The 131,458-nt window shown below is 30.2% G+C and overlaps 2 protein-coding genes and 1 long non-coding RNA gene across 11 annotated transcripts; 2 read left to right on the top strand and 1 right to left on the bottom strand.

Moving 5' to 3' along the window:
- Positions 1–17,110: 17,110 nt before the first annotated feature.
- On the bottom strand, positions 17,111–22,161 carry LOC142325411 (NADH dehydrogenase [ubiquinone] 1 alpha subcomplex assembly factor 2). Of its 5 annotated transcripts, none has more exons than XM_075367142.1 (2): positions 22,094–22,161; positions 17,111–17,664 (listed from the first exon to the last, which is right to left on the bottom strand). In XM_075367142.1, exon 2 carries the CDS (start codon positions 17,630–17,632, stop codon positions 17,192–17,194), a length of 441 nt encoding a protein of 146 aa, XP_075223257.1. In that variant the 5' UTR covers positions 17,633–17,664; positions 22,094–22,161; the 3' UTR covers positions 17,111–17,191. The 5 variants fall into 5 exon arrangements, with proteins under 5 accessions (XP_075223257.1, XP_075223261.1, XP_075223260.1 ...); XM_075367146.1 differs by having other exon boundaries at positions 21,967–22,107; XM_075367145.1 differs by lacking the exon at positions 22,094–22,161 and adding an exon at positions 21,802–21,935.
- Positions 22,162–36,092: 13,931 nt separating this feature from the next.
- On the top strand, positions 36,093–52,275 carry LOC142324550 (uncharacterized). Of its 3 annotated transcripts, none has more exons than XR_012756320.1 (3): positions 36,093–36,220; positions 38,034–38,215; positions 51,548–52,275. It is a non-coding gene; the product is annotated as an uncharacterized LOC142324550 (long non-coding RNA). The 3 variants fall into 3 exon arrangements; XR_012756319.1 differs by having other exon boundaries at positions 38,001–38,215; XR_012756321.1 differs by lacking the exon at positions 51,548–52,275 and adding an exon at positions 45,020–45,255 and having other exon boundaries at positions 38,001–38,215.
- Positions 52,276–63,879: 11,604 nt separating this feature from the next.
- Positions 63,880–124,377, top strand: Rcd1 (Reduction in Cnn dots 1). 3 transcript variants are annotated; one of them, XR_012756535.1, is made up of 16 exons: positions 63,880–64,258; positions 73,542–73,793; positions 77,403–77,524; positions 78,636–78,797; positions 83,860–84,121; positions 85,235–85,390; positions 88,377–88,515; positions 92,165–92,313; positions 97,548–97,696; positions 99,530–99,677; positions 103,135–103,318; positions 106,537–106,649; positions 110,038–110,305; positions 113,432–113,557; positions 120,920–121,106; positions 121,707–121,841. XR_012756535.1 is itself a non-coding variant. In XM_075367140.1 (15 exons), the coding sequence occupies exons 1-15, from the start codon at positions 64,199–64,201 to the stop codon at positions 122,141–122,143; spliced, it is 2,727 nt and encodes a 908-aa protein (XP_075223255.1). In that variant the 5' UTR covers positions 63,880–64,198; the 3' UTR covers positions 122,144–124,377. The 3 variants fall into 3 exon arrangements, 2 of the variants coding, with proteins under 2 accessions (XP_075223255.1, XP_075223256.1); XM_075367140.1 differs by lacking the exon at positions 120,920–121,106 and having other exon boundaries at positions 121,707–124,377; XM_075367141.1 differs by lacking the exons at positions 63,880–64,258; positions 120,920–121,106 and adding an exon at positions 64,304–64,524 and having other exon boundaries at positions 121,707–124,377.
- Positions 124,378–131,458: the final 7,081 nt, after the last annotated feature.

The following is a 131,458-nucleotide window of genomic DNA, read 5'->3' as shown; positions in this document are numbered from 1 at the left end:
AGATTTTACTGCCGATTGCTGGTCCATAAGAATCAACCTGTAAAATGACAGACAAAGTTTATACCGCGAGCTACTTTATCTTTCAAATCCGTATACATTTACACGAGAAAACTAAATTATTTGTAGGTAAAAACACAACGATTCGGGTAATTGAAAATTTATGTCGGTCGTACTTGACAAATTAGGAAGCAATCACCATTTTCAAAAGCATGCAGATCTGAATGGGAATTTATTGAAATTTCTTCATTTTGTGACAGCGAATTAATCTTCGCGAACAGAGAAAAATTTCAGTCCAACATGATAAACGATTCTAATATTCTAAAATCGAAACTGATAAACCATAATAATCAATGATAATACACATTCATTCGAGTGTATTACTGATTCCATTTAAGTTTCACTGCCTTAACACGAAACTCTTCCAAATAATCCGATACCTATTCGTTTTCACAATCAAATTACACCGATTTACAACCGATCAGAATACCGCATCTTCTTAGCCGGTCACAAGTATTAATACATTTCATCGATCGGGGAAAACTGCATATTTACATCGATCAATAAAATCAAAGAAAGCACTAACTTCCGATCGATCACCCACCGGGTTGATCTAGTGGTGAACGCGTCTTCCCAAATCAGGTGATTTGGAAGTCGAGAGTTCCAGCGTTCAAGTCCTAGTAAAGGCAGATTATTTTTACACGGATTTGAATACTACATCGTGGACATCGGTGTTCTTTGGTGGTTAGGTTTCAATTAACCACACATCTCAGGAATGGTCGAACTGGGACTGCACAAGACTATACTCATACATATTATCCTCATTCATCCTCTGAAGTGTTATCTAAACGGTAGTTACCGGAGGCTAAACAGGAAAACAAAATTCCAATCGATCACAACTCCTCATTTTATAATAAGCGAATAGTCCTGACAAATCGGGATTCACCAAATTTTCATCGATCACAATGCGCACCTTTTTACCGATCGCGGTATTGAACGCCATTAACATCACGTCTCACCCGATCTCTCAGTGATAGGGCTTTCCCACATACCCATTCAAAGAACGCAAGTTTTCACCAATCATAATACGAAATTATAAGAAGTGATAGGAGAAAATCAACTTGGTTTCAGGAAAACTGTAGGGACAAGGGAAGCAATTTTAGCATTTAGATTAATAATAGAAGGAAGATTAAAGAAAAACAAACCGACATACTTGGCATTTATAGATTTAGAAAAGGCATTTGATAACGTAGACTGGAATAAAATCTTCAGCATTTTAAAAAATTTAGGGTTCAAGTATAAAGATAAAAGAATAAATGTTAACAGGAACCAAACTGCAACAGCAATAATCGAAGAACATAAGAAAGTAGCAGTAATAAAAAAGTGAATTCGACAAGGATGTTCCCCACCCACGTTACTTTTTAATCTTTACATAGCACTAGCAGTTAATGATGTTAAAGAACAATTTAGATCCGGAGTAACACAGTACAAGGTGCTCCGATTTGCTGATGATATAGGAATTCTAGCTGAGAGTAAAAAACATTTAAAAGAAACAGTGAACGGCATGGATGAAGTCCATGCGATGTAAGCCGAGTTATGGGAGAAAATTGATGTAATTTTGTGTCATAATTATTAGGTCTATTATTGTGAGGAAATTATTACTTAATTTGATACTAATTTACAATGCTAGAATTTACAATAAATAAAAACAATTAATATTTCATCGAATTGAACATAAAGTGGAGGACATGAAAATACACACATTATTACATCAATTTTCTGCCATAACTCGGCTATTTGTAAACCGATTTTCAAAAATAAAATTTCATTTTGTTCAAAATAAAAGGCTTAATATTTTAGTAAAATAATAAATTTCGTTAAAACTAATATTTATAGAGATATAACGCATTGAAAAATAAAAATGGCCGCCGTTTTGTAATTTTCTAAGGTATTTCATCCTGATTTTATGCTAAATTTAAAACTTTATTACCAAAACACTTACCAAATATTAATGTGATTCATTTATCCGAATTTAAGATATACATTTTTATATAAAAGTAACAAAATGGCGGACAGTGGGAAAACGAAGGAGAAATTGCCATTTATCCTAAGGATATTTTTTGTTTAGTTTTACAAGTAGAATCCAAAAAATTATAGCCAGCCCAGCATTTTAGAAACACTCTGTATAAATTTATTTATGAATTTTTATTTCTTAACATGCAAAGTTCAGTACATTTTATTTCTTCTTAACTAGTTTTACACAAATTGAATTTTTAGGTTAGATTTTAAAATCGTAAACGCGAGAAAGGTTTTTTGTTTGTTTTATTAATAAATAGTTATTTGGATTTATGAAATTATGTACAGTACGATTATTTCTTATTTGCAGTTCCTCTTTGGCGTCTCTTATGGTAAGTATAAAATAGAGAACACGTATTTGATTGTATTTTTTGTAGTCAAAAGTCTTCTGTATCCGTATGCAGTACTAAACGTACGGTATTACTGTACACATACACTCGATAGGCCTACCATATTTGCGGTATTAATAATTCGTTCCCCCTCACTATCCACTTTTCTAAAACCAATATTGCTTCAAGAAAATTTTCTTTCTGAGATCTTCTGACCAGTATGAAACTTTAGTTTAGAAGGTTTTAAAAATTCCTCGATTATCGGAACTTTTCAGTAACCGAACCGGTTTCCCCATTTGGTTCTGATAATCGAGGTTTTACTGTATAATTATTTACTTTTACGGTTATGTAGTAAAACTTTAATTTAAATCATGAAGTACCAATAGTAAGGGGTGATTTTTACTTCAATTTACTAATTACACAAGGAAAAATGTTTCTTCCAATTATGTCGGTGTTTTAATTTCAGGTGTGTAATACTTTTAAATTATTGTATAGAAATTACAGAGTAGCCCTTTGCACATTACCTGATTTGGTCGGAACGGTCGGGGCAACCGTGTATCCGTTCCAACCGAAATGAATTGTGTGCTGATCTGCGATGTAACCGAATTAGTTGTCCAAAATTACGGCATTAGGAAACAATAAACAATCTTAACTTATTCAACTTGAGGATTCCCCACCTTTTCTTCCTCCTTTTGGGCGATGTTAATAACAATTTTGGGCCGACCGGTTGATTTCAAAACTTTTTAAAAATTCAGCGTGTACACGTCATTCGTGAAATTTTCTTTTAAAATTTGAAATTTTAATTTTTACGTTCTCGGCAAATGTAGACGTTTTAGGGTCCAAATAGTTCATTTAGACTGAAAAACGTATGTATGTACGTGTATTTAAGTACGTCTGCTTTTGGCCTTATATATTACGTTTAACTGAACCGATTTACTTCAAATTTGGCTCAAATATTTTTCTGTACATAATACACTAAGGAAATACGATGATTTTGCACCATTTATAAGGCGCAACACCACCAACAAAAGTGGTATTTCTGGGTACATAATTACCCCTCGGATGTGCATAAAACAGATTTAAGACGAAAAAGAAAGTGAAAAAGTGCAAAAAAAGTTAATTAAAATTCAAATGTGTCACTGGCCCATTGATTCGTCCAATCGCCACCGTCCCGTATATATGTCATTGTACATATGTATACTAAATGTATAATTGTACAATATTGCGAAAAAACTAATTTCGATTTTTTTCAGACACTTTAAAGAAAACTTTAATAAAGCAAATTTGTTACCTACAACGCACATATAAATAATTCAAAAAATCAGCTCCGACCTCTTAAAATTTAAATACGTGTTTTTTGTTCTTTTGCACTACCTTCCTTCGGTTTAAACATTTTTCAAAAATGTTATCAAGAAATGTCTTTAATTGTTTTTAAATTATAGATCCCGGATCTACAATGCACAACAATTTAAAAAAATGTTTTTTCTTATTTTAGCCTTTATTGAAAGAGGGGGAGAGGTGTTGTTAGATTTAGAGAAAACGTTACTTAAGCAAATCTATTTAAGTTTTTAGAAAGTTTTTTCTTGAAATTTATTCCCCGCCTCTTAAAAATGTATTTTTTTTTATTTTTTGGCTCTAACTCTTTTATTTTTTATTATTATTTTTTTTTTATATTTCTCTTCATCACTTAAAAGGCTACTAAAATTAAAAGTACACTGGCACTTATATTCCGAACCAGAAATGAGAAGTAATTTTTTTCATTACTTCAGTAAAAGTTACACTTTATTTTTTCAGTATTTGTAAACCTAAATTATTATTTTTTTGTTAGGGACCACTTTTTATAAAAACGTAATTTCAAAAAAAAATTGTATCCAAAAACGTTTCTAATCGTGTTAGTACAGTTGTGTTATTGCTTTATAAAAAGATGAAATTATTTTATTATAAAAATTAAAATCAGACCCTTAATTGAATTGAATCTTTCAACGAAATCGGAAAGTTTTTACAATGAAAAAAAAACTGTGCAAGTATTGCATGATTTGACGGGGATTTTAAGTAATGTTATTTTAAAAATTTATTAGTTATTTTCTTTCATAAATAGTCGTACTATGCCAAATAATTCACTGAAGTACCAGCCGTCAATTCTTAGTAGCGTTCTGAAACCGCTTACTTCTAAATCAATAAATTTTTTGTTACCAATTTTTCTCTTCCAGTTTTAACACGTCTCCTCCCCCATCCGTTCATTTCTATCTTTGATCGAAATGAAGTTTAAAGTTAATTGTGATTCTATTCTTTTGGAATTTCGGTAGAACCGAAGACATGACGAACGTTCTCTAATAAGACAATTTAATAACTGATGAAATGTGCCACAAGTAATGTAGAAATTGTACGAAAAGTACTGTTTTTTGTAAATAGCATGATACTGGTACAATTTTTTGAATGAGGAAAATCTTGTGATTTTCCTCAAATTAAATATGTATATAATATTTTCCTCATATTGTAAAGTTCTTTCCAATTTAATAAACTGTTTATTTATTTATTTCTTTTACTCAACCTTTTTTCTCAAAAAATGTACAAAACTACTCTTAATTAAATAACATGAAATAATTGTGAAAGAAATATACTTTCTTACGGTATTTTGTCCATTACTAGAACTGTTTCATTAATTGCTAGTTTACTCTATATAACACTCAACACCATGATTTCAGAGAAGGAAGAAATTGCAGTTGTAGATGGATATTTGGTTTCTTTAATTTGTTCTTGTAACTTCTGATCTTAATTTTCAATTACTTTTTACTACAATAACAGCTTGTAATTTAATTATTACTGTTGGAATATTTAAACCTTGTTTAATGTGTTTTGTTACAAGTATATTTTTATTAATAATGTAAATTTTAAAAGTTATGTCATTTTAATTATCAGTAAAAGTACAAGTTATCAATTTTATTAAGACTGAATAACAACAGAGTATTGATATCACAAAACTTATGTTTCTGTTATTATGAATTCTGCAAACTTCATTTATTGTATGAGGTATGACTTTTACATAAGAGGACAGATTAAAAAAATGTGGTCTATTATAAAAATTATACATCTTACTTATTATTCCTTTAAGCAACCCGCCCCTATATCATACAAATTTTCCATTGCTGGAAGCAATACTGTAAGACATTAGATATAATCTGATTTAACAGATCTACCATTTTCTACTTTATCTCATCCACCATCTCAAAATGAGCAGCTTAATGTGAATTTAAACTTTGGTTGGTCTAGTGTGCACTTGTGATCACAAATCAACTGATTTCGAAATCGAGAGTTCTAAGGTTCAAATCCTAGTAAAGACAGTTACTTTTATATGGATTTGAATACTAGATCATGGATACCAGTATTCTTTGGTGGTTGGGTTTCAATTAACCATACATCTCAGGAATGGTCGACCTGAGACTGTAAAAGACTACAATTCACTTACACTCATACATATCATCCTCATTCATCCTCTGAAGTAATACCTTATGGTGGTTCCAGAGGCTAAACAAAAAAAAGAGAGACACTGCTTGACAGAAAGGGTACTGTGGGCTAGAGTATTATTATTCTTCCATAAATTGGTTCTTTTCTTCATCAAATCGTTCACTTAGCTGAACCAGAACCACAAGAAAATAATGTAAGTTAAGTGACTGATTCTCTAGTACCCAATCAACCATTACATTGCATCTATAAAAAAAAAAAAAAAATCAGCACTGCTTTCAGTTTTGACTTGCTCATTGTCACTTCTCTGCAATGAGGAAGTTGTCTAGTGTATCGATAGCTTTGTTTCCAGATCATTCTGAGAAAATCCATTTATCATTACTAAATGCAAGTTTCTCCAAATGCTGGAAGTATAGTTCCACTGTCAGCTGTTCCATATCAGTGCAAATTTGTTTCAATCATCTTTCTGTCTCTTATTCAAATTTTGAAGACTAATCTGGCACAGACTTCATTCATGACCAATAGGCAATGAAAAATCTGTCATACAATCTTCTTATCTATTGTACTATTACTTCTATCACCTAAATGCTTAATCAGTGATCGTAATAGACAATTTCATTAATTTTCATAACATCTGTTTGATTAGTGTCATGACAGGATGATCTAGTCAATTGTCATCTTCAACATTTCCTCTATCTTTAACAAGGCATTTGTGTAATTCAAACACTCACGCATATGACCACATTATCCTCATATACCTCCTACAATAATTTCTAATACTTGATCGGCAATTTCTTCAATTTCACAAGGAGTCTGGGATTAATACACCAGTCAAGTTCCACATGTTTCATTTAAAGCTGTTTACAGACAAATTACGGTACTTACATATTGACGCCACCGCAGCTACAGCTTTATTTAAAAACAAAGTAGTCAATCGGATTTCGGTGGAAAATGGGCTGATATAGAGTTTAACATAGATTCAAAACAGTCTCTTTATTAATTTTAGTAAATGGTTATAATTTATTTATTTTATAAATATATAACCAAACTTAAGGGAGTACTATATAACTATATAACATATAGCTATATAACAAACTAAGAAAGGGAGTCCGACAAGGATGTTCCCTATCTCCGTTACTTTCTATCCCTATCTCCGAAGCTTTTGAAATGTGGTGCTATAGGAGAATGTTAAAAATCAGATGGGTGGATAAAGTGACAAATGAAGAGGTATTGCGGCAAATAGATGAAGAAAGAAGCATTTGGAAAAATATAGTTAAAAGAACAGACAGACTTATAGGCCACATACTAAGGCATCCTGGAATAGTCGCTTTAATATTGGAAGGACAGGTAGAAGGGAAAAATTGTGTAGGCAGGCCACGTTTGGAATATGTAAATCAAATTGTTAGGGATGTAGGATGTAGAGGGTATACTGAAATGAAACGACTAGAACTAGATAGGGAATCTTGGAGAGCTGCATCAAACCAGTCAAATGACTGAAGACAAAAAAAAAATAACCAAACTTAACCTACGCTCGCTTCGCTCGCTAACTTGACCAATTAACAGGAGTGTTTTGATTATTTAAATAATAAATAATTGCAATAATTACTGAATTTATTAAATAAATACTCAAAAAATTACGGTGTTAATTAGTCAAGGTTAGCGAGCAAAGCGAGCGTAGGTTAAGTTTGGTTAAATTATATTTATAAAATAAATAAATATAAATAACCATTTATTAAAATTAATAAAGAGACTGTTCATTTTCTAGCGAAATCCAATTGACTACTTTGTTTTTAAATAAAGCTGTAGCTGCAGTGGCGTTAATACGTAAGTACCCAAATTACATATGAAAGATAATAATTCTTATGTCAACTGCTTAAAAAGGTATCAAAGTTATACACAACACAAGCACATCCCACTACTACAAATAAACCACTCACAGTACACTCTGTCACATTATTTAACAGCCACAACTCATATACAGAGTACATTTTAATGTTATTCCATTTTATTTACATCAACTTCTGCATTTTTGAAAAATGTAATAGTTGCTTTTTTTTTAAATATATAAATATTGTAATAGTAATGTGAATATTATTACTTTTTTTTTAATTATCTATTATATAAACTCTAATGCACAATCATTTTAAAAAGCTAAAATTGTTAATGAAGAAAAGTATCAAATTTAAAATTTTAATATTATATAAAGTAAAAGAAAATAGTATTTTCTTTCATGTTATGTAGAACCTTACAGGATCAAGGGTTATTTAATACTAAAAGCAGGTTTAATTAGAAACGTGTAGAACAAAATTTAGAATAAAGATGTAATCTGTACTGAAATTATAAGGTTAGTGTAAAGTACAAAGAAATGGAGAAAAATAACTATTGTGGGGTAAATCTGCAAGCTGCCAAATTTCTTTAGAAAAAAAACTAATCTGCTAGTTTATCTTCTTAACAAACTGCTAGTTTATACTGCTAAATTAATCAATCTTTGGTGCTATATACAAAAAAGTGATATTCATACAAAAAAGAAACAAAAAAATAGATTAAACTTCCTAACTAGACAGAAAACACTAAAGAGAGACATTAAATTAAAACAGTAAACTGTATCAGAAGATATTAAAATTGAATACACAACTGATAAAGTATACAATCTAATAATTTGTCTTATTTAAAAATACAATAAGGTTTTATTTCAGAACATTACAGCAAGAGATGAGAAATAAACCTTACTTCATCCATCAACACAAATGTTGGTGAAATAAGATAAATCGAAAGCAAATTGGTACAAGCAAAGAGCTTTCATGCTGAAGTTTGCTACTATCAAAAGCATATATAAGAATTAGAAATAAATTCTTGAAAATATTTGAATTAGCTATAGTATTCTGAAGTAGTAAAACAAGAACAATAATGAAAACAGGAAGGAAAAGAATGAAGGCTTTGAATTTGATATTATATGAATATAGTGAAAATTAGGTGGATTAATAAACATAAAAAAACATAAATAAAAAATAAAGATATTTTAAGACCAACAGGTAAGAGAAATTTATGGCCAAACCTTGTTAGAGCAAATTAGGTCAAGTGGCCTTACATTAAGAAATCTAGGATTACTTAATGTGAATAAAGGATGAGTAGAGGATAAATACTGTAGAAGAAAATAAAGATTCCAGAATATATGAGAGATGTATCAAAAAATAAGTTACACCCTTGCTGTGTTGTGAAAGGGATATATTAATGTCTTGAGGTGGCAGCACCAGTTGTGTTGTCTTCACACTTCCCTAGAAGCAATTCTGTACAACATTCAGAACATGAGTAGTGTCATTGTCAATATGGCGTGTTCCCTAGAGGCTTTGTCCAACATAGAAGTGTGTTCAGTAGCCCAATTTTTGTGGGAAAAAATTACAATTGTTGTGAAATTCATTGCCAAATTGTTGCAGTATATGGTGAAAATGCAATGTCATGCTCCATGATCACAAGCTGGGCATCCTTCAACTGCAAACACGACGGATAACACAGAACATGTGAATGAAATGATTTTGAGTAACCGGCACATTAAAATTAAGAGAGATTGCAAGCAAACTTAACATCAGTTATGGTAGTGCGTTTACGTTTATTCACAATCAGTTTGGTTACCATAAGATGTGTGCATGATGGGTGCCACATCTGTTGACCGACAAACACAAACATCAATGTTTTGCGACTGCTCTTTCTTTTCTTCAACGTTATTCTAAGACTGATCCACAGTTTTTGAAACAAATCATCACAGAGGAAGAGAGCTGGGTGCTTCATTACACTCCTGTGACTAAACGAGCATTGCATGAATGGAAACAAAAATTCACCGAAGCCAAAAACTGAAAACATCCTCACATGTTTGAAATGTTATGCTGACAGTCTTTTTCAATTCTGAGGGAACTGTTTACAGTCAGTCAATTTATGCTCCAAGGAACAATAATCAATGCCAAATCTTGTTGTGAGACTTTAAAAAAATTGCGTAAGGCCATTAAAAATCGAAGACCCGGAAGATTGAGAGATGGGGTCATTTTTCTTCACGACAATGCTATTCCTCAATCAGCTCATGTGACAAAAGGAGTTACTGCAAAAAAGTGAGAAGAGTGCCTTATCCGCTTTACAGCCCTGACTTAGCACCCTGCAACTACCACCTGTTTGCCCCTTAAAAGTGAGACTTGGGAGAGAAGCATTTCGCTAATGATGATGAACTGAAGGATCAGTCCTTAAATGGTAGAAGGAAACTGGACAAAATTTTTATGAGAGTGTAACTGAAAAACTTGTCACAAGGTACGAAAAGTGTTTAGAAACTTGGTGATTATGTAGAAATATAGATAAAAATATGTAGTTTTTTATTCAATAAAAAAAAATTGTCTTATAAATATGTGTTCATTTCATAGAGCGGGTGTAACTTCTTTCTGATTGTCCCTTGTGCAAAATAGATAATTAAGGATGTTAGAAATGTATGTAAAACCAGACTAGATCACATACTTATAGAGTTAATGATGCAATAGATATGTTGGAAGTTTAAAGATTGACCAGCTCAAAACAATGGAGAACAGTTATATATATATAATATAAGCAGTTAAATGAATGGATGAATGTTTCCAAACAACCCTACAACGTATAAGAATTACTAACATAATCATTGTCTTCTTCAGCTTTTTGAATTCAATCTTACCTCTTAGTCAGTTCTCTTTTTAAACGGATTTATAAGCCTTTAATAATGAAATCTTTGTTATGATGTAAATAAAGAGTTTATTTATGCATAGATTTGTAGGCCCTGGCTGCAGTTGCATGGCTCCATCTACCTGATCCATGGATTTCAATGACTTTTTTTTAATTTTCTTATCAAGTTTTATTAAATTTATTAATATATAAACAATTGCAGTATACACATGACTAATAAGAAGATTATTTTTTTGTTTAAACTCTATATACAACATAACTCAGGCATTATGAAGGGTAGGAGGGTTTACTAGTAATGGGAAGAATAGTTCCTTCGATTCGATTCTTTATACTGAACGAAAGAATCGAAAATCGGTTTGCAGGAAAAAACAATTCTTTTTACAATTCTTAACAATGAATTGGATAGGCGACGGAAAACCAATCTTTCTCAGATAACGATTCGATTCGAAGCAATTTTTTTTATGCATAGTGGGGGATCCTCCTACCACACCAAATTGTAGCTTGCGTTCGTTTTATTTATTTATTGTTTTCCACACGTGACCCATAACTCATTACATCACCATCACTAATGTTTATTGAACATTCGGCAAATTTATTACTTCTGATTACAAAATATTTTCATTAACTGTGCTATTTAACTGAGTCAATCTTAAAACAATTAAATTTTATCTGTATGCCCCATTAAACATTTTTTGTTTATCAACTACAGCGAAATGAGAGACAAATATATTTTTTTTCAACTCATTAAAAGTATTCATATCTTTTTTTTTCTTGTAAACTTTCGTCAGCACCATCAGGAATTACTTCAGAAGGTGAATAAGGGTGATATGTATGAGTGTAAATGAAGTGTAGTCTTATAGTCTCAGGTCGACCAGTTCTAAAATATGTGATTAATTGAAACCCAACCACCAAAGATCACCGGTATCCACTACCTAGTATTCAAATCAGTACAAAAGCCTTTACTAGGAATTGAAACTTAGAACTCTCAACTTCGAAATCAGCTGATTTGCATAAACACGTTCACCGCTAGACCAACCGGATGAGTAAAAGTATTTAACTAGAAAATTTATCTTAAACTAATATACGACAAAATGAATAATTTTAAAAAATTAGCTTGTACCGTACCTTATTTTTTAGCGAGCCATTGATTCCGTCTTTTATTTTTTATCACATCGATGTTATGATTTTGTATTTACTTTAATGTTTTTACTAATACGCGCACAGTTACACACACACTAACATTCTGTTTTTAAAAATTGTTGGTTCTATTATCATAAAAAAATAATGATTAAAATTAAGCAAAATAAATAATTAGTTAATAACTTTCAAATAAACTTTACAGTATTTTACCTATTTACATGTAGAAATATAATCTTTTCAAAATTATTTGATGTAAGTTGATTTCGCTTTCTGTTACTAACTGTTCCGCTTTTGAAAAAATTCGTTCACAGGGAACAGAGGTTACAGGAAAGCAATCTAGTTTGCATTATTTTGAATAATCTTAGATAAATTAATCGCCTTTCTTTCCATCGAGAGAGAGGATTTTGTGTTCTTGAGATGAGCGGACCATTTATATAATTATCTAGTTCTAAAATTCCTGCTACTGTTGGGTTTGAATTAGGTAAAATTGGCATTACTTTTTTATCAAAATCTTCCCGTGCAGTTGAAATGGAGGGTTCAATAATTTCTTGTTCGGTTTCAAACTTATCGCCTTGTTCGATCTGAATACTTCGAACTTTCTGTGAAAGTTTTGTGTAAGCATTTTGGTAAGATGCTTCATCTTTAAAGCCTTGTTTTTTAAAGCAAGCATCTAATAGCACGCTTTCAAGCAAAATATTATTTCAACGTCCTTAAGTCTATATTGCAGTTGGTCTAACACCTTGTTACATACGTTTAACGATTTCAGAATTTTGAGAAGAAGATTTAATGTTAAGTACATGTCTTGTCATCGCTCGCGCCAATAAACAGATTTTTGAAATAGTGACGGTTTTTTGAGAACTTATTTCAATACCTATCTCTTCAAACATTTTCAATAATTTGTACATTTCAGCTATAACTGTCACTCATCAAATGTAATATTATTTAGAATAGGATTCACCAAAGCAATAGTTGAAATTGGTGGTTCTTTTGTTTCTAATAATCGATTAAGCATGTGGAGGAGTGAGTTCCATCAGATAGGCACTTCCTGTTTTAATTCTTTAAAATTCATTTTTCGCTGAGTTTTGCAGTTTGGAGGCAGTATGAGAACTTCATTTAAAAAATTTGACAATTGCCTTCAATTTTACCACAATTTTTTTACTTCAGACGCTGCTGCTTGGACAATTAAATTAATTGTATGCGCTAAGCAAGGAATATGGCATAGGTGACAACTGCGAATAGCAGCTTTTACATTTGCTGCATTGTCACTAACAGCTGCTCCTATTTTGTCAGTAATAGCACATTCATTGAATTTACCTTGTAATTCAATGGCAATGTTTTCAGCTGTATGTTGACTGCAAATTTCCATACAAGTAGGTAAGTGGGGTTTTAAATTGCAATTATGGTCAATAAAAACGGATATTTACGGACATATAATTATTATTTGAAACTGATGTCCAACTGTCGGTGGTTATTGCACATGCTTCTATATTATATAATGACTTACGAATCTCACAAGAAATTCTATCATATAATTATGGAATTAAACTAGTTGTAATTGTTTTCCGACAAGGAAGCGAATACCCAGGGTTTAACATGTGAACAAACTTCTTGAATTCTTCATCAAGGAGTGAAATAGGTTGATATTCTTTAGTTATTAACCTAATTAATTGAATATCTAACACTTGGCTTTTACTTTGAGGGACAGATTTTGTAACAAAGGAAGTAAGTAAGTAAGGAAGTAAAGGTTTTGTAACAGAACAACTGTTGTTTTTTTTTTTTTTTAGGACAAAGATGTTATTGGATGCACAGAAGAAGGATTAGGTGATTCAACAAGGTTTGTTAATTTAAGAGCTAATTGTTGTGATTCATTTGGTTCAGTCGCAATAGGTGTAGTAGTATTTGTTATAATGCATTTCTGAAAATAATCAGGACAAGGATTTTTTTGTCTTGATATATCAACTCCAGGGTGTTTAACTTTAATATGGTGAGACAGATTACTAATAGTCGTCCCACCAGCATAGGAACCACGGGAATGATTACACAAAGCTTTTCCAGGGCTTGCTTCGGAAAAGCAAGTCCAGATGTGACTTCTTTTTCTGCAGCTCATGTTTATACATTTAAAAACAAAATATTATTTTTAAAGTGCTTATAAAATATTTACTAACGTAAAAACTAATGATTTAAAGAAATAATACTGATAAACATTTAGAAAAAAAATCGTCTTCTGATTATGTAAAGTAAAAAAATCTTACGAAATTGTATACGCCCAGATAAAAAATATAAACAAACTAAAAACACAACTCTAAATAGAACACGCAAAGATTATTCACCATGAAAACAGAATCGACTGTCGTCTTTTATCCGTCTATTAAGAATAATTGTAAAATATATCTTGAGCATGACAGTATGCGTGAAAGAACGACAGTAATTAATATTGTGCAACGTGGTTTCCCGCCCGAATGAAATTAAAAGAAAAAAGAATAATGATGTCATATAGAATGTGTGCATAACAGTTTAAATTTTCCCTTCTCTGTTTAGCGATGAGGTTTGTTGATATAAGCTTGTTTTCGTAAAGGAATCTAATAAGAGATGAAAAAAGGAGAATCGTTCGATAGATGAAAGGAATAAAGCATGCATATTAGAAGTGATATGCTTCTAAGTTTACTAAATATCATACTGAACTGAAAAAGAATCAGATGTTTATTTAAGGAGTAAATAAACAGTATATTTAAGGAGTTTATTTAAGAGTTGAAAAGAGAAGAATCAAAGGAGTCGAATGAGTGGAAAAGAGAAGAATCTAAGAGATTTAGTATGTATGCATCAGTTGAGTCGAACAGCAGTATGAAGAGATGAACCGCTAAACTTGGCTGAAGAAGAGAAAGAGAGCATGTGCATTAGAGTTTACAGCTTTGGTAGTGGTGGGAAGAAACGAATCACTGAATCGGACGAACAATTCTTTTTTACGAATCCTTTCTGAGAATCGAATGAAAAAATTGATTCCTGAAAAAGAATCGTTTATCCCACCACTAGGGTTTACCTCCAAAAAACTCTACATCTACGCGAGCTCTGTTTTTTTTACAGCAGTTTATACATATTTTATAGTAAATTACGGGTATAATACAACAATAAAATTTCTATGTTATATTTTGATAAATTGTTGATAAGATTGAAAATAAATATTAAAAAAATAAAAGAGAAGTGTTCAGAAGTGGAAAGAGAAATGAACATTGGTAAAATAGACGGAGCATACAGGAAAGTTAAGGAAAATTTTGGGGTACATAAATTAAAATCTAATAATGTGTTAAACAAAGATGGTACACCAATATATAATACGAAAGGTAAAGTCGATAGATGGGTGGAATATATTGAAGAGTTATACGGAGGAAATGAATTAGAAAATGGTGTTATAGAGGAAGAAGAGGAAGTTGAGGAGGATGAAATGGGAGAAACAATACTGAGATCTGAATTTAAGAGAGCATTAAAAGATTTAAATGGCAGAAAGGCTCCTGGAATAGACGGAATACCTGTAGAATTACTGCGCAGTGCAGGTAAGGAAGCGATTGATAGATTATACAAACTGGTGTGTAATATTTATGAAAATGGGGAATTTCCATCAGACTTCAAAAAAAGTGTTATAGTTATGATACCAAAGAAAGGAGGGGCAGATAAATGTGAAGAATACAGAACAATTAGTTTAACTAGTCATGCATCAAAAATCTTAACTAGAATTTTATACAGAAGAATTGAGAGGAGAGTGGAAGAAGTGTTAGGAGAAGACCAATTTGGTTTCAGGAAAAGTATAGGGACAAGGGAAGCAATTTTAGGCCTCACATTAATAGTAGAAGGAAGATTAAAGAAAAACAAACCAACATACTTGGCGTTTATAGACCTAGAAAAGGCTTTCGATAACGTAGACTGGAATAAAATGTTCAGCATTTTAAAAAAATTAGGGTTCAAATACAGAGATAGAAGAACAATTGCTAACATGTACAGGAACCAAACAGCAACAATAACAATTGAAGAACATAAGAAAGAAGCCCTAATAAGAAAGGGAGTCCGACAAGGATGTTCCCTATCTCCGTTACTTTTTAATCTTTACATGGAACTAGCAGTTAATGATGTTAAAGAACAATTTAGATTCAGAGTAACAGTACAAGGTGAAAAGATAAAGATGCTACGATTTGCTGATGATATAGTAATTCTAGCCGAGAGTAAAAAGGATTTAGAAGAAACAATGAACGGCATAGATGAAGTCCTACGCAAGAACTATCGCATGAAAATAAACAAGAACAAAACAAAAGTAATGAAATGTAGTAGAAATAACAAAGATGGACCGCTGAATGTGAAAATAGGAGGAGAAAAGATTATGGAGGTAGAAGAATTTTGTTATTTGGGAAGTAAAATTACTAAAGATGGACGAAGCAGGAGCGATATAAAATGCCGAATAGCACAAGCTAAACGAGCCTTCAGTAAGAAATATAATTTGTTTACATCAAAAATTAATTTAAATGTCAGGAAAAGATTTTTGAAAGTGTATGTTTGGAGTGTCGCTTTATATGGAAGTGAAACTTGGACAATCGGAGTATCTGAGAAGAAAAGATTAGAAGCTTTTGAAATGTGGTGCTATAGGAGAATGTTAAAAATCAGATGGGTGGATAAAGTGACAAATGAAGAGGTATTGCGGCAAATAGACGAAGAAAGAAGCATTTGGAAAAATATAGTTAAAAGAAGAGACAGACTTATAGGCCACATACTAAGGCATCCTGGAATAGTCGCTTTAATATTGGAAGGACAGGTAGAAGGGAAAAATTGTGTAGGCAGGCCACGTTTGGAGTATGTAAAACAAATTGTTGGGGATGTAGGATGTAGAGGGTATACTGAAATGAAACGACTAGCACTAGATAGGGAATCTTGGAGAGCTGCATCAAACCAGTCAAATGACTGAAGACAAAAAAAAAAAAAAAAAAAAAAAAAGAGAATTATAAAAACTAGAAATTATATTGCACTAAACAATATATAGGACTAGCATAAAGGCCTGTACATCATTAACCAACAGTGTGCTCACGCACTGATATATCATGTAGAAATGAATCGCCCAACCAAGTTTTACCTGCTGCAGTGATGAAACCAATATGGCATCATAGCAATAAATTAAAAAATGTTTGCTATTAATAAAGCTTAGAAATAAAAACCAAAATATAAAATTAAATGAAAATGGTAATGTAATATTACACCTAACAACTATAAGCAGCATAACATGCATTTAACAAGAATAAATTATTAATAATAACAACAATAAGCTGATTGATTCATTCAACCTTTGCTACTTTACAATTATGAATAATTATATTCTTAATAATCAATTATTTCATGAATATGTACTTTTTATACAATCGCGAATAAAAATCAATATCTTGAATAGTACAAATATTTTATTTATACTGTTCTATGGCTCTATATATTATACAAATTCAAACACATACAAAAAAAGCATATTATTTGTTTTTATTTCTAGGGACACCAGGTGTCACTTCATAATCATCATACTTTGGAAATGATTCAAAAGCAGTTTTAGGCTGCTCAACAATCTGTTTGGGATGATCTGCAGAATATTTTGTTTCAATTTCTAGAGCTTTTTGTTTTTTTATGTCCATTAATTTCAGATTCTTCATTATTTCTTCTTCACTAGGTGGTTGTATTCGACGAAAACGAAGCCATGATTCCCACTCAGCAGGTATTTCCTGATCAAAAGCACTACGGTCTTCAGGTGTAAACCATCTCGATGGTCTCCTTTTACCTCTACTAATATCAGCAGGTATTTCATAATACACATTACCCAAATGATCTTTACCTATTTTATTGCCAGTTATTTGTCTAGGTTTAAGTGACTGCCAGAAATTTTTGAAAATTTCTAATATTAAACGACGTTCACCCATATTTCAGTAAACTGGATTAGATTTCACACAATCTGGAAAGAAAAAAAATGATACTAAAGTATTTAAAATAACTTATTGAATAATTAAATAACTATTGAATATCATCAACATTAAATGATATTAAATATTAAATGATTCAACACACTAGAATACGATTGCACCCATTTTATCAAGACTGAAGAAAGACATGTGAAAAATGTTGAACAGCAATAAATATGTAATAGAAAATCAAAAATAAGAAAGAATCCTTGTCTTCATCATTAGGAGACTGATAATAATAATAATGACTTATCCGACTTTACCCAATGACATCCATGGCAAAACAACAGCCTCTCTGACTTTCATCTGGAAGGTTCTGACTTTGAATTTTTCACACTTAAAACACCTTTCACATTTCCAGACAATAAAAAGAAAAGTTACTATAATTTGGTATTAACCTGTACGATATAAACCAATACCTGTACGGTATAAACCTGTGCAATATATCCATCATTTAAAAGAGAGTCTGTGTATGTTTATAAATATTATCATTCTCTGGTAACAGTCTTAGCATGGGTCATAAATTAAAGTTAAATCTAATCTTAAACCTACAACTACCTAATTTAATTATGATTAGGGAAAGAAAAAAATTACTGGAATAACAGAATAATAATGGAATATAATATTAAGTAATAATATTTTGGTTAAAAATTGTTTTATCGTAGTCTTTATTAAATCGTATGCTAATTTCTCAATGAACTTTAGTCCAAAATAAGATGTATTAAATTCAAATAATGTCATTCTATGTACTCCCACAGCTCTACTTGTTCCATTTGGTTTGTTATAATTATGGTGTCTAAATTCTTTTAAAATAATTTGTCTACAATTAATTATTAATCTGTAAATAAACTGAACAATTACATAGATCTTCAAACAATTACCTACAGGTTTAAATCTCTTTATTCCTACCATATACCATAAACTGGGGCTACTTTGCTCCATTTGAAAAAGTTTTTAAATAGATCTACTGCAATACAATAGTTTTCTATGGATTCTGATGTTTTTCTGTTAGTACCAATGACTAAGAATAACAGCTGTTATAGTGTTCCTGCCATTTTTAATGCATTCGAATTGGTTTTTATTAACAGGTTATGTTTATGCTAAAACTTTACTCAAAAATTCAAAATTATCTTTGCCATGTAAGTCCAAATCATAATATACTGTCTAAAATTAAATTTTCTTTCACATTATTCATGCGCATTTCTTTAATGTAAGTGCTGAAAACTTTTATTAAATATTTTTTTAATATTAACTACGTTTTCTAACATTCTGGGGTTGCTTTGCACCACTCTTAAAAGGCATATAGTTACCCCGTAGGGGTTTCATTGTACCAGTACAATTGGAGAAAAGTTGTATTTTCCCCTTAACAAACAATTTATTCAGAATTTTAATAAGAAAATGTGCATTATTTTTCCAGATAAAACATTTAGGGTATACATACAAACTGTAGGTGCAAGGAAGTATGCAGACTCCTCAAAGGAGAAATTGATTGAGTATCTTGAATTAATTCGATATGGAAAGATAAGCCAATGAAATATTGAAAAAGAATTTGGCATTTCTAGGTGAACAATTATAAACAAATAAAGGTGTTCATACACATAAACATGGGAATCCAACTGTTTTTAACAAAGAAGGGGAAGAATTGTTGTATTTCTTTAAGTGATCTTGGTCTCCCAGTAGGAAAATCTGACTTGCAAATGATAATAAAAAATTATCTACTTTGTATAGTGCATACTATCAGTTGCTTTAAAGAATATATATCCTGGAGACGACTGGATTCAAATTTTATTGAACAAACACATGACATTGACAGTTCACTTGGCAACAAATTTAAAGAAAAGTGCCGCTGCAGTAGCTAAAGGTACTCCTCTTACTAAGTATATATTTTAAACCATTCTGTTGAATTGAATGGAGTTCCACCCACCCACATCTGGAACTTTTGACCCCAGCAAAAAAAAAATGCTTTATGAGAAAAGGTACCAAGTATCTTTAAATGATAAGAAATGTGTCTAAAGCTTCAATTTCCCCAATGTTTTGTGATAGTGCATCAGGTGATCCACTAGAATCATATGTTGTTTATAAATCAAGCCACATGTGGTCTACATGGGCTGAAAATGGTCTGAAAAATGCTAGGTATAACTCTTCCAGTGGATGGTATGATGGAGCTTACTGTGATTGATTCAAAAGTATGCTAGCACCTAAACTAAAAAAACTCAAAGGAAAAAGTAATAATATGTGATAATCTGTCAGCACATTTCACAATCCGGATAATAGAATTATGCAACTACACATTATTTCAATTGTTTGCTTCCCTCTCAATAGTACCAGATTAACACAACCACTGGATGTGACATTTTTCCGGCCACTTAAAATGGCTTGGAGAAAAATCCTTTCTGAATAGAAGGAAACAGATGATGGAATAAAAAAAAAACATGGTACAATACTAAAACAATATTTCCCTCAATTCTTAAAAAAGTTAATGGACACTTTGAAACCGAATGTTAAAACTTAAAAAAAGCAGGCTCAATGTGGCTTAGTACCACTTAATGTTGAGGAATTACTTGCCAAATTCCCTCAGAAACATAATGATCCAGAAGTTCATGCTGCATTTTTAGATATTTTAGAACAAAAACAGAATGATTGACTTCAACCTAGCAAACTACCAGGGATTAGAAAAAACTAAACATTGCTACTGGAAGAAGTGTTTCAGAAGAAGAAATAGTAACTTTAAAAGCAGTAAAAGACTGTGTAAAACCAATTACAAAATTAAAAAAACAAAAGAAATGTAATAACGGCTCTCCCATGATGATGATAGTGAAGATGTAGATGATTTTGCAGAAGTGATTTTTCACTGAATGATGTGATTTGGAGAGTAGGAAAACATATATTTATTTATGATGGGAACCTGTACCCTTGAAAAATAATAGAAGCTAGTGAAGATTTGAATTCAGCTCTGTGATATACTACAGTCTTTGCAATCTTGAAATTAGCCAGTACCTGCAGATGTTTTATGTTATTCTTGCAATGATGTATTGGGTAGTATCATTCCCCTAACCTGATATCCTAGAAAGGATTTTATTGAGTACCAGAACTGGATAGGAAGGGTGGAAATGAAAACAGAAAGCATTTATTTAGTTTTTTTTATTAGTGGTTTTTGTAATTGGAGTGTTGACATACAACCATTAATTTTTTATGTGTTTTAAAATAATTTTTCATTTTTTTAAATATGTCCTCAATATATGTAATATTTTCATTGAAATGGTAATAAAAAATGTTAAAACATATTTTTGAATTATGTGGCATTGTAATGGTGTACCTTATACAGTACAACTTTGCTCCAGATAGTAAAATCATTTAAATAACACTGTTTTCATTCTGTGGTGCAAAGTAGTCGTTTGTATGGGGTTACTTTGCTCCAATAATTAATTTATTATTATTAATCAATAAAGTTTATATAGCAACTATTTGTGTTTTCTGGTAGGAAAACGTGTATATATTTCATGTTCGCACCAACAGTTTTATTCTTAAATGTAAAAAGTTTAGAAAAAAATTCAGTTTTTGTGAAAAATTGAAAAAATTAGTACAAAGTTACTTCAGTTTACAGTATCTAATAACTTTCTTTTATAGTATAAAATTCTTTTACATGATCTCAAAACAGTATCGTTTAAAATAATGGTTCATTATTGACTTAACTTGTGATATAAATTAACTTATAATGACTGTTCTGCTACCTTAGGCACTAAATAAATATCAGACACATTCATTCAGAGGGCGGGTGAAATCTGCAGAAATAATTAGCATAAAACAGAAGCAGTGTGATGATAGTTGTACTATGCAGAATACCATGTGACAAAACATACATTAATAAATATAACCTAACAAAAATTAAACAACACATTATAAGCACTATACCCAACATAATCACATTTGCATATCAACTCATACAATCTAGACATAAATACAATAATATTAACAAAATAAAAGGTTTACATTATTAATCAAACCCGGCAAATTGTAACAACATAATAATTACAAACAAAAATTAATTCACAAAAACAACAATTTTAAAATAAAAAACATAACACAGAGCAGTTACATCATTTTACCACATACTAAATTAATGTTCGAACCTCTTCAATGTAAACAAAATCTGTACCATTAAATAAGTAATTATTAAGTAATTCCAAAAATATTTGAAAGAATATACTTATATATTTATTTTAAAATCATTTATGTTTTTCCTTCCGCAATTTTTATAGTTGATCACGGTTTTGAGAATACAAATATTACACTACCTTCGCTGGGGGACAAACTTTTTAAATGAAAGAAAATTTCTTTATAGTACAGAACACCAAAATTTAAAAAGAATTAATTTAAAATAATAAGTAGAGAATTAAATAATACAGCATCAATGCATCTAACCTTAGAAAATAGTGTTTCTTTAAAGGTTATTTACAAACGATAGAGGCGCTAGTTATCGAGTGTTGAAACTCGAGCACTATTCGATATATATCATTTTTATAACAAATCAGCTATGAAAATGAGAATCGATATTTATTGTAAATACTTGTTAGAGACGATTCCTCTGTTTTCAAATAGAATAAAAACATTGAGAACCTCTTGAATAATAAACACATACATTCGAAACATTTCTTTTCTTTTTTTTACCTCTACGCACTATTTACGACAAACCAGAAAAAACTAATAATTTTTTTCATTGTTTTTAGTGCAGCTGCTCCAACCTTAATTTTTTTTATTCTTTAAATCGATATTTAATTACACACATGGATCATATTTATATGCAGGGTGATTTACAAAGTAACATAAATGGTTTCAGGACGAGTTCTACCAGAGAAAATAATGAAAAAAGTTATATAAACATGAGTCAGGAAAAGCTTAATCAGCAAGTTACGGCTGGTGAAATATTTTACCACGATTCCTGGACAAAGAGTGAAATAAAACCATCTGAAATTCTAAGAACCCAAATTAAGGGGTAAGCTTGATAGATTTTTATGATTTTTAACCTGACAAATTGAATAAAACAGAACTGAAATGAGTTCTGAAATCAGTGGGGTTTTGAGAAAACTGGGGTAGAACAAAAAAAAAAAAGTGCTGAAAACCCTGCTTTTTATGTTTTACGTTCAATAATTCAGAGTAGCTGGACCGAAGGTGCAACCATATCGGAGAGGTATCTGTTGAGAGCCAGACTAAGGAATGATTCCTGAAAGAGGGCAGCAGCTCTTTCAGTAGTTGTTAGGGGCGTGAGTCACAATGACTTAAACGGCCGTATCAACATCACTCAGTCCTCTGAGTACTGCGCAGCTGAAAGCAATGGAAAACTACAGCTGCTTTTTTTCCAAGAAAATGTGGCTCTCTGCATTTTCACATAGCAACAATGGAGGCGCCTTCCTTGGTAAAATATTCCGGAGGTAAAATAGTCCCCCGTTCGGATCTCCGGGTGGGGACTACTAAGGAAGGGGTCACCAGAAAATTAAAAAATAACATTCTACGAGTCGGAGCGTGGAATGTTAGAAGCTTAAAAAAGGTTGGTAGGCTAGAAAATTTAAAAAGGGAAATGGATAGGGTGAATGTGGATATAGTAGGAATTAGTGAGGTTCGGTGGGAAGAGGAAGGCGACTTTTGGTCAGGTGATTTTAGAGTAATTAACTCAGCGTCAAATAATGGGCAGGCAGGAGTAGGTTTCGTGATGAACAAGAAGATAGGGAGGAGAGTGGAGTATTTCAAAACGCATAGCGATAGAATCATTGTAATAAGGATAAAATCAAAACCTAAACCGACAACGATTGTTAACGTTTATATGCCTACAAGCGCCCATGATGATGATGAGGTAGAGTGTGTATACGAAGAGATTGATGAAGCAATTAAACACGTAAAGGGAGATGAAAATTTAATAATAGTTGGAGATTGGAATGCAAGCATTGGAAAAGGCAAGGAAGGAAATATAGTGGGTGAATACGGGCTGGGCAAAAGGAATGAAAGAGGGGACCGACTTATAGAGTTTTGCACGAAGTATAATTTAGTAATTGCCAACACCCAATTTAAAAATCATAATAGAAGAATATACACTTGGAAAAAGCCAGGCGATACTGGAAGGTATCAGATAGATTATATCATGGTTAAGCAAAGATTTAGAAATCAACTCGTTGACTGCAAAACTTACCCTGGAGCAGACATTGATAGCGACCATAATTTGGTGATAATGAAATGTAGATTGGGGTTTAAAAACCTGAAGAAAAGTTGTCGGATGAATCGGTGGAATTTAGAGAAGCTTGAGGAAGAGGAGGTAAAGAAGATTTTTGAGGAGGACATCGCAAGAGGTCTGAGTAAAAAAGATATGGTAGAAAATGTAGAAGAAGAATGGGAGAATGTTAAAAAGGAAATTCTTAAATCAGCAGAAGCAAACTTAGGCGGAATAAAGAGAACTGGTAGAAAACCTTGGGTTTCAGACGATATATTGCAGCTGATGGATGAACGTAGAAAATATAAGAATGCTAATGATGAAGAAAGTAAAAGGAACTATCGGCAATTAAGAAATGCTATAAATAGGAAATGCAAACTGGCGAAAGAAGAGTGGATTAAAGAAAAGTGTTCAGAAGTGGAAAGAGAAATGAACATTGGTAAAATTGACGGAGCATACAGGAAAGTTAAGGAAAATTTTGAGGTACATAAATTAAAATCTAATAATGTGTTAAACAAAGATGGTACACCAATATATAATACGAAAGGTAAAGTCGATAGATGGGTGGAATATATTGAAGAGTTATACGGAGGAAATGAATTAGAAAATGGTGTTATAGAGGAAGAAGAGGAAGTTGAGGAGGATGAAATGGGAGAAACAATACTGAGATCTGAATTTAAGAGAGCATTAAAAGATTTAAATGGCAGAAAGGCTCCTGGAATAGACGGAATACCTGTAGAATTACTGCGCAGTGCAGGTGAGGAAGCGATTGATAGATTATACAAACTGGTGTGTAATATTTATGAAAAAGGGGAATTTCCGTCAGACTTCAAAAAAAGTGTTATAGTTATGATACCAAAGAAAGCAGGGGCAGATAAATGTGAAGAATACAGAACAATTAGTTTAACTAGTCATGCATCAAAAATCTTAACTAAAATTTTATACAGAAGAATTGAGAGGAGAGTGGAAGAAGTGTTAGGAGAAGACCAATTTGGTTTCAGGAAAAGTATAGGGACAAGGGAAGCAATTTTAGGCCTCAGATTAATAGTAGAAGGAAGATTAAAGAAAAACAAACCAACATACTTGGCGTTTATAGACCTAGAAAAGGCTTTCGATAACGTAGATTGGAATAAAATGTTCAGCATTTTAAAAAAATTAGGGTTCAAATACAGAGATAGAAGAACAATTGCTAACATGTACAGGAACCAAACAGCAACAATAACAATTGAAGAACATAAGAAAGAAGCCCTAATAAGAAAGGGAGTCCGACAAGGATGTTCCCTATCTCCGTTACTTTTTAATCTTTACATGGAACTAGCAGTTAATGATGTTAAAGAACAATTTAGATTCGGAGTAACAGTACAAGGTGAAAAGATAAAGATGCTACGATTTGCTGATGATATAGTAATTCTAGCCGAGAGTAAAAAGGATTTAGAAGAAACAATGAACGGCATAGATGAAGTCCTACGCAAGAACTATCGCATGAAAATAAACAAGAACAAAACAAAAGTAATGAAATGTAGTAGAAATAACAAAGATGGACCGCTGAATGTGAAAATAGGAGGAGAAAAGATTATGGAGGTAGAAGAATTTTGTTATTTGGGAAGTAAAATTACTAAAGATGGACGAAGCAGGAGCGATATAAAATGCCGAATAGCACAAGCTAAACGAGCCTTCAGTAAGAAATATAATTTGTTTACATCAAAAATTAATTTAAATCTCAGGAAAAGATTTTTGAAAGTGTATGTTTGGAGTGTCGCTTTATATGGAAGTGAAACTTGGACAATCGGAGTATCTGAGAAGAAAAGATTAGAAGCTTTTGAAATGTGGTGCTATAGGAGAATGTTAAAAATCAGATGGGTGGATAAAGTGACAAATGAAGAGGTATTGCGGCAAATAGATGAAGAAAGAAGCATTTGGAAGAATATAGTTAAAAGAAGAGACAGACTTATAGGCCACATACTAAGGCATCCTGGAATAGTCGCTTTAATATTGGAAGGACAGGTAGAAGGGAAAAATTGTGTAGGCAGGCCACGTTTGGAGTATGTAAAACAAATTGTTGGGGATGTAGGATGTAGAGGGTATACTGAAATGAAACGACTAGCACTAGATAGGGAATCTTGGAGAGCTGCATCAAACCAGTCAAATGACTGAAGACAAAAAAAAAAAAAAAAAAAAAAAACGTACAATAACTGTGTCACATGGGTAATAAATAAGTAACATTTTTAAAAACTTCTAGAGAATTTAATTCTGAACAAAATGATGTAAATAAACTCAACTACAAAACAAAAACAAATTGCAAAAAATGAATTTTATTAACACTAAAATATCTGAAACATGGCTGAAAAAATACATTAATTTTTTAATTAAAAGAATAATAGTTTTAACATTCGATAATATTTAGAAATAAAATCATTTAACCAAAATAAAATCAAGAGAAGTGAAGTAACATAAAACACCACTTAATAATTTTATCCACAAATCTAGGAAAAAAATATATTACTGCCAAAATAGATGGTTTGTTTTATTTCATAAGCTGGCAGTATTAACAGCTGATCAGCAATCATAATTTATATACATAATATGAATATTGATGCACACTTTTAAAAGTTGTAGTCAATTAAGCAACGTGTGTTCCGCGTTCTCAAAATTTCATTTTAGTTTTAAAATACGCTGACATAATTTTTATTTAAGGTTATTGCAATGGAAACTCGTTGGCAGCAAAAATGCAATATCAAGAAAAATTTTCTAATAGGATTCCAAATCACAAAACTTTTGTGTCAGTTTTCCATTGTTTATGCACAACCTTGTACTTGTTTACAGTTGGCAAGGTATGACAAACCATCTGTACACAGTTCCTGTGACACTATAGGTAATAAGTTTTTCATCAGTAAAAATTTGGAACTAAACTGAATGCTTTTACTGAGATGGCAAAAAATTGAAAGTGGGATCGTTTTGTTAACAATGGAATTAAAAATATTTTCCAAAAACTGGGAATTGCTTTGACAGTAGACAATTTTTTTCTAAAATCATGCTGAAAGTTTATTAATATGGTATGCTTTTCAAAAAACAATTAAAAGTCGATTTTTCATCATTTTTTCAAAAACTTTAGAAAATATGGACAACAATAAAACTGGCCTTTAATTTTGTAAATTAAGTTTTGAACCTATCTTAAAGAGGGAAGTAACAACAAAAGTCTTAAAATTTTTCTTAAAATTTTGTTCATGAATTTAACTTGCTAGCAACAACTATAAAAACTTTTACAATGAAAAGCTTCAAAATCCTGAACATTTTTGGCCGTTTCTTGAGTTGTGATTTTTCAACACAGCTCTATCCCCAATTTTTCCATTTTATCCCCAAAACATAAATATAAATTATATAAATCGTTCGTATAAGGAAGTATACACATTCGAATGAATGAATCATTCGTGCACTGTGCGCAGCTGCCCGGTGCACATTTTTCCGCTCTGTGCCATTAACTACTAAAATAAAAATATAAAGACATACAACAAACAAACCCATACACCATCCTTTTTTGTGGTTAATATATCTATTTTCTCAATCTCTGTTGTAGAATGTATCACACATATTTATTGTTTAGTTATGATCAAAATGAATTAACTGAGTTGTTAAAAAGTTTGTTTCTAGCGATTCAAGTATTAATCTTGTGTATTTATTTTAAAGCATAATTCATATGACATGCTTCTGATGGTGTAAACATCTGCATTATATATTCACATGCACTAATTTGATCTTTGTAACATTTTCATTTTAATTAAAATACCTTACAAAATGCAGATATTATATTCTTTGACTTTAGTTTAAAATTCATTTATTATCCACAATCAATTTTTTTAATATTAAGCAATAAAACACATTAGGGCAAGTAAAGGTTGAACTAAAGGAGTAGTATATGAGTATATGAACCTGGTTATACTGTTAAACAGTAATAATTGATAAATAGTAATAAAAAATAAACATAAATAGTAAACAGTAATAATTGATTAGGAAATTGGTAATTTTCAGTAACATTTTTAGAGAATGCTATTTTAAGTAATATCCCTCTATGAATCATGAGACCTAGCCGACGGTGAGGGGGCTTGAATGCTCAGTGATACAGAGTAGCTGGACCGAAGGTCCAACTATATCGAAGAGATGTCTGTTGAGAGCCAGACTAAGGAATGATTCCTGAAAGAGGGCAGCAGCTCTTTCAGTAGTTGTTAAGGACGTAGGTCAGGAGGACTTAAACGGCCATATCATCATCACTCAATCTTCTGAGTACTGTGCAGCTGAAAGGAATGGAAAACCACAGCTGCTTTTTTCCAAGAAAATGTAATTCTCTGCATTTTCATGACAAACATGGAGGTGTCTTTCTTGGTAAAATATTCCGGAGGTCAACTAGTCCCCCATTTGGATCTCAAGATTCGGTTGGAAGATCAAGATTCGGTGGGAAGGGACCAAACAAAGTTTGGTCAAGTGATTTTAGAATAATTAACTCAGCTTCAAATAATGGGCAGGCAGAAGTATGTTTCATAATGAACAAGAAGATAGGGAAGAGAGTAGAAAGTTTGAAAATGCATGGCGATAGAATCATTGTAATAAGGATAAAATCAAAATCTAAACCGACAACGATTGTTAATGTCTATATGCCTACAAGTGCCCATGATGATGATAAGATAGAGTGTGTATGTGAAGAAATTGACGAAGCAATTATACACATAAAAGGGGATGAAAATTTAATAATAGTTGGAGACTGGAATGCAAGCATTGGAAAAGGCAATGAAGGAAATATAGTGGGTGAATACGGGCTGGGCAAAAGGAATGAAAGAGGGGACCAACGTATAGAATTTTGCAGAAAGTATAATTTAATAATTGCCAGCACCCAGTTTAAAAATCATAATAGAAGAATATATACATGGAAAAAGCCAGGCAATACTTCAAGGTATCAGATAGATTATATCATGGTTAAGCAAATATTTAGAAATCAACTCATTGAATGCAAAGCTTACCCTGGAGCAGACATTGATAGCGATCATAATTTAGTGATTTCAGAGGATACATTATAGCTGATGGATGAACATAGGAAATATAAGAATGCTAGTGATGAAGAAAGTAAAAGGAACTATCGATAATTAAGAAATAATATAAACAGCAAATGTAAACTAGAGAAAGAAGAGTGGATTAAAGAAAAGTGTTCGGAAGTGAAAATATGAAGTGTATATGAGGTGAATTTTGGGGTACATAAATTAAAATCTAATAATGTGTTAAACAAAGATGGTACACCGATTTATAATACGAAAGGAAAGGTCGATAGGTGGGAGGAACATATTGAAGAGTTATACGCAGGAAATGAATTAGAAAATTGTCTTATAGAGGAAGAAGAGGAATTCAAAGAGGATGAAAGGAGAGAAACAATACTGAGATCTGAATTTAAGAGAGCATTAAAAGATTTGAATGGCAGAAAGACTACTGGAATAGATGGAATACCGGCATAATTACTGCACAGTGCAGGTGACGAAGCGATAGATAGATTATACAAACTGGTGTGTAATATTTATGAAAAAGGGGAATTTCCGTCAAGACTTCATAAAAAGTTTTATAGTCATGATACCAAAGAAAGCAGGGGCAGATAAGTGTGAAGAATACAGAACAATTAGTTTAACTAATCATGCATCAAAAATCTTAAATAGAATTCTGTACAGAAGAATTGAAAGGAGAGTGAAAGAAGTGTTAGGAGAAGACCAATTTGGTTTCAGGAAAAGTATAGGGATAAGGGAAGCAATTTTAGGGCTCAAATTAATAGATTAGTAGAAGGAAGATTAAAGAAAAGCAAACCAACATACTTGGCATTTACAGACCTATAAATGGCATTCAATAATGTAGACTGGAATAAAATGTTCAGCATTTTAAAAAATTAGGATTCAAATATAGAGATAGAAGAACGAATGCTAACATTTACATGAACCAAACAGCAACAGTATTAATTAAAGAACATAAGAAAGAAGCCGTAATAAAAAAAGGGTGTATGACAAGGATGTTTCCTAGTTCTGTACTTTTTAATCTTTACATAGAACTAGCTTAACTTGATGATGTTATAGAACAATTTAGATCCTGAGTAACAGTTTCCTGAGGAAAAGATAAAGATGCTAAGATTTGCTGATGATATAGTAATTCTAGCAGAGTAAAAAAGATTTAGAAGAAACAATGAACGACATGGATGAAGTCCTATGCAAGAACCACTGCATGAAAATAAACAGGAACAAAACGAAAGTAATGAAATGTAGTAGAAGTAGTGTAGATGGACCAGTAAATATAAAAATAGGAAGAGAAAAGTTTACGGAGGTAGAAGAATTTTGTAATTTTGGAAGTAGAATTGCTAAAGATGGATGAAGCAGGAGCAATATAAAATATCGAATAGGACAGGCAAGACAAGCCTTCAGTCAGAAATATAATTTGTTTACATCAAAAATTAAACATCAGGAAAGCATTTTTGTTAAGTCTATGTTTGGAGTGCAGCTTTATATGGAAGTGAAACTTGAATGATCAAAGTACCTGAGAAGAAAAGATTAGAAGCTTTTGAAATGTTGTGCTATAAGAGAATGTTAAAAATCAGATGGGTTGATAAAGTGACAAATGAAGAGGTGTTGCGGCAAATTTATAAAGAAAGAAGCATATGGAAAAATATAGTTAAAAGAAGAGACAGACTTTTAGGCTACATATCCTAGAATAGTCACTTTGATTCAGAATATGTAAAACAAATTTTTAGGGATGTAGGGTGTATACTGAAATGAAATGACTGGCACTAGATAGCAAATCTTGGGGAGCTGCATCAAACCAGTCAAATAACTGAAGACAAAAAAAAATTTTAAGTAAAACAACACAAGTCATTAATCTTTCATGCAGTTGTACTGTACTGTAAGTGCAATGGCAATGTCGAACAAAGTTTTTTGGTGTTCTTACAACAGTGTTGAAATGATGAAAGCTCTGACCCTCATTTACTTTTAGATGTAGTACTCAATGAAAATAAGATTTACATATTTGCGCTATATTATATTTTATTGAGTACCTACTCAAATAGAAAAAAGGTAAATTAATAAAGGTGTAAAAGGTGAAGATAAATACACTTAAATAATTAGCTGTACAATGTTCATTATTATCATTAAATATTTTTTAACAAATTTGTGTTATAACGAAACAAATATAGTTTGATTATTCTGATTAAATTATAATATGTTCTCACAAAAGAATCTAAGCACAAACTATGGAAGCAAAATGAACTGTTCTGGCATTTGCCTTATAACCAAAGGAAACCATGATAAAACGTTGGTCAGAACATCAACAATAGTTTAAAACATTCAGCGTTATAAAAAAATAAATGTTACAATCAGAAATAATTATAAGTTCTTCTAATTATCTTAGTGACACAAAGTCCACAAAAATCAAAAAGACGATTAGCCTATGACCTGGAGTTATCACGAAGGACCATACAAAGAATGTTACACAAACATAAATTTAAAGGTTACATTCTGCGTTTACTTAATGGGCTACTTGGATGGTCCAGATCGATGCTTCAGTTTTGTGAATCAATGCTTAACAAAACAGAAAGAAGATCTGGAGGTATTCATTAAAATTGTATGGTCTGATGAGGCCAGTTTAGACATAACTGCATGTACTGGCATATTGAAATCCAATATCTTTTGTTAGAGCAACAAATCAGTTGATCAGGTGTGAGTGTTTGGCGGTGGGTGATATCATCTTTTGGTGGTAGTTGGACCATACTTTTTTGAAGTACAGTGACAGGAGATATATACTTTGATGTGCTTAAAAATCATGTAGAGACTCATGCTGTATGACCAGAGACCAGAAACCAGAGTCTCACGTTGTATGCTGAAAACATTCACGAAATTTACTTCCAACATGATGGTGCTCCACCACATTATGCCACTGTAGTTCGCGATTTTTTGAATGAAATGTTTGGGAGAAGAGTGATTAGTTGATATGGAGATATTGACATGCCTGCATGTTCACCACATATTACAACAATGGATTTTTTTAGTACAGAGTGTCATCAAGGAGTTTGTTTATTCTAGAAAGCCTTATACTATTGATGAACTGATATACTACATTTGCAACATTCAATGATTTGGGCAGTGATGGAGAACTTTGCCATAGAGTGTGAATGGTGTTTCCAAAAGACTACAAAAATATGTTAATGAAGGTGGAAAACATTTTGAACATAAAATATAATTGTAAGTATTTTTTTGTAATAAATAAAATAAAATAGATTCAGTACTTTTATAAACAAGTGTAAAGTGACTTTTGCATTGCTCTGTATAATTATGTAATTGAATTGCAAGATCATATTCCATAACATTACACACACATACGTAGATGATAGGAGTCTTGTTGTCCACCTTGTAAAAACAGTGTTGCCTATTTTGCTTTACTATTTAATAATAATAATCTGAAGAAGTAAGATACAACATTTCCTTCTTAGTTTAAAAAAAAAATAATAATAATGAAATCGAAACGTAACAACCTTAAGTTCTATTCTTCATAATAGAACTTAAGGTTTGTTTTGTTGATAAAATAAGTGTAGTTACAGGTTTTGTACCAATGAAAATCCTGGTCTTTAAACATTTAAGGTCCTTATTTTGAAGATACCTTGATTTTCTACCCACTTTTGTTTTTTTAAGTTATTGTTGTCGATGTAATGTCAATTAAAGTTGATCCTGGTGCTGTCATTGATGGAATGTTGCTGTTTTCTCAGAAAGTTAAGATAATAATTATTTTCAACAATAATATTGACAGCAATAATTATTTTTTATTCAATTAAACAATAAATTTTTTTTAAATCAAATGTTTTATGGTACTTGACGTTTTTAGTTTTTAAAGTTTGTTAGTCAAATTCACAGTAGTAATCAATCAATATAAATGACACAACCATCATCAAATGTAACTTTCTAATGTAATCAACCCGACCTTCTCTGCAAAGTCATACAAAAAGTTCCATAATTCAGAATTTGAATAATATTTGGATTATGTTCTTAACTCTTGGATGAAAGCATTATGTAGTCGATGGTCGATTATGAAATCAGTTTGTAAATCGGTTGTAAATCGGAATGTAAATCCTTCTACAACCTCAAAATGTTAAACTTTGTTCAAAGTTTATAAATAATCATGATCTCAGTAAGACAGGTACAGCCTGTTACTGGAATAAAAATTCATTTATCTTAATGTATGGAACCTTTTTACAGTGGTAACTGAGTTTTAGTAATTTCATGAGCTGAATAAATATTTTTGAAGATGGTAAATCTGCAGTTATAAAATGTCTAATTGATAGCATTTGGAATGTAGACTATTCCAGCAAGTCTTTAAGTTTGTCTCAACATTTTCAGTCATAACATCCATCAAATCTTTTATTTTAAAGAAGTAATTGTCAATACTTTGACAACAGTAATCAAAAGAATCAATACTTTAAATATAAATAATATTATTTTAACCTGACTCACTTGAATTTACACTGTATTCTTAAATTAAGGCATTTTCTTAAGTTAGTTAATTTGTAAATGGTTTTTACATTAAATTACCTTGAAAACAGCTTTTTGATTAATCATTAAGACCTTTGATATTTACAAACCGTTGAAGGTAACAATAATTATATTTTGATGAAGTTTAAGACTGCCCTATGAAAAACTTAACAGATGATATTCAATGATTTGACTCATTAATTTCTGAACCCAATAATCATATGATGAGATCTTAAATTATAAGTGCTGTACTCCCTCTGCCTTGATGATCCTACATTTGATGAAATCTGCAAAGATATATAAATAGGTATATAAATACTTGTATTAAAAAAAAAAATTAATAAAATAAATAAACCTAATGAATGCATAATGTATCCATCACTTCCCTGAGAAATGGATCGGTCATGGAGGTCCACCTTTCTGGCCAACAAGAACACCTTTTATTTTTTTGCGTCTGGGAATGGATGAAAAATATCTTATATAAAAAAAAATACATTCTCATGAGAATTAATTGTTTGCATTATGGATGCTGCTGAGAAACTTAAAGATAGCTCTGAAGAACTATAAGAGGCTTCAAAATCTGTACAGAAGTGAGCCAAGAAATGTTCTGCAACTGGTGAGCGTGTTTTTGTTTATTTATTATAAACTGGTAGGTACGATCTACTGTATTGTTTCTAAATAAAGTTCCAATTTTTCTAAACTTTCTTTGTTTTATTCAATTTATCTTGCACCACTTTGTTCAGAATTAAATTCTCTGCAAGTTTTGTTTAAAGGTTTTACGTATTTACTACGCATTTAACCACGTTATTGTATGTCAAACATAAAAACTGGTTTTTTATCTTAATTTATTGATTTTCAGCCCATATTTCTTAAAAACTACTGCAGATATATTTTTGAAGCTATTTTATTCTATTTTTAAGGTAAAAAACCATAGAAATGACTAATTCTGCCCTTTAATTAATGTCCTAAATTTCAGTATGACCTCTTTCACCAGGGTTGCTGAAATCCAAGCGAAATCTTTCATTAGCTGTTACTCATAAATGAAGCATTGGTACTTATGTATTAATGCTACAGCTTTATTTAAAAACAAAGTAGTAAATTGGATTTTGGTGGAAAATGAACAGTCTCTTTATTAATTTTAATAAATGGTTATTTATATTTATTTATTTTATAAATATAATTTAACCAAACTTAACCTATGCTCGCTAACCTTGACTAATTAACACCGTAATTTATTGAGTATTTATTTAATAAATTCAGTAATTATTGCAATTATTTATTATTTAAATAATCAAAACACTCCTGTTAATTAGTCAAGGTTAGCGGGCAAAGTGAGCGTAGGTTAAGTTTGGTTATATATTTATAAAATAAATAAATATTAACCATTTATTAAACTTAATAAAGAGACTGTTTTGAATCTATGTTAAACTCTATATTGGTCCATTTCCATCGAAATCCGATTGACTACTTTGTTTTTAGATAAAGCTGTAGCTGCGGTGGTATTAATACCTATGTATTAGGCGTAAGTATCTTTTAGGGCATATGTTTATCTGAACTTTTTCCATTAATTTCACAAGCAGAATAGGTTAAAAAATCCCGGGCCGAACTTTGATATACACTTTGTACATAACATATCAATTTTTTTTCTTCTTTTTTTCCTGTTTAGCCTTCAGGAAACACAGTCAGGTATTACTATTGAAGATGATATCTATTACAGTAACTGAAGTGTAGTCTAGTATAGTTCAGCTCAACCACCGGGTTGGTCCAATGGTGAACGCGTCTTCCTCAATCAGCTGATTTGGAAGTTGAGAGTTCTAGTTCTGTAAAGTCAGTTATTTTTACAAGGATTTGAATACTAGAGCGTGGATACCGGTGTTATTTGGTGGTTGGGTTTAAATTAACCACACCTCTCAGAAATGGTCGAACTGAGACTGTACAAGGCTATACTCAGAAATGTCATTCTCATTCATCTTCGGAAGTATTATCTGAACTGTAATTAGCTAAACAGGAGAAAAAAAAGTACAGTTTAGGTCGACCATTTCTGAGATGTGTGGTTAATTTAAACCTAAACACCAAGTACACCGGAATCTGTGATATGGTATTCAAATCGGTTAAAAGTAACTGCTTTTACTAGGAATTGAACGTTTCAACTAGCGGCTTTGAAATCAGCTGATTTGTGATGGCGCGCGTTCACCACTAGACCAACCCAGTGCGTGTAATCTCAATTTAAAAAAAAAATTACAAAAATAAATGTATATACAGTTCTATTCCTTTTTAAGTTAAATTTTTCAGAATATTAAAATTTTATAAATAGTATCAATTCTACTAAAATAATAAATTCAAATAAATAAATGTCATATTTAGACGAAGTGGCTATAGTTTATAACGTGTAAACAAATTGTTATGACCAACCGGTTCTTTTTCTATTAGAGCTAAGGAACATAATAGTATAAAGAAGGTCTATTTCGATAAATCCAATTATGTTAAATACATTTTATAAAATAAACATAATTACAGCCCTGATAATTTTATTAAAATAATAGATTTTTAGATCGACTTTTATAAAACAAACAATCTGGAAAAATTTTTTATATATTGTTATAACAATGAATAACATATCAAATTTGAAAATTATTTTCTATTTAAATTAATAATTATCAAGTTGCCTAACTTAATTATCTAATTCCAGCAACGATGACCTGTTGTGTTATTATTTTATATTTGTTTACGTTTTTAATTTTAATATTTTAAATTACAAAAAACTCCTTCCGGAGGATGGTCAAATGAGCTAAAGCGTTTGGGATATAATATAAATTGTTGGTAAGGTGATTTTTATTTTTATCCCTTGCTATTTTACAAATAAATGTTTTTTTCTGATCAGAACAAATGATAAAATTTGAAAAACGAAATAGATGTATTTAAAGTTCATATTAATTATTTAATCAAACACATGAAATGATGTTAAGGTAAATGCATTAACTATAAAATATTACTACAAAATTATAAACAATTAGGAAAATAGCTACTGAAAACTACTTTGAGCATATATTCAATATCTGTACATGATGAACTGGTCGCAGATAAGTCATATATTTGTCTTTTTTTTTTAATTCGTCAACAGAAGAATATAGTTTTTGTAAAACTAATCTTTTAATTGTAAAATAAGCTGATGGGTAACTGATTATACAGTTTCATTTTTCATAAAGTATGCATAAAAAATGATCTGAAAGCCCCTTTTTTAAATCTTAAAGGTTATGTTTGTAAGAAGCTCAAAAATGGGATATTATGCGTTATATGAGAAAATATTTAGGCATAACAAGCAATCAATAATGATTACAAGCTTAGTGTTTTATAAAGATGCTTCAGAGAAAAACGTTTCAAACAAAAATCATACAAACAAAATCAGTTTTATCAAAAAGAACCCAGCGGTTTTGCTTTGCGGACAATAAAAATACTATCAGTATCATTAATGGGAATTCTGGCCACACAATTTGCAATGTTATGTTTCTCCGAGAAGTAAAATGTGACAGTTATATACATATTCTAAGTTATATAGTTATAATCCATTGAGTGAATAATTTTTTAAAGCTGCAGTTGTGAAATTTTTAATTCCATTTTAATAATTATCTTTAGAAATTGAGACAGTTGTGTCATCTGTGAAAAGACTTGTAATGAACTGCCCAAGATTTTGAGGCAGATCATTAATAAACAATGAAGAACGCAAAGACTTTTCCCTGAGGTGCTCCACATTCTACATCTTGAAGCGAGGACCTAAATTTACATGTGTATTCTTGTCAAATGATAAATATCTACTAGTTCACAATTTGTGATGTACGACTTGAAAAGCAAGTTTCTCCTCCAATACTGATACCACAGCTACTAAGTTGTTTTATTGGTATAAATAAATGTTTTAACAAATACTGCACAAAACTGAAAAAGAAATTTTGTTTTATCTTAAAGAATTTAAAATATTTTCCAAAAACTGGGAAATTTTAGACGTGTTTGCTAATGGAAATATAAAAATTAGATTACCTTATCAATTTAATAGTGCACTTGCTGTTACCCTGTCTGGTCAGTACTATGCACAATAATATATATCAAGAATAAACATAGCAATATAAGTGTACACTTTCTTTTAGTTATCATGCATTTGAGTATGATATTTTAAGTACGTTATTATACAAATCTTACTCTGTTTCAGTAGCATTTGGATAGGTAATGCAGAACATACTTTAAGAACCGATTCAGTATATGAAAAACTGAAAAAGTATATTTATTACCATCAAAAATTTTATGTATCTATCTATATTATCTGTCCCAAAGTTTTTGAGGTACCTTGATAATATATGATACACATATTACATTTTCTGATAAACTAGTAGGTGTGTGACAAATAAAGCTTCATTTTGTAGTAAATTTAACAATAAATTAAGCTCTAAAAAGAGATAGAATAAGCACAGCGAAGATGAAATTATTGTTTGCAATAGTATTGTATTGTAATTTATATATAAATTTATAGTAACAATATTTTAAAAGTTACAATCACCACATCCCCTGTTTTTTTTTTTGTTTTCTTTCTGTTCACAAAAATTATTTGAAGGTAAAATGAAAAATAATAAATTTGTAAAATTAGGAATTTAATATACTACTAAGAACAAAGTAATGCTACATAATAACAGAATGATCTCAGAAACAAATGTTATATTTGAAGGTGTAATAAATCATGAAAGTATATTTTATATGATATTGCCGAGAATAGATTGGAAGTGACAGATTATGTCGATAGTGGGCTACTACATCAACAGCAGCTGGAAGGTGAGTTCATTTTTTTTAGAAATTATGGTTTGATAACAGAAACTTTCCCACTACTGTACCTCTCCTGAACAACATTACAAATTGCCAAAAGTTTGATTTAAAATAGAAATTTTCTTTACTAGTCATTAAACAAACTGCTATGATTACATTAATTTTCAATGATTACTTCTTCCACTCATATGTTCTATTAAAATTATATTTTTTGGCTTAAATCTTAAGAATTTTATAATGACCAAATGAACATTATTTATTAAAATATAATTTCAAACTAAGTTAAGGCAGAAACTACATGGAGATGCAGGTACAGAAAGTTTTAATGGATAAAAAAGTAAATTATTTACTACCATAATATACAGATAAACTGCAATTAAAATCACGCCTGAAAGTAAATTAATGAATTAAAGGTGTTTCCATTCGGTGAGCTTTATTCTCTTAACACTTATTTTAAAAAAACCATGATAAGTGATTTTGTGATTTTGATAAGCGAGTTGAAAAATTATAACACTCCAGCAAATTTTGTAAATTCTACATAAGAATATCAATGGTTATAAAAATAATTTCCCAATAGTGAAAGTGGAGATGTCACTCTTATCCCAAAAAAAGTTTAAAAATTTCCCTTGAAAATTAATCAGATCATTTCTCTCTTTGGTAGATACATTAAACCCCACCAGGATATGCTTCTTCTCTTATTCGTAATACTCTATAAGATTTGAAGTTAACCTGGAACTTTTGATGTTATCCAAATTAATCGCGTCATTACTAATATTGTATTGATTTTGGAGACAAATTATTTTTCATATAATGTAATTTAATTACATTCATAAGCTATGATATAGTGCTAGGCCTTTAAATATTATAAACAATGATTTATAGAATCAAGAAGCGATGAGTTAATCTCAAGTTTTCCTAATCCTTTCAAATGTTTTCTCTAAACTTAAATAACTTCTGGAATTTTTTTTTAGTTAGATCCCTTCTAATCTTTTGTTACAACTGTCTTCCCCTCCCCAAGAGCTGCTGGACACTTAAATGTACATTGATGTTACCACTTTTCTACATTAGTTTTTTAATGGTTTTTACTTATTGTATTGACATTTTATATATTGTAATAATTAAATTAAAAACTCACTGACTACAGTTTCCTCTCCAATCTAATTTGATGAAAATGAAGATTCTGTTTCTGATTAAATTGTGGGATAAAAGTCCTCCATAACAGTACTGCTTCGGACATTGCTGAAAAAGAAAACTTACCAGTTTAGTTAGTATTAAATTATTACAAATAAATAAGAAACAATTCTATAACTTGTATTAGTATAATTTTTTTTTCATGATATACAATTCACATGTAATTCTATCCACAAATAAATTATAGAATTTATCTTTACACTTTTTGTTATGAAGAAATTTGGTGAATTAAATTATAAGATGTGTAAATTAATTCATCAAGATGTCTAAGTGTAGTATGTTGTGCTTTTAATATAATAATTTGGCTGGGAAATAAGTCTTATAAGCAGACAGATATCACTCTGTTAAGGGGCCATTAAGAAAGTAGCTATTAATTTAATTTGAATTTTATTTTTAAGTTAAAAAGCTTAAATTTAGGAGAGGGACGATAAGACCCTATAGATCTTTATTTTGTTTTAATTTTTTTTTTTTAGTTTATTTTTTAAAGCTCAAAGATATAATCCATATTCATGGAATTTGAGGAATAAGGGATTCCAATCTACTCAAGGAGTCTAGATAAAAATAATAATGATAATTAATATATTTATATCTCTGAAGGAGTCATAACCCAACAGATAACATGACATGACACATATCTATTCCCAAAAAACACTGAGCCAATCTTAATAAAAACTCAACGAAGTTAGGCTTACCAAGGAAAATCAGCATTTTAAGTGTTTTTCTGATGCTTTTTTCACAAAAATTATTGCACTTCAGCACATGGAAACCAATCAAGGTTTAGCTGATATTCAGCCCTGAAATTGATCCCTTTACTTTGTTCATCACATTGAGTGCTTATATAGTGTAATCATAAATTTAAAAAATTCAACTTCATATTGAATCACTTATATCTCACATGACTTATATGGCACAGAAGTCTCAGATCAGGAATTTATCATCTAATGTCACATTCATCCACTTCTTCATTCCGTTTAGTGCTGGTAAAGATGATGATCGCTGTTTCCAACTGTGAGATGTGTTTTGTAATTCTTTTTTTGTGAGCAAGCATACAGTGAATCTGAATTCTGTAGATGATAAACTTATGTTTATATTAATATTATGAGGAACATATTCATGATGCCAAAAAATCAGAGAGAAGCAAACCAAGCAGATTCAAATGATATAATTGAAGTGAAAAATGGTTGTCACAACATTTTGGGAACAAAAGAATTTACTAGCATAATTCACGGAACTTGGGATTGCAGCGATTATCAGAATATTATTATGAATTGAAGGAGGTAAAACAAATCAAATGGTGCCGACTGCACTGGATGGCTATTATTCTCCTGAATGAAAATGCATAACCTTATGCTATAGGGCACTCAAAAGCTTTAGTTGTCTGTTCATGTTGAAGATTTTTATTGTTACTTCTACAGTCTGTACTCGGCTCTAATACCATCTCTTTATTTAGATAAAGATTTGTCTGTTAATCAGTATAATGAAACTAACAAGGGCTTTGTACATGGATACCCTGGCGGTGGATTTCTCAGATAATTTCTACAAAAGTTAGTGTTGTGGTGCAACAAGTGCCCAAGAGTGGAAAGAGCCTAGAGGAAAGTGTTATGTAGATATGTTTATAAGATATAGTGATCTAAATAACCAAATATTTAGACATTGTTTTTTTTTTACATGTTGAATTTGTCTGTACATTGTGTTGAATGAACTTTTCACGATAACTTTAGATTTTCACTAAAGTAAAACTTGCCAGTTTTTTCCATTTGTCCTGCATTGCATAAGAACAGCTGAACAAATTTTTGTAATTAAAAATTACCTTAAACCTTATTGAATTATCATCATTTATATATATAATTTTCCATAAACTAAAGATTGAATGCAACAAGATATGAGATAAAAGTCCCATAAAATGGAGTAGGCCAAGCCCACCAAAATGCAGGAAATCTTTCAGCTCTACAAGCAACACCTTCACTCTATTCGCCACTGGGACTGGTCACGTATAAAAATCAATATTCTTAATGAAAGAGAAAGCAATTTTATGTCTTGTGTTTGTTGTGCTTTATATGCATCACTGCATTGTGATTGTGACAGATTATGTAATTCAGCAACTTAAGATACTACTACTTCTGCTAGATCACAGAAAATGAATCGCAAAATATACCTCACAGTTGAGAACAGTAACATCATGTGTTTCATCGACTACTCTTTTGCCAGCATTAAATCGAAGGAAATGAATGAACATGTGATTAGACTACAGATAACTGATTGGGAGACCGCATTATATACTTTGCTTCTACTTACTAAAAATGAAATTAATTCTTATAATCTAATATCATTGCAGATTTAAAATAGTTATAAAAATTATTTGTTTTAAATAATTAAATTTAAATAAAACATTGTTTAAATTTAAACATATTGTCAAATGTTGAAATAACACTGTCTACGCAAAATTTGTATCTAACATGTTACACAACTATCCTCACTGTAATTTGGGTGCTAATCTCCAATATGCTATTGAAATTGTGTTACTATGTAAAGGTTTTACATAAATCAAAAATTTGTAATGTTTTTTTATAATAAACCCATTTTCAATTCAATTCATTTTCATTTGATCAACTACTTGTTACAATTCAGAATAGTTTCTGTATTTTTACTTTTAAACAGTACGCATACCTGCTTAATAAAGAAAAAATAAATAAATTATGTGTACATTGTATCATGGAAGTAGACATGTATGATATACAGAGATCTGTTGTTGCCTACTACAGAGCTTAAAATTTTATTCAGTCTAACTTCAATTGTCTATACTATGTGTTGTGTTCACACAGTAATTAGTGTTTTGCTATATTTTCATAAATTCTTTATAATACTTTAGAGATTTTTTTCTCATTTTTATTTGCTACATGGCCTCTAAAAAATTGGTGGCTCAAATCATCCAGACAATTATTGTTACATTAGAGGTAAATGTACGCATAAATTTCAAAGAAAAACTTATTTCTGAATCGATAAAAAGTGCCTGTTAATTTTGATTGCACACTCGGGGATCAAGATAAAATCTGGGTGCCTCATTTTATTTTTATATCATCCTCAGTAACTGAACAGTCAACAGGAAACGACGATCCCTGTTATTTATCATGCATTAGCTGCATGGAAGTCCTTCAGAGACATTGTTGGTGATTTTTAGGCATCAGAAAAGATGAAAACTATGTTTATGGTTAATAAGCTGTTAAAAAACTACAAATATTTAGTACGTAGGATGTCATTAAAAATTCATTTCCTACAGTCTCAACTAGACTTTTTTCCTGGAAATTTGTGCTCTGTCAGTGATGAGCAGGGACAGGGAGACAGTTTCCGTCAGCATCACTACCAAGGAAGATGGGATGCTAGAATGATTGATGACAGTTGTTTGTTTTTATTTAGAGAAACTGATAAAACATTGTACAAGCGAGAAAATATTTGTAAACTTATTTTAAAAATTTAGTTCCAATGATTTAGTCGATTAAAAACTATATTGAATATATTTCAATTCATCTGTATTTGAGTAACAAAAACTTAGCTGATTTAAAAAAATTATAAATGAATACACAAAAATAATAACTTTTTTAAATATTGGTATGACACTGATTATGCATTTATTGGTAAATAAATCGTATGTATCTAAAAATGCAATGTATTACACAAAATTTTATAAGTTTTGAATTCAGCCCCAATATTTGTTAAAATCACTATGCCCAATTCTAGATGTGTTGTTTTAATATTTTGCTGCGTTTTAAAAATTCTATTAGACATTTACGGTACTTACTTTTTATTCAATCCAGATTTGAAACTACGGTTGATAGTCACTTTAACTAAAATTTTCTTTATCTTTCATAACCATTTTCCACTTTCAATATTACCTTTGAGAATCAGTAATCATTTTTTTGTCACAGCTTTCATGAATTTAAAAGTACAGCTTTCCGGTACAGCACCTACAACTCAAAATCACTTTGCAAAAAGATTAGTAATGCACTTAATATGAACTGTTAATTTTTTTTTTTTTTTTTTTGTTTTGCGTAGGAGGAGGAAAAAGCTCTACCAGCCTCCGTCTGTGCCCGCAACAGACGGTAGTGTCGGGCTCTCACCGACTAAAAAACCTCCCCCTTAGGGAGGAGGACCCTATTACGGATTGGGATCACAGACACGACTTAACTAAGTAATAATAAAATAATATCTACGTTGTACCTGAAAAAACATACACATCATATACAAAGCTTATATCTATTTTCATAAAACTTAATTTACAGTGCTTATCTAAGTAATTTTAATGTAAAATTTATGTTGAACCTGAAACAGAAACATACACAGAAATAGACATAAAAAATTCCCTACAGGAAAGTTCCTATCAGGGGACCCTACTGGGACTAGGCATTGGGATCACGGACACGACTTAACAAACTAATAATAAAATAATATTTACATTGTACCTGAAAAAACATACACAGCATATACAAAACTTATATCTATTTTCATAAAACTTAATTTACACTGCTTATCTAAGTAATTTTAATGTAAAATTTATGTTGAACCTGAAACAGAAACATACACAAAAATAGTCATAAAAAATTCCCTAAAGGAAAGTTACTATCAGGGGACCCTACTGGGACTAGGCACCTACCGCGATTTTATAAGAATATTATACTATCACCTTAAAAACTACACAACTTATTTTTAACATGAAAATTTATAATATTAAACAATAATAACAAAAGTAAGTACCTTTAGTAGAAAATTATCCTACAATAAAAGGGAGTACCACAATGTAAGGAGGGCCACTTACATGGCAGCTCTCCCTTAGAATATTAAATGAACCGTTGAGTTACCTGAAACAAAAGAAAATAAGACAAATTCAATTAGCAGTTGTGAAATTAATATAGCTTTGTTTTAATTATTAAATTCATTTCATGTATGATAGCATTGAACTTTTTCTAACAAAAATGTTTATTAGGAATGATTATTACTCCTTAAATATTTAACCTGAGGTAGAAGTATTTATATAGACATTTTTTACAGAAATAGAACGCTAGATAGGTAGGTACACAAGAAAAGCTATACCCTCCACCAGACTAGATAGATACAAAGAACACTGAATTTTTTACGGACCTCGCATTGTTAGATATCCATTGAGAAATCATTGAAAAACTCCCTTTTAATAGATCAAGGTGGAAGAAAATAAAGGAAAAAGTGGAAGTTAGAAGGTTAGAAAGGAATAATCCACAGAAGATTGCTAAACAAGACAACTCGCTCAAAAATATTGTAAGCCCCTTTTAAGGCAGCAAGGCCTCTCGTACTAGATCAGAGCGCTTTACCAAGAATAGATGCAAAAACATTATTCTGAATTAAGGTTCACTGATGTAGATTGTAACAAATCTATATCGCATCCAGGAATGTGTATTATATGAACCTACTTGGCCGAGCTAAAATTTTCAGCTAAGAATAATGTTGAATGGTAACAAAAATCAATACAGGATATCTGTATACCACCTGATCCTTCTACTAATTTTTATATTATTTTTTTAAAATCATACTTAATATTTTTATGGAATGAAATGCATCATTTATTTTCTTATTATTTTTTACAATTTTATATAGGTTTCCACTTCCTTTGATTGCTCTGGTATTTAAAATTCATGAAATATTTATGTGCCATCTACTTTATAAGCATATTCTACAAATTTTGACAAAGAGGTGCAAGCATGGTTTCATTAAATTTTCAAACCCCCTTCAGGCAAGAGATTCATTGCCAAAGCAAGCAAAACAATAAAGGACTAAACAGAATTTCCATTGTCAAAAAAGAAAAAACTTGTGAACTCACTTCTAAATTTTGACACAGTATATTTTCTATTAAAATAATATGTTAAATGAAGATATTGCTTTGTTTCATCTATCAAAACCCATCCTCTATCTGTAAACATACATAAAATTCTTTTTTATTATAATTAAAAGTTTGGAGGTATGTAAGTGAAAAGATGACTGTCACGACAATAATTTGATTCTTATTTCATTTATTTTAGATTTTATGAAATCGAACAAAATCATTTGCTTTTCATGGCTATTCTTTACATTATAAAAGAATAATTGTCGTCTACAAAAAGAATAATTGAGCTAAATTATAACATGTTGCATTTAAATTTTATTAACAATGATGAAAAAAAATCAAATTATGTACTTTTAACTGATAAATACTCAAAATACTTTTAGAAAGGTTAAAAATATGAATAAGTCTTGAAATATCGTAAGCCAAGAAATGTACATAATAAGCTTTTGAAGTTTCATTGCTGTAACTAACAAAATTCATAAAAATTTGTATATATATATAAAATTTAACATTATATGAAATATAAACCACCTAAACACAGTAATTAGATTTGTGCAGTATCTTACACCTTCACTTGCTATTAAATTCTATTTTATTCTTTTTAATTTATTTGTATTATTTTTGTGTAAATTATAAATATTTTCACAAGTATATTTATGTTCATTTATTTTTGTCTTCAGTCATTTGACTGGTAATTTTGATGGAGCTCTCCAAGATTCCCTATCTAGTGCTAGTCGTTTCATTTTGGTATATGTTGTACCTGTAGAATAGGGTACGTTGTATACCCTATTTATGTTCATAATATCATTTAAAATTTCACAATAGATAACATTATAATTTATCATAAAAAAGATATATCATTAAAACTAAAAACTTTTAATGTAATAAAAATTGAATTTAATACATACTGGAAATGCAGGGTACTGCAAAAAAACAGTCTGTGGAAATTAATATGGCTAGTTTAACTTATCTAATTACTGTGTTTTGGTGGTTTATATTTCAAATAAAATATTTATCAAAGACAAATTAGGCATTGGCCAGATACTGGCATTTCTTGATATGTAACGCAATTAAGTTTCTTTTCTTTATTATACTGTTGTTTCCTTTATTGGATTTATGTTGTAATTTGCCACACAAAATTTCTGTGTTTCGCATGACATTTAATGCCAGATCTGCCTAAAATTTTTAAAAAAATTAGAAATAAATGTAATGCAGTATCAAAAGAGAAAGTTACCTATCAATGATGTAAACTGGAGTCTAAACTAATGGCCTGACCCTCTCTTTTTCTGTTTAGCCTCTGGAAACACCATGAGGTATTACTTCAGAGGATGGTATGTATGAATGCAAATTAAGTGTAGTTTTGTTCAGCGTCACGTCGACCACTCCTGAAGTGTGTGGTTAATTGAAACCCTACCATGAAAGAACACTAATATCCACAATCTAGTATTCAAATCCATTTAAACGTCTTTACTAGGATTTGAACCTTAGAACTCTTGACTTGCAATGACGAGTTAACCACTAGACTAGCCACAGTGGGCTAATGCCGTGATAATGGCTGTTTGAATTCACAGAGCGAGTAGCTCCATTACTTGGTTGCTCTAACTGAAGCTAAACATTACATAAACTGATGGACTCTTAATAAATACTAGTATTATCATGAAATTATATGGTGTAGTAAAGAATTAGTAGTACCTTAATATTTTACCATTTGGCCACACAGCTTTACATTTATCACCACGACTAATCCAAAGATCAAATCCATCGAGCAGCTGAAAAAATCGGTCGATCTGGTACTCTGAAGAAATAGGATGCAGCATGAAGTGAAGAGTTGATGAGATGTGGAATGTAATCTGGTAATCTGTATTATTTCTAGTCTCATTTTTATTTATAGTTTGTAAATTTTTGTAGTGAGGAAGATAACGTTAATTTCACACTTTGATCTTGATCGCACTTTAATTTCACACTTTATTTACACCAATCACTTATTTCCCCCACAATTTCAAAATATGTGAAAGATAAAATAATTACACACTAAAAACCAGGGTCAGTTCATGCCTTTTTAATATGCAAGGCAAATATATTACATATAAAAATGATTAAATCTTGAAGTAATTTGGATTACAGTGTTATGCTAGATGAATTTTTTCACATTCTACTTAAGATTTTACCACAAAAAAATGGTTAATTTTGCAAGTAAGTTAATTTTTTTAATAAAAAAATTAGCGAATAAAGTGAAATAATTTATTATGGCACCTCTAAAATCAGCTGACCCTGGTTTGAAAAAATTAAACTAACATGCAAGCATGCATCTTCTTTGAAGCAGGTGGCTGGCTGAACATTGATTGGGGAAAGCAAAGGGGTATTCAAAATTTAAAATATTTCAAATAAGAGAAAAAAAAATTTTTAAAACTGTAATTAGATATAAAAATGCTCTAACCTTCAATTTGATTAACACCTACTAAAACAATTTAAGAAAAAACTTATGTATAATAATAAATATCAAATAAAATAAATATATATATAAAAATAAACATATATCCTACATGAACCAGATTTAAAAGCTGCATTTAATTAAGAAATTGCCTCTATATATTTACTTATTTTTTAAATTTCTTGAACTTATTTAAATGATTAATTTTATCAATGAAATGAAAATAATTTATAAAAAAGGAAATTTAAAAATTTTATAAAGCAATTTAAACTATACAAAGGAATTTTTATGTGATTAAATTTAAAATTAAATAATAAATTTAAATTATAACATTTAATTTTTTATGAATTTAAATTGATTTAGAAGGAGGACTTCAGCCACTGGTAGCGAAGTGATGAGCTGAAAACATAAAGAAACATAATAAACATAGAATAATTAGAAATATTATGAATAAAATATTTCTAACATTATCATATTTATATATCACCCCCCCAATATATAGACACATTTATATACACAGCAACCCCCAACCGAAACCCGATGAACGATATCGGGATGATGAAATACGGTCGCGACGCGGTTGACGCGGTACGAATGCTTTCTGTACCCGGCTATCGCGAAAACTATTCATTGCACACAACATAGATATTTACAATTTCAATATGTAATCAAGAACTATAATTAAAAATAATTGTGCATCTTATTTGGTACCTAATAAGCTAAAATGTGAATAATACACCCTGATCTGTGTAAGAGCACATCGAATTTCCTATCCGTTAAGGAAAAAGTTGTAATATACCCTGAACTGTGTCACAGCAATTTGCTTTGTGTGAAGAAAAATCTTAAATAATACACCCTGAACTGTTTCAGAGCATATCAGATTTGCTATGTGTTGATCAAAAATCTAAAATAATATACCCTGAACTGTTTCAGAGCATATCAGATTTACTATGTGTTTATCAAAAATCTATTTAAAATAATACACCCTGAACTGTTTCAGAGCATATCAGATTTGCTATGTGTTGAGCAAAAGTCTAAAATAACACACCCTGAACTGCTTCAGACCATATCAGATTTGCTATGTGTTGATTAAAAATTTAAAACAATTCATACACCCTGAACTGTCAGAGCATATCAGATTTGCCACTTGTTGAACAAAAATCTAAAATGATACACCTTGAACTGCGTCAGAGAATATCAAACATTTTCTATCTGTATAATACAGTGTAATCTGTGTGTTTCTACAGTTACATAATTTGAAGCTGTATTTCTAAAAAAAAATTAGAAGACTGAACTAGGAAATATTAACCAGAAGATTTTTGTTTTATAATTTTAATAGAAAAATATTATGGATTTGAAGAAACATAACTTAAGGGATTTTTCTATTATTTTCAATATTAAAAATAGAAGATTTTTCAATGAAATCAATTACTCAGAGAGTATTTAATAATAATGAATTTACTTGTATTTTACATATTTCTTTTTTTCCCTTTTGTACTTGTGCAGGTGTATGCATTACTATCCAGACCTCTTAATTACCCCTTTCTAGATTCTCTTAAGATCGCATTTTCACAGCATAATATGGCCAATCCTGGTTGGAATTAAAAAAAAAAGTCTATAATTTATATTATTGAAAAAAAGGTAAGTTGCTAATGATAGCAAATGAAATCAAGTTGTGATTGATGACAATGCAAGTGAAAAGGGGGTATTAAATAATGCAACTACTAAATGTAATATTGAAGCTACCTTTATCTGTAGGATTATAGAAAAAAATTTAATTTTATTATTCAGTAATCCATAAGGAGGTCTTTTTTCATCAACAATATGAAATATAATTACAAAGAAATTCTATATGTGAACAGTGGGAGGTGCAGAGTGATTAATAGCAGGCGACAGGTACCGATTACATTTCCAATTCTAATCTCGTATAAGAAAGAGAATGTGCTCGATTTCAGTTTTACATGGTTTTGGAAAGTGGTTTATAAAAAATATACATTTATAGAAATAAACTAATAATTTCAGTGGATAACCACCAGGCAGCATATGGCATATACTACTCTAGAAGACTAAAACCAGGGGGTTTATATATAAAGTTTGCTCATACGAAAGGTTTAATGTAGTGTATTTTTAGGTTGTAAAAATGATCAAAAGTAATACTGACGGATTCCTGATGGATATACTGTAATAGTTCCTTGATGGTTCTCTGCAGAAGTCCAGTATACTTTCAAATACTGTTTGATGGTGTCAAAAATAGATTTATGTAATGTTAGATGGTTAGGGTAAAAAGTTTTTATTTAATGAATGCCAAAAAACTGATGATGTGTTGTATTCCTAAATTTGTTTATATGTAGATAATCAATGGGGCATTTTAGAATTAATTTTGTTGTTAAATATGGTTATTTATTTAAGAAATTACTTAGGATAATTATAAAATAAAAGCAAATCCACAAAGAAAATAAGATGCGAAGCTATTTTACATAAACAGATCAAATACGATTGAAAAAAGCCAATACTATGAATTAGTAAATCACAAATTTCTCCTTATTTAAAAATAATAAATTTATACAAAACTGGAGAAATTGTATAAACAGCCTTTAAGTGGTTTATGTACCCTGTTCCTTAAAATCCTTTATATTATAATTTAACCTCTTTGAAGAAACAATTATAATTTAATAATTGATAATCGATTTATATTACATTTAAATTTAGATATTCAACTCAAATACAGCAGAATGAATGATATACATAAAATACCCATCAACTAAACTTAAACTAGTGTAATTAATGTTAGTAAGTTACTCAATGTTAGTAAAACAATTTTTTATGATAAAACAGTTATATTTCTAAGCTACATAAAAAGAACATGCAATTACAAGCCGCATGAAATTACTAGCTACATAACAAGGACATGCAATTACAAGCTACCTAATTATTTTATGTATATTGTTAAAATTACTGTATTTGAGGCAACAAAACCGTGTAAACATAATTTGTATACAAAATATACATAGTAAAAACATTTATCTCTCTCCAAAGAGGTTAAATTTAAATATTTAATTAAAAGGTTAGGAAACTAATGCTTATTAATATTTTGAAAAAATTGTATTGTTTGCATTACATTAAAAAACAGAGAATTCACATAAAGAACAAGATTATATTGTACTACTTGTTATTATGAAAATAAATGGAACCTTTACAGTATGTGGTCATTTGACTAGTTAAATCCATAAAAGTATGAATATAAACTGGGATTGTATTTTTCTTCCTGTATGAAGTTTTACAAACTGCTATACATAATTAAATAAATTCAGTAAAATAATTGTAACTGAAAAGAAAAAGCAGAGTAAAAAATTGTAAATGATTTCAATGAAGAAATTATTTGAAATAATTGGCTAACTTTTTGATATGAATGTAGTGCCAAAGGAGGTATACCACCAGGATACAAAGGAGGTACCACCAAAGTACCTAACCTAACAGAGTTAAGAATTACATAAAAAATATATTAAAGCGTAGACTAAAATTATTTAGAAGAAAAATGAGTAATTAAAAAATTTATTCCCTTATTTTTTCTTTCTACCTAGTCACCTGTATAATCAGAATAAATATAAAATTTGCACCCGCTTGAAAATCATTAAAAAATACGATTAAACTTTTTTGATTGTATTACAGTATTCAGAAATTTGTGTGCCGGTTGGCAATTCACTACAAATGGTAATGGATCAAATGAAAATGGATTAGAACAAGTATTATTTGGATTTGAATATTCTGTTTTTATTTATTACTGAGCTGAAAAAAAATTAAAATAAATTTAAGTAAAACAGGTTTGGTTGATTACACAATAAAACAGCTTTACAAAAGATTTCTTTTTCAGGTTACAATCGAGAGACCCAGAAATGAATGCAGTTAACTACAACTGACGTCCAGGAAAAATTTAGAAATATGGGAAACAAAAATAAATTTTAAATTATCTTTAATCAAGATAAAAGATAATTTCTTATTATTATAAACTCTTGATAAATAAAGGAAGAATACCTCTGCAATAATGGGAAATATTTGTACAAGTGATTTGGCTTTTATTTCTAGAATTTTCTAGAGAATTACAGAAAAAAGAAATTGAACAACATAGATGTGAAAATGTGAGGATGTCCAATAAGATTTGGTTCAATGATTTTGTATGAAAGAAAATTAAGATTGTTCAAGTGGGGAAATAACACAATTATTATAATCTGAAAAAAACTAAAAAAGAATAAGAGTATTTTAAATATGATACATAACTGCATATTATTGTTTTTTAATTCAAACTACAATCTTATCTTAATACAGTTTCTAAAAAATATTTCCTAATAATTAAAGTGTTCGATACATCAAACAATAAAATTTGATAGTTCCTGCAAGATATTCATCGTACTAAGGTATTGTACTTCTTTTCAGTAGACATTAAAGGTAGCCAAGCGCAAGAAAAAACATGCCTATTCAGTACATATAAATTACACTTAATTATTTATACAAGTAATGTATCCAGATGTAATATAAAAATTAGGCAATTTCTATAAAATTATTGAAAATATTCATACATTTTATAGCATTTTCTTGAATAAAATTAATTTTAGTTCCTACACAAAATTCATCGGTAATTAATTTTATAAAAATTTTGCCATGTTGATGAATCCATTTCAAAAAAAGATTACATCACCCCTCTTTTTTTTTTGAATAAAAAAAATTTTGTAAAATGGAAGATTATTATTTATCTAGAATAGATTTTAAATTTAAAAAAAAAATTCATAAAAAAAGAAAATCTTTTTTCGTAAAAAAGATCATCATTTAAACTGTAGCAACGTGCTTTAAAACATCTACGTTAAATTTTAATTTTCATTAAACTGTAATTAAGAAAAAAAAGTTTAATTTAAAACCGATATATTAAAAAAAAATAAAACTATGTTGTATGCAATAAAATAAATGTCCCTCACTTTAAAATAATGTCCTAAATTATGTGGTTATCTAGTCTAGAAGATTGTTCAAGCTGACCACATGATGTACACAGTCCAACGTTTTCGGCGACACTGTCTTTTACTTCGTATGAGGTTACAAGATATTGAAAAACAACTAAATTATGTTCTGCGTCTCTGATTGGTCAATCATATCGGAATGTTTCGTTACAGACCCGAGCGACTCCCTCGTGACATATCTTATCCGTCCAACGTTAACATTTTGACAAACAACTTTGTTTGTTATAAGAATTTAAAAACAAGTTAATTACTTTTGTGTTTCTGATTGGTCAATTGTATTACAGTTGTTTAATTGTTCTAATGAATCCCTCCTGACGTAACTTAGTAATCTTCAATATATATATAATCGCTTTAAAATATATATTTGAATTTAAAATAAAAGAAGGAAGCAATTTAAAAACATTTTTTTTTTTTTGCCTTTACCTGTATTAAAATATTATTTTATAAAAACAAATTACGTCATCAGAATTGCCGATGTAGTCCAAAATTAACAGAAGTTTTTTTTTAATAGTAATTTACAGAAATGAACTTTTGTTTTTTTCACCGATATTTATTTTTTTTCAGTTAACAAAAAATATTTGGTAATATTATGTTCTCTAAGACAGAATAAGGTATTAATTTGTTAATTAATATCAGTGAAAATTGCTAAATATAAAATGAATTTTATTATAAATTAATTTCCAGACGTAATATTTTTTAGTAAATGGGATATATTAGGTCCGGCCTCTGCTCATACCGAAGGTTTTACACAAAAATTCTCCATATATCTAACTTCAATTAGACGATGCACTCAAATCATTTTTGACTGTGTCTTTAACGCCAAAAATACTATCCTCATGGTAACAAAACTAGTGTTGATTGGAACAGTTTTGTCCTACAATTCAATTTAGTCCTCGAGACAGATTTACAAAGTTAGTAAGCCTCTGATAAAAACATACCCTTCTCTTTTTGTTCTGATCAGTATTTGGGAGTGAGGTCGATGCCTAATCACAGACAATGACTTGAGGCCTCCTTGTACATTTCTGATGCACCTTGACCTTCAGCGTTTTACTAACGACAGATTCTGAAATTACTGTCATTTCTGACTGAAAGCTCGTTTCGCGTGCGCTATTCGGCATTTTATATCGCTCCTGCTTCGTCCATCTTTAGTAATTCTACTTCCCAAATAACAGAATTCTTCTACCTCCATAATCTTTTCTCTTCCCATTTTTACATTCAGTGGTCCATCTTCGTTATTTCTATTACATTTTATTACTTTCGTTTTGTTCTTGTTTATTTTCACGCGGTAGTTCTTGCGTAGGACTTCATCCATACTGTTCATTGTTTCTACTAAATATTTGTTACTTTCGGCTAGAATTACTATGTCATCAGCAAATCGTAGTATCTTTATCTTTTCACCTTGTACTGTTAATCTGGATCTAAATTGTTCTTTAACATCATTAAGTGCTAGTTCTAAGTAAAAATTAAAAAGTAACGGGGATAGACAACATCCTTGTCGGACTCCCTGTCTTATTACGGCTTCTTTCTTATGTTCTTCGATTATTACTCTTCCAGTTTGGTTCCTGTAAATGTCAGCAATTGTTCTTCTATCTCTGTACTTGAACCGTAAACTTTTTAAAATGCTAAACATAGCATTTATACCTGGCGATTATGTTCAATACTCTTTCGTTATATGCCACCCAAAAATTCTTGCCCAAATCACTCAAAAATAATTATCATGTAAAAAAACCAATTTAAGGCGAGAAAAAACGGAAAAAATTTTTCAATTTTTTCTATATATATATTTTTTTTAAATTATCGCAACGTAAAATTATATTTTTACATTTAGACCGTATATTGTAACAATCGGAGGGGCTCTCCTCCCTCCCCCAAACACCCCTGAACAATCATTATACTTCCTTGATTTTGGGCATAAAAATAGTTTTAAAATTAAAAAAAAATTAATTTTCCTCGCTAATCAAGTTTGAACATCTTAGGAACTCATTCAATACAACAATTTATATTTATTTATTTTATAAATATAATTTAATCAAACTTAAGCTACACTCGCTTCGCTCGGTTCCAGAGTTACAGCCAAATAAAATTTTAATTAATGAAGTATTTGGATCTTACAAGGGGAAGGCACATCTGTTCGAATCAGACTTAATTTTCTTTTTTTTTCAATTTAAATATGTTGAATAATTATTAACTTCTGATTGTAAATAAAATGTATACAACAAATAATAATTCAATAAAAAAAAAAAAAAATTATCAATAAAATAAAATTTTATGTACTTTTCATTTAAAAAAAAATGTGTATATGTAATTTAATAGGCGTACAAGGAAGTCATGTTGTGTCCACATCAGATTTTTTAATTAAGTATTTCCAACTGATTTGTTTCATTTTACAAATACCAGCTGATATTATCAGTGGAAGTTAATTTTTATTTAGAAAATGATATAATTCAGTTGATATAATTTGTTGTGTTGTTAATTATTAGTTATTGTTCATTATTACCAATATTACAGCATTGCTATTGTCTGCATTATGAATGGAAAATGCAATAAAATTGTTCATCCAGTGCGTTTTATTGTTAACACAATTTTTCCATCATTCCAAATTTGAACGCTTAAAACTCGATAACGAAGGCGTTAACAGAAAAACGGCGTTCAACAATGTTTTTCTTGTAAAATTTTAAACCGAAATCACGTAACATACGTCAACCTTCCTATTTAAAAAAATTAAGTTTGATCCAATATGGCGGAAAAAATTAAAAACCCACCATCATGCAGATTTTTTTAACTGTGGTGAACTCCATTTCATTCTCCCTCCAAAGACCTCTCAGGTATGCAGTATAAGCTGTTTCCATACTTAAATATAACTCTGTATATAACACTTATAACTGCATTTCAAATGCTCTTTCAATCTTGTACAGGAATCGTAATATTAATCTATACATGTGTGCGTGCGTGTGTACACGCTTTTTTTCCGAACTATAATATATTTACACATTTTTTTTTTATAAGGACGGTGATTATATTTCTTCTTCGCTTCGGTCGCCCCAATTTAGCGAATATACTAGATGCAGAGACGTACCTACGGCACGCCCTCCACATCTAGACCCTCCAAACGGGTTGCCCTGGCGGACGGCGTCTCGGAATTGGATTATTAGGTGTCCAAAATTGATTACCTCTTGTGTAAAAATATTTTTTTTTTAATGATAAACATTGATATAATGAAAGTTAAATAAGAAATTTCACTCTTATTTAATTGATACTAACGAATCGGGATTTTCCGCTAGTGATCGGTACATTGCAGTGCCTACTTTTTGCTTATAGTTCATTAATTTATGAACAAAAACAATCACATAAATAAATAAAAAAATATATAAAACACCACTCTTAAATTAAAATAAGTACATGAAAATGTAAAAATAATTTTAGGACGGTATCTCGGACCTGACAAGCTTTGATGGTGATATGTAAGATTATGTAAAAGTCACGTCTTCATATTCAAAATTTGATGTTTTTGCCAATCTTTTCTTATGCGTGTTTGAACCCGACTCTTTAGGCCATTCATCACGCATAAGAAAATATAAGCAAATACATCAAATTTTGAATCTGAAGCTATGACTTTCACAAAATCTTGCATATGACCATCAAACCTTGTCGTCAGATCTATTCTGAGATACCGTCCTTTTAGTGCGTTTAGTTTAAGAGTAGTGTTTTAAAATAATTTTTATTTTCTACTTTTTAGTCGTTATATGTTTATACCTTACAGCTTCGCTAGCGCACAGGTTTGAGAGTTTTAGCTAAAGATCGGATCTGTACGTTTTACGTCGGGTGAGTGCAATCAAAACATAGAGCTAAACTAATTAATTTCCGGAAACCAAGATCCAGTCGATCAAGAGTGTACCCGATAAATTAAACATTTAGCGCTCGATCAACTGATATTTATGCCCTTTGAATCGTACAAATCGGACGAGCGGTTGCCGAGATATTACGGTGGCACCCCATCGCACCTCCTCCCCAATTTCCGAACGGCGCTCCGGGAGCACTTGAAAATATTATCATCTGACGAGTACCACTGCGGAGCGGATAGGGTTTCGTCTAGGGGGGGTTGAGAAAATTTTTCAGAGGGCTAGGACCGACCGTTTTCGAGATATTTGCGATTTTCGTCCGAAAATTCGGATTCGGTTAAAAAGTACTAAATTGTCCCAAAATAACATATAATAATATAACAAGTATACACCTGACCACCACGAGACATGTACTAACGAATCGTGATTTTCCGCTAGTGATCGGTATTTTTCGGTAAGATAAGCGGGACACACAGACCCATGATTAAAGTAACAAGGTGTCGCACACCCAGCATTGCGCAGTGGCTCGTCCCAAAATCCTTTTCCCGCCATGATGTTTAAATTCGTTTATGCGGTTGGCGCACAAACAGAAGCAAGTCATCAATGTGACTAAAGGCAGAATTATCAGAAATAAACAAACTTTTGAAACATAAGAGAATAAAATTTATTGACGTATATGAAAATTGGCGTCGAAATGTGGATTTTTACTCTAATATTTATAAATAGGAAGTGCCGTACTCACGTGTGCGTGTACACGCACTTCCAAATAAATATGGAGTGTAGGTTTTTTTGTTTATTTTATATAAAATTTAATTGACTGTATGTGGAGTCGAGAATTATGATCTGAATGATTAATTTCGTTTATTTCTTAACAATATAATAATTTCTAATAATTTTTCTTAATAAACAATTTACCTTGAATTAATTATTAATGTACTATTAGATACAGAGCGGTTCAGAAAATAATTAACTTTAATTATTTTAATTCAAAATGAAAATATAATGGAGACATTTTATATGAAATAGAAAATAAAATAGTTTCCATTAACATAAAAACCAAAACCGACCCTTTTGCAAATATAAATAAAAATAAAAATGTTAACAAAGAGGACAAAACCGACTAGAGTTCGAAAGTATCCTAGTAATATATTCTTTTCATTTTTCGCATACAGGCATTTGAATTCGAAATTTAATCATATTTATTTCATCAAAATTTAAATTCAGATAAAAAACACACTTTTGAACTTACCATGTTCAATTTTTATATTATCACGTGATTTTCCGCATTTTTGTAGCCACACACTTTGTAATGCTTCATTTTCCGGGAACGGAAAATATTTCACGTTCTTTTTCGCTGGGGAATCAGTTCTGCTCAAATAATTGGGGAAATAACACGACGGCATATTTACATTTGTATCAGAATAAATTTGTATTAAAAAAAAAACACTGTTTAAAAGCGAGTAGTTATAAACTCGAGAAAATTCAGAGACAAACTATCCGTGTAAAAGCTAACACAGAATTGTGTCTTCAGAAAGAAAATTTTGTTCTGCTTTGTCCAGGTAAAAAAATGAGTCAGAGTTGTAAAACAAAACGGATTAAGATATCAAACCTGAATGCAGAACAATTGTTCTCTTTATTACCCGCGGTTTAAAATGGTTTACCTAGAAAATCCCTTGCATTTCATTTGACTCATTAGAAAAATATGTTTATTGAATATAAAATTATTTTTCACTAAACAACAACTTTTTATTTTATTTTTATTTCAGTATTATAAAGTAATATTCATTTTAGTATCCGTAAAAAAATAAGTAATATCTCATTTTCCCGTGTAAATTAGATTATTAAAAGCAATTTCTTTCAAAAATTTGTTTTGCGATAATATTTTTAATTAAACTAAAAAATCATCAATTCCGAAGATTGACCAAAATATATAATATCAGATCTTTAGTTATAAAATTTTGAAATAAGTTATCTCCCATTTAGTTGATTTTTCATTTTAACAGCATTAAATAGTTTCACATAATAAATGGAAAATAATATTAGTAAAAAAAATATTTTATGAGCGTAAAAAAAAAAAAATATCGGTGATTCGATACCGAACCCCACGAATAGCAAAAGGAGTCGTTACCATAGAGCCACACGAAGACTTTGTGTCAGTTGCACTTCATAAGATGTGTCCCCTGTTTGTTTGTTTGTTTGTTTAGGTTTTCATTCATTATTGAATTTTATCTTAATTAACAATCAATTTCAATACTCTTAAGAATCAATAGACTTGTATAAAATATTTATTTTTATTAAGGATTATTAAAAAAATTTTTTTATTATTTTTAATAAATATTACAACTTTATCAGTACCAAATAATACTAATTCATATTGAAAGTGAATAATCATTCATAAATATTCGATTGTTAGCTCGTTTAATCATTATCATGTATTTAAAATTTTGTAAAATTTTTGTACAACAGGAAAATTTTGTACAGCTAAGGAACACACTGATTAGGTCTACTAAACAATAGGTGTAAAGTTTTTAAAATGTTTAAAGATATTTAAATATAATCCTATATAAGTAAATAAACAAATATTTATTTTCTCTATAAATAATTTTTTTTTATAAAAAAAAATAAAAATTGTAAAATAAAATCAGCTTATCTTATCTGGAAAGTGGTAATATTTACTTCTTTCACTAGATATTACAATAAACTTATTACTCATGAAAAATTTTCATAAACCCAGGCTATTAAACACTTAATCTTGTAAGCAATTTCCTTCAGTGTGTAATATCAAGGAAACCTTTTAAAAAAATGCATAATATCAAAGTCAGGGTTTAGTATTTCTGAAGCCATTTCAAAAATTGTTAGTGACAATATTAATTTTGCTTTAAGTACATGATAACATGAAACTTTATGTAACCCACCAGTAAATTAATGCATTACAGCTTGATATTCATGGATTAGTTAGTTATTATTGGATTAATTATTATTTCTAAGTCATAGTCTAAATAATTAAAGCTTAAGTTTCTAAGTACAATTTTTCAATTGAAAGATCAAATTGTTTCTTTTTGATGAATTAGATGAGTACTGAAATAATAATAAAATAATACTATTTATAATTAAATCTGAGGCCTACTGTGTTGTTTTTTGTCCATATTAGCCTTAATCCAGATGTACTTGCAGAGTTATGCTAAAGGAGCAACCTTTCTCTGTTGCCAGGCTAACATTGCATTCTTAAAGAATGGATTAGATCTTGTTCACTAGGTTGAAAAAATTCTCTTTTACTGCATTTGGTGCAAAAGATAAGTTAACTGTCTTATTGTAAAGGTAGTAAAATAAGAATAATCTTGATTCAATGTTTGAATCATGTGTGTGACCAATGGGAACCACTTCCAGTTAGCTCATGTGTTCTCACCGCAGTTGTGAATGCCTGAATGTAAACCTCCAACACATATTCTGGTGATCCTAACAATGCTAAACAAACACTTCAAATCTATGAAATTGTATGTCTCCACAACTGAGTAATCTATACCACAGGGTTTCTGAAAATACTATGTTTCAGGCTGGAATTCTAAGTATGAGAATCTTTACAAAGAATGTAAAACAAAGCCTGATCCAGAGTAGCTGAAAGCCTTCAGAAGTTGGATTGTGGCAGAAGGGAGAAATGGAAACAGCAAACAAAAGGGTTAGAGCAGGCCTGGCCAAACCAAATTGTTTAACGGGCCACTTTGATGATACGTTACATTACAGCAGGCTGCACTTTAGGTAAACTTACTTTTAAAAAATGTAATACAAATACAAAATAAATAAAACTTTATTGTTATACTACGATTCAATATAATTAACTCTTGAGTCTTAATTAATAAAATATTTGTTTATTCTTTCTTTCCCTTAATTTTTGTAAATCTATATTTATGTTTGATGTTGCACATCTTAGCTGGTTTTCTAAATTGGCATCAGTTAATAAAGCACGTGATGAACTATTTGTAAATTTCATCTTCAAAAAAAATGTTTCACAAACATATGTGGATCCAAAATCACTTACAACTCGTGCAAAATATCTTAAGTTGGGATATCTCTGAGATGTAATATAACTAATTTTTGATGTGGAAAAAAATTTGTTTTATTTCACTGTTGCACTGTAATTTAATTAACTCCATTTGCAGATTTTCAGGAACACTATTCATGTAAACATGAAATGGGCATGAAAATATTTCAAATATTTTATCATATTTTGCTAATTCTGACAAACGACTATCAAATGCAGTTACAAGTTTCTTTATTTCATTAACATATTTCGAGAAATTCTTAGGTTGGCTTTTTGATGTTATTTAACAGCAGAAAATGTTGAGCATTATTATTTGTATGTTGGCACTCAAATAGCAATAATTTCTTATTAAAACCTTTGATGAAATAATTAAAAGCAAGATTATTAAATTATCTTGCCCTTGCAAGTCCTTATTTAGCTGATTAAGTTTTCTGATATATCCACTAAAAAATATAGGTCCAATCATCATCATTTAATTCAAGAACAGATTCTTGTTTATTGTTCATAAACAAATCTATTTCCTGCTGTATTTTAAAAAGATTTTTTAAACATTTTCAATGACTTAGCCACTTAACATTGGTAAAATACACGATTTCAGTATTTTCAGAAGATAATTCATTAAGGAATTCTTTGAATTGCCGATGCTGAAGAGCATATGAACAAATGTAATTTACTATCTTTATAACTGCGTTCATAATGTGATTCATGGATAATACTTGAGCATGTACATTTTGTTGATGTATCATACAGTGAATAATAAAAATATGAATGGTTTTAATGCCTCTACAATCTAGCTTATACATAAGTAATTTTACAACTCCCTTATTTTTATCTACCAAAGCAGGTGCTCCATCTGTTGTTAATCCAGAAAGAGTCTCAAAATTAAAGTTATTTTTGGCTAAACATTTTTCAATTGTCTTTAAAAAATCTACTCCGGTTGTGTCTTTTAAATTTAAAAAAATTAACATTTCTTTTGTCACTTGGAATGGATCTCACATCCAGAGCAACAAAATTTACTTTTTTAAGTAAATTTAGTATTCTTGTTTTCTAATAATGTATTACTATGTAAAAATACCAATATTTAATAACTTTTTTAAACTTAATGCAAATAGTGATCACTTGACACTTAAAAAACATCAATCAGTGATCTTAAAAAATTAATCAGTGCAGTTTGTGGAAAATCACCTGTATGGGATACAATAGACATTAAAAATTTATAATAACTTTTATCAATTTAACATTTTAATAAATTCTTACTAATTTCTAATTTTACTTGAATTAATTTTTATAATATACTCACTTGAATAAATTTCAGAATTTCTTTGGAAAAAAATCTGACGTCTTCAGATGTTACTTTTATTCACAGGGAATCAATGTTTTTTCAAACATCAATTACTGTAACATAATGTGTGTGTATATATATATTTATTATTAGAATTAAAATTACAGTTAAAATGAATTGTGCGGGTGACGCACGTGCTCTCCGTTGTCGTTCCTACCGTACACCTCTCTCGTTCGGCTCGCAAAACAACAGCGCATCGGTTCCTCACGGACAACTCGCTGCCCGCAACCAACGTCATAATTCCACACTCCTACATTACTAAGAGCAAAAATTTGTGGATTAGTTCTTTATTGGCATATACTGTGCTAGGAGCAAGTAGAAACAGACTTAAATCAAATTGGTTATCTATCCAACAATAATTGTAACAAATATTATTTGTCAAGGAGAGGAACGGAGACAGAAGTCAATGGACAGTAATAGCAGGGGTTGCTATTTCTGTCAGGGGTTGTTATTTTTGTAGTATAGATGATCAGAGCATTAAGCTGTCAAGCTTCCAGCTGCCTCGAAGAACTTGGCCCTCACTTGAGCAGAAATGGTTAGTGATAGGATTTTTTAAATCTAAATATTTATACAGAGGTAACTGATTTGTCTAGTTGTGAATATGGTGTCCCTCAGCAAACAATACAATATTTAGTTATGGAACGATTCTATAGCATTAAAAAATATCCTGGGGTAGAAGATCTTTACTAGTATGCAAATCAATAATAGTGGTTACGTAAACTTGGGAGTTGAATCGAATAAATTTTCTTTGTTTAATTTGGAAAACCTCTGTCTTACTAATCACACACAAATCTTTATCATCGTCATTAAGCCTAGTTCCATTAAAACTAAATTTTTTTCGAGAGATTTTATATTTTTTTGTGAAAAAGTTACTTAAAATAATAGTATAGCGCAGTTAAGACAACATTTTTTTGTGAATAATATTGCTTTTCCCTGATACAAAAATCAATAATTTCTCCTCCACCAATACACATACAATATGGCTGCTCGTCCACTAGACGAGACTACAAGCAACTACAAGATCACGCTAGTTCATTCAAAAAGCGTAGTAGCGCGTCAGATCCCAATATAAAGAGTGTAACGGAACCATGTCCATTTCAAGCGACCTTTAACAGCCGACTACGGGCGGCAACAGGAGACAGATCTCCTCGGATTGGGATTTGCCTCTTGTAGTCGCTACGGTTGTTTAACCTGATTTTAATGGTCTGCCTTTCGTCATAAACTAATTTTATTATTTAAAGGACATTGTTTTATATTATTTTTACTTATTTGACATGAATATTGATAGTGAATAATTAATCATCAGTGCAGTTTGTGGATAATCACCTGTATGGGAAACAATAGACAAACGTTATCATTCTTGGATATACAGTGCATACTATGGGGGTCAGTATTCTTTTCAACGCCCTAAAAAGACTACACAAACTAAAAAAAACTCCAGACACCTATATTATATTAGCTACAACAACCTGAAAAACTACAGACACCATTACTATAAATAACATGTAAACTTTATATAAACGCCAACTGACAGTCGCAACCCTACAAAGAACGACCCCAGTTTCTCACAGTCGTACGAATAAATGTCTGATATATATTTGCGTAATCTTCCAGTCGCTCTTAGTCTTTTCCAGCGGACGAGCAGCCTAATTCGTATACATGTACTACTTACGAGTATTAGAAGGCTGAGAGCGATTTGGCCTTTATTCTTAATTCTAAGATGACTACTTTTTAATTAAGTTTTGTGTCCCTTTTTTCCGAACTATCAGACTTTGTACACACTAAGTAAGTGTATTGAAAAGATTCGAAAATCAATTTTATTTTAATTTTTAATTGCGATCGTTAAAATATAATATAAAGCAAGGTTCAATTCTGAAACTGTTACATTTAAACTTAAGTTAAATACAGATATGGAGAAACATTAAATCTGTTATCAACCCCTAAACTCATTGTGTAGTTTATTATCGACTGTTAAGCTATAAATGCTTAGTCGGGTATTTCTCAAATATGCCTTTTCAATTACTACTGATTCTTGTACACCAAAAATAAGTTAGATGTACAAATACAGAGTGATGGTATTATTTCGTCATCGTATGAACGCTTCATTTCCAAGTTAAACACTTCCTTCGAGAAGTTTAGGAATAGCCAGTTGGTGATTCTTTGTTCGTAATTTTGTGCATAATGGAAGTTAACGTGTGCTAGTTACGGATAGAGATGCGTAGTAGCCTTTTATCATTAGTATGATTTATTTACTAATGACTGAAATATTTATTTTTATTAGATTTTGTTCTATAAAATGGACTTCGAAAAATCATTTGTAAAATTTCTTTATGATTTGACTCCGATGCCAACTAAGGTTAGTATCGTGTTAGTACTTAACCGACCATGAAACGTATTTACTCTTTCATTGTTGTGAATGCATGATTTTTCGTTGTATAATTATAACTTGTTTGATACTATTGAGATTACATTACTCATATTTAATTTCGAAACGTACCAAAATAGTTTTTACTTAGTGAATTATCAAAAAATTTTGATGAGACATTCAAGTGAAATTATAAAACATAACTCAAAAAATTGTGAATTGAACTCCAAAAGTGCATATGTATCTCCTACTTAACTGTAAGTATCTGTGTTGAAAAAACTTCAGAAATAAATTGATCTGAACAGTTCAATGAATGTTTAGGAATTATATAAGTTTAGGCAGAATTGTTCTTCTGGAAGCTTAAGGAATTTACCCAGTTTATTAGCCTAAACACACCTTTGTTATATACGTAGTTTAACCTAATGATTATACTAATGTCTTCAGTTTAGACTTTAATTTATATGAGAACTGACTAGTGTGCATGCGTTTTTATTTAGAAAAGTTTTCATAGTAGTTTTTTGTGTATGTTTATTGTTAAAAGTTGGTTTATCTAAACTGTATTTGAATATAATGATCAGGTCAGATGAACAGTATTTTTTCTAACTTGTTTAGGTATAAATTTAAAAAAAAATAAAACTAAGGTCTGCAACTTATTAAGGATAACGTTTATGGGTATTGTAATTTGGAATTATACAGTACCTTGGTAGTATTAAAATTAGGTGTTTGTCTGATATGATTTTTCATGTATTCCTGTTGTTTGATACGATTCTTCATGTATTCCTGAGGTGATATGTTATTCTCTAAGCATCAGTTTACCTTGAAATCTAGTCTTCTGAATTTTCATTTTACTGAAACACTAGGTAGGTTGATAAAATTGTAAAACTTATTAGAACTAGAAATAAATTGTAACCAAATAGAAACATGAATGTTGTATATGCTTATATTTGTAATTGGTTGAAAACATTTTCTCTTAGTACATAGATTTCACTGTACCTAAATTTTTAGTTCAGATAAATGTAATTATTGTGAAGGAAAAAAAGAGAATAAAGTTGATTTAGAAGGAAATAAGTATTTATGTATTTGTTTTTTTCTGTTGTATTATTTACTGAATCCTTTAGTTAAATTTGTGATTTTTTTACTAGTAGTAAAGTAAGATTATTTAAAGGTTTACAGTTAGAGTTACAGTTAGGTTTACAGAGTAAAAAATTTTTTTAAATTTAGAAAAAATTTTTTCAAATTGTATGCTAGTTTAAATGATTTTTTTTTTTAACCAGTTACTTTATGATATTTAGGACCTCATAATTTTGTTGAGTTTATTTATAGCAGTTTCTTTTTAATTTTACACAACTTTTTCTGTTATAACTCCAGTTATCAGTCTAATCAGCATGACCATATACCTCCTCTTCTTCACATATGCAGTGTCATACATATTACAAAGTGAAATCTTTTGTTTGAAAATTTTTTTGTGTATTATAAGATCAATTTTTACAGAAATTTTGACAGGTCTAAGATATTCTGTCAGAGCAAAACGTATGTACTTATACCATTCACAAGAATTTTTATGGTACATTCTGTACTTCTCAAAATCTGAACTTTAAACTACTAAGTGGGCATAGGACATGTTATCTATTCACCACTGAATGATATAACCCAAGGAGTTGGTCTAGTGGTGAACTTGTTACAAATCAGCTGATTCCAAAGTCCAGAGTTTTAAGGTTCAAAAATTAGTAAAGGCTTTTGTATGGATTTGATACTAGATCGTGGATACTGGTGTTCTTTGGTGGTTGGGTTTCAACCATACATATCATCCTCTGAAATAATACCATATGATGGTTCTGGAGGCTAAACCGGAAAAGAAAGAACTGAAATGTTTTGGTAATAACAAGTGGTATACTATTGTACACAATTTTTGATAGAAGGTGTGAAATTTATTTTATTTTTATTCACTGAGGTTTTTGAATGTATATCTACTGTTGCTTAAAAATTACAAGGTACTTTTCAAGAAGATGCCCGCAGAAGAAAGGTGATCTGTAATTAGTTAGTTAGTTGTTGGATGGTGCCACTGAAAGGAGATAAATAAAAATTATAATTAACTTTATTTAATAAATAAATCAGATTATAGATATAATCTAACCAAACTTAACCTGTGCTCACTTCACACTTCGCTTGCTAAGCTTGACTAGCAAGTGAAGCGACCATAGGTTAAGTTTGGTTAGATTATGTTTATAAAGTTTATTATAATTTATTTATTTTCTCCCCTCAGTGGCACCTAACAATTAACTGACTAACTACAGATCGCATGTGGGTATCTTCTTGAAAAGTACCAATTGCAAATTTTAATGAGAAGTTTTTAACTTTTTTTTTTTTTTAACGTAAGCCTTAAAAGAAACAAAAATGAACATAAAACTTAAATGTTATTAAAATTAAGAAAGCATTACATATTATTGTCGCTAAAAATTACATTACTTAGCGGTTTTTGATGAGTAATCCAAATACAGTATTTTGAACAAAAAATGGTACTTACGTATTAATGCCACCACAGCTACAGCTTTATTTAAAAACAAAGTAGTCAATCAGATTTCAGTGGAAAATGGACCGATATAGAGTTTAACATAGATTCAAAACAGTCTATTAATTTTAATAAATGGTTATTTATATTTATTTTGTAAATATAATTTAACCAAACTTAACCTACGCCCGCTTTGCTCGCTAACCTTGACTAATTAACAGGAGTGTTTTGATTATTTAAATAATAAATAAATGCAATAATTACTGAATTTATTAAACAAATACTCAAACAATTACGGTGTTAATTAGTCAAGGTTAGCGATAGCGAGCGTAGGTTAAGATTGGTTAAATTATATTTATAAAATAAATAAATATAAATAACCATTTATCAAAATTAATAAAGAGACTGTTCATTTTCCACCGAAATCCAATTGACTACTTTGTTTTTAAATAAAGCTGCAGCTGCGGTTGCGTTAATACGTAGGTACCCAGAAAATTTTATTTTTATAAGAAAAAATCTGTAATAGTCAAACTTACTCAAATTTATTAGTTTATGTGTCCACCTTTATTTTTGATTATCTCATTAATCCTCTTTGGCATTGATTCCAGTAAGGTAGAACAATGATTTTAGATTTCTTCATCTTGAAACCAAACCTGTATCATTGAACTAATGAGGTCAGTTTTTATGCTTCAATTCATTTTCCACAATCCTTCTTTTCAGTATGGTCCATAAACTTTCAATGGGATTCAGGTTGGAGGAGTTCCCTGGCCACAAGAGCACTCGATTATTTTGGTTTTTGAAAAACTTTGCTTTCTTTGATGTGTGACAAGGTGCAAGGCCCTGCTGGAAAATGAGTTCTGGGTTCTTCTGCATACGTGGGATTATTTTCTTTGGCATATGTTAATGTATTGGTTTGATTTCATCATCCCATGTACAGGCATAAGTGCTCCTAGCCCTTCCTGTGTAAAACATCTCCAAATCATTTTTTTGGCTGGGTATTTGGGTGGTTGTTGGAAGTGTGCTGGTGTAAAAGTCTTCTCATCTGTTGACTTACGAATGTAGGCTACTCTCTCCCCTTGGACAAAGAAATGAATCTAGTCTGAAAAAATAACTTTTTTCCACTTCTCAGTAGTCCATTCTTTACGTTTCTTTGCCCATTGAAGTCTTATTGTCTTCATAACCTGTGTCAGTAACTGCTCCTTTTTAGGTTTCCAAGCAATCCTTCCCATTGCCAACAATCTTCTACCATCTGTCATATCAGAAACATTAGTCCCACTGGCTCTCAAGTCCCTATAAAGGTCAACAGCTAACAATCGTGGATTAATTTTGCTTTTTCTTATTAGTATGATCTTGTGTACGCCTTTCCTTTTCATATTTCCTTTTCTCTTTGGAGAGACAGAATACGTTTCCCTAAATTTTTCACATTTCATTTACAGTACCTAACCCTACACTACTCTCACTGACAATCTGTCTTTTGAGTCATTTGTGTGTATTGGGACAGAGCAGCAATTTTTAACCACTTTCATGGGGTTATATCCATTGTATTAACTAGAAACAAATAACAAACTTACAACAGAAACTTAGTCACCAAAAACTAATTGACAATGAATTACAAAAGCACAAAAACCACTAATTTTGTTTGTATATGAACTAACAACATAACGTGAAACGCCAAACAGCAAGCAGTCTGCTACAGCATGAGAATTCTGTACAACAGAATAAAAATTCCCTTTGTTTGGATTTATTTAATATATACATACTGTATGTATATCCCACAATACAGTACATACACATTATGATTCTTCTCATTTCTCCCTGTACTTATAGGCTGTAAAATTATACATTTGTATTTTTCTATAAAGTAGCATAAGCAGTACAATTATTAGCTTATAACGTAAGGTATTCCTCATTATAATTTATATACAAGTAATATTCTAATTAGTTCCATTTTATATGTTTTATAAAACTGATTAAAATATTCCTAATATAACAATTACTATTCACATCTTTTTCCAAAAATACAATAAATTCTGATAATAACATTGGCAGTCAAACTGATTTTCCAGTTGCAAGTTTTGGAAGAAATTAATGCTGTGCAATTCAATGCCCTAGTCCAAAGTTGATATGCGATTTATGTTGCCTTCTGATTCTTTTGAAACCTTTCTACATAAACTATTGGAAATTTTTCAAATACTAATAAATTCAGTGTCATAGTCACATAGTATGTCAATCAACTTTCTAAACAATTCTAGTCTTGTGATGAATGCACTGTTAAACTCTATTTGAGTTTTTTTTAATGTTATAATTTGTTTCTATGTGTACAATTTATCATACGAGGATTGTCTGAAAAGATTTGAGCCTCAACATGAAAATGACAGCACTAGTCAACAAAAGTTAGGGAATGAATTCACACATGTGTTGAAAGGTACTCGTTCAAATTTCAGCCATTTTAGTCTCTCAGTTGTTTGATAATCACTTGAGTAAGTTATTGTGAAAATGGAAAAAATTGAATAGCTTAAAATTGAATATTCCTAGGGTTACAGTATGGAGGGTATCATGTAATTGACTGTCATTTAAATACTTGCATTTGAAAGACAATCCCCCTATGTAAATTAAAACAAAGTTGGACACTGTTTATGGGGGACTCTGTCCCATCATTTACCACTTGAAAAGATGGGCAGCTGAATTTAAACATGCTTGTTACTAGCTTGGTTGGTTGATGATGAGCATTTGGGACGGTGAAAATGGCAACCATCACCGATATCATTGAAAAAGTTCACCAAATGGTTCTGGACAACCCACTAATTAAGGTTAGAGAGATAACAAAGGCTATGGGCATATCGAAAGAACATGTTTGTCATATATTAACTGAAGAAAAGGATATGCGTAAGCTATCCTTGTGTTGGGTGCTGCGTTTGCCCACTTTGGACCAAAAACACATTCAAATGAACATTTCCAAGGCCCTGCTGGAGCAGTTTAGCAAAAATGAGTCAGATTTTTTGCATTCATTCATAACTAGATGTAATGTTTATCTACCACTACCCTGCTGAGATGAAACAACAGTCAAAACAGTGGACTGCTAAGGGTGAACCTGCTCTGAAAAAGGCGAAGACGATTCCATCGACCAGGTTGGTGATTACAATCTATTATCTTCAAAAAGAAACAATAACAGCACAGTATTATGCATCATTACTTGACAAGCTGAAGGCAGAAATTACAAAAAAAAGACCACATCTGAAGAAGAAGAAGAAGAAAGTGCTTTCCCATCAGGAAAATGATGAGACTGCTCACAGTTCAACGGTTGCCATGGCTAAAATTCACAAATTGCACTTTGAATTGGTTAACCATTCACCATATTCACTAGATCTGGCCCCATGCAACTTTTTCTTGTTTCCTAACCTTAAAGTTTCACTTTGAGGGAAGATTCTCAATTGAATCCCTATATATGCGATAACCCCTCGTTATCATTTACTTGAGGGGTTATCGCATACGTAAATGCCTATTTTGCGGGGAAAGACACCAGATACTATTTAGAAGTGTTAAAGAGGTTAGAGCATTGCTGTAAAACATGTATCAACTTGAAATGAGACTTAGTTGAAAAAATAAAACTATATTTGACAGAAAAAATACGTCTATGATAGGCTTAAATCTTTTCAGACATCCCTCGTATATTGATGTCATCTACATGATGTTTCTAAATTAGTTATGCATAAGTAACCTTTAATAATGAAAAAAAATAAATAACTCACAAAATTGTTTGATACATCACTGAATTCAGAATATCTTCAAGTTTCATTCTTGCCTAACAGTTCCCAGCATTCTCGTTAGGTAATGCGCAAATGAATGATTTCCCTTTGTCATCAAGGAGTCATATACCAGTGCAGAGCTTGCTCGGAGTTGTTTATGGTATTATGAATTCAAATTAGTTACTACTATTTGGAGACAATTCATGACTAAATATTGCAAGCTACCTCAAAGACAGTTTGTTATTGCATGGTACAATCGTTTCATTGAAACAGTTGTGTGTCACACAGTATGCCAGGTCAGGGTAGACCTTCACTTTCTGAAACAGCAATCAAAGAAGTGTGGCAGACATTCATTCATAGTCCAGGTAAATCAATGGGACGTGCTAGCTTAAAATTGAATATTCCTAGGGTTACAGTATGGAGGGTATCATGTAATTGACTGTCATTTAAACCTCACACATTACAACTGATACAAGCTTTGACTAAAGGTGATAAAGAAAAACAAACTGAGTTTTGTGTAAACATGTTAAATTGAGATTGAAGATAATTATCTTAATAAGATTGTGTTCAGTGACAAAGCAACCTTCCAATCCAACAGTAAAGTGAATCTGTGTAACATTCCGATATGAGGTGAGTGGAGTCCATGTCACACAATCAAACATGTATGGGACTCTCCTCAGGTTAATGATATTTGTTCTGTAAGCTGTCACAAACAAAATTTACAATACTTTCTTTTTTGCTAAGTCAGTTGTAAATGGTATATTGTACTTGAACATTATTTAATGCCACAACTACAACAGGATATGGGCGCAGAATTCATTTTCCAACAAGATGGTGTATGCCACATTATCATCCTGCAGTTGTAACAAGTTGCCAACTTGGACTGGACATGGAACAATTTTCTGGCCACTACAATCACCTGATTAACTCCAGTGGACGTATCTGTATGGAGTTATGTTAAAGACAGAAAATTTGTTCCTCCACTTCCAGGAAATGTTGATGAGCTGTAGCACCAGATAACGAACAGTTGCCACCTTTGATCAAGACATGCTTCATAAGATTTGTCTGGAAATTGATTATTAGTGGGACATACGCCATGTTACAAAAAGTTGCCAAATTGAAAATTTGTAAATGAAACTTGAAGATATACCGTTTTCAGTGTTGTATCAAACATTTCTGTAAGTTTTTTACTTTTTTTCTTTATTAAAGATTACTTTTGTATAACTAATTTAAAAATACTCTGTATATAATGTATTATTACGTTCATCAGAATAAAGATTTATTTATCACAAAAACTTTGTTATTGAATACAGAAAATAAAATTACTGAAATTGTAACTTTCACTAATTTTAACAAATGGATGTAATAATGGCAGTCATTTATGCTTTCTATTAATTAATTGACATCCTAAAATTTTTTGTGATTAGCACTGAATATATAATTAATAATTTGTATTTATGATAAATATTGTTTTTTCTTTTGCTGTGATGCATTCCTTTGAGTACATCATTATAGTTTCATGGAGCAATTATGTAAAGCTGTTTTTTTGTTTTTATGAATAATGACTTGAATCATTCTTCTCTTCTCCAGATTACTTCTCTAAATTCATTATGTTAATATGTTGCAAAATTTAACAATATTGTGTAGATCACCAGGATCTTGTACTGCACTATTTGAGATCTGAAATAGATATCATATGGTACAGGGAATGTGGACTGTGTCTGTGAGGGATTTTTGACAGGTTATGTTAAACATTGTACATTGAGTAGACTAGACTAGAAGATTGTATAATGTAATGTCAAAGCTGAAATTTTTCATCATTATGATGCATATTTATTGATTGATTAACGTAAGTGCTAATTGAATTAGCAATAATTATGTTTTATAATCTATAAATAAAGATTGAACACAAATTTACTGATTGCAAGAGAGTAATATATTTTTAGATAAAAGTACAAATAGGTATTTTCTAAAAACTTCATTTACTTGTATAAACATGACTATACTTGTATAAATTTAAGTCTGTATTCTCTCGTTTTAAATTTATATTGCAAGATCAGTTTTCAAATATTGATTACATTGTCGTTTGTTATTTGAAATTACCACGAAGGCAGTTATGGCTGAAGAATATAGTTAAAGTGGCTGATGACATTGCTTTGGTTAAGTGTAGTTTGATTTTCATTTTCATTTTTTTTGTTTCATATTGGGTCTTGCTTTTGTAATTGGTGCTTTGGCTTTCAAGAGAATTTATCAGAGCATAATACAGTTCAGCTATAAACATGTGTGCTGTTAATCCATGTATAAAATCTGACTGAACCTCTATCATCAGGCCAACTGTTAGTCTACTGAAATGTGATTAACAGGATAGAACGGTGTTAAATGATCAAAAGTAAAGTGTGGATAGCAGGGAGGAGTTGTCCTGTGTCCTTACTAAGATGACACTTAATGCTGTGTTTGGTTTAGTAATATGGATAGTGCTTGCATTCAAAGGCAGGCATGGTAATTGCAGAAACCAAGACTTAGTAGCCAGCACATTGCTTATTAAATTTCTCTGATTAGGTATAAATTACTTGTAACTTATATTATAATTTTTTGTGTGAGGGAAATATGTTTTCAGGTTCACAAACATGCTGTTATATGCTGTTAGTAAGTCAATTATTGTCCACAATGTAGTTATAAATTTTATTGTAATACAAATAGGAAACTTACATGTACATCATTTTTCAACATTGTCCCCTAATATTTCAACGCAGTTGGTCCATTGTTGCACAAGCTTCCTGATGCCCTCATAAAAGAAGGTTTTTGGTTGAGCTGCGAGCCAGGAATGCTCATTCATTAATTCTTCATTAATTGTGATTTGGTTTGGTCTTGAAGATGCAAAGTTCTGAGCTTTTATTTTGTGTAGAAAGCTTGAAATTTTTGAGATTTAGTTTAGAAAAGGTAGTTAAGTATTCAAGATGTTATATGGTATATATTTTTAAATTAAATAATATTAGTTGCTTGGTTTTTGTTTTTTCAGACTGTTCAGATTGCTACTCCTGTTTCTGAAGCAAACAGTAATTCATTGTTGTCATCTTCGTCATCTTCTTCATCATCTTCCTCATCATCATCATCTTCATCGTCATTGTCTTCATCATCGTCTTCTAAGATGGCAAATGCAGTTGATGTCGGCCTTAGCTCTCGATTAAACACAAACTCTGTATTAAATGATACTGATGAAACTACTAGGTCCAAGTTGAGTCTATATCTTCATCAGTTGGCTGGTCACACTGTAAGACATTTCATTTATGTTTAAATATTGTTTGTAAGCTGAAAATCTTTGTTTTGTCTTATTATTGACATTTGTACCAGATGTCACAATACAGATTGGATTCTATATTACATGGTGTAATGTGAAACTTGCATTTTAGAGTCAATAACCTTTATATTGGCTTTGTGAATTACTCACGCAATGTTAAATGATAGAAATTTTTTTTGGAGATATTAATTTATACTTTACTTTCCATCTTTAAAAAAAAGCTTTAGTTATTAGACATCAAGTTAGTTTTAAAACATTAATTGTAATTATTTTGTTTTAAGTTTTCAAATAAATAAATTTTGTAGTAATTTTTTTAATTATTTATCTCTTTGTGAAAATGTTTTGTTTTGTTTAATATTTTTTTTTTTATTATGGATGTATGCTGCTATATTTTTACTTACAAATATATGGTACTCAGTGTAACAAATTTTAAAATTGCTATTGTACAACTACCGTCAGTATTTTTAAAGATTTATTTTTTGTAATTGATAATTATTCTACTGTGCATTCGGAAAGTTGCTGTGCAGTATGCTTTAGAATTATGGGGTGCATTCTGTTCTTTTGGCATTAGGTTGTTATTGCCCTGTGGGTTCATTGGGCATTTCTCAGTAGTAAACCACCACGTCAGTTGTTGAGTTGTGATTAAACATGCTTCATTCCATTTCATGTTGTTTTGTTTATAAGTATCAATAGTTGCAAGAAACATTACGGTTGTTTTGGTAGAGGAACACATTTTTCTCATTGAACACATTTTCGTGAAGGTGACAAATATGCCATATATATTTAATTAATCACAAAATTTTCTAAAAAGTTTCCAAATACTCCTGTTCCTTACCTCAATGCAGTTCGAACTCTTATTAAAAAATGTCGGGCAATAGGCTCTGTTGAAGACGCTGATTGAAGTGGAAGACCATCTAAACTAAATGAACAAAAGCTGCTTGATATTTTGGATGCTATGGCTAAAAGTCCATCAAAGTCAATGCGTATTAGCGTAGCAGCAAGATATTAGACTGCCCTACCACACATAAAGCTGTAAGAAAAGAATTAAAATTTTCCTCTACAAAGCAGTGTGTGTTCAAAAATCTGAAACTTACAGATCATGCCAAAAGATTAATTATTGGCAATGATTTAAACGTTTTATTGATAAAAATTCCGTAGGTATCCTCACAAAACACATTTTGTGTTTTAGAGATGAAGTATGATTTCTTCTGGAAGGGTATGTAATTCACAATATTTACAACTGATTAATAGCTGAAATACAGTTAATAGTGATCATTAGTCTGCTGCTTTAACAAACTTCATTAGTCAGTTAACAGAAGTAGAAATCAATCACAATTGGTTCGAATAAGGTGGTGCACACAGCTAACATATCAAATGATAGTTTTACAAAATGTATTTGCTGAATGAATCATTTCAAGGGGTTTGTGGCCAAACTAACTCCTCCAGATTACTTTCTGTGGGGGGCAGCAAAACAAGCAGTGTACTGCAACAGACCATGCATGATTGATGGACTAAAAACTGCATATATACAAGATATTCCTGTAAATCAGCTGGTTAAAGTGTTTGAAAACTAATTGAAATGTGTGCAGAGTTGTTTTGATGTTGGAAGTGCCCATTTTCAACACAGTTATAGACTATTATAGTTATTGCAGTATCCATTTCTATAAAATAATGAAATAAAAATACAAAGTAATAACTAAGAAAGTTTCATCATTACACTTCCATAATTCCAGTGCACAACAGCTTTCGAAGTGCATTGTAGTTTTTTATTTTTTATAGCTCTGTATTTCTTTTTATATTTTTTATTAGTATGACTTTTTATTGGTACGATGCTATTCAATTTTTATTATTTGTTTGAAGAAATATTTTTGAATATATTATTTCAAGTTTTGGTTATTATAACTTAAAAAGTGATAATAATTTTTAGAGCCTCTTTTTCATTTATAGTTGTTTATTACTCAGATTTGTGAAAACAGATAAATTTGTAGATTAAATGTGTGGAATGGAAGTGCAAAAAAGCGAATTTGAATGCATTTTGCTTGGTCACTTCATGCCATACCTCTTACGGCTCTTTGGAGGTTCAGTAAGTGTTCTTAAAAAACTTGTACTCATGTCTATTCTAAATTTATTTTTTATTTACTCATTCAGTACTTGCTCATTATCTAAGATCTGTGTGGTTATTTTCTTCCTTCCCTTTCTTAACTTAAAGACAGTTTTTTCTGTTTGTTAAATATCATAAGTAAACAGTTGTTTATGACCTAACATAAGACTCGAGTCACTCCAGATAATGACATTTGTACTCCAAAATTAACAAGGACTTACTAGGGAAAGTGGTGAAAGCGGTTTTCTGAGTCGGTTCTATTGTGTATTGACACACCTTTTCCTCAAAACCTATGTGATGTTCAGTTCTATAAGTTTCACTATTCTGTATATGGACTGGGTGTATTGTGAACATCAATATTATCAGAAAAATCAAGTCTTGCTAGTGCTTCTTTTACTTCTTGCATTTATACATTTCACAATCACCAAAAAGATTGAGATAAATTGTATAAAAAAATGAATTGAATGGATCTTTTCTTTTGAGAAACAGTGCATTATATGTTCTGTGTCTGTTTTGCTTGGGAAATTTATTCATTATTGTCCAAATATCTTTATTATATTCATATGTAATATTAGAAAAGAATTGTTTATAATGCTCTATAGGAAAAAAAGTTGCATCATTGAATAAAAAATTAGCACAGAGTTCTGTGCTTATGTGAATGATTATTAATTGCCAGTGGGTATTAAAAGTGCGGTATTAATTTCAGTTTATGAAATTTTTCTTTATATTGTAACTCTTACACCATCCCATTGTTAATTGAAATTATGTAAGTTTATATATACTGTAGTAATGGAGTTAAATCACTACAGTTTGGTGTCAATTTCGTATAGTAACTGAGAACTGAAATAACAGTTTCAAAAAGAAATAACTGCCATAATGAAATTGTCCATCAGAAAAAATGTTTAAAAAAATAAAACTGTTCTTAAATATATTTAAACAATAATCTTTTATATAATCTCTTAACAAACATTGAAATTCTATTGGCTGGGAAAATAGGTAAAAAGTAGGATACTTTGCGTAATTTATGTTAGTCCCACTGGTTCAATTAAACCACTACTTAACAATATTGCAGAAAATAAGTTTAAAAAAAGTATAACATTCAGTTTTTTCTGTGCGCTTAATAAGACATTCTATTTCATGATGATTATTCTTGCACTTTTGTAAAATATTTATCAGTTTCTAAGTAAATGTAAGCGCACATGATTACTTTTCAGAAAAAGGTTCTCGTATGTTAATAATATAACATAATCCTAATACATGATAGAACTTTTTAAAAATTATGCTCTTTATTTTATTTTAGGTTTATTTGTTGGTGACTAATATGAAAATAAATCTTGAAAAGTGTCAAGGTTGATGTGATTCTTTGAGTTAAGTTATAAACTAAAAACATTTGTTAAGTCAAAATGGGCCATGTTTAATGAAAAGAAAAATTGCTTATTATTATTGATTATTAAATGTTTATTGATTAATTATTATTTCAGGATGATTGCATAAATGTTGTGGACATGGAGCATTCATATTCAAGACCTTGGAATTGGAGGCCAGAGAATGCCTACTCAAAACCAATGAAGACATTATTCATGAATAAATGTCAAGCTGACAGGTTTGTTTGCCATTTACTTTCCTGTAGATTGTTTATATTTAAAGTATTAAATATTTCATTAAAATATTTATTTAATATCCTAATATTGACAGGTATTTTGTATTTGAAAATATGTTTATTATCTCAAATATGGTTGTTAAGTAGATAACTGTTTATTATAATTTTTCTAAGTATTTATGAAAGCATTTTACAAAATGTTTTCAAATGTTCGTCATTACTGTAGAATTTTTTTTGCTCTTTTCTATTTATATATATATTATTATTATCGATTTATTATATATATATTTGTTTTCTCTCTGTTTATTATGTTGTGTTTGTGTTTTAATTGTTATGTTTATAATTGTAATTATGTTTTTGAAGAAGAAATTATTTGTGTTAATAATTTAAAGGAATATAATTTTTTTGTCTCTTAATACTGTGAATTTATTATTCATGCTTTTTTTGTTTAAATCGACATTTATTATTAATTAATGTTTTTACCATTATATTACAACCATTTTCAATTTATATATATTTACCATGACTCAGAATTCACGACTAACTATTCACGAATTTCATGACTATTTAAATTCACCATGATTGAGAATTATCAGTTGCAAAACTTAAGGAGTCTTCTATGAATCATAATCATAAATTACTGTTTTTTAAATAGATGTGTAATTTTATTTAAACCACAATTCATATCATGTTTATATATTTCCATGATCATCTTGTTAATTACATAAAATAAAAAAAAATGCTTGTGATTTTATAAAAAAATGCAGGTTCCCTTATACATATTCTTCGTGCACTCTTGATTGTTTTTACTTGATGCATTAATCCACCACAGAAGCTTTTTCATGCTTGTTCATGGTAATATGGAGTTGCAATTTTTTAGCATATGAAAAATGTCATGCCTCACCTTGGGGTTCAGACATTGGTACTCTTCCAGATGCTACCTTTCCACCATGCAGATCGACATTTTTAAACTATTCAATTATACCTTTGAAAACTTTGTACTAAATGAATGGGCTTCATAGGTAATAGGCCTATTTATTTTAGCACCACTTATGTATTTGCATTTATAATTTTTTTTTTACATATTATTTATTTTTTTGCTTATCTTTTGCAGATTACCTGGTGATTCAGTTGATGCTGAATCGGAACTAAATCACCCAGTACCACCATATGATGGAGGAAAGGCTCGTGTTCTAATGGATGAATGTGAGAGGCAGGTTAGCTATGTGAGGCCTGATGATGCAGATGATGTCGACTGGGAGGAACATATTGACAAGTAATTTTTATTTAATATTGTAGAATATGTTAGGTTATTTTTAATTAATATGAATTAATATGTTAGGTTATTTTTTCTGTAAACTTAGCTCTAGTCTCCATCAAAGGCAAATACCCTTGACTCGAGGACTTTGGATTTTCTCTCAGGGTTAGTGTACATTATCTGAAATGAGAAACTTTCTTTGCTCTCTCTCTCTCTCTCTCTCTCTCTCTCTCTCTCATCATGCTAAGTAATGGCAGTAAGATGATTTATTGGTTAGAGGTCAAATATAAAAACATGAGGAAGTATTATTTGTTAGCATAGCTACCTACTGTGTAGATAGCTCTGTCCAGTGGGAGTGTAACAAGAACAGAGATTTAAAGGAGTACAATGAAAGAAAAGTAATTAGGAGTATGTTAGAAAGTGTGGTTCAGAGGGTTGAGAAATCTCAAAGCACACAGAATATAAATAAAAGTGCACCAATAAATTCATAAGGCGCATGCTGAAGGATTACATTGATGGGCTGGATAAAGAATGAGAAAGTAATTTAGGTGGAAATGACATTAGGCCTTACTGATAAAAAAATGAAAAAAAATGGCTGCCAGAGTGAGGATTAGTATCACCAGTATCTAATCCAATCAGAAAGTATCTAATTCTATCACCAGTAGAAGAGGTTACCTTGGAATGCACTAGAGAAATTAAGTTCTTTGTTCCATGGAGGAAAGGAATTTTCAAGAGGAACAACACATTGTTAGAAGAATCTGATGGCAATTAAGGTGTGAGAAAGAGTATGTTGATGTACACAACTTACAGTATTATAAAGTAAGAATATGGTAATTTTATTAAAAAAAACTTAAGTTCTGATGCTTCGTTTTTTTTCATTAGTCATTATTCCATATACTGTAATGATTGTAACTAAAGAGGTTGTGAGCTATCAAAAATATTTTCCTTCTTTACATTAATTGTTTTCAAAAAATTAAGTATTAAGAAATTGGGTATATACGAAAAATGTATTAAAGAAAGTTGATTGCTAATTTTTGACTAGGTTGGTTATTTTTTTATCTTGTTAACTAATTTGATTGGGGTTGTTTCCCCCCTTAAATGTAGATTTGCTTTTATAAGTTGTAATCATATGATATTGATTAAAGAAAAGAAAAAATTATTTTTAAACAATTTTTTTTTAAACTTGCAACATATATGTGTATGTCCATGTATATGTATAAATCATATAAACATTTATATAAATCATATAAACATTGTAATATAAATTTCTTATATTTATATACATATACAGCATATGATGTGCGCACATGGATGGACACACACACACACACACACACACACACACACACACACACACATATTCAGTAGCTCCCATGTAATGGTGAGCTTGAATGATCAGCCTGCATGTCACTGCTTGAATATTGTTTTTTGAAACATTGACACACCTGATTAGTCATCTCTTAGTAGCATAACAATGATGCGTTGTTTATGAAGCAATGTATTTTTATGTGTTTACAGTACTAAAAAAGTTACATTATGTTTTAAATACAAAACAATTGTGTTTATTTTATTTTAGTTTTTCTTTTGTTTTTCCATATAGATAAAGTTCATTCTGTGGTTCCGTCTTTTGGTATGGTGCTTTTGGCGAGTGTCGTGTATTTTGTTAAATAGTCAATTAATGTATGATACGATATTTTGTAAAATGTTTTTATCATGGTTTATAGTTCAAACTTTTTGAAATAGTTCATTAACGTGTGATAGTTATAGCTGAATTTAAGTCTATCATGAAAGGTAATAAATTTTGAAGACAGGCGTGCAAAATTGTAAACATGTATGATTTCATGAAGAAAAAATCTTTAGCTGTAGGAAAATTAAAAAATGACAAGTATTTAATTGCTATACAGAAGTATGAAGAGAACTACAGCTGCCTATGGCATTTCCAGGACTCATGGTCAAAGCCTAAGAAAAGAAAAAAATAGAACGTCTTCGATCCTAGGGGTCAGAATGTTCATTCATCCCCTCAAAAAGTAAAAAAATTTCTAAACCAATTACTGGATTAGATGATTTTGATAAAGTCGTGGTTAGGTGAATTGTGAATGAATTTCACTCAAAGATAGGGAAGCTGCCAACAAGTAACAAGCTCTGTAAAGGATTGAAAATTAAAATTAATTTTAATGGCAGTGAAACTAGCTTTAAGAGGAATTTTTAAAGAATTAGGTTTTAGGTTCATTAGGTAAAAACAGAAAATGAAAGGAAAATTTTAATTGAAAAACATGGTATTTGGCAAAAAAAGATTTCATATTTTCAAGTAGTTGATTGGTGATTTTAGAAAATGTAACTAGGCTATCATATACTACTTAGATGAGTCCTATGTTTTATCATCTCATTCAGTGGCAAAATCATGGGCTGACAGTGCTGCAGGACTTCATTTACCAATAAATAAAGGTGAACACTAAATTATAATTTATGCCAAAAGTGAAATGGGCTTTATCCAAATGCAATGTTAACTTTGACAGCCAAATCAAAAAGTGGTGATTAACATGTTAACATAAATACTAAAAATTATTTGAAATGGGCTGAAGAAAAATTAGTTCCTAACCTTCCTCCTGAGTGTAGTAGTTATTGACAGTGCTCCATATCATAATATCCTTTCTGAAAAACTTTGTGACATCAAGCAATTCAGTGCACAGTTCAGAATTAGCTGACTGCATTTCATTTCAAAATTGTTGCATTCATTTGTTAAGATATAACAGTTATTTGGTAAGGGGGATTACTGAGAGCGAGGAACATCTTTTTACGTTGGGTAGTAATCATCACCACTCCAAGCTCAATGTTGTATGGCAGCGACTGTACATATACAAGGCGTAATTTGAAAGAATTAAGACAGATGTCAGTCACCACTGCTCAATTGGAGGGGGTAGGTTTGCCCTGCAGATATAGAAGGGGAAACTTGTTTTGATCTTGAAACATCTTGAAAAGATCAGTGATCAGTGATATCTTTATTCAATATCTTTATTCTTTATCCTAGTGAGTGAAGATGTGTTTTAAGTTCTCAGTGGATTATTGATTTCACAAAATTAATGAAATCGGAATAATGTGTTTGTGTCAAATTTTGTAGTTTAAAAACCAGGAATGAGTTTCAGAGACTTAAAACACCTTTTAGGGATAAATGTCTGAGCTGGTCACATGTTTTATCTGGTTCAACAGATTAAAAGATGACCAAAAATCAGTTGAAGATGACCGCTGGTCCAAGTCGGCCTTCCATTTCAAAAACCAATGAAAACATTATGAAAGTTCACCATTAGTCACTCTGACTTACAATTAGAGAAATAGCTGATGAATTGAATTTTGGTTTATATGTGGTTCAGTCAATTTTAACTGAAGATTTGAATGTGCATTGAGTGTCCTCGAAAATCATTCCGAAATTGTTGTTAGACCAGGAGAAACAACACAGACTTGAGGTGTCCTGAGAACTGATTAATCAGGCTATAACTGACCCAGGCTTGTTAAATAGGGTAATTACAGGTGACAGATCACGGGTTTATTGGTATGATCCAAAAAAAAAGGCACTAGCAGTGGAAGGGTCCAAGTTCACCACACCAAAAATAAGTCAGTGTGAAAACAATATTAGTGGTTTTCTTTGATTCTATGCATATTGTACATCATGAATTTGTTCCTAATGGGCAGAAAGTTAATCACGAATACCACGACAATGCACCACAGCCTATCATGTTTTCTTGATCATGAAATTTTTAACCAAATTCCTGTGCTTCGCAACCTCCATATTCCACTGATTTAGCACCTGCTGACTTTTGTTCATTTCCTAAATAGGAATTTTTACTGAAATCGAACCAATTTGACTCAATTGAAGACATCAAGACAAATACAGAGAGGTTCTTAGTACTCTCAAGAAAGAAAATTTTCAGGGATGCTTCCAAACATGTAAACACTGTTGGAGTTAGTGTGTTCAGTCAGAAGGGAACTACTTTGAAGGAATCCATCGTAATAGCTTGTAAGTACTGACATTTTGAAATTACACGTCCAGTCTACAACATTACTGGCCCAGTCCAGTTCACAGTACAACCCTGTATACATATACAGGTGATTCACTAAGATAGTAATAAACTTTCAGGACATGTTCTACTAGTGAAAATAAATAAAAAAGTTCATATAAACATAGGTTCAGAAACATTTATTTTACATTAGTGAGTGTTTGCTGACAAAAGAGTGCTGCCCTAATTTTTGTGTCTTTGGTAAAATTAAGTCTGATTGTAATTTTAGTGGTTTTTTCTGAAACCTGACCTGAAAAAAAATATGTCTCTAAACCATTTTTAGTAATCTTCAAGAAATCTGGGGTGAAACCAAAATATTGAGGCCAAAAACATACATTTTATGTTTGGCGTAAAATAACAGTTATTTAAATACATAAAAGTTTAAACAAAGCTTCTAGACAATTTGATTTTGAGTAAAATGGTAAGAATAATGTCTACAGACATTAAATGAAAAACAGGAATTTTGAAGTTATTAAAAAACAGAACATACGTAAAGGTGACAAATTTTAACTAGGTATTAAATAAAACAAAATTCTCAATATTACAGAACAAAAGAATTAAATATTTAAAAAAAATAATAATCAGTTATTAAGAAAAAAATCAAATAAAACAATTTATTAGACATCTTTAAAGTTAATTAAAAATGAATTTTATCTAAATTTGTTTGAAATAATATTTCATAAGTTGGCATACTAACAGGTGATTCTTACAATTAAGTTTTTTGATAAGTTGCATTTGAACAGCAATAAACATTTAAATAAATGAATGTAATAGTGCGTATATTGGTTTCAAGACAAAATATGGTGAAACACATTTAAAAGTAAAAAAATCTGTGCCACTAAAACACATTAAAACTAGGAATGTGTTCTCTGTACACAAACACCAATTCATAAAAATCTACTTCTAAAATAGATTGCTAATTCAAAAGTTGTAGTTTACCATTTGCACATAACCATTAAACATAATTTATATCTATTATCTGTTAATGTTTTGTTCTGTTTTTCTTTCATGTGCTGTCTCCTTTTCAGAACTACCTGGACACCTGGTGAACTTCGTTTATTTAGTAAAGTAGTTAGAATATTAAATTCTGATAGATTATCTAGATTAACATATAAAGGCCATTGGAATGAGCCAGTAATGAGAAGAATCACAGTCGATAAGTCTGCTAGAAGATTTCGTCAGGCGATGTCATTAGTTGACTGGGATGTTGATATGATTCAATGGTTACATTGTCTATTAATGGAAAATTTAAGCTCCTGTTATTTAGCTGCATATTTTGATATTCTTCAGGTAATTAATTACATTAATGTGTATAATTTATGTTTTTTTTAATTAAATTAATACTCATTACCAAACTATCTAATTACTGAATTTGGCCAGTTTCACAAGTTGGCATTGTCAATTTTATGTATGTGAGCATTTGTACATAAGTGCGGAATATTCCATTGCTCTATGTTGCTTGTGAGAAAACTAACTTTAGTTACAGACATTTTTGTTAATGTCATACACTAAAAAAGTATACTGGTCAAAATTTGTGAGGTTGTAACCAGTCTCTTTTCCACCTCGGAAAAATTCATACTGATAATCTTTCAAAGGAAAGTTGCTTTCAGGTATTGTTCTTTCTGTCTTATGACAAGTTTGTTAAAATTCATCCTGTGCTTTGTAAATTTACCTGAAACAGAACAAAATTTAGATTTTTTTTTTAAATAAAGAAGAAAATGGCTTATATGTTAATGAGAATAAATAAAATGATGGGTTTCTTCAGTTTTGAATGAAATGAGATTATAAAATAATAACAATAATAAAATGAAATTGTAACAATCTATGTGTAAAACTTTTACCAATTTCTAATAAATGCATATATGTGTGACGCAAGTGCACTATTATGAATAGCTAGTTTGTATTCGTATAACACGCAAGCATATATGTCACTTTTAAATTATACTACTTAATCATATCATATACTAATTAGACATTGTTGTGGTAGAGAGTGAATATGCAATCTGCTGGTATTTTTTTTTTCTTACGTATAGTCATGAATTTTTTGTTATTTAATGTAAAATGGTTATATTGTATTCATTAGATACCATACATATCCATGTACAGTACATTTGTATAAGTATAAATAAGAAAAGCACATATAAATATTAAAATAGATAAATTTTACAAAGAAAGTTAATACATAATATATATATAAACTATATACTTAAAAAATTATCTCAGTAATTATTAACCTGTATCACTTTAATCAATTTCCTAAGATATTCTCCATTTTCACTATTCTCTATCCCTGAATAAAAATTTTTGATTAAATTATATACTATAGCTAAATGTATTTATTTCTAAGGTTTTTTTATCTAAAGATTTTTGTATTTTATTTATATTGCCCTTATTTGGTTTCAGACATTAAAATCAAAGATACCTCAGTTAATTGATAGGATGATTACAGTGCCACCTTCTATGTTGGGTCGCTCAGCACAGGCTGTTAATGATACTTTAAATCTTTTAGTGAAGAGGCCGTGGGACCCTGCTAATCTTGGTTTTACACAACAGAGATCGGTGAGTCAGTGACAATATTTGAATTTTTAATTGGACATTTTTAAATTTATTTATCTTTTACTTTTACTCTATGTATTTAATAGTAACATTTTTTGTCTCATGTCAGGTACATTTTTATGTTCTAGTATTGTTACAATAGTTGTATTAATTATCAGTTTTATCAGTACTTTCTTGGATATTTAAAACAACATTTACAATCATAATCTCTACATAGTTATATGTAAAACAATATTACCCTAAAATAAGTAATTAGTTTTTATACTAAGATAAAAATTATTTTAAAAAACCCGATTACTCTGATTGTATTAATATAATGTAACTGGATTATATTAATATTACAATTATTATTAGATTAATATTAGAGTATTAATATAAATATGTTTAGTTAATAAATAAAAGGTTGATGGATTGTTAAAAAAAAAATCTGAAATAATGAACAGGCCAGGCCAGAAAAAATGTTTTTAAGGAAGAGAAAGAGTAATGAAAGCATTTTGATCTGACCTTCAGATTGTTCAAAGACATAAAGATAAATGGAAAGGATTATGATGAGATAGAGTTATATCATTGATGGTATGAAATTAGATATGTCTCTCACTTTAAATTTAATACAGAAATGCTTGATTTTATCACAGAAATAAATTGATTATCTGTTGCAATGGATTTTTTATAAATTGCAGAGCTGAAGGTACTCTAATTTTATTACAGAGTATAATTTTGCTAATGTTAATTATAAACTGCATGAAAGGCGGAGTTCAATCTGTACCTGGATGGTAGTTGGTTTGGGATGAATTCACTGCTTGTCTGAAGTTTGTAAGTCCAAGATTACAAAAGGATGATTTGTGAAATGAACTCAGCCAAAATTCGAGGCAGTATAGTTCATTATTGTATATGGAGTATTACATAGGTATAGACGTCTGTACCCACTTTGTTGAATGTAGTGGAACTAATCATCTTGGATGGTCACAGTTATTGTTTCTCAAACCTGCATGTGCATGAGCTTTGTAGTTATAGTGCAGTATGTTTTTCCATTGCCAGTATATTATATTTTGTGGAAAAACTTATTTTTATTTTTAATTAAGTAAAACCAGTATTGAATTTGGTGTTTCAGAGGTGTCCTGTATTTTTAATAGAAACATGAAATGTTTCCTTTGCGACTTTCAACCAGTCGTAAAGGTTTTCATTCCCAGTTGATGAGTCTAAAGTAGATAAATGTATCAGAAATATGGGCCAGAGTACACAAAGGAATGGTTATGTTTTAATTTGATGCTAAGTGATCAAATTAATATTTTATATCATTTATAAATAAAATGTTTGTATAGCGCATGGTAATTGCATTATTGTAGGTGACATTAAAAAAAAATATTTTTTGAAAATTATTAACTGACCGCAGACATAAAACATTTTGTGTTGAGTGTAGAAAATTCAAGAATGCAAAAAATGGTTCAGTTTATTTTTGATATTCCATTTTCTTCTTTTTCTGGATATACGTAATAGTTACTGTTCCAAGAAAATTAGTATAGAAGCATTTTCAAAGGAAGGTTGTGAGAAATGAGATGAAAATGCCAAAGAGGATAAAAATTTGGTAAAATGTTGTAGCATAAGATGTAACAATAGGTAAATAAAAGAGAAAAAAGCAAGATATTGGTGGCATTCAGGAAAGAAATAGAACAATGAAGAAAGCTAAAACCACAAGACAAAAGTTCTCGAAGTGGTAAAACGTTTTAAATATTTGGGTAGTAAGCTGGCAGAGAACTAGAAGATTAGTGAAGAGATAGGAAGAATAGTAGATACTGATCAAATTTTTATCACTGCAAGAGAACTAGTATAGAGTAAGGAAATTCCAAAAAAAATTATTCAAAATATCGGATATATTTCATCGCAATTTGGACAATTTACAGAGGTTTGGTTATAAAAAAACCAGAGAAAAACTACAGTGAGAATGAAATTTCTAAGAAGCATTTAGATAAGACAAAGAGCTATGTAAGAAATGTTGGACTCTCACTATTAGAGAAACTGTGTTGGAGAGGGCAGGGAAACAAGACTAAAATAATATGGGCATGTTAAGAGAATGAAGAAAGAAAGAACAACTTTGAAAATGTTGAGGTGAATGAGACCAAGGATCAAGTGGTTAGATGAAGTTAACAGATATAAGTAGGAGTGTAGAGACCACAGAATTATGGAGGAGTGATATGGGATGGCAGTCTGTGATCCTCGCTCAACCCTAGTATCAGATAGTATCAGTAAAGAAAGAATCAGATAAGGGGAAGAAAGAGAAGATAGTCACTTTATTATTAGCCATTTTTTTTTAGCTTCCAGGACCAATGTTAGGTATTACTTAAGAGGATGAGATGAAATGACAATTTTGTAATATGTGAAAATGCCATGCCTGACTGGGATTCAAACCCAAGACCTCTGGATGAAAGGCCGAGACATTACTACTTGCACCACAGAGGCCAGCTATTAGCTACATTGCTGAATAATGTTTAGACAATTGATTGTGGTTATTTTGAACCATAGTAATGTAAGTGGAGTCCATGAAGATGTTATTCCAGCTTCAAAATTTTATTTTAATTGCTTTGTTTTTTCCTTGAAAAAATCAAAAAGCAATGAGAGATAAGTTACTTCCTTGCTTGGCTCCTTGACTTTCCTTGTATAATGTATTTGATTTTTATATAATTTATAAATAACTAATCCTCTCTATTTCAACTCCACTTTTTGCATGAAATCTTAAACATTCAATTTCATTTTGCATTTTTAACTGCTTTTTCAATCAATTAGTGCCATGGAGATAGCTTTGTTTTTTCAGCCTTAAAAGTATTTGCTTCTGGTGTTTCTAAACACTCCTGAAACAAAATCGGTCTTCATCTAGTAAACTTTTCATCTCTTATTTTATAAATTTTGGTTTATTAAATATTAATAATAAGTAATTATTTTAATTTTGATAAGAATAATTAATGCTCTGTATAATTCTGATTTAATATTACAGCGTAAATTGCCTGGCGGTCCTCTTATTGTGATGGTGCCCTATGGCCAGGGTCCTGGTTTCACATCTAACTCCAGGCCGCATCATTGGTTGACATATTTATCTACAATTGGCACTCTAATATCTGTCATTCCACCTCCTGGTAATTGCTGTTGATGTTTACTTTTATTATAGTTTTTAATTATGGTAAAACCTTTGGTTAGAAAATTCAAAGAATCACTGAGAAGAATTTGAAAAAATGAATTTCAAATTATTATGTTTAGTTAATTGAATTTTTTCCTAGATTTCCAGAAAGCAACTTTCAATGCATAAAGACTATTTAAGTGCGATCAGATTTTAAACTCTTATATTATGCTATAGCAATTAATTAGTGAAAAAAAGTTAATTATACTTTTGACATAAATTACATACTCTGATGTACATTATTGTCTTATTTTAACAACAGTATGGTGTTAGTTGTCACTGTATTTTTTTCCAATCGACTTTTGTTTTGTCAGTTTCTATTTAACTGCATGATCTGACAAGTAACACATATGACAAGCTACAAGTTCATGTGCAACACTAAAAAGGGATGCTGTTACCTTTGGGCCCTAACAAGAAAACTGCCTAAGATATCTTTACAAGAATGTCAAGCAGTTGATCATTTCACACATTTTTTCTAAATCTCAATCAGTTAAAACTTTTCTATTGAAATTTTCAATAGAAAATAGAAGGCAAAAGGCCTTTAGAATTACAGGCAGTATGGTTCAGAATTTTTATGAGGGTTTGTAGACTAACTCTGGTGGGATCACACCTCCTTAAAGTGCTTTAAATATTTAAAAAAAAATCACTTGATGTATGTATCTTATGTAATATTAGGGGTAAAGTATCTTTTTAAAAAGCTGAATTATGTGCTGTTATTGGAATCCAAAATATGTTGAACCTGTATAGAATGTAGTACTATAACTTTTTAATATTTAACTTAACCATTACAATTTTGCTAATGAAAAATCAATCAATGATTTAGGGAAATCATAAAAATTAACAAAAGTGAAGATTCGTTCTCAGGAAAAAAAATTTATTTATGTCAGGATTCAAACATTCTTCTAATTTGTTTTTTTAGGAACCCCTGCACCCGCATCCACCATAAATTTTAGATTATGTAGCGTTATTGATTCTTTTCATATTGGCAATAGAAATTCCCCATCTGCTTTATTTTTTACATTATTATTACTTATTTATGCTTTACTTAATTGACACATCAAGGTGTCACATTTAAAGTGCAATTCTTACAAACTGTTAATTAGTTGTATATTAAACTGAAATGAAAAATGTTCTATATTTCAGTTTTGTAGAATTAATAGAACTATAACTTCTGTTAAAATTTGATGTTCTTTAGAATTAATAGAACTATAACTTCTGTTAAAATTTGATGTTCTTTAATTTAAATTAATTTGCAAGTGTTATCTCGTTGAGTTTATGTTATAAATAAATGAAGTTTATTAACTTGTCATCAAGACAAAGGTTAAATAGGTTTGTTTTATTGTATCAAAAGTTAGAATTTTAAATAAGCTAATTTTTTTTCTAATTTCTTCATAATGGTTCTTTTTAATGCTCTGTTCTCATTAAGTTCAAACTGATGTCAGAACTAATGGTATACTGGTTGATGCGACAAATAAAATGTTCAGATTTTTTGCAACCATGTCAGTCATGGTAATAGTTTTAATTTTCCTTTAAATAAGGAAACCCTTTATACTATCATTATAATTAGGTTTAGTTTCTGCTCAGACATATATATTTCAATTTTTAATTTGTTCTTTCTTTTAATTTTTCTTTTACACATTAATTATTGAAATAAGAAACTTTTTCTTATTTGTATTTTTAGTGATGATTTATTTTTAATATTCTTCATGATTTTTAAAAAAATTTTTTTTTTATGTTCTTTTATGGCTATTTCTTAAGCAACAAAAAAAATTCATGTTGTTTATCTGTGCCTTGTTAATCTTGTTTCCCTGGTTTGCTAGTGGCCAGTAACTTACTTGATTGTTCACCCTGTAAAATAGAGAATTAAATACTTAGGAAAATTAACCATCCTAGATATATAAAATAATGTTCACTCAGTTATAAAAGTTTACTGGTGCTAGTTTGTTAGGTTATTAAGAACGATTTGCTAATAAATGAAATGGGTCAGCATGAGTTGTTTAAAGCAGTCAACTTTCAACTAAAAACAATTTATATTAATAAAAATTTAACTAGCAGTATATCTATGCTTTTGAAGTTTCATCAATAAATCACTGATGCTAACGGTTACTATAAATTATTGTCACCATGAATTGCACACATTTTTCTGATCACTTACAAACTTCTTTTTTATATTATAATTATTTTTATCATGATAAATTTTCTTGGGATTATTTCTTTTAAACAGTTTAGATACGACATAATCATGTTTACATATAAAGTTGCATAGGAATAGGTGACCTAAATAAACATTTTGCTGAAATTGATTTTTATGGCCATTCAACATACACTTTTCATTAGCCATTTCTTAAAATACTACTTTACTTATTACAATTATTCATGAGTTTGCATTCTTGCAGATTGATTTTTATGGCCATTCAACATACACTTTTCATTAGCCATTTCTTAAAATACTACTTTACTTATTACAATCATTCATGAGTTTGCATTCTTGCAGTTCTCAGTACGAATTCATTGTAACTCACTGCAACATGAGTTTGATTCAGTTTATTCTCAAATTGTAGCCTTCTACTCATTAATGCCACATGGAAGATCAGAAAACTCTTAGGTTTTTAAAAAAGAAATTGCATTTTAAAAGATCTGGTGATCTCACTGGCCTATAATGTTTCTCTTCTAGAACAAGATGTGGTTTCCATCCAAATGTGATCTCATAAAGTGGTAACTACTATTCTTACACTATGGATTGTATTTCTGTCCAGCTGAAACTATGTGGTACACTTTATCCTTGAGAAATATTACTGTACTGAAGTCACAGTAATTGCATGACCATCATCATATCAAAAGAAGTTAATGGTCTTCAATTTCCCTTTAATGATATTGTCATTTTATCACTTTTTCCGTGTGTAACTAGTGTAAAATGCAAAAATTCTCTGCAGTGCAGTAATGAAGGTTTACTCAGTACATCCATTTAGATGATAGCAGATTTCATCAGATATCTAACAATTTTTCAGAAAATAGTTGTTTTTTGCCAAAAACTGTTCGGAAAAAATAGCTTTTCGATTGGAAATGTGAGTTCAATTTCTGTGCTACCTGAAACTTCTATGAATGATAGCATAGTATTAAGGTTGATATTCTGTCCAAATTATAATGAGACAGCCGTAATGATACAGCATTCATTGTTCAAAACATTGTACTCTGCATCAGTGAGGTTCTGACTGCTAGATAGTTTCTAGTATTCAAATATTTTTTATTGATATAAATAATATCAATAAAAAATATTCTACATATCTTTAACTTTAAAAAAAAAAAAAATTAAAATTAACATGATCAATTCATGTCTGTATTATTTGAGCTGATTGAACCAAATCATGAAACTAAAGTGAACTGGATGAAATTTTTGTTATGTGGCTTATAAAATGCTTTTACCATAAATAAATCAATTATGAACACCCAGTTAATGGTCCATTATAACTAAGTGGTAATTACTGGGGAATAAAGTAACAGTATTGCCCACTCAAACTATGAATCAAATAAAAATTCAGAATGAACTCAAAATTTCCTTAGACCAATAAATTTCTATATCATTTTTTTTTGCATAATTTTTATGTCAGGTACAATCAATGCGAAGACTACAATAAGCAGTTGTCTTGACCAGCTAGTTGCATCTACTAGATCAAAAATAACTGAATTAAGAGCAGATTATCCTGGAAGAGCTATTATACTGGTTGGAATGTACTCTGGTGCTATATTAGCATGCCAGGTTGGTCTCTCTTTTATGATAGTTTTTGCTTGTATTAGTTTATTAATTATGTTTATTTACATTTTGTATGTGTATGTTTTGCTTGCCATGTATTGGCTAAGTTTCAGTAATTCTTGATTGATTTTCCAGAAATTAATAAACATTTAGTTGTATTAACTTTAAAATAGAGAATAATTAAATATAAAAAAAATATAATTTTATATATATATATATATATAAAACAACTTCACCAAAACACAATAACAGATGAAACCTAAAAAAACTAATGCCAGTAGTCGACTTTCACAGGATCCCACATCATCAGTCAGACAAATATTAAAAAACTTAAAATTTAAAAAACATAAAACACCATTAATTACCACAGAATATGAACAACACCAACTCCCCTGCCATCACCAGAGTATATACATATGTATTTATTTGCTATTTACAGTAAAGGTTTCTTTGTTTTTCTATATACTTGTAATTTAAATTTAAAAACTTACAAAGTATCTGTAGTTTTTCTATTCCATTATTATTGAAATAAACTTCTTGCTAGTTTATCAGCTGCTCAGTGACAGCTTCATTAAATATTATCACTTTTATAATTATTGCTGCTAAAAAAAATTTGTAGTATAAGGAGAAAGTAAAAATAATTGTGGAGGTAGCTCAGGACTATATGATGATTCAGAAGCCAATTGTTTGATGTAGTTCACTAGTTGCTACTACCAGGTGTGAACGAGTGATATGAAATATGTGAAACTGAATGGTTTCATTAGACAGTCTGTGACATTTGTTTTGTGTAATATAGGCAGTTAGGTGTTTCACAGTAAATCTGTGAAGTTTTTTGTTGCTCTGCTTATCATAAAAAAAAAAAAAAAAAAAACATTAAAAGGTCTTAACAGTTGTTAGTTTCAGAAGATGTTTTTAAAAAATTTCTTCAGAATGTGTTCAGAGTCTCCTTGATTATTTTCAGGAAAGACCATGAAATCTGAGGAAGGATGTATCTCTGTAAAATCCATAATATAGTATAGTCTATTCTGTTAAACTTCATTGTTGTTTTTTTCTTCATATCAGTCAAAATAGAGGGTAACATTCACATTTGGCAAGATTTTCAATTTTTTTTTTGCACAATTTAAATGTTCAGGAAAGTAGTAAAAATATATTTACTGTTACAAAACTTGACTCAGACTGAGCCACTATGTAGGAAGGTTTACTTGGAAGGAGGTACCTGGATAGCCTAATATGCTCTATAATAGGTTTTTAACATTCTTTACTTTCTTCATGGCCATGATACTTTTCCATTTCTTTTTAACCAATTTTAGTTATAATTATGACTTAAGATACCTGAATACTCAAGTTAAAAATTTTATAATTTTCTTTTTCTCCAATTGAACATAGAAGCCTCAAAATTATCATTTTGTCTAGCTTTTTTTATTGGCCTTTTCTGTATTTTATTTTAAAATTTGAATTTTGATACGTTTAATGTAACATGTTTTAACATTTTGACTGTTTAGAAATCAACTACATTTCACTTTTTAAGAGGAATGTTAAAAAAACTTTACCTCTGTCTCAGAAAGTTTTTACTGTAAGTTGAAACTGCCAGTGGGAGAGCTGGGACTGCTTTGATGCTATTGGATGTGCACGTATGTTTAAATCAGGATTTAAAAGTTTTTTGTGTTTATGACATGTTTTAAAGGCATGTCTGACGTAAATTATATTGGTTCATTTAAATTGTTTTCTTTATCTGTTCTGGTGTATCTTTCAAATAAAAACAACATTTGAAGAAACAGATTAAATTATACTCACTCTCAGAACATACAAACAACAAAGGTCCTTCAAAACCTGTTTTAAGACACCAGATCCACATTCAGCTGCACTAGAACACTCCCTGCTCCCAGAGGCAGCCTCTGACAGTGCTTAATATACAGGCTGTCCAACCTAAAAGAGGCCCCATATCCTAGTTAAGTCTATAAATAATATTGTATTGGTAAACATTTACATAATTTATAGAAGGTGTTGAAAATGATCTCCATCCACTTCTATGCATTTAACAAACATTTGACCTTGTTCCTGGCTACTCTTGTTAGCTATACCTGTCTATTTCTTGGACAGCATTGGTAATGTTAGCCTTCAATTCCTTTAGGGTGTATGGATTGGATCTTTAAACAATTTTTTATAAGAAACTCCACAGAAAGAAGTCTGGGCTAGTCAGATCAGTGGATCTTGGTGGCTGTAATCCTTTAGAAATGATTCTTCTACCTAAAAAATCCTGTAGCATCTCCATAGTAAAGCAAGCTGTATGGCAAGTGGTGCTGCCAGCAATCATTCTCATCCTCTTGCTGTAAGGCTATGAACTGTTTAGATAATTTTCTTGGCAGACGGCAGTATTTGCAAGGGACCTGTTATTTGTTGCTGTGAAACCGCAAACCATTTGCCTATTTTTTGTGGGTATAGGGGAAATTCAAAGAAAATTGGCAGGTTTTCAGTACTCCAGGCCGGTGATTCTGACTATAACATATCCACCAGGGGAAACCATGCTTCACCTGTAAAGAACTAGTTCTAAAATGCCAATATTGTTTCTAATGAAGCTGTTTAACCATTGACAGTAGTGAACCCTTTTAATATAATCAGCATAACTTAGCTCAGAGAATACCTTCACTTGGCATGGATACATTGTAGCATTCTTCTCATGACAGTGCGGGCTGAACTTTTGAATTATTCTTTTCCCGGCTTAGTCACAGCAAAGATTTATGAGATCTTGTAACTGCCACTTTAATGTCCTGTACAACCTGTGTCATTAAAACTGACCTGAGCACGTTTCTGATCTAACACTGAACCTATTTCATGAAATTTTTTTAACTAACTTCTGAACAAAATTGTTCACCGGTGCTTCCTTTGCAAATTTCTCCCTTAACTTTTGCTGACACACAACATAAGGTTTCGACTCTAAATAAGTTCCCATCATGAATACATGTTCTTTTACATTTAATCACATTTTAACAAAAAACACATGATTACAGAACTTTGTTTAAAACCCAGTGCTCAACACACTGGCAATACTCAAATTTGCAGGCAATAATAGTCCTCCCCACTCCAGCTTCATTCATAGCAACAGCTTCCACATTATTTTACCCATCTCACACCAATATATGCATTTAAAAAAAAATATACACTTAATGTAAACTACTGAGTGATGGGGGGACCTCTTTTAAGTTGAACACTGTATTGTAAAAACTTTCTCAAGACTGGTTGTTTTTATTACTTTTTCTTTGTCTTAACTTGATCTTTAATAAAGTGAACTGTAGTCTGTTTTTTATTATAATCAACCTGTTTAATTTTCAGATCTCTGTAACACATTGTCTTATTATTTGCCTTTCAAACTTTCATAAATTCCTCATGTTAATATGTTGTGTTAAATTGCACATACTTTTAAAATGTTAATTCTGGATCTTTTCTGGTATCTGCTAATCTTCCTTATAAATATTTTCTAATAACATTTAAATCACTTAATTCTTTGTAGCATTCATTAGTTTGTTAATTACCAAATCGGTCAGTGAAACCATTGAATTTTACAAAAATTTAATCTAGGTGACTGTTTTGATAGTTAACAATCATCATTGATAAAGACTGGAGAAAGCATAAATGAAAAAAGACGAAATAATGTACAGTATTAACAAATAAGCAGCACTTGAAAACACTCTAAAAGAAGCATTTGTTACATGTTCCCGTAATAAGAGTAAAAGCACAAACAACTGTTCCGGGCAGTCCCAATAGAAAGGACAAATCCAGCTAATTGTATCCAAACTGCTAAAATCTCCCTGATCAGACTGCCTATAACTCCCAGTATGGTGTAGTTCTCTCTTGCTCCTTTTTTAAATAGTGTTCATAAGTATTGTTTATTTATCATTTAATTTCTTTTATTATTATTTCTTTTTTTCTTGATTGTTTATTAAATCTATTTTTTAATTTTCTTAGATTTATTTTTTCCCTTCATATCCACAGATTGTTCAACAATTGAAACAATCAAGATTTAGATTTTAAGTAATGTATTTTTAAATAGTTTGTGAGCAGTTTGAATTTGATAATTATTCAAGATATTTAGTTAAAGAAAGAATTGCTGCCTGTTAATATTGCAGATATCATCATCATCATCATGCAGAAGTTAAGTAACTAATATAATCAGTAAATAAATTTTTACATTTATTTTGAACCTTAATTCTTAAATTCTTTAAACAAGATAGGAAGCTGTGGAACAACTCAAGAAAGCTTTGCATGAAGTCAGAAGAAATGAACTTGACATGCCTCATGTGGGATTGGCATTCCACAAATGACTGTTTGGCATGTATTATGTAAACAGTTGTACTTGAATCCATACAAACTAACCTTGTTTCAACACATTACAGATGACAGCGTAGTTGCTTGGCTGCAGTTTTGTGTGGAAATGGTGGATAGAATTGCAGACAATGATATATTTTTAGACAATATAATTTTTAGCGATGAGTCAACATTTCACATCAGCAGCGAAATAAACATCCATAACTGCCGAAAATGGGGTAGTGAAAACCCTCATGAAAAGTTGCAACACATTCATGAGAGCCCTAAGGTAAATATTTTTTGTCCCTTAAGCAAACAAAGACTACTATTCTTCTTCAACTATAAATATTATTTTTGTAGATACACTTCAAAATTTTCTAATTCCTCAATTAGATGAAGATGACCAAGATAGACTTCATTACTATCAGTAAGACAAGGGCACCACCTCACTACTGCCTAGAAGTCCATGATGTTTTTGATACTTGATTTGGATCGATCATGAAGGTCCATTGCACAGCCACCTCGCTCCACGGATTTGATTGCATTCGATTTTTTGTTGAACTAAGAATTCAAATTAACACTGCAGCTGCAGAGGTAACACCTGACTTGCTCTCTACAGTCAGGAATGAAATCAACTTCAGGTAGGATGTATGATGCATTACAAATGGAAGCTATATTGAACCAAAGTGAATGTTTGGTGACAAACTTGATGTGCTTTTCTGTGAAATAAGATCTCAACTAAATCTGTAAATTATCTATCTCAATAATTTTTATATGCTTTTAAAGTTGTGCAGTCTCTTTTGAATCGCCCGGTACATTACAACTTCTGATGAGGTGTATAAAAAGCACCCCCAACATTTTGGGGGTAAAAAATTATAAAGCACAAGGGATTAAGGATTTGGTAATACCATAATTATTGTTATTTTTTTTTTTTTTAGGTAGCTCTTGTTGAAAATGTTACTGCAGTTGTATGCCTTGGATTTCCTTTGTATTCAGTTGATGATAAAAGAGGTCAACCAGATGATTCTATACTGGATTTGCAAGTACCAATCATATTTGTGATTGGACAAAATGCTTCTTTGTCTAGGTATGTTACTGTTATTATTATTTATGGATGAAATATTATTCTTTATCTTTTTAAATGTAAAAAAATCAGTTTTTTGATTTTAGATCATTTTAATTAATGGAGAAAAGCATATTATATGTATAAGCTAGTTTTAGTGTTCAAATGAGTCATCAAAGGGTTAAAAAATTATTATTTCATGAAGAAAAAAATTATTATTTTTAATAATTCCTGTTATCTGTAATCAAGACCTACTTACTGGTCTAACCACTTAAATTTCAAATGTAAATATGTTTAACTAATTTATGTAAATAATCGTCATAGTATAATCTGATAGATTTAGGTTGATACATCCTGAACAGAAGTTTAAAAGTGTGCACATTTCTGTTATACGAGGGTCATTCAATAAGTCCTTAGAAAAAGATAGAAAAACAAATTATTTTGTGTAGATTTTTTTTAATTTTTCAACATAATCTCCTTTTAACTCTCTCTACACACTTTTCCAAGCATTTCTCCAACTTTTTAAGCTGTCCAAAAAGTAGGATTTCAGAAGGTCCTCAAATAAGCAAGTGTTTGGATGAGATGACCTCCCTGTTCGTCATGAACCATTGCCCACCGACCCATTTTTTCAAGGTTGGGAAATTAAATAAAAATCACTGGGGGCCAAATTCGGTGAATATGGTGGATGTTGTAATAATTCAGTCTTAAATTCCATAATTTTGGCCATCGAAACTGCGCAGGTGTGCACCCGTGCATTGTCTTGATGGAAGAGGATCTTTTTCTTTTTCAAATGAAGATTTTTTTTCTTGATTTCTTTGCTTAACCTTTTGATCCTTTGCCTCTGGAGTGTAGTAGTATATCTATGTTTCGTCCACAGTTACGTATCGATGCAGAAACTCATCAGGATTGCGATGGAAAAGTGCCAAAACAGCCTCAAAGTCAACCACACAATTGCATTTATTCTCCACTGAGAGCAAACACGGCACCAATCTTGTCAAAATTATTTTCACAGCTTATTTTTTGTGCAAAATTAATGTTGTACCTTGCGATATGCTTATGGCCTCAACTATTTTGCGCTCTTTGATTCATCGATTGCTCAAAACCATTAAATTTTGTCAGTTTTTTCAGAGGTGGTCACTTCCATTGGTCATCACAAACGATGTTCATTTTTTGTGGATGTATGGCCGTGTTTAAACTCATTTACCCAATTGTAAACAGTTGCAAACATAGGAGCAGATGTGCAATGAACTTCATCCAACTCAGCTTTGATCCCTTTTGGTATTAAGCCTTTTAAATATAAGTGTTCAATCACCACTCGAAACTCAATTTTTTCCATTTTTCTAAATAAACAATAGCTTGTTGCTTCAGTCGACTGTGACAATGAAACCACGTGATGGATACAGCTGAAACTTTAACTGCACTCTAGGGACAAATTACGCTTACCAAAAGTAAACCGTTTTCGATTCTATGAGCACCAACTCCTGGATTTTCTAAGGACTTATTGAACGACCCTCGTATATACAATTTGAAAAGGCTCTTTTTTTCAATAATAAAATATAACGCAGCATTGCCTTTTAATATAGTAATACTGAATAGAAATTCACAACTGCCTCCATATCACCACGGTAAGGAGATTTAAAAAAAAAGAAAAAAAAATTACTGTACATAGATAACTTACATGTTTTTTTTTTCGTTTTTTTTTATAATTGGCAACTAAAGATATAATTTAAATAATATAAAAGTGCTTTCAAGGTTTGTCTAATTAATTTGACGGTTAACATTTTTCATTTAATATTAACAACATTTAACATTATAGATATGATATGTTTTATATTTTCAATGATTATGTTGTTACAGTGTTGAAGAAATGGAGGATATGAGGGAGCAGATGCATGTTGAGACAGGTCTTGTTGTAGTTGGTGGTGCTGATGACCAGCTACGTATTAGCAAAGCAAAAAAGATGAAGGAGGGCGTCACACAAAGTATGGTCGACAGATGCATTCTGGTAATCATTTCAAAATAATTTTTTTTTATAATTCAAAATAATTTTAATAATTAAGTAGGCTTATCTATTATATATTGTGAATAATATTTATAGTTTTGTTATTGAGAAAAAACAACTGTCTTTGTGGTGTAAGTTAATCCAAGTAAAATTTTAATTGAGGAGAACTTAAGATAAGTAGGAGAGGATGGAAATTTAAGGAAATAAGAATGTTAAAATCAAATTGGTTTGATATTAAGACATGAAGATGCAGTTAATAAGTAATAGAGGTTAAAAACCATGAAGGAAGAGAAACATTGGAATCTATAAAACAGATAATATGAATGTAATATATATATATATATATATATATTGAGGTTTAAAGATTACTATAGAACAGAAAGAAATAAAGAATAGTGATCAAAAAGTCAACTGATGAAACTGACTGTTTGATTAATAATAAAATCAATGTGATTTTATTAAAATACAAATTGTTAATGCCTTTTTTATTTTCTCTTTTCTTAAAAACGAATAATTTTAGAAACAAGAAATAAGACATTAAAAAAACTATTTTTAATTTTTTTTTGGTACTTTCATTTCCTAAAATGTATGCATAAATAAGCACTTATATATTTTCCCTAATTGGTTTTATAGGTTATAAGTCTGATGACTTTGCTGAATATACCAGAATCTGTATAACATGCCTGAGGATCAACTCAGTGCTCCGTGTCTTGTCCAGTAGCTGCATAATTAGCCTACTGACTGATGTGCTTATTAAATAAAGCCTTGTCTTCTGAAAAACAACTGTAGGGCCAGAAAAAATATTAATACATTTCCTGTTTGTTTTAAGACTTATAAAATTGAAATATTTGGTTCTGCAAAATAGAACTGGTTTAGGATAGTATACAGTACTTAATCATTTTTTCCTCACGTTGTAAGTTATCTTCTCAAATTTAGGTAAATAGTAAGTACTGCCTTATAAAAGGTGTTGCAACCCAGAATTCAGTAGCGTACCTCACAGAGGAATTCATCCTGACCCCACAGAGGAAGACATTTTCCAACCACCCCCTCCCTACCTAGCCCTGTTGGGCTTTACTAGAGACCATCTTATAAACCTTGGCATATGATATCTCGCAGTCGTCCCGGCCTAGGATGCCACCAATGCGAATGCCACAAGTGAACAGTATAACTATTACCAAAAAAACAAAACACATCTCTAAATATCTCATAGTCTCAAGCAAGACTGAAAACTATAATCTTTGAAGGAACTGAATCACCTACCTACCAAATGGGGAAATCCACCCAACCATGCGCAAATCAAACATAATTGGAAGTATACCATGTGTGTAATGACCAACAGGGGAGTCATCCCACCGGCCTGCCAAGATGTAGATCCCTGGTTTTCAATTTCCCATATACGTTACAAACATCCTGTTTGGAAATATAACTTCCTTGTTCTACGGCAAGAATAGTTATCAGCTTAATGCCAGTGCAGACTGCCTCCTGCGACACAGTCGTGTAACCGCCGACAACAGCCAACAGAAGGAGATGCTGGGGTCTCAAAAGAATGCTCCTATAACACCTAAAGATCATTCAATGAGCCTAGACAGGTGCAGCATATAACATAATAGCCTCACTGACACTCTTGTAGAGAATACGCATGGTACGGAAATTCAACTCCCAATCGGGATGGATAACTCTACGAATTCCAAAAAAGGCAGCAACAGCCCTCTTGGCAACATATTGAAGGTGTTCCTTGAATCTAAAATTCTCATCAAGGATTACACCCAAGTATTTCTGACTAAAAGCATAGCTAATGGGAAGGACGGCCATTGAAACCCATGCTCGGTGTGAATTTGCCAGCCAATCTTTCAACATCATCGTGGTTCTTTCTGGACTAAAAATTATCTAATGCTGGAGACTCCACAACCTGAGGATCTCATATGCACGGGCACGAGTTCTATTTCGTTCCGTGAATGCCCCTCAACCAGCAGTAGCCCACCATCCACATAAGCAATAATGTGACAACCACTAGGCATTCTCAGCCATAACATAAAATTGAACTTAATTATCCAAAGGAGACTCAATTCACTGCCTTGTGGGCACCCTTTGGATAGGGTCTTCCCTACTTCTGAGCTGCCATCATTTCATTCCACGTTTCTGCATTTGAAACAAGGCAGGGCCACCATAAGTTATTAAAAGCTCTGGATATATCCAGAAAAACACCTACACACATTGGAGGAAGCAATGTTCATCATCTTCAATATGGCATCCTCCGTGCTCTTGCCAGGTCGGAAGCCACATTGGCTGTCCATCAATAAGTGCTCAGTAGTTAACCTACTAATAAAACACAGATACAAAACTTTCTCAAAAACCTTTCCAATTACAGACAAGAGTGTCAAAGGCCGATAAGAAGAACTAATAGTAGGATCCTTGTCATCACCTTTAAAAGCAATATCAATTGTACATGCTTCCAACATGCAGGGAAATATCCAGCAGAAAGCATCCTATTAAAAGCCTTAGTTAGGGGACTGAGAATCACAGGCAACAAGTGAACATGGAGTTCTACTGTGATACAATCATATCTGGGAGCTTTATGTCGTGCCATACTACAGATCACCTGATAAACCTCTGCCTCGGTAATCTCAAGAGACTGTACCTCAGGATGGAACTCAGTGATTTCTCGCCGGACATGTTGGTGATACAAAGTCTTACCAGCCTCAGTGTTATCAGGAAGCAAATCATTTAATACAATGTGGAGGACACGATCTTTGTCCATCACAACACCATCCTGAGTCGAAAGGGCTGATAAAGAACTTCCTACACTTATGTCCAAGGACTCTGTACACAACATCCCAAGGGCTCTTATTACACATTACCATATCTTTTTCTCTGGTGATTTTTTAAAAATGCTCTGCATTATGATAATCCTCATGCCTTTAGAAAGTGAAAACTGACAAAAAAAATGAAACTAGAAAAATTACATATGGTTATATTACAAAAGATATACATAAAAATGCTGATAAGAATGTAGGATTAGAAGCAGTTTTAGACATTTTAAATAATTGCTATAAAATTTTACTCTAAAAATTACAAAAAAAAATCCATTTCAAAATTAAATGTAATTTAATTTTCAAGAATATTCTATTATTTTGTTCTCTATTTCACTCTTTAAGTAATTTGAATAATTAGTTGGGTAAAATCATCATCATAAAGTTCATCAATTAATTATATTTGTTTAATTATATAATTTCAAATTAGTGATAGATTACATTAAGGTTCAGTGATTTTTATGCTATCTTTGTAAAAGTTTTTTTTTTAATTGTTTGTAAAAATTATGGTGTATGCTTATATACGCCTTTTGATGAAGATATACAAAAATAATAGTATGTAAAATTATCCAAATGATATTTGAATAGTTATGATTATTATGAATATTCTATTATTGAAATTATGATTCTATTTAAATGCAATTTTACAGGATGAGGTAAGTGATTTCCTCGGAAGTGTTCTTATGACACCTTACATTCCTGCTCGACCTCCACCTCCTCAGCACTCTTCGTATTCAGAGCCGAGACGTATTCCGTTAAAATTTTTTGATCGTAAACGGAAGTCTTCAGATCCAAAAACCGATTCTGATGTTCCTCACCAGCCAGCCAAAAGAGGTATGTTGGTTTTGTTTGTTTCAAAATTTTAAAATAATGCTTTGGTATGCCTTATCAGATCAATACATAACTGTTGACTGTATCTAATACTTGTAGACCTTCATTACTTTGTGAAAGGATTTTGTCATATTCTGGTTTGATGTAATTTAGTAAATGTACTTCAGGTACTAATCTGACATATTTCCTGTACATTCAGTATTTTTTTATGTTAATGCATCTATTCCTGTTCACTGACAAAAATTGTCAGTGCTTTGTCAGTTTACTGGCTCCAAAGCTGTACATGAATCTAACTGATGTAGTTAAATTATTAAATAATAATGAAAAAGGGTAAAGTAATTAAAATTGAAATATAAATTAGATATATAAAAACCTATAAAATATTCTTCATGGGTATGAAGAAAATCAATGTTGTTACAGTGAAGTTTGAAAAAATGTTGGATTCATAAACAGCAGAATCTAATTGGGCCATTATTTTACACTCTTAACCTTTTAGCTAGTAGTATGTTTAAATAAAATAGTTCAAATTTCTAGCTTTTGGAACATGACATTTTCACTGCACAGTAATGTATAACGTCTGTTAATCAATAGATCATGAATCATTTTTATATATTGTTTATATATGTAATATTTTTTATTTGTTATAATACTGTGTAAGTTCAACATTACTTACAGTAGTGCAGTTTTTAGCACACCATAAATTTTATATTGAACTATTCTTGTCCAAGAGTGAGATTACTTTATTTGCTATTACATAAAGTTAAGATTGTTAATGAAGACTGAATACTTCTAATAAGATACTACTGATTAACATTTCATGAATTGCTTTTGCTTGAAGACATTAACTTATGAGTAAAGATCACTGAAATTATTTTTTGATCTTCAACTGCGTAATCAATTCCTGATATGATATTATTCATTTGCTTGTAAATGTTTGCCATGAGGAATAATTCTTGTACAGTAACCAAATGTCATCAGTACTAAGTTTTTGATATTTATCATGTACAACAGTTTAAATAAAAGAAAAATTGTTAATTCTCTTTGAATTTCTCTGTAACATCATTGTTAATAGTATCAAGCGCTCTGCGCTGATGTGAAAAAATCTGAATAATTTGTTAAACTTCTCACTAAATATGAGAAAAATATAACTATTTACTAAAAAAAATTTAATTTTTATTTCTTTTAAAACCAGTATAAATTTGACATAATTTGCTAAATAATTACATTACACAAACATTAATTTAGTAACTTGCTAATGTTGGTGTACCAAATAACAAACAAAGATTATTCTAATTCTGTAAAAAAAATGTTATTTTTTCCCCATTTTAACATTTTATTAGGTAGTTTTTAAGCATTAATGAAATAGACTGCAATTTCTGGTAGTGGGGGGGGGGGGGTAGTTCAATAGAATACAAGCCATTAGATTACTTACTGATCAATTTATTGATTTTTATTATCTTAAATTTGTTTTTAGAAAAATTGTCACAGACTGAAAAGTTATCATAGAAATTATACCTCATTTTTGACATTGCTGATATATTTTTGTCTTATACAAGGTCTGTAAATAAAGTAATGAGACTAGTTCAGAAAAACTTTTTATTTACAGTCCAATTATACATGGACTCTATCATCTTCGAAATAGTTCCCTTGGGATGCCACGCAACGCTTCAAAGGGTTTTCCCACTCTTCTTAGCAGTGTTGGAACTAAGAAACCGGAATATTCTTCAGATGGTCAGTTACATTTTTGTTTTATGTTTTCTATTATTCCAAAATGGGTGTCCTTTAAGTTGTTTTTTTCAAGTTGGAAACAGGAAAAAGTTGCAGGGACTCAAGTCAGGTGAATAAGGTGTTGAGGAACTACAGGAATGTTTTTCTTTGCCAAAAACTCATTAATTGAGAGTGCTGTGTGACAAGGTGCATTGTCATGATGCAGCATCCAGTTGTATTAAATGGCTGGTCTCACGCAGGCAACTCTTTTCTGCAGTCTTTCAAGAATTTCTTGGTAAACTTATTGATTTACAGTCTGTCCTGAAGGCAAAAACTCCTTATGGATAATGCCATTACTATCAAAGAAACAAATTAGCATGGTTTTGATTTTTGATTGCTCATTTTCGCTTTTTGGGTCATGGTGAGTTTGAAGTGTGTCACTCCTTGCTCTGGTTTTTGTTTCTGGGTTGTACTCAAATATTCTAGATTCATCACCAGTAATAACATTTTTTAGAAAATCAGGATCAGTTTCAATTTGCCCTAGAAGATCGTGACGCACTTCCACTCTGTTGTTTTTTGTTCAACAGTGAGGTTTTTTGGCATCAATTTTGCACAAACATTTTTCATGTCAAATTTGTTTGTTAAATTTTGGTAGACTGTGGTACGGTTCAAATTCAATTGTTCTGCGGTCAGAATGACTGTTAATTGCTGGTCATACCATATCAAGTCTCTGATTTGCTCAACGTTGTTATAAATTTTTGATGTTAATGGTCTTCCAGAGCGTGGATTGTCCGCAACTGATTCCTGGCCATTTGAAAATGTTTTAAACCACCTAAAAACTTGGGCTTGTGACAGAGGTTCATCTCCAATTTTTCAATCTTGAGAAAGTAGCATTCTCACCAAGTTTAACACAGAACTTGATTGTACAATATTGCTCATAATTAGTATCACTCATATTTGTAACACACAACAAAAACTCGTTTCACAAATAGTTTATTTACATCTCACATGGCGGCAACAATAGATTAAAAATATTAATACCTAATATAGATCAGCTGTTCATATAACCATATGTTTACTAGTAACTCTACAGTGTTGTCACTTTTGTTGCCAAAGAAACTATAGTCTCATTACTTTTTTTGCAGACCTGGTATTCTGTTGAATAGCTCTTATTTTTCCTTGCAATATGATGCAGTCTATTTCACCAATGTTTAAAATTTGCTTATTATTGATTATAATTTTAAGATTTTCAGATAAATGTTAAAAAAAAAATAAAAGACAGAATCTTACTTTTTTCTAGCAATAATTAAAAAAAAAAAAAAAAAAAAAAACCTATATTTGTAACATTGTTCCAGCATCATCAAGGAGTTGTATTAATGCTTGTAGATTGAAATTATTCTTGAGTTCTGTTAAATTTGTATTTGTTATTGAGTTCTGAAATAATTGATTACTGACATTTTCTCACCACTTGTAATAATAAAGTAAAATTTTTAATACTTTTACATTTTGTTTAGGTCGTAAACCGAAGGTTTTAAGTTTACAACAGAAGAGTGTGGTCTCTAATGAGAACAGGTGGTCTGCTACTGGGGTTACACCTACCACACCATCTCGGCCTGTCGTAACTCAGGTTTGTTAAGGTTGATTTCACTGCTTTTTATTTTCTTTTTTTATTTTATTTTTATTTATTACTAAATTTTTAAGTTTTATTGACTCAGTTGTCATTTTTTAGTGCTGTATATGAAGATCCACTTATATTAATTTTATTTATATTTTTATCATTTAAAAAATCATCGTTTATTGACCTACATTTATTAGTTTCACCTAGAACATGTTCAATGATAATGTGCAGCAATAATAAGATTATTTTTATCAATAAAATGGCAGTTTCTGGAGGTTAGTTAGATTATTTGGTGAATTGCTTAGCTATAAGTCGAATGCAGGCTAATGTAGCACTCAGGGGCTTTGACGTTTTTGTAGTAAGCAGTAGTTTTCCTTTTTCAAAATTTACAGTTTCAGATGATCGGATTAGTTTAAATTTTATGAGGAATGAATATCTCTGGAACAGCTGCCTGGCTGTCAAAATAGGCACCTTAGTTCTATATTTCTTTTCTTAAAACCCTAAAAAAAAATTGGCTGCCTTTCCACTTACTAGAAGGTGCCAACAAAAAACCTCAGATGGAACCACGGCAACAGCTGACCCATTATCAAAGAAAAAGGAATAAAGAATAATGAGAATGGAAGGGAATGATTAATCAACAGAGTGAAAGATTGGCTCCCATGATTGTGACTATTCCCACTGATCGGAATAATTAACTAAATTTTCCTGTAAACTTAAAGTTTGGATAGTAGGTGTATAATATTTTATTTATTCTCATTCATAATGTATAAAATGTTTATAACTTTTTTGTTAGTTTTGAATAAATTATTTATTTTAAACATGCATTGTAGTTTGGTCTTTTATTTTGTCATAGTATCTTAATTGTATGTCCAATTTTCTTAGAGATGGATTTTTTATTTTAGTATGTTTGGGCTCTTTTGCAGTGCTTTTTTTGTTTTGCACAATCTTTTGCTGCTTTGTGCAAAACTATTTAGTGCTCTAATATTTCTTTATTGATTTTTCTGCAAAATTAAATATCTGTTTTAGTTAATCTATAGGTAAGCATTGGTTTGTATTTACATCCAAAAGTGTTAGTAACCCATCTGGTCGGGTGCTCTTTAAAATTGGCCGTATGATTAATAATGGGTACTGCATATTCGTTATTATTAGGAATTGGTTATGATAGTCTACATTAACCTTGTTACTTTATAAATTCAGTAAAAGCCGTAGAAATTATGTTAAATAGAATTTCTCTTGATTTTTACTCATTATCTGGAGAATAGAAACCTGAAAATATGGTCAGACTTTATTTATTAATTAATAAATACCTAATTTTATGGAATTTAATTATTTTTTTTTGTATAAATTTATTTGCTCATTTTATTTTTTTCATTTTTGATTCTATTAATAATGAAAAAATAGAAATTGAATTTAGTACAGATGTGCTAGGCAGTAACATTTTAAAAGATGTAAATTTTTTAATCAATCTATAAATTACAGACTGAATATGATCTGAAATTTATATTGCACATTACATGAGGAGCATGTACTTCCCTGTTTAAATGATGTTAACACATGTTTTTCACATAAGTTAAAGTGTATTTTGATGAAAGGATAAATAATTTTTTCTTAAAAAACTTTTTCCCAACTCACTAATTTGATTTTTCCCCTGCTTTTATTACTTTACACATATATTGGCTTCTTCAGAACATTTTATGAAAAATAATATAGTTAGCACTGAATGTTCTGATAAAGCAGTGATCTCTGTAAAAGTAATAAACGTAAAAAAAAAAAAATTAGTAAGTGAAAAAAATAATTTTTATTTACAACTATATTCTGCTAGTACTCACTCAGCCACACGTATTATTTACTAAACTATTTATCTTTCTGAATTTGTATCTGTGCCAGTACCTTTAATTAAATTTAGGTGACATGTTCTTCCTGCAGTACTTCACCAGCTAATTGAACTATAAACTGAATAATCTCTTGTTATTTTTCTTCAGTGACTACTTAACAAGATATTGTAAAATTTGATTAAGCAAAATTAAAATTGATGTGACGGAAAAATAGATTTGTACATTTACCAGAAATGTTTTTTTTTTTTTTCAGTTTCCACAATTTAAAATTTATTTAAATTTAGTAATCCCTCTCTGTTTGTAATAGTTACATTCTGAGAAAATGTCAAAGTTATAAAAACTGAATAGTTAGGCTGTAAAGTAAAATAAGTAGAATAAAAATAGATGCATTTTTTAAAATTATGAATGTTGCTTGTTAATATAGTTTCTGGTTGTGTAAATAAATTTGATTATTACATTTGTTTCTAATTTATTATGCATTCTCATTAACAAATAGTAAATGCAAATTTAAATGTAAAAAAAGGATAAAACATACTTGAAACTTATTAAATTATATTTTATTTGAGGCTTTACTTTTCAGAATTGTTTTTATTTTGAAAATAAAAATGAAATATTTTTTACTGTTAATTAATTATTTTTTAAATTCTTTATTCATCTTGTGTTGTGCCATTAGAATTTTAGCCTTATATTTGATCTGAACAGTTTGTTTCGTATGTACACGTTTCCAGAATTCGGTTTTGTAACTCTTGTTACTGAATTTGACATTTTATTCTAGATTTCATAATGAATTTTAATTTAATTATTCTGTCCACCTATCCATTTGCTGAGTTAAAATTATCCACTTGCTGTTTTATTAATTCCTTTAAATTCATCTGCGAGTTCTGTTAAATGTTTGCACATGATTTGGTATCAGAGCAGTGGATTTTTATGAATTAACTATATGTTCCATTTTTCTTCTTTTTTTTTTTTTACGTAATGTGCTTTAATAATCTTTTGCAGTATAATGAATAATTTTATTTCTTCTACCCAACCATTTATATGATTCTGTGATCCACTGTGGTGTCATTTTTTCCATCACTGAAAATTAATGGATAAATTTTTGCAGCTGTTATATTAAACGTACCTTCAAAAGTTCCACACAGATAGCATTATTTTAAAGCATCTAGAATGCCTTAATGCAGCTGTTGCAAAAGCAATGTTGTGTCAGGTGAAAGAAATCAAATGCTTACATCAGTATTAGAAAACTTCATTGTTTCTTTTATTATTACTCATCTTACTGACCACAAATAAACAAAACTGCAGATTTAAAAATATGAATTATAAGGGATTACTGAACAATCTTTTTAAAAAAATTATATCACTTTGTTTATTAAATGTTTGTTGAACATTGAAGTTATACATACATAGCTTTAAAATAATATATACCCAATAGACAAGAAGTTTAATTTTTTTTTAAATTTGTTTATCGATTTAATTCATTTAGATAATATAGTTGCATTAAAAAATGGCTGATAAACTGTTGTTTGTTCTCCATTACATTTTTTTGTATTTTATATTTTTAGGTAACAGCAGTAAGCACAGGCGTTGCGGGAACAGTCACAGGTAATATGATTTGCAAAACAGTTGGTGCACCATTGACCGGCTTAAGATTAGCTCCTCCAACTTCTGTAGATTGTAAATCCAGTAATGAAATGAAAACTGTTCAACTCAGTATACAAGGTTCAATAGTAAGACAGGCGACCTCAACCACATTACCTTCTGAGGGTGGTATAACTGTAGTTGCGTCAGCTCCTGCTTCTCAGCCAATAACATCATCAGGAAAAGACATCGGTGAATAACTTGTTCATCTTTTGTATGTTTATCGATTAACATACTTTATTGTATATTTCATATTATAGAATATTTTATGTTATAATCCAACTTGAATAATTTATTCAAGTCCTTTAATTTATTTTTATGTATTCTTTTGGTAACTATTTTATTAACAGATGATAGTTATATGGTACTCTCTAGTTTCTATAATCCAATTGTTGCTAATTTGAATCTCTTATCACAAATTATAATTATTTTACTTCAGTAGGAAATAGCTATAAAATGAATTTGAATTTATTATAAATTAATGTAGAAAGTAGAATTAAAATGGAAAAAATGCTAATATTATTAATTGCAAATAACACTAAAATTATTAATACTTAAGAATTTATGTTGAAACTCACTTGCCCCTTCCATTTGTAATATTCTTGTCAGGAAGACTTGTATATGTTATTTAACTTCATTTTATGCAGTATTCAGCTCCAGTTTGATTGTCGATTATATTTTGAAAGATTCATAATTAAAAAAAAAGAATTAATGATCACATTGATGATTAGAAACTTAAAATAAAGTACTTTCTTCAGCTTAGTTTAATTACCGGTACTTGTATAAGTCGACACGTAATAGAAATATCTGTCATAGTGGGTTTTTTAGCTTTAAAAATTAAAGTGAATAAAACTCAGCATAATGTTAGTGACACTGTTTTTATTTATTTATTAAATGTATAACGCTCAGAAATATTGAAAAATGTTAGTCACTGACTAAAGTAATCAAAATAATCTACATAAAGAACTCTCAATTTTTTTTTTCAGAAAATGTTAAAGTAGTAGAAATAATCTTGTTATTTAAATGATAAATTTGAAATAATAGAAATAAAAGCAAAACTGATTTATTATTTAAAACAAAAAAAGTTATTTTCAATTACTTACATATAAGATCAGACCAGGATATTCATTTAATAGGTTATTTACCATGCAAACATCCAGTTGTTAACTATGTGCAAAATATTATGAACTTGAAACTGGGGATGTTAATGAGAAAATAAGAGACAATTGCTGCTTTTGATACGTTTATGAAATGGACAACTGAAATGATCCGATACTATAAGCCATGGTGCTGTCAATATACAGGATGATTCAGGAGGATAAGGCAATACTTTGACATTCTAGAGGCTAAAAATAACAAAAAAGTTCATATAAACATAGGTCCGAAAACACTTCGTTAGCGAGTTATACAGGGTGAAAGATTTCATCGAGTTTCAGTTCCTCTGGGTAAATTAAGGCTTTCTGAAATTCTGGGAAGGTCAATTAACGGGCAAATTCAATTTTTTCTTATTGTTTTTGAGCTGGGAAATTGAAAAAAAAATAGGTCCCAGAACTGTATCTCTCTTAGTTTCTAAGATATCCTATGTAAAACGCCAAAAATAGGGTCAAAAAACACATTTTTTTACGTTTGACGTACAATAACATTGTTAAATTGCCAATAAATCATACATTTTTTAAACATAAATTGTAGAGAATTTAATTATAAGAAGACTGATGTAAATAATGTGAACAGAAAACAAATAAAATTTTAAACATGTCGACTCATATTAACAACAAAACCGATGAAAACTTAGACGAAAATGTTACAAAAAAAAAGAAAATAGATGTGTCTAGTAGGTACAATAATTTTAGACCTAAGGAAAACAAGTTGGCAACACTGATTTTTTTCATCACAATTTGTTTAAATACTACTCATAGTTGTCACTCATTATTGCACTATCCTCCTGAGTCATTCTGTATATTGTAAATATGGCTATATAGGAGGCACTCTACAAACAGTTAAATTAAAAATGTTTAACATTCTTAATAAAAAAATGGACTAATGTACAAACAAGGCAATTGGTAGAGTTTTCTTCTCTGATTGTTTTGATCCTGGTTGCATAAAATCCACCATGAGAATGTCTCTTTGGTTTCAGAAAACAAATGATCATGATTCATGACGTTTAGTAGGTTGTTTAAATTTTTGTCTGTGATAAAAATTTAATGATGCCACCATATGATATATTGTTTTGACTTGAAGTCTATGTACAAAATTGATATTTCATCATCAACTCTACTTTATTTTAAAAGTCCGATTGAAAAATCTTATTTTAATTGATCAGTATCATCGCAAAGAATTTTGTTAAATTTTTAAAGTTTTCAAAATATTTAGGCGATTAGTATTAGTATTTAAGAGATTAAAATGATGAAACATTTTAATGACATACGGTTCCATATAGAAAAAATGTACTGATGATCAGCATACAAAATAGACAATCATGCAAAAATTTATCAATAGTCATACTTCTTTTAATACAGTCCTACAGAGGATGTTTGGTTTGGCTAATTTACACAACACATGTAATCTGTTATTGGCTGACGACTGTTGTCTGAAAATAGACATTCAAATTCTAATAAAATGCTTACCACAGAGCAAGGTAGAAAAATCACCTATAGCAATTCAAAGAAAGTATTATTAACCAAACCAAAATACTGCTGATATCTCAGAAAAATTCAGTAGAAGCATTTAAGCATTCATATTCAACATGTGTGTGTACATGTGATTTTAAAATGTTTAATTTGTCTAATACATGTCAGAGCCACTCATTCATCAAAAAAACTTTTACATGATGTTATTTCTTTTGATTCAAATAATTGTTACAAAGGAAATTTTAAAGTAGTATTTGTTACAGGTTTAATGAGACTTCTTAATATTTTAATAAAATGCTTGGGAGTCATCAAAGAAGGTGATTGCAAAATCATCAGCATAAAATTAATTCATTACAGGTTTATTCATGTATTTTACAATTTCATTAATTGACAATTTTTTACTTCTTTGTAGAGTAATGAATAAAACAAAAAATAAAATTACTTATTTATTTATAAAAAATTGTTAAATTGTTTACATGCTTGCCCAAAAAATAAAAAAATATTTATATTGTGTAAAAAATTTAGTTCTTTTTAAATTCTGTAGAAGAAACATTTAGGTTAGTGTTGTACCTCGGAGTGTATAAAGAAAGATTTTTTTATAATATTAAAAAAAATCTTTTAATCTCATTATAAAAATATGATTTTAAATCGTTATTACTATTAACCTAATGCTATCTTTTGTGGGTGGCAGTGATTCAAGTGGCAAATTCTAGCAAGAGTCGAAGTCTGCCATCAACCGGCAGCCATCTGACATCTTTGTCATCTTTGCTACAACCAGCTCCCACCATTGTATTATCACCCAGCAAATCTATCAGAGGTACTTTACATTATTGTTTTTTTATTGTTACTTTCATGTGTACTATATTTTGAAATTGTATCTATTATTATTTTGTAGAATGAATGAACTGACTCATGCTTTTAAATTATCAGTAAAGGGATAAAAGGTCAATAGATGAACAATAGTTTCAGGAAAATACTGTATTTCCTATTGATTATTTACAGATTGTTTTAGAAATTGGGCTAAATAAGCACACAGTTAAATGACAGTTCTGATACAAATGCATGAAATTTTAAGAACAGCAAGATTAAAATATACTAGAATTCACCTATTTTTATTGCTTATTAATTTCTGTATGGAAGAAGTGATTATACTTGGGACAGAAGAAGAATTTTTAAGTTACATATAATACATTAATCTGAAGAAAAAAATAGTCATTTAATTATTCTTGTGCTGAAATAAGTGATAAATTAGAAATAATAAACAAGATCAATAATTCAATTTGAAAGAATAGGAAAATGAATTTATTTTTTTTTTTTTGTCTTCAATCATTTGACTGGTTTGATGCAGCTCTCCAAGATTCCCTATCTAGTGCTATTCATTTCATTTCAGTATATCCCCTACATCCAACATCCCTAACAATTTGTTTTACATATTCCAAACATTGCCTGCCTACAAATTTTTTTCCTTCTACCTGTCTCTCCAGTATTAAAGCAACTATTCCAGGATATTAAAAAAATCTTTTAATCATATTATAAAAATATGATTTTAAATCATTATTACTATTAAACTATAGACCTAGAATATGTGGCCTATAAGTCTGTCTCTTCTTTTAACAGTATTTTTCCAAATGCTTCTTTCTTCATTGATTTGCTGCAACACCTCTTCATTTGTCACTTTATCCACCCATCTGATTTTTGACATTCTCCTATAGCACCACATTTCAAAAGCTTCTAATCTTTTCTTCTCAGATACTCCGATTGTCCAAGTTTCACTTCCATATAAAGCGACACTCCAAACATACACTTTCAAAAATCTTTTCCTGACATTTAAATTAATTTTTGATGTAAACAAATTATGTTTCTGACTGAAGACTCGTTTCGCCTGTGCTATTTGGCATTTTATATCGCTGCTGCTTCATCCATCTTTAGCAATTCTACTTCCCAAATAACAAAATTCTTTTGTTAAAACAAAACTTTCGTTAAAACAAAACTTTCGTTTTGTTCTTTTTTTTTCATGCAGTAGTTGCGTAGGACTTCATCCATGCCATTCACTGTTCCTTCTAAATCTTTTTTACTCTTAGCTAAAATTACTATATCATCAGCACATCGTAGCAGCTTTATCTTCTCATCTTGTACTGTTACTCAGGATCTAAATTGTTCTTTAACATCATTAACTGCTAGTTCTATGTAAAGATGAAAAAGTTATAAGGTAACGGGGATAGGAAACATCTTGTCGAATTCCCTTTGTTATTATGGTTTCTTTCTTATGTTCTTCAATTATTACTGTTGCCGTTTGGTTCCTGTAAATGTTAGCAATTGTTCTTCTATCTCAATATTTGAACCCTAATTTTTTTTAAATGCTGAACATTTTATTCCCGTCTACGTTATTAAATGCCTTTTCTAGGTCTATAAATGCCAAGTATGTTGGTTTGTGTTCCTTTAATCTTCCTTCTACTATTAATCTGAGCCTTAAATTTGCTTCCTTTGTCCCTATACTTTTCCTGAAACCAAACTGGTCTTCTCCTAACACTTCTTCCAATCTTCTCTCAATTCTTCTTACAGATTTCTAGTTAAAATTTTTTTTAGCTAGTTAAGCTAATTGTTCTGTATTCTTCACATTTATCTGCCCCTGGTCTATTCCAGGAGCCTTTCTGCCATTCAAATCTTTTAATGCTCTCTTAAACTCAGATCTCAGTATTGTTTCTCCCCTTTCATCCTCTTCGACTTCCTCTTCTTCCTCAATAACACCATTTTCTAATTCATTTCCTCCGTATAACTCTTCAATATATTCCACCCACCTATCGACTTCGCCTTTCGTATTATAAATCTGTGTACCATCTTTGTTAAACACATTATTAGATTTTAATTTATGTACGCCAAAATTTTCCTTTACTTTCCTCTATGCTTCGTCTATTTTACCAATGTTCATTTCTCTTTTCGCTTCTGAACACTTTTTTTTAATCCACTCGTCTTTCGCTAATTTGCACTTCCTGTTTATAGTATTTCATAATTGTCGATAGTTCCTTTTACTTTCTTCATCACTAGCATTCTTATATTTTTTAAGTTCATCCATCAGCTTCAATATATCATCTGAATTAGTTAAACATTGACGACACAAAAGCCCAGAAGACAAAAGAATTAAATACAAGAAGTATAAAAAAGAATATCAGGGTTTAAAGCTACTTAATGTCTCTTAACTTTGATGTAAAGTAATGAATCACAAATAAAATGAAAGGTATCCTACAGTTTTCCCTAAAAGTGTTCAATAAGTGTCCAACTTATTGAAGTGATCTTGAAGGCCACTGAAAACAGGCTCTGTCATTGGGTACCTGCCAACCGTTCCAGTGGTTGGAGAAAACATCAGTCAACCAATCCTATACAGAGTTATGTTAGCAAGGAGATACACCATTTTGTTACCAAATAAAATTCTATGGTTCATCTTATAGTTAGGGAAGAATTCCATATCTGCTGAATATCTAAATAAGCAATACCTGTTAAGCTTGGTTCAGCAAAAAAGGACAGCTTGTAAAATTGCCAGCAGAATAGTGCACAAAAGAAATTTAATTTTGGCGAATCCATTTCACATTGTTAGGGTTCACAAGGATTCTCCGAACTCTACCACACATAATGGACATTATGTGTGGTAGAGTTTTTTTTTTTAAGATGAAATTTTGACTCATCACGTAACACAATACAATCAAGAAAGTCATCATCTTCAGGCTGCAACATTTTGTTTTTGAAGTCGGCACGTACACTATAATCGGTAGGCTTCAGAGCTTGTAACAGTTGTAAACTCTATGAACACTTGTAAGCATTATCTTAAAAATTCCACATTGCCATCACTGGTATTGCTAGTTAGTAGCTGGCCTTCCTAACAAATTTTTTAGGACTAAGCAGGGAAGAATCCCTGTCATATTCAAAATTTTCTTCAAACAACCTTGACCATACTCTTCCCTTTACACAAGGGAAGAGTACAGTCATTTACATTCGGTAATTTCATACCAATTATGCCATTGACGAATATTATTGTCACTCTGGTGGATCACAGTTAAACTTTCTAAAGGACACATATTGAACTATAATTACAAATTCACATTCTGCAAACTGCAAAACACAGAAGGCTTTCTGTTCAGCAGTCGCTATTTTTGTTTGTGGTGCAGAAAGGTAGGGAATCATTCTATGGCTATGTGCTTAACTAAAACTGCCCCTTTTACATTTGATTCTAGCCTTAAATCAACACTGTACACCCCATCCAAGAAGTGTAACAAATTAAAAACCCAGTTTTTACTTTTGTACACCGAGTATTATAGTGTTGATAGAGATTATTGAAGTCAGTTTAATATAAAGAATGTGATAGAAAGGATTTGAGACAGTTTGGAAAGAAAGATTTTAGCAAAATCCTGTTAAAAGAAAGCTTCTTTTTTCTAACTTCTGGGACCACAATTAGGTATTGCTTCAGAGGATGAAATAAATGATAAGTAGCATGTGAAAATGCCATGCCTGACCAGAATTCGAACCTGGGACCTCCGGATGAAAGGCCGAGACACTATTAGGGTTAGTTTAGTGGGTCATTTTAAAGCAGGAGAAGATTAGATTGTAGTATATTTATGACATAGTATTGTGTTATTATTGTAGTATTTGCTTATAAATGAATTGTATTAGAGTAGAAACTAAAAAAGACAGTAGATTGATATATGTTAAACATATAATTAAAGATATGAGATGTTTGTAATTAAGAAAGAGTGTTAAGATAAATGCATTTCATGAGGGAATGGGGAAATCCAACCAAACCAATCAAAACACAACTTATGAGGAAAAATAACTTTTAATTCTTCGGGCTGATCTAGTGGTTAAACTTGTCGCAAATCAGTTAATAGCTGATTTTCAAAGTTGGAGGTTCTGAGGTTCAAATCTTAGTAAAAGTTGGTTGCTTTTGTACGGATTTTAATACTAGGTAGTGGATACCACCACAGTACACCAGGGTGTACTGTAGTGATTGGGGTTCAATTAATCACACATCTCAGGAATGGCCGGCCTGAGTGTATAAGGTCACACCTCATTTACATTGTCAACCTCATCCTATTGGAGCATTGAGGGGTTGCTTAATGTTCAGTAGTTGATCAGATTGCAAAATACACATTACAAAAAATAAGATTTATCAGAAGAAGATCAGCTGTTTTAATATAAAAAATTGGTATATTACTAATACCAGGAATAAACTGTTATGCTGCTGTGTTATGGGTTTTAAGTTCGGTCTCTAGTTTTCAGTTATTTTCTATTACTGATATCAACTATCAGATCATTACATTGAAACAGTCTGTTGCTGTTCTATATTGAAAAATCATACTATATTCCCATTGTATTAGAGGATTAAAATTAGCTGTTGGTTATTCTAAATATAAATATAGAATGATTTTCTGTGTTTAAAATAATAAAGGGTTCGTACAATTGTTCATAAGGTAATTTAAATGATATGAGGTACTGTGTTTATGTTTTTTGTCAACCTGAAAAATTTTCACTTAGACATTCACTTACAACAGGATAATTTTGTGTTAAGGTCCATATTATATTTTTAAATGACGAGACAACATTTTTGTTACTGTTATAAACATTTATTTATTCTGAAAATGTACAAAATCAGATGTATTCAAAAAAAAAAATACATTTACATAAAGATATTTAATATTTTAGAATAATTTTATTTAGCATGGCCCGTTGGTATATATAATATATAAATTATAATTCTGCTTACCAACCAATGTAATTAATTATTATGTTCTAGTGGTTTTGGAAGTTTTTTTCATCTTCCAGAACATTTGATAAGCTTATATAATTAATTATTCACTTCACATATTAATTTGGTGTATATTAAAATTATAATAAAATAAATTTCCATAAATATAACAATCGCTCGTCATGTTATAAAATAAGTCATACATTTGTACATCTAGTCACTAACAGCACCTCATTTGTTATCTATATACATAACATTATCTAGCTACATAACAGTTGAGACACTTTTATCAACTAGATGTACAAATATATATTACTTATTTTATAAGATGACGATCGATTGTTATATTATGGAAATTTATTTTATTATTATTTTAATATACATCAAATTAATATGTGAATGATTATATACAAGTTTATCAGATGTTCCTGATGATGGAAAAATAACTTCCGAAAGCGCTAGAACATAATAATTTATTACTTTTTTTTTTTTTGTCTTCAGTCATTTGACTGGTTTGATGCAGCTCTCCAAGATTCTCTATCTAGTGCTAGTCGTTTCATTTCAGTATACCCTCTACATCCTACATCCCCAACAATTTGTTTTACATACTCCAAACGTGGCCTGCCTACACAATTTTTCCCTTCTACCTGTCCTTCCAATATTAAAGCGACTATTCCAGGATGCCTTAGTATGTGGCCTATAAGTCTGTCTCTTCTTTTAACTATATTTTTCCAAATGCTTCTTTCTTCATCTATTTGCCGCAATACCTCTTCATTTGTCACTTTATCCACCCATCTGATTTTTAACATTCTCCTATAGCACCACATTTCAAAAGCTTCTAATCTTTTCTTCTCAGATACTCCGATTGTCCAAGTTTCACTTCCATATAAAACGACACTCCAAACATACACTTTCAAAAATCTTTTCCTGACATTTAAATTAATTTTTGATGTAAACAAATTATATTTCTTACTGAAGGCTTGTTTAGCTTGTGCAATTCGGCATTTTATATCGCTCCTGCTTCGTCCATCTTTAGTAATTTTACTTCCCAAATAACAAAATTCTTCTACCTCCATAATCTTTTCTCCTCCTATTTTCACATTTAGTGGTCCATCTTTGTTATTTCTACTACATTTCATTACTTTTGTTTTGTTCTTGTTTATTTTCATGCGATAGTTCTTGCGTAGGACTTCATCTATGCCGTTCATTGTTTCTTCTAAATCCTTTTTAATCTCGGCTAGAATTACTATATCATCAGCAAATCGTAGCATCTTTATCTTTTCACCTTGTACTGTTACTCCAAATCTAAATTGTTCTTTAACATCATTAACTGCTAGTTCCATGTAAAGATTAAAAAGTAACGGAGATAGGGAACATCCTTGTCGGACTCCCTTTCTTATTAGGGCTTCTTTCTTATGTTCTTCAATTGTTATTGTTGCTGTTTGGTTCCTGTACATGTTAGCAATTGTTCTTCTATCTCTGTATTTGAACCCTAATTTTTTTAAAATGCTGAACATTTTATTCCAGTCTACGTTATCGAAAGCCTTTTCTAGGTCTATAAACGCCAAGTATGTCGGTTTGTTTTTCTTTAATCTTCCTTCTACTATTAATCTGAGGCCTAAAATTGCTTCCCTTGTCCCTATACTTTTCCTGAAACCAAATTGGTCTTCTCCTAACACTTCTTCCACTCTCCTCTCAATTCTTCTATATAAAATTCTAGTTAAGATTTTTGATGCATGACTAGTTAAACTAATTGTTCTGTATTCTTCACGTTTATCTGCCCCTGCTTTCTTTGGTATCATAACTATAACACTTTTTTTGAAGTCTGATGGAAATTCCCCATTTTCATAAATATTACACACCAGTTTGAATAATCTATCAATCACTTCCTCACCTGCACTGCGCAGTAATTCTACAGGTATTCCGTCTATTCCAGGAGTCTATGCCAGGAGCAATTTATTACATTGGTTGGTAAGCGGAATTAATTTATATATCTTTATATTTCATATTTATCATTATCGATAGTATTGTAAGGTTTTAAAAACGATAAAATTTAATATACTGTAAAAAAATTCATCTACCTCCTTTCTGAAATTAATTTGGTTTTGCTCCATCATAATTTGACTTTTGTGTTGTATAAGTGTAATTATCACTGTTTCTTACAGTAATGTATTACGTCATAATTTGAATTAGCACAATTTTAATTTTACACCAATTTCTTGTGATAAGTGTTAAATGGGTTATTTTCAAACTTGTATCCTTATGTGAATACTTACCATAGACCTTTTTTTGGAAAAAAAGTTGGTTGTACACAATTTTTTTTTTGAAAACCATTGTATTTGTTTTTGGTCAAATTATTTGTATCAGGAAATTTACCTAAAAGGTTTCCTTTAAAGAATCCTCCATACATGTAAGCTTAGAATATAGTAGTCATTTCTTTTACAGAATTAAGGTACTATTAGAACAGAGCACTGAAACAACTGCAATAACACACTGTATTGAAGCACAAATAGTTTCTACTCTTACCGAATTGACCGATAGTAGTGTTGCTGTAACAGAACAGTTGGCAGTTTGCCATTATCATTTGGTTGGAGCTGAACACAGAACCACATTATTATTAGATTTGAATAAGGTAAACAAATTATTATAATTTAGCTCTTCAAACAGTTAATTTAAAAACCAATATTATCACACAGATAAACATATACATGCATGGTACTTAAAAAGTTAATTGACTTTTTAAAAAACTTTTGGTAAAATTATTTTGAAAAATAGTTTTACCTTGTGCAGATTTCAGATTTAAATACTTAAACTTTTAGATTCCTTGTTAAGTACTTCAATATTCCTACAATATTTAAATGACCTTCATTTACCATGCTCATGCATGAAGTAACTTCCTGCATTTTTATTTTGATATAGTTCCAAATTCAGTTCTGTTGAGTAGAATAAAAAGTGAAAGCGCTAGGTGGTAATAGCAGAGATTACAGATTTGAGTTTGTACAGTATATTTACATAATGCTGCATGGCAACTACAGCTATGTAAAGCATGTGTTGGTCAGGACCTTGATTTTCTATTAGACATTATATCAAAGACATTTTAATTGTAATATAAGCGATCAGATAGTGTTTCTTTCTTACGCTCTGCATTTTTGCCAAAAGTTGTGTAGTTTTTTTTTTAATAGTTTGTTAGCACCCCTAAGCATTTTTCAGATACAAACTATTTGTTTTTCAGATGATGGATTGCAACAGCAACAACAGCATCATATTATTCCAACTTCAATAGCAGCAGCAATCAGTGATGGTATTGATCAGTCTAGTCTAGTAGAAGAACTGACTCCAGACCGAATTCTGGAGCTTCCAGTTATATTTGAAGATCAACAGCCAGAAGAACAGCCAGATCTATCGACCGTTAAAGTGATTTTAGGAAACAATAGTACTACCAAAAAACAGCAACCGCTTAAACCAACCATACCAGCTATTAAATATATTAAAAAACCGCAACAGCAAGGTGTGAAGTACACAAAAATATTTTTAAGGAAAAAGGATGAAAATCTAGAGACTACACCTACCAGTGTGTTTGTTGAAGAGGTGAATGACAATGAATTGAATTCAAATCGTGTTTCACGATTACGTCATATACCAGCGACAGAACATTCACAGTTTTGTTAAGTTATTTCTTTGTTTATAAGTTGTTAAGCTGTTTTTAGTATATTTAAATAAATTTTCTTTATTGAATTTGGGTATTTGTAAACAGATAAGAATATAGTATAAAGTGACATATTTGTGTTAAGTTTCTAAATTAAAGAGTCTTTTTCTTAAAGAAAAGTTTCTAAATTGAAAAGGCTTTTTGTAGAGAAACTGCATGTCACTAATGTTCAGTGTCATCAGGAAAAGTGTCTAGGATTTCATTGCTACATAATAACATATTAAAAGTAAACTTACTTAATAAACATCAAGGTTAATAAACATCAAAAGAAACGGCTAAATTTTGAAATAATTTATTGTTTTACTGATATCCTCCCCCTGTGTTGCAAAAATCTGTTTGATACTCTTATTTTCATCTGTTTATACTTATATTAGGTGCAGCAATGATTGCCGTTTGAGTTTATAGGTTGCAAATTATTTCAGCCAAGAATGCGTAGAAAATGTGAAGTTGCACTAAAGCTTCATGGTAGACAAGAAACTGCCCTCCCCTCTTCAATCTGATTTTCTTATAATCTTGTAATATACCACATCTCAAATGTTAAGACTCATGTGGTTCTGGGACTGTTTTCCTGAAAAAATTATCATACTTCTTTCTAATTTTCATCTATCTATAGTAATCTATATTTTCAACACATCCTTGTAATTTTTTTATTGAATATGAATGTATTTACTGCACAATCAGTAATGTGCAATATGGTTATGATATGAGAATGCACTGGAAAATATCATTTAAACACTATAGCATGTGAACACTAACTTATCTGTTTCTACAAAGTGTTGCCTCATTCTAAACATAATATGTTTAGGGAAACTTTGTTCATCATTTTGAATATTGTTTCAAATTATTCAGACCGTTATCTAGCATTCTTTCATGTTTAAAAGCCGAGTTGTGCACATGTGTACTGTCAAAAATGAATTAAGTGCATTTTTTATGGCTTGTTTTATTTTCAGAAAATCAAGCTTCAAGATGCGATTTCTTCAGGCTGTTTACAACATCCAAGACACTTTGCTGTCTCTTCAGATTTAATGATGGAGAATAGCATATTACCTCTTGAAAGAGTCCTCACTTCCTGTGTGTTTAAACAGCAAGTTCTGGTACTGTATATAATTAACACACATGTTTTCAGGATTTCTGATGTCTAAGCAGTTCAATATTTTAAAGAATTTTTTTTTAATTACTTTTGAATCGCATAGATGAAATCACAGATGTCTTTTTATGATGACCCTGATTTGATTCAGTTTAATTATTTACTTAACCCAAATTTTATGTATTTTATTCATTTTTTTATGTTAGTTAAAGTATATTTTTGTTGCTTTGAATATATATATATATATATTTGAATATATATATATATTCTGTTTTGTTGCATAATTGTCAGCTTTTCCACCTGTTTAAAGTTTTTGAAAATGTATTTGCTTTTACAAGTTTTGTTTTCTTTCTAAATTTATCTGTTAATAACGATCCCTAAGAAGTATAAAAAAAATACTGCTGAAAAAGAAAGATTAGTAAGAAAGTAAGAAAATCTACTTGCAATCTAAAAGTAGATTGCAAGAGTAGGAGTAAGAGTAGACTTTGTGAAAGACAGTTTTTTATTAGGTCTTTTTATTTTTGTCTGCCTCATTTTACTGTATGCATCTGTTCTTATATCTCATCGTAGGTAACGAAAAGAATGATGAAAACATTTTTATAGAATTTTCTGTAGTATACATTCACTATCATCTATTCACTATAGATTCAGAGACCACTAAAATTAGCAACCTCAGAGAATTATCAAAGTTAAGTAATATAGAGTATATAATATAGATTGGGTAAATAAGTGAATATTCTGTTGTAAATCAGCAGTAAGAAGGAATCTCTGGTCATAAAATTTCAATTCTAACTTCTTTAATCTAGAAAATTGTATACATTTGTTGCATAACGTGCATAATTATTTAACCTGTTGATTTTGTATGCAAAAATGATATTTTCAAAATTTACACTTGTAATTTTTTTTTGAGTAGCTGGCAAGGATGTGGTTATGCTGTGATTGATTTTACTTATTTAAATATTTATATTCAAACATTTTGTATAAATTTCTAATGATACTTTTTTTGTATATAAAATTATTATAACTGTAAAAACTAATGTATCTGTATCATTGTAACTATTATTTTATTGTAGTCACCAAATATAAATTATAAGTAATAGACTTTAATAACTATTATTATTTTTGTAATTCGTATTTCTTTAACTTCTGTTTCTGTATATTTATTTATTTATTTATTTGTTAATCTTTGCCTTCGTATTTTAAAAAAATTTAAATAAATAAAAAATGTAAATCTTTTTTCCATCTTTGATGTGTGTCATATCATAAGAATATTACCTGTAAAAATCAGCAAGAAGTCTTATAATCATCAACAGTTTAATGAAGTTAACATTAACAGTTCAAGGAGTGAACATTGCAGCAATGGTGTTGACAGTTTAATGCAGAGAAGGAGAACATCTACAACATTAAGTTTATGTCCAAATTCATTAAGATTGATTTAATGTGTTATTTAATTTTGTCAAATGGGAATGCCATCACCCACCTTATGACATCTATGTAAAATTTTTACATTTTTCTGGCTATAATCCATGAAATTGTTACTATTATTTATCTTTAGTATATAAATATTTTTGTTAGATGGGTTCCACCAAACGCTTATTGATTGACACAAAGCATACTGTTTGAGTTCTGTACTACCATTTTTAAACTATTAGAAACAAGATGGTGATGATTCTCTCACATGTACTGTGACAGGTAATGCTACTGAAGAACTCGGGAGGGATACGTACATTTTATGAGTGAAGAGCTGAAGGCTCTTTTTGTCAATTGAAACCATCGTATTCCTGAATCGAATGGCGATGAATGAGTCATGACAAAAAGCGTACAAAAATTTTTGTATGTAAATGTTTAGGGTGGCTACTTGGAAAAACAACCTAAAATAAAAACTAAACATTTTTTTATGTAATAAAAATAAAAAGTTTATGACCCTTTTCTATTTATGTTTGTTCATCAGCCTTTGATGAAATTGATTTAACCAATAATAAATTTAATGACAATATTTGGAAAATTATTTCTAAGGAATTTTTTCACAACTTTCATGTAGTTTCTTCCTGGATGATATTCCATATGGGACAGCTGATCAAACCATTCTGAAAGCATACATCAGGTATGTAGAAGATAAGTCATATTTCATATATATATATTTTTAAGATTCATATTTTTCTCTACTGTTAATTATATTTAAAATTATGTACAAGTATAGCTTTTCTGGTTTTTTGTTTCACAATTATTATAATTAACACTAGTGAAATAATATTTCAAGACTAGTGTAAACAGTGATGGGTTTCATTACTGATGAGATAATAAGTACTACTTTACTACTGCAGCAAATGTTCATCAGATAAGGTTTTGTTAAAAAATTGTCAGATAGATCTTACTATAACTGTCTTGTATAGATATTACTATTTCTCTGAATTTTGTAAAGGAATGAAGTTAATTTTAACTTGTTTGAAAAGTATGATTTAGTAATAATAATAAGTGATGTGAATATAATAATTTACTTGATAAGAGTTAGAGCAGCTAACCCAAACTGTATCATTTTATGAGCATTCAAATATTTAGTTCCAAGCATCACATGCCCAACATAAGCATAATTTACAATGTTCCTTCATCTGAAAAAATTGGGTTCACTCACTAGAGTGAAATTATCTGCTGTTTTTTTAATCTATATTGGCAAAGCATATTTCTTAAGGCAATTGTAAAATAAAATAATTTAAAACTAATCATTAATTATAGCTAATAACATTATCATTAAGATTGCAAAAGAAGTGGTGGTATTTTCTTATAATTAATGTAAAAATGAAAAGAATAGTAATAGTAAGAAATACATTGTTTTATGGAAAACTAAATTTAGATTATTAGTTTACAGTTAGTAATAGCATAGAATTCTGTTAAAAGAAAGCTACAGTTTGATATTGATAGTCATGTTTATCAAATAATAAAATATTTTATTTGTGTTTCTTTTTCAAGTGCAATTAAGTATTAATACAATGTTGTCAATAACATTAGTTTAACACTAAGGGAGGAGTACCTTCCCCACTCACTTGCTCACTAACTTAGATGATGTGCAGAAAGCAGTATAATATAAAATGATCTTGTCTAAATATTGTGTTAACTATAATGATTTTTTATTTTATAGGATGATTTTTCAATCAATATCTTGACTATAATTTGCACTATTACTTGCCATTATATGTTGCATTATTACATAACTAAGTGGTATCTATAAAATCTGTCTCCAAACTGGATGTATACTACGAGTACATTTGCAAAGTTACTCTGTTGAAAAAACTAGATTTAACGAATCTTAATCTGATGAATCATTTATTATTGATTTCTTTATCTGTTAAAGATTCAAAAGTATTATAAAATTATTCTGCCTTCATTATGTCAAAGTAGTTTGTTCAGTTTTAAAGTTCTATATTTATAAAACAGAACTCAGTTTATTTCAACTTCACATCAGTGTAAAAGTTTTGCAGAGCAGTGTTATCCGATCACTGACATAAAGCATATCTTTATGGCACATCATTCTAGATTAAATGAGGAATCTGTTTAGATTCATAAAAATTAGTTAATATTTCTTTTATTTTTAAAGAAATGGTAATATTTTATGTCCTATTTAACATGTTTACGTTTAATTTATTCAATTTTTCATTTTGTATCATATTGATCACTAATAATTTCACTTAGTCTAACTGCAGTTTGACTAGTTAATGTTTTTAATTGACATTAAATTGTTGTGGTTAGATATTACTGAGTGATAAGTGCATCCGACTTTCAATGATATGTGGCAGTAGGAATAAAAAAATATTGCTAGCGGTTGTATTTTATTTTTTCTATGCACCTTTTTTGTCACGGAATGTTGCTCAACAATACATACCAGATTTTTGGAAACGTAATTTGCAAAGAGTGTTATTTACTACAATATATTAATAAATAAAATGTTTAGGATTTTGTTCATCAAATTTTTCATTTTAATTTCATTAATAGGATATGTTTACTTTATAATAGGATTAACTTACTGACTTTAGCAAACCATTGTGACTTATTTTGTAGCCATAATATATTCTTATTTATATTCTTGTACAACTGCTTGAATTTTAATTTAAAACAAATCAAACAATTAATCTCAGTCAAATGAGTAATACAAAGTAGATGTTAAAATCTCTTTAAACTTGTCAAATGGGATATCAAAAAAAGGGATGAAAAACAGTTTTAAATATTTATAAATTAAATCTGCGTATTAAAAGAAAAATAATAGGAAAGGAAAAAGTCAGGGAGTATGAATCCCTTAAAAACAGGTTTGGGTTTCTTCCTCAGAAATAATCAAATTTACTAACCACCAAATAACACCAACATCAAAAAATTTATTTTCTCTGGCTAATTCACTCCAAACACAATTTTGATCCCTTCTACGTTTGAATAAGAGAGATTGCTGGAGAACACCTTTAATTATTTAGAGTACATGAGTATGTCAATGACATAACATGTCATTGACTCTGAGCACATATGTAATATGAACACTACACTGAACAAACAACCAGATATTCTATCTGCTGTACTGCAGGTCATAAATTATCTACTTATATAATTTAATTACTTTGTTTTTACCTGTTTTAATGATAAAGACCATTATATTATGATAATTTGTCTTAAGTAAATAATATAGGGAGGAGACGTGTCTGTCTTTTGATTATTCTTTCATCAGAGATTTTAATTCATATATATATATATATATATATATATATATATATATATATATATTAAACTTATAATGTTGAAATGATATAAATATTTAAATACTAGTGCATTAGTTTTATTATTCATTTACATATTATGTGCCTTAAGTTTTATTTGTTAAAAGAGTACATTTTCATATCTTACTATTAGTTTACTGTCAATATCTTCTGCAAAGGTTTTTGCAACAAAAAGATTTTGACAAATTTTAATAATGAAGTCAAAGTGAATAGAAAATTTGATGAATTGGGATTTCTACAAACAGAAATTAATGGTAAATTTATTTTTAATTTAATTTAAATGTGAGGTTATATCTAACTAGACAAGGCCTACTGCAGATTATTAATTATTAAATTTATTACCTGCTCACTCCCTATACATACATCAATGATATTTTATTTTGCAATTTTTAATGTTTAAAATGTGTTTTGTTAATAAATTCACTAAAATAATAATGGGACGCTCCCAAATTTAAAATAAATTATTTGAAATCAATTTTAGTGAATATTTTAATCGTTGAAAAAAGCCTTCTGATACTTAAGCCCCCAAATTTTCAAAAAGTCTTGAAACATTATTCAAAATTGAGATGCTAATATAGGCTACTAACATTAAACATTTTGGTTATTGTTTATTTTACTGAGAATCTTGGCTTCAAAAATTAAAATATGTAAATATAATGGAGATTTAAATGTAAGTTTATTGTCGTAGTTTCGGGTTTTGAATGATTGAGATATAATAATTGTTTTATATTTAAAAATTATAGAAATAATATGTTCTTTGTATTTATTTATTTAATTAAATAGAATTATTTTAACATAATGATACAAATAGAGTTTAAACGGGATAACTTGGCCGGTAAATTATGCAACTGGGAAAGTTATGCAATACATTGGCGGCTTTTTTTTAATATTACATTACTCGTAAATTTACTAAATGCATAAAACTACTACAGCATACAATTTTTGTATAATGAAGTAGCAGAACTGTGTATAGTACAGTGAAACCTCAAAACGTACGGTTTCCCAAGTCCCGATTTATTTTAATAGAAATTAATCTCTGCAAGACAAAAAACAATGTAATACGGAAAAGAACATGGATTTTACTTTTAATTGCACGTTTTAAATTTATCCCATAAACTGAAAGAAAATAAAAAACAGATAGGCTGTAATTAAATAAAGTGATTAAAAGTAGACTGTATCCAAAACACGATTAGTAAAATAATAAATGCTGTAGTTGACTAATAATTATTGTATGGCACAAGATACGCCATCACATTCATGGCTCAAATTTCCAACATGTAAGTTTACTGTTGTTAATAAAGTACGGTAGCGGGCAACAACTTATGTAAACAATCCAAGTGCTGTATTTTATAAACAAGTTAATCTTTTCTTAGAATTTCTATATAACATCATTTGAAAATATTTTTATTCAGTGCCTTGAACACCGTTATTGGAAGCAGTAATAGTTTTTATTTTGACATGAGCGTTGTTGTAGTTTCGCGTTTTGATTGTAGGTACAATATCCATTTTGAGTTAAATACAGCATTTGATTATTTTTTAAATTATATTATTTTAGAATTAGTGATAGTTCATAATGGGTTTTAGGCTAACTACTTTTTAAGCGTAACTTTCTAGTGAAATGTAACTAACTTGCAGATAGAAATAATTGTTTTATGTTTTTGAAATATATGTGAATGAAAACGATCTCATAATCACTAAGTCAAAATTTCTACAATTAATAGTAAAATACTTGGACGTATTCTCTAAAAATAACCTATTTCAGTTTTATAGTTTTTAAAAATTAGCTCATAATCTAGTCTATGTACTGTGCATAAGTTTCCGGAATATTACGAAAATATCGTTTTCTAACTTTATATTCATATCATTCATTCCACAGGACCTCATTATAAATTACCTCGGTTTTTAATGAAACTCTGCAAGACGCAAACCTCTTCAAAACGGATTCTTTCTCGGCCCCGTCAGATTTCATCTTGGGTAGATTTTATTGTATTACAAAATTGATAAACCACGTATTATACTAAAAAGATAGTTGAGTGTCAGCTGGAGCAGGTTATGCAGGCACATTAGTAAGATTCAAATTTTGTGGAAAAAAAAAATATATATATATATACCAGCGGTTCCCACAACCTTTTCACTGCCACAGACCCCTTATAACCCATACTGTGTTCTGACGGACCTCTAAATTTAACCTTAATTAAGGGTTAACCAACTTTATGTACCCTCATTTATTTGAATAATGCAACGAATTAACGTCTCAAGAAGTGATAGAGAAATTACATTTCAGTTTTGAAGTTGTAAATGTTTCTGAGAACTTATTACAAAAATGAACATAATTTTACATGATTGCACTGTGAAAAAAAGTAAACTGAGTAATAGTAGGAAATACAATTTTTAAACTGGAATCACATTATAATTCTAACAGCTTCTATTCTACTTTGACGAGAAGGTTACTTTCTGTCACAGGGGTTTTCCATCCAGTTATTATTTCCAATGCGGGAAGGAAAATATTCTCCTAAGTTCAATCCCAATGACTCAATATTTTATGTTTTCAATGAAATCAGAAGAGAGTTGATAATCACTTTAAGAGGGAAACTAATCTAATTCTCTAGCAACTTGGCATGACTACAAGTTTTATTTCTTTATTGTTAAGAAATTTTTTTCAGTCTTATCCTGAAAAAAGAACACTTAAAGATGAACCCTGAAGACTGTAATTTACAAAGCCAAAAATGTCAGATAAATAGGCGAGCAAGACAAGAAAAGTTTCACAAATGATTATTCAAATTTAAGAGTCAAGAAGAAAAATCCTCATCCAGTTAACTGAAATAATCATGTTAATACTTTATCTCGTAATAACCAGCGCACCCCTGAATGAATCAGTAAATATTCTTGTTCACGTCCCATTTCTTGACATAGTACGTTGAAGGTATGAGAATTAAAGAGGCTGAGATTTAATGAAATTTATTATTTTCACTGCACCATCAGCAACAGATTTTATATAAATAGGTACAGTACGTGAGGCCAATACTTCATGATGAATGCTATAGTGAATCAATTTTCCAGATGGCACAGCAGATTGAATGCGCACCACAAGTCTATTAAACTTTCCTACCGTAGCCCTTGTGGCATCTATCTACATCCGAACCACATTTATCCCAGTTAATTCCAGCGCTTTGATATAATCAACAACAAACATAGCTTCACTGGTTGCATATAATGGCACTGCATTGCAAAATAATGTCTTCATAAATGTCTGTACCTCACAAAGCATAATAGATTCATGCTGTTTGCAATGTAAAATATTTACTTGATCGCACTCATTCAACTAACATACTCTTTACATTTTCCACCATTTAATCAATTAATTTTTTATTGTGTTATTTGATAACGATATTGAAGACACTTTCTTTGTTCATTTATCACCCCACATGATAGTTATT

The sequence above is a fragment of the Lycorma delicatula genome, chromosome 5 (assembly GCF_047948215.1).
Source record: "Lycorma delicatula isolate Av1 chromosome 5, ASM4794821v1, whole genome shotgun sequence".
Lineage (NCBI taxonomy): Eukaryota > Metazoa > Arthropoda > Insecta > Hemiptera > Fulgoridae > Lycorma > Lycorma delicatula.
Note: the sequence above shows the minus strand (reverse complement) of the source record. Positions and strands in the feature narration are given on the sequence as shown.

Coding starts and splice junctions, on each gene's coding strand:
- LOC142325411 (XM_075367142.1), bottom strand. CDS start 17,632: ATGGGTGAACGTCGTTTAATATTAGAAATTTTCAAAAATTTCTGGCAG.
- Rcd1 (XM_075367140.1), top strand. CDS start 64,199: ATGGACTTCGAAAAATCATTTGTAAAATTTCTTTATGATTTGACTCCG. Junction 64,259..73,541: donor TGACTCCGATGCCAACTAAG/GTTAGTATCGTG, acceptor TTGTTTTTTCAG/ACTGTTCAGATTGCTACTCC. Junction 99,678..103,134: donor TGGTCGACAGATGCATTCTG/GTAATCATTTCA, acceptor GCAATTTTACAG/GATGAGGTAAGTGATTTCCT.